Raw genomic sequence first — 144179 nt, 5'->3', positions numbered from 1 at the left:
TCTCTGGGAACACATGGAAAGGCCAGGAATGGTCGGGTCACATGTTAATTTATGATCCAGCAGGACCCACTTTCAAGGACCAAATTCTCCTGGCAAGGAAGCACATGGAGAACCCGCACAGGGTGAGATGTGGGGACAAGCTCCATCTGTGGGAATGGTAGAGAAAAAAGTTTCAAAAGAAGAAGAATAGAGAGAGGGGAAAAGCTCTCCTCTGTCTGCAGCTTGTTAGTGGTCTGAATCATCCTTTTAGTTGGGACTGTGACACAGTGACAAAAGTTCCACTTGCTCTTTCATGTCAGTCTCCTCAATGTTGGAGAATGAATCCATTTAGCAAAACCCACCAGGTAGAGGATAAAACTGCACCTGCAAGAGGGACACTAGCTATTTCCCTTTAACATTGCAGCCATAATTACCTCTGTGAGTTGGGCATGAGCTCTGTTTGATGCAGCAGTCACACCATGACACATCCAGCACAGACCTTACACACTATGAGCACACACAGCCTCTCAGCTCCAGTGTGTTCTATGCTGCAGCAGAGTCCCCAGTCCTGACCCTGACACAAGGAGCTGGGCAGCCCTAACCCAAGGCATCAGGTCAGCAATAAGAAATTAAAGCATATTGGACACAACAGACCAAAACCTGAGGGATGCAGATGTCAAGAGCAGCACAGAGCCAGCCCAGAAAGGGATGCTAATAGATGTCTCTGTGTGTGACACTGGAATAACTGCAATCATGCATTTATGGGGGTTTTGTCCAATTCCACTGAGAAAACTATCTCACTTGACACCACTCCTTTCAGACCTACAAATTTTCCCCCCATCTATGCAAGAATTTATAGTGAAGATAAATTGGATAGAGACTATTTACAAGAGCAGGTTTATATTAGATATGGGAAAGCAATTCTTGGCTGTGAGGCTGATGAGTCCCTGGCACAGGTAGCCCAGAGAAGCTCTGGCTACCCCATCCCTGGAAGTGTTCATGGCCAGCTGGATGGGGCTTGGAGCAACCCAATCTAGTGGAAGGTGTTCCAGCCCATAGCAGGGTGTTGTAACTGGATGATCTTGTAGGTCTCTTCCTGCCCAGAACATTCTATGATTCTCTGATATTGCACTCATTAAACTGTCCTAAAATTAGATTCACCAACACCAAAATTACTGTAATTGCTACAGACAAATGCTTTCTTTCTCCTCTCCTACTGACTTTCTACTAAACTGCGACTGTTTCCACAGCTTTATCAGCAGTTGTATAAATAATCTCATGTTTCAGGGGTTTCAAGTTACATAAGCACTACTTCAGGCTTTATACAGTGTATTTTATGAACCAGTGAGAACATTTCCCCAAACAGAACAGTTGCAACTCTATGACAATGCACATTTAAATTCCATCAAGCAATACATTTGTATTAGTTCCTATTAAACCTATTACCACTTCCATGTCAAGCTTTTGGGAAAAATTCTGGACATTGGAGGAGTCCATTAGCACATTTCCCCACACATGATGACAAAAGAAGCATCATAAACTTGTCCAAAACATGAAAACATTAAATAATAGTTCTTCTATTTTTAGGATATAAAGTATAAGAATATTTTATTAGAGACATTTTGGACACTTCTTTATCACCCAGCTTAAAAGAGAAAATATTAATGTCAGAGTAGTTTTTCAGGAAATCTCACAAAGTTTTTGACAAGGGAGATGAAATTCCAAGAGGAAGCATGTTTTGAAATACACTCTCCCATTTTGGCAACAGCATTTGGAATCAATATTTTCCATTACCTGTATAAATGGTGACCAAATGCGAGGTAACGTTTAGCTGTAATATCTTGTGCTCTGATCTATACAGAATATCTGCTTCTCATAGTCTGATTGCATTGATTCCTCATTCCACATACAAATGAGACTGAGTTCATTACAAAGGGAGAAGCAGTTGCACAGTAGTTTATCCCTGTCACTCCAGAGCCAAGTCAGATTTCAGCTCCCTCACGGGTGAGTGATAATTAGGAGCATGTGCGCACTTGTCTTCGGAAGCTGCATAAATCTTCCTATAAAACCTGTTCCAGGTTTTCTCTAACCTTAATGCCTGAAACACTGGAACAGTTTCTTTTGGCTGCTAGAAGAAACATGAGACGCCTCTGACAAACCCATTCACCTGACAATGCTCCAGAATAAGTTTCCCTGAATTTCTCTCAGCCATTCTGTGAGAACAGCAGTGAGTGCTGCCTGCCCCCATCCTAGAGCAAGAGGTGGAGACAGAGGATGAAAGAATATTTTACTGTGAGGGTGGTGAGGCCCTGGCACAGGTTTCCCAGAAGAGCTGTGGATGCCTCCAGGGACGGGGCAGCCAAGGCCAAGCTGGATGGAGCTTGGAGCAACCTGGTCTAGTGAAAGGTGTCCCTGTCAATACCAGGGAACAGAACTGGATGAGCTCTAAGGTCCCTTCCAAAATAAATCAGTCTGGGATTCTGTGATTTTTCAACAAAAGCTAAAAAGCACAGACAAGCACATCAGTCCTTTACCTCTACCTGTTCTACAAATGTTTTCCTTCTACAACTTAAACCAAGCCTGAAAGGTTACAGATTGGGAATACCTGGAATTCATTTTTCTATTTTAGGGTGATCCACACACTGCTCCAGTACTACACCAACAGCCAGAGAAGTCATAGAAGAAGAAATCATACAAAAAACCCAGTAATTCACATTACAATTGCCATCCCATCTGTATCTAAAGGAAAGAAGAGCCTCCTCCACCTGCCAAGGGCTCAGCCAGCCCTCATAGTTTGTGATTTGCTCATTAAGATTCCTGTTTATGTACCTGATAACAGTGAGCTGTGGCTCACATGGCCTCCACCAGACATTACCAAACATGAGTTTTGCTCTCAGGCAATGCAAGGCAGGAATCCAGTGTCCATCCCATAAGCACTGCTCAACACAACTGCAAGGAAAGGAACTCCTGTGGCTAAAGTACATCATACACAGGGTTTAGGCATCATAACAGGAAGCTGTTAAACTGTCAGCTTTGGATGACAAAAAGCCTGTTTTTCACTCTTGGAATGAAGAGATGAAATACCAGCAGGAGGGAAGGAGAGAGGGATGGATGGGTGTCATGAACCATGATTTCAGGAGAGGCAGTTTAGTTTCCAGCACAGGGCTTTGAGTTCTGACTTAGAGCTGATATATGTTAATCCTGTAATATTAGGCTAGTCTAATATTTAATCAGATTTCAAAAATTCCAGCCCCAATATGCCCATGCAGACCCATCCAAAACCACCAGGCAGGAACAATCTCTGGCACTGCAGATCTGTGCTAATTTGGATTACTAAAGCAGAGGGACACACCCATAAATCATTCCTAATTTTGTACCTTTCTTTGCTGTGAGAATAAAGATACCAATTTTTTAAAATTACAGCAACCTGACAGAAGAACTTGAGCCAAACCATCAGGCCATAATGAACACAGCCGTGTCATTCCCAAGGCTCGGCAGGAAAGCCAGAGATGCATTAGGTACATTTATGTCTTACATTACAGGAGTTTCAGTATACTCTGGGTGCAAGACTCCCAATACTTTTAAAAACTCTGTCCTTGAAAAGGTAATGGCTGTGTCAGACAATGAAGTTAAAATAAGAAATGTGAAAGTAATAAAACACTATCCATAAGGTGCAGCAGGCCTCCAACCCTTTCACCTGCTGACACACTGAAATGTCTTTTTTCCCCAGAAGATAAGCTGAGAGAGATGACTATTCTGGAAATTACATTTTAGCTCCAATGAATCACATTTTCCAGCTTGAAGTCACTCACAGTGAAAGCCTTATGTGCCCGAGGACTCTTGATTTCCAGAAATAAAGCTTGGAGTGGGCTCAGAGAAAAAAAACAGGTTGCAGTGGCTGTAGGGATGCACAGGGATGCTATTTAGATGTACCTCAAAATTTCCTCCAAAGACCACAATCATTCCTCTATTTCTAATTTTCCAGAGACTTTAGCAAATGACATTTGTGCTCATTCTTTGAACATTATGCCCAGCACAGGGTTATAAATACCTGGATATAATGCCAGTGCTGCTGACTCTCAGGGGAGATAACAATAGAAACTGGGAAGAGTAACAGACAAATTGTCTTTTCTTGGTACTTTCACATAATTTACGTTCATGCTTTCTTTTTATACATTGTTTTCTCTTTCTGCTGTCTTCTCCATGTCCTACTGGTGATGGTAATTATGGTTTTAAATGCATGAAAGGGACTGAGCTAGTGGCAGAAAATTATAGCTCTTTATGTATTCACACAATTAAATGTTTTCCTTTTCTTAGATATTTACATGAGCTATTAATTTTGTTTTCTTTTAGGTATGGAAGTTGGAGCTTCAAAACAATCATTTGGCTCATTTATTTGCAGAAGATCCTCTGATTTAATTATTTATAAGAGCTATGAATTAAAAATGATGAATAAACATGTGTGACAATTAATGTATTCTTTGTTGAATCCTCCTATGGAACCAGATGGTCTGACTGATGCATCTAAACAGATCATTTATATCATTTGGAATTCTCAATATTGAATAAGAAATTAGATATTTGCAGTTGAAGACCTTACCAAAAGTTAAAGCTAATTCAGAACAGAATTGAGGAATAGGTTGCACAGTGTCACAAGGAATTAAATCCAGGGGCCTCTCCAGAACAACCATAGCTCATGAGCTCATCACAACTGCTTGGTATGCATGGAAGGAAAATATTTGTCTATCTGAACCTTTTAATCACATTTTCCATCAGAAGTATTTCTTGTATATCTCTTTAGCCACAGGCTGCTGACATCATACACAAACTTTGGCAGTGGTGATTGCCCCATCCACTTTGAAAGTGTTCAAAGCAAGTTTGGATGGGGCTTGGAGCAGGCTGGTCTAGTAGCAAGTGTCACTGCCCATGGCTGAGGAGTGGAAGAAGAAGAGCTTTAATGTCCCTTCCAACCCAAGCCTACGATCCTGTGACCGCCACTCCCCTCTCCCAGTTCCCACAGGGCTACTTTAAACAGGAACTTTGCCCAGGCAGGTTGGGTAGAAAAGGCAAGAGGACCTAAGCAGCACTAGGACATGTCTGGTCTGTGCCAGCACCACTGCTTTGCAAGACAGACTTCTAAGAAAAAGAAACCCCCCCCCCCACATATGAAACCCCAGTTCCCAATGATGCTGCCGTGACATGTTTGCAAATAACCACAGCAACAACAGTCACCCTGATACCCATCGCTGTGGTTTAACGGCTCAGCACACACACGCCTCCAAGTCATTGATAAATAAACTCATGGATGCACCGTGAAGCTGATTTTCCCTGCCCACTTTAATAGCAGAAAGAGGTAAATATGGCTGTGACCTTTCTGCAGCACAGGGGAGCTCCAGCACTCTAATTAATTGGCTCAGTTTATTATTCAGAATCTGTTATCACAATGACCCTGGAAGGTAATTGATGCTCACAGGCAGAGGGAGGCAATTCTCATCTTGCTAAAACTGGTATCAGAGAGCAGTGGGGGTACGACAGGGCTGAGCCAGGTGGGTGGGAGAAGTAGGTCCCACATCTACAATCAGACCTTCTGCAACCCAAGGGCATGAACAGCTGCCTACTGCCCCTCCAGACAGAACCCTGGGGATGTTCCAGAGGCTGGGAGTCAGGACAGCTGAGCAGAGGGAACTGCTGCCGCCACAAGACACCATTTCAGCAACTGAGCAGATTGATTTGCCTCAAATGTGCAGGAGGAAATGACTCCTGGCTAAAGGTTTTTGAAGCCCAGCTCCAGTTTAGTATTTTAAATTATCTGTTGCAGGTATATTAACACTACTCAGCCTTCTCATGGAATAAAGCTGAGGGTGCAACATGCCTGGAGCTGCCTTGGGTGCAGATCTAATCCCCCACCTCAGCTTGCACCAGCTTTTGTCAGGGAATGGGACAGAAAAATGCCTCCAGTGGGTAAATCTACTTTGGCTCCAGAGTCCAGAGGTGTTAATACATCTTTCCTGAGGTATGGACAACACAAGTAATCTTATTTTCTAGGATTTTTGACTACAAGGGAGTTGGTACCTGGCACTTGTAAAGAGCCATTGAGTCTTTCTTGAACATTAATTTTGAAAGCATCCCTCTGTTCCCAATGGCTCCTGCAGGAACTTCCTGCCCTTCCTCAAAGACTTATTTTTCTTTGTTTTCTTTTCTCTGGTGTCTTGTGATATGGATTAATTACAACAGCAGAATGAAATTCAGTGTGAGCAGCCTGTTGTAACCCTTTACTTTTAGCTCACCAGAACACCAAATCTTTAAATCCATCCCCATTGCTGAAACAGCACCAGAGAGGGGATGCCAAATCTGTGCCTCTGGTAAAGGCTGTGCTCCTCTGCAGGGAACAAAAGCACACACCTGTATTACTGTAAGGATTAAATCTTCACTCAAAGCCTTTGCAGTTCTTCTATCACCAACTATAAATTAGATTTTGTCACATTTAATGGCTATAGCTATGGTAAAAATTCAGTATCATCTTGTCTCTTCCTTCCATAGCAAGAATTTCTCCACATCAGGTGGAACCCACCTCTTGGAAACAGCCATTTGTACTGGGGAATTGAGAGAGATTCTTTTTCTTGGGCACCCAACATTCCCTCTGTCAAGATGTGGTCCTTCAGAAGGTAGGATTGCCTGAGGTACATCCTGCTGTATCTCCCACTGGGGCACAATTAGTTTTTCAGTCACACATTTGAGATCTGTTAGTTTTGCCTAAGGGCATTTATTCTTGTGCAAATTCCACACAAAATGAGAAGATTAAGGCAAATGCTGAGACCAAGCAGACAAACTGTTTGATACTCCCCTTTTCCAGTGAGAAATTACAAATTACGCAAGAAAGTTGGAAAATTAAGTCCCCAAATTAAGCTTTACCCTCTGATGACAACATACAGATCTCAAAAAGCCCATTTTGAGCAAAGCTTTGCTCTTCAGCATGATGAGCTTCATTTGCTTCTCAGCCCCAGCCTGCCCACCTGTGATATGCAATAACATTTACCTGCTTCAAAGGCAATTATGATGTTTAATTAAGCACTGTTAAGCCTTGAGATGCTCCATGGCAAAGTTTATTCTTTATTATCTGAATAATCAGCCCTTAATGAGGAAAAATGCAAATTACTGCCAATAAATTCACACATGCAAGTCCATCAAGCTCTTCTTTGATATTACTATTTTGTGTTAGTGCTGAGTGAAGCTTCTTCCACCTGTTGATTTCATCTACAGCTGTTCCTACCCTGGGGGGTGCACATGTCCCTCATACCCTGAAGAAAACCAGCTACTGCATCAATGTGATGTTTAGTGAATGTTTCCATGTTTAATAACACGTCTTGATAGACCTGAGAAGCTTTAAGCATCCTCAGTGCTAAGAATGACTCAACAGGAGCAGCTCCAGTTCAGACAGAGCTGGGTAGAACATAGGAGCACAACATAGTCATTCATTCCATGGCAGAAGGAGATAACCACAGCACACATGACTTGGATTTGTGATCAAAGAGGATTCTGCCTCCCATAACAGCAAAAACATCTCCAAAAGTGTTTTAGGCTCTGTCTACATCACACTGAGCTCAAGTCCAGCCAGTGTAGGGAAAGAGACCAGGAATGGGGCTGCCAAGGACATCAGTACCAACTGATAAGCCAAGAAACATGCAGGTAGATAAGCTACTCAAATTCCTCCTGCCAAACGCTCCTCCACCAGTTGTACAATGTGCTGTGAACAACATGTCATGAGGATCTGTAAGCAGCACCTCTACAAAGACAGGCAGGGCACAAACACTTTGTTCCAATTCTGCACTTCTCTAAAGCAGTTCTGTATCGACTCCAACATTATTTCCTCAGCAATTACTAGGATGAAGCTATTGAAAAGGCAAGGTTTTAAAAATAAACTCCACAACTATAAAAAAAGTAAAAATCAAATAGTTAAAGTATCTTTAGTGATATATACCACAAAGGCTTTCACAGCTTTCACTATAGATGGAAGATACAAAATCTTATCCATAATTTTGATGCTTGGGAGGGCCCGAAGTCCAGCTGGGATGATTGAAGTAAGAAGCACCAGTGGAAATCAGCTCCTATTCGAGCACTAAACACAGGTTTAAAGCACTGGCATTGTTTGTTTGACAGCTCCTCAGCTTTGTTTTTAAAATTCTAGGAAAGTCTCAGCACATATATGGAAGGGCCTGTTCCTGAATGAAGAAAATCTGACTCTGTAGGATGACTAGGCAGGAAGAATCCAATACCTGACACACAAGTGACTAATGCAAATGGATGCCCTGAAGATTAAGTTATTCCTCCTTTCCCTGCTCTTTCCCCAGATGAAATTATTCCCCCTTTTCCTTTTCCTCTCCCCCCATACAGCAACTTCAATTATATCCCATTCTGCCATTGCAAGAGAAAGCCCAACTCCCATTTGCCTGTAGTTTTTTATGGATTAATTTTAGCTGTACCATATAAATTATAAATAGTAGTGAAGTGAACAAGGGTTGCACCTGAAACCTTCCCATTAATGATGGCTTCACTGTGCAGTCACACATAGGTTGCTCATGAACACTCACAGGTCCTGAACATCAAGGCATAGCAGTACACAGACTTTGTAAAATTTCCATGTTTTTGTGAGGATCTCACAGAAAAGAATGAAAACCCCTGCTCCTGGCCCTCGATTATAGTTAGGACATTTTATCCCCTGAACTATAGGCTTCAGCTTTGTGTGATGGCAGGCAGTGGGATCACCAGCTTTTGAAACACTCCTCAAAGGTTGTGGTAAATGCCCACTGCAATGGGGCTGTCCCCCCAAAACACAAACAGTATTTACTAACCTTCTGTTTTCCCTCAGAAATACCCTGAAGCCTTCCAACAATTGATCAGTGGACAGAGCAGCTCACCTATTCCAGCTGAACATGTTAAATGTTTCCATAACTCATTCAGAAGATGCTATTATTTTTACTACTAAATACTTCCCTTACTGATGATGTTCTTATTTTCAAAATAGCATTCCAAGTTAACATGTCCTTTATCTGGCACTGACCATAAGGAAAATAAAGGCTACACAGGGACAAGTGACATCCTGGGTCAAATGCACTATATCAAACAGGACAGACCAGCAGTAAGTGGCACACTCCTGCTCTGCTCCATGTGTGCCTGATCCAGCTTTATGAGAGCATCATTAACTTCTCGAGCACAACTTTTCATCACCACCCTCTGTCCCTGGCCACTGGCCAAGTTCTCCAGGACAGGCTCTCTTCACAGATCTTGAGTGGCCTCAGCATCACTCAGCTGATAGAAAAAAATCAACACCAGGCCATAACACTCAGCCACTGATATAAAGCCCCAAACACCCCATTTGCTATTTAATTAAGCCCCCACTGACACGGCCATGCTGCTGGTGCTCTCAGCAGTGCCGTGCCCGAGGTCTGGGCAGCCATCAGCTCAGCTCTGCGCCCGCAGCACCGAATGCTCTGTTTCCCAATTAGCTGCTTTCATAAAATTGATTAACCACAGGCAGGCACACAATCCACAGGAATTTATGGAAGCTGCTGCTTCACAGTCAGTGTGTGTAGCACTGAAGTCACTCAGATGCCAGAGCATCTGATCAGCCTTTCCCAGCAACAGGCTGTGCCTGTGCCAGACCATCCCCTATGGCAGCCCAGAGCCCCCAGCCCTGTGCACAGCTGGCTGCCCACCACTGGGGATGGCAGGGTCACCCCCAGCACACCCTTTAGTGAGGTATCACTGATCCTTCTGTCACAGAATCATTGAAGTTGGAAAAGACCTCCAAGAGCATCAACTCCAACCTGTGACCAATCGCCACCTTGTCAACCAGACCAAAGCACTGAGTGTCACACCCAGTCATTTCTTAGACACCTCCAGGACTGGTCACTCTACTATCTCCCAGGGCAGCCTGTTCCAACAATTCTTTCAGTGAAGAAATTCCTGAAATCCCTGGCACACCTTGAGGCCATTTCTCCTTGTCCTGTCACTTGTTACCTGTGAGAAAAGGCCAACTCCTGCCTGCCTACAACCTCCTCATTCTAAAGTTCCTTAATCCAGCAAAAGGAAAAGCTCACTGTGGGGGTTTTATTTTTGTCTTGGTTTGTTTTTCATTTCTAACTTCACTACTTGTTTTCTGAAGAACTTCCCTCCCCTTTCAAATTCAAACATTCCAACCAACCCTCAGGGCTGATGTCTATTATTGTAAAGCCCCACACTGACTCTTGGCTCTCCAATTCCAGGACCTCCTGCCAGAGCAGGGCTGAGCTGGCAGCCACAGCTTTCAAAGAAACCTCAAAACTTCGCAGAGGATTAGCTAAGGTGACATTGAGATTCAACAGCACCTCAGCACCATCTGTTCCCCGGTAAAACCCTCCCAGAGGGAAAACTGCAGTAACCAGCTCTGTGACCTCAGGGCTTTATGCCAAGCTCCTGCTGCCAGGCAGTTCTGTCCCTTGGGGCCCCCACAGAGACCTTCAGGCATCAAATGGGATTTGTTGCTTCCACTGGGAAAGGGGCATCTTGCCCAGGGTGCTGAGTCTTTGTCAGGTGTGTTTGCAACCTCAGCAGAAGCCTGCACCTCCCTTGGGTTTTCCAGGCAGCATTTGGATCAGCTGAATGGGGATTTGCCACTCCAATGCTCTGGGGAGAGCTGCAGCCTCTGGGATTGTGACCACAGATTCTTTCACAGGCTGGGCTGTGACAAACACCTTCACCTGAACACACCCTCAGAATTTTTTTCTTTACTCTTGCGTGGAAATGCTCACCAGTGACTGTTCTCTTACAATTTCAAAATAATCCCAGTTTGTTTCCTCTGGCCTTGAAGCTGGCACTGCCATGGCTTGGCCCCCCTCAGAACTCCTCTCTGCCCAGCAGCTCTTCTCATACCTGCCATTGACCTGGAGGGTGAATGGAATTTCTTTAAAAGGACATAAACCAACCCATGCACATTATCACCTGCTTTGGCTCGAGTGCCCCAGCAGCAGGCTGTGGGCACCCTGGACCAAGGATACCTGCACAGGATCATGGAAAAATTCAGGTTGGAAAAGTCTTTTAAGAGCATAGTATTCAACCATTGCACCAGCACTGGCAAGGCCATCACTAACCCAAGTGCCACATTTACACAGCTTTTAAATCGCTCCAGAGATGGTAACTCCACTACTGCCCTAGGGAGCCTGTGCCAGGGATGGACAGCCCTTTCCTTGAAGGAACTTTCCCTAATATCCAACCTAAACCTCCCCTGGCACAACCTGAAGCAGTTTCCTCTTGATGCCAAGAGACCTTGACCCCTGAGGGGAACAGGGTAGATTAGCTGCTCCTACACTCAGTCCCTCTCCCATATAGTGAGCTCAGGTGCCTCAAGGTTTTTTGGTTTTGTTTGTTTGATTTTTGTTTTGTTGAAAGATAAAGAGTACATAACAAATAGGCAGCAAGTAGCAATGCTGTGGGCTGGAGCAAAGTGGTGCAGTTAACAGAATTTAAATGATTAGCTGAGCTCAGAATATGCAGCCACCTTTTAAGTGACTATGAATATTCAGGTAAATATGTTTGGCTGAAAATATTGAGTCATCACCAGACATGACATGCACAAAATGTACTCCTGCCTATTTATCATTAATTTAACCCGCTGTACTGGCCAGCACTCCTGACAGCTTGTCTTGCCACAGCTGCAGCATTTCTCAGGTGTGCTCTCTCTCAGGTAGGTTTGTTTTCCTCTGGCACATCACACAGAGAACACATAAGCTAACAGCTTCACATACAGCACCCTATATCTGTGCATCTATACAGATTTATAACTCAAAAGAGGGTGTTGGAGTCCAAAGGGTGAGAGGAAGAAAGAGTTGGATAGTATGTTTTTACTTACAAAGATTTGTTATCATCATACATTTATAGACAGTGCTCCTTAAATGACAAGCTTAAAGGACTGCCAGACAGCAAGGACAGCAGCTTGACTGAAGAACCCTTCCTTTCCTACCTCCTGTGTGTGATGTTTGGAAGCCCAGGAACAGCAGATGAGGAGTGAGGAAAGCAGAAGCACAGCCTCGTGCAATGAGATGAGCAGTGAGAACCGGGCAGAACAAAATCTGAGCAGAAATAGGCAATGCTTGAGGAACAGAAACTGGAGAGAAACCCTGTAGAAAGGGCATGGCTGCTGAGGGAGGCAGGAAAGCCATTTCAAGGTAACATTTTTCATTAGTGGCTGAGAAATTGGGAGAGCTGAACTGGCTTGGGTGAAGGTCTACACAACAGCAGTGGAATAGAGAGGGAAAACCAGGCAAAATTAGAGAAGTGAAGCAAGGAAGAAGTCTGAAAGAAAGGTACATAGTTGTTATATGTGTGATTGCAAAGGACTCAAAAGAAGCCCAGGAGGAAAGCTGGAGCCTCTGCCCAGCCCACTGAGAGCCAGTGAGCAGCTTAGCCCACACAGTACCATGAGGACCAGCCGAATTACATGCCATGAACTGGCAAGAGGAGATGTCTCATGTTTCACACTAAACTGTTTGAAATGGGCTCACACTCACTGTTCCAAGTCAGCATTTTTGCACATCATTGTCCTGATATGTTCTGAGCCATACATTGCCTGATACCTTTGACAAACTTGGTTCAACAAACCACAGAACAATGCTCAGGATGGAAAGGTAGTTACTAAGGGTTGCTGAACTCTCCTGAATTTTGGGACCTACAGTAGCCTGTGCCAGGTGAGGGATGAGTGCTGCAGTTTTTATTTATTTGTTTTAAAATAAATCATTACTTGTGAGAAGGACCAGGAACAGCTCCTGCATAAGGCCCTGCTGACTGTCCCACAGGACACAGCTGCCAAAAGGCTCATCATACTGTAGTGGGAATATGCTCCATCCCACACACTATCCCTACTCTCTCTCCCAACAGACAGCATGACATCAGCTCACAGTGGCAGCAGCTTAGGGAGAGAACTGCTATCCTGGTAACTTCAGTGTTGGCCCCCAGATCCCCACTGGTCCCTGCCTGGTTTGGAAAAGAGGCTCCAGCTGCAGTTTCACAACCTGCCCTGAACAGAGGCCAGTGTAACTCTGGGACTAGGAAGCAGTAGGAAGTCAGACAAGTAAAGCAGGAGGCATAGCTGTGACTCAGATCTCAAAGGGAAAGTGTTTAATGCATTTACCTTTGGAGTTACATTCTACTCTAAGTCTAGCTACAACTGGAGGCTAAAGCTCAGGAGGGCCCAGGCAGGAAGCATCTTCATCCTCTCTCCTCCCTGTGCACCCAAGGCTAGCCCAGGAAAGCAGCATTCTTCTTTCTCCATTTTTAAAATCTGCCTATTCTCTTCTAGAAGGGGCTGCAGCTACCACATCTCCTTGTTCTGTGCTGTTTGGAAGCTGTGCATCCATGCTGGAGAAATCCCTGGTTCTGAAGGACACAGCTTTTGCCAAGATCAACAAATGGTTTGTGTTTGCATCTGCAGACCCTGCCGTGCCAGATTTTCATGGACCAGGGCCAAAGCTTTCCCTCCTAGCTGGTGTAGACCTCAGACTGCCTGTGATCTATTTCTATAGTTTGGCTGCATTAACTTTTCCTCCCAAATATCTTGTTTCTGTTGCATGAAATTTCTGCTTTTGTTCAGGTGTTGCTGTGACTCCAGCTCTCTATAGCTGAGTATGGCCTTGGGTCATTCTATACTCAGATCCGTACAAGAAAACTTCACCCACCATACAAAGCCTACACTGCTTTCCAGCTCCCAAACTGTCCACTGCTGCTTCTCCAAGGGCAGATTAAAAACACCTCCTCTGTATTTACAGAGTAACTAATTGGAGATTTACCACAAGCAGAAGCAAAACTACTTATCTGGTATCACCTTTTAACCCAGAAGCTTGTTTGACATGCAGCAGGTGTTCCCTGTTTCAGGAAGAAGAGGAGGGAGAGCAATGCATTTTGCCAACAGGTTTAAATTAGGAGGTGCACAATGAGATTGCTGTAAAACTTCCTTTTCATCTGAAAAGAATATAACAACTCAGACTGGTTTTGCTGTGGCATTGACTTGCTCTTGACTTTGTATTCTGCTTTCATTCATGAGCATTCCCAGTGACTCTAGCCAACTCTGTGCCCTCTCTCTGGGCAGGCTGCTGCAGGATCAACAACTGGAAAACACTACAAACCATCTTCAGATTGATTCTGGCATCTAACTACAACCACCACTGCAAAGATTCCTGTTTTATAAAACTTTCCATCACTAAAGTCCACAATAGCCTTGATCTCATGTAGTTGTCCCAGTAAAGGGGCTGAACAAGGACAAATTGTCACACCAGGTACAGCTCACAGAAGCACCTTCCTCCTCTGCCCCGATGCTGTGGCAGTTGTTTCTGTGCCAGCCCTGCTCACCTGGGCTATCCCAGAGGAAAACCATCCCTGCAAGGGCTGAGGCTCATTGTGAAGGCTGGCACAAGGAAACAGGGAATGCAGCATTGCCCAGAGGGGACAGCAGAGCCAGATAGTCTCTCAGTGATGGAATTCTGCTTCTTGGCTCAGCTGTGAGGTCAAACTACACCTAGAGAGACAAGTTACACCATTCAACAAAACTGTTGTAGGGACATTAAAACATTGTTATGGACTTTGCCTTGGTAGCCCCAAGGTATAATATTCTGCTCACACAGGGATCTAATGTTCCTCTGTCCCAAAGCCATCTGACTTCAGCCTGTCCAGAAATGCTTAATCACCCCTAGAGAATTAGCCACTGGGGCCAACAGCCCTGGCAGACTTGCAGCAACACAGAAAAGTTTGTTTCAAATCAAGGCAGCCTTTTTTTTCTTTCTCTCAAAAAGAACAAGGTGCTCAGAACCTTAAAAAGCAAAATCTGTGCAGGTGAGAGTCACCTCCTTCGTGGCCAAGGTTTCCTAGAGCTGCGACACCTGCTTAGTGCCAGGATATACACACAGCTCACTGCTGTCACAGCCCCAGCACCACAAGACACTTTGGGTCAAGTCAGCGACAGTCAGATGTCCAGGGATGGTTTCAATGACTGCTACAGAGCAACTTCATTTGCATATTAGCAACTCATTACAGAGTAACTACAGTTCTCCTCATGCATGGATATTTCATTTGCAGTATCAAGAAAGGGAGGAATAAAATCAAGGTCTGATTTCCTTAAAAATAATCCATCTCCCTCTCGCTATTTGCAAGCTGGGGGTACAGAACATCTGTGTTATTGACTCCAGAGTAACAGCTGTGTTACCTCTAATCTCCAAGTAACATGTGTGGTACCGCTCAGTGAACATTTTCTTTACCACCCACAAGCTCTTCTCACCTCACTCAACACATGGATCTGATTTAAACAGGCACAGAGGTACAAGGAATAAAAAGAGGAAAGGGGGAAGGAAAAAGAAAAAAAAAAGTAACAGGTTTCCAAAATGTTGCATTCCAGCTATGTCAGATCTGCAGGGCACAGAAATACAAGATCAGGAACACCAGCCTGCAGCGGTGTAACAAACTAGAAAAATGGTTAAAAAACAAACTTGCAACAGAAAAGGGCAAACCCAACACATAAGCACACACAAACTTCCATTAACTTAAAATTCAGGATTTTATCCAAAAGTTAGTAGAAATTTAGCCAACAAAATGGACAAGGAAAACAAGGTATGGGTAGGAATGCCCGCAGTGTTCCAAGCACTGGTTTCAGTATAGCATATGGGTAATACTGGACAGACTGGAATCTCCTCATTGGTAGGAAAGCTGATCCTCTTTCCTTCCACAGCTGTTGATATACATGTCCTGTCCCTTTTTTGTATGTCTAACATCTAATTTTAATGCCTATTAAGTGTTCTCGATCAGTTATAATTTCTTTGATTTTCACAGAGCCATATCAACCACAGTTTGCTCACACCACAGAAAGAGCAGAGGGATAATAAAGAACCAGTTCCCTGCACAGCTACCTCTGTCAGTGGATAAGAGGGGAACTCAAAATGCATCACAACCAATATTTTAAATGAAAAACTTCAGTTTCAATCTTTTCTTTTTATCTTAACAGTACAAGAAAGGATAATTCCCTGGTTTTTACACTGTGAAATCAGACTGGTTCTTCCCTGAGCTGTTCCCCAGGAAACAGCACTGGGAACACAGAGGGTTTTGGTGGCATCAGACACTTTTGGTCCTCAGTGGGTTTTGGTTTCCCAGTTCACAGCAGCCCCAGGAGTACAGGGGGTGCTCCTATCCCACCACAGGCCTGAACTCAGGCTCCAGTGACCTGTGCTGGGGTGTCTGTATCCACATCTGTGGTCAAGCTTCCCAGAGCACCTTGGGCTGCTGTGATCTGGGCCAGGAGCCTGTACTACACCTATGGAGAAGGTAGATAGAGCCTCTGCCAACAGTTCTGCATGTCACAAATGTTAAGGACAGGGATGCAGCCATTGACTCTTTGGGGCCCTTTCATCCCAAAACATCAACAGGAAAGGGTCAAAGACAAACAGAGCAACACTAAGCTGCACAAATATCATCAACAGGAGATTTCAGAACCTCACACAGAAATCACTTTTACCATCTATTGCCCCAGAATGCCACATCCCACAGCATGAGGGGACATGGGCATGACAACCTGCAGGCATTCACTGCAGTCTCAAAAGAATGATTGAACGAACACAGCATCAGCAATGGCCCAAACACCCACTATTAGAGCACAAATCAGAGTCCTGGCCCAGGAGGGGCTCCTTGACAGGACATGCAAGCAAAATGCTCAAAGATGGTGGAAAAGCCCAAATTTCACCAGCATAGCACCACTCCCAGGCCATCCCTTCCCTGGATTGAAAGCACTTCCCACCGGGAGCAGCCTCTCTCCTCCGTATTTGCCATTTTTCATGCTGCTGCAATGTAAACAGTCCCAGCTCCGGGTAAATGTTAGTGCTCACCGACAGTCACTGTACATATAGATCTCATACAGTTTACTTTGTGTGTTTTGGTTAGAAGGTCAGAGTAGTGGTCAAATATTTGGAAGAGGCATGAAGTTTATAGCACCTAAGAAATTACAGCACATAGTAAACACACATGCACCCTATTTATGTGTCTATACATATAAAGAGAAACAGCACAGCCTTGGCAGTTAATTTGTTCCTGCTGGCAGACAGGATCCAGCAAGGGAACTCCTGCCTCTCCCCTCCCTGCTCCTTGGAAGTGCCTTCGCTCTGTGGCACACAGCAAGCTGATGCAGATTTCTATTTACACTATCTTTATTTAATTAAATGCTGCTTTCCATACACACATACTATGCAGCCGACACTCACAGCTCTCCCTCTGTATCAAGGAAAGTTTCCTCTCTGTGGCCCCTTCTCCAGATGTTTGTCTTTCAGAGGATGCAGGACTCATCCAGCTGTGGAAGAAGCACTCCTACGATACCCCACTGTGTACAGAACCATCCCATCTCACACCACCGTGGCAGGAGCACTGTTCCTGCCCCAAGGCTGGCTATGGATGAGGGCAGCAGAGAGGCAGTGCTGTTTGTGCCACCCTCAGACCAGCTCACTGCAGGCACAGCACCAAGCAGAGGGGTGCAGACAGCTCCCTGTACCCCAAAAGCCCAGTAGGGGAGTCAGACCCCCACCTTTTCCTGTGCACACTTTGCTATCAGTAGGAAGGACACAGGTTCTCCTGACTTCCATGTTGGAGCTTTACAAGCTGGAGTGTAAACCCAGCTCTGGAGGGGACAACCCCACCTCCAAGAAGGGCTTGTTGCCCCTCACCACACCATCAAGGCTGTGGGAGTTTCTGATGACAGCATTGCAAGTCAAGAAACCTCAGAAGAAAGTCACCCTGCTCTCCTTTTGTGCTGAATCCCCCAAAAAGGGCAGATGGGAGCCCAGAAGAGGCACTGCCATTCAGAGCTGGTGCAACCTCCGGTCCTAAGGTACGTACTGAACAGGGACCCCCAGGTAAGGCAGGCAAAGCACATGAAATGGTTCTCTCCCAGCACAATGAAGCACTGTGGGCTTAACCCTGGCACAGGCACAAGCTCGGGAAGCAGCTGAGCTGTGTCTGGCAGTGGGAAGCCATCGAGAATGGCTCCAACCCCAGCATTCCCATGGGGGGCACTGTAGTCTGCTGGGAACCCACTCCTTCCACGTAAATTTGCTGCTCTGGAAATTCCACACCCACATGCCCTCCCTGCAGCCCATCCTCTCAGCAAGGGCTCTCCCACCCAGCCCAGACAGCACAGTCATGAGCAACTCCAGGAAAACTTAACTGATAAAAGAATTGCTGCTGCAGCTTGGATTTTGACATAAAACCCTCATTTCTTCAGACTTTCCAAGAATGAAGTCCACTGTTCTCCACAACTCAAACATGGGCTCCCAGGCAGCCGCAGCACTCTTCTTTAGATAAAGCGAAACCTGCAGGTTTTGCAATGAAACCAACTGTTTTAGTGAGCCCACTAAGGCAAGACTGTTTGTTATTATTAAGAGAAAACAATAGCCTGTTTCAAAAACTGTCTTTCACAACACAGAACTAATGGGAAAAGCAAGGAAGTCAAAGCTCCTGACCTGGGTAACAAGGGACAGGGAGGTCAGCCAGGTCTGGAAAAACAGAACAACTGGATGAAGATCCCCCATAAAGCCACTAGCTCATAATGCCAAAATATTATTAACAGTTACTCTTTGCCTACAACTATCAGCCAAGAGCTTTGTCTTGCCCCAGCACTTACAGACCATAGAAACAGAGAGCCACAGACTCATTTGGGTTGGAACAGACCTTAAAGCTCTTCTTCTTCCACACCCTCCGTGAGCAGAGACATCTGACACTAGATCAGGATGCTCCAAGCCCCATCTAACCTGGCCTTGAACACTTCCAGATATGGGACAACCACAGCTTCTCCAGGCAATCTAAACAGGCACATCCATGAAAAAGCTCCTGCTGCCCTGGTTGGATTCAGAGTTCAACTGCAGAGTTTACTCAGAAAGACTTTTAAGTTATCCCATAAATGGAGCTTTACCCTCAAAGGGAATTCTATGACTACACATTCAGTTTCTGAGCAGGAGCCCCCAAAAGACTGAACTACTCTCTGTTATATCCCTGCACAGCAGCTGCACCACAGCCCAGCTTCTCAGCCCAAGGCTCACCAGAGCTGCTACTCAGCAGTTCTGGAAACATCCCTGAAGTGCCCAACTCCTTCCAGGCACTGAATTACAAAGACAAACAAAACTTACAATAAACTTCAGAATTCTTCACATAGAAATAATTTAAAACCTCTCATAATTAAAACAAAATGTGGTCATTTTTATGTACATCATCCCTTTTACCCTGGGTTATTTTTAGAATGTTAGTTACCATAACAACATATTTTACCATATAACATTTACTGAAATGAGCCTGTGCTTCTTTCTGGTGCACAGTAGAACACTGACCACCCACCCTGCCCCAAGGGGAAGGAATGTCCCCTGCTCCAGGGCACCCCCAGCACAGAGCACTCATGTGCTCCACATGGCCAGTGAGACCAAACCCAGGAATCCAGATACAACTACAACATCCCAGGCAAATGGAGAAAAACAGAGAAACAGTTCCAGCAGCCCAGCAGCACCAACCAGCTGTTTCCTGGGTTCAGTAGCTACTGCACAGCCCCCAGGGAACCCCTCTCTCACACCTCAACACCCCACAAGCAACTCCAGCTTCCCAGAGAAGCCCTTACCTACGTGTGGCAGCCTTCCTACAAGCAGAGTGACCCTTGAAAGAAAAGCCAGAACCCTCAGCATGGCTGCATTGATAAGCTGGGCTGGGTGGGTGGGGCACACCGGGGCTAGATGGGGAACACCTGTGTGGACAGGGAATCACTTGGGTACATGAGGAACACCTGTGTAGATAGACGCATAGAATGGTTTGGGTTGGAAGAGACCTTAAAGATCATCTAGTTCCACCCCCTGCTGTGGGCAGGAACACCTTCCACTAGCTCAGGTTGCTCATGGGGCACACCTGAGTTGTCAGGTCAATCAGATGGTCCCTTCAAACTGCAATATTCTGTTCCATTCTGGTTTTTCCCTCATGTGGATGGGCACACCTGCAGCTCTTCTGTCCTATTTAAACTTACACCCTGCCCAGACCTCCAACCTGGCAGGGATGGGGTTGCTCCATGCTGCTCCAGGGTAGAGCTCTGTAACAGGTACAGCAGTGCCTACACTGGCTGGAGGTTCACAGCAATAGTTCAGGTGCTGAGCACAGGGACTGGAGCGGACAGTGATGGGTCTCCTTGTGGCTATCCTGCTCCTGCTCCCAGGGCCTCACCCTCCCCATTTCCCTGCTCTGATTGCATGTGACCTTTAGAATATATGGTTTTGCTTGTAAATAGTGTTGTTGCTGTGGCCACAATGACCCAAGAATAAGGGAGGAAGAGGGACAAGAGTCCTCTGTGTGATACCGATTGCACACAGCTTGGGACTGAGGGGCTTGTTCAAACATGTCCCAGAGAGCTCCAGGGCTACAGGGGAGGGGGGAGCACAGAGGAGAGGGGAGGGCAGAGCTGTATCCTGCTTGCTGTGCTTTACTCCCATCCAGTGACAGCAGGAGGGTTGGATGGGAGTTGCTGCTGCCAGACTCAGGCACCCACAGATCTCCTGGCAGTGGGCAGAGCCTCCTTGGGGTTAGTCCTGTATGGGAGCTCTTTATTGCTTCAAAACATATTTTATCTGAAATGTGTTTCTTCTGCTTAAACAGGACTTTGCTTCCCAGGAGCTGCCTGGTCACCAGGTCACTGAAAGAAGGGAGCTGTGGATGTTTGACCCAACTCAGCCTGATCATTACTAAATATAGGTTTTAAATATTTTCAAATATTTTTCTCTTCTGTATTCTTTTTTTTCCTCTTTTTTTTAACAAAAATGACAGTATTATTTGTATTGTTTTTCACACAAAATAAACCAGAGGCAGTGCCAGTGGGTGAACCCTCATGGATGCTGCTGCTGTTTTGTATCCATGTGGAAAAGTGTGCTGACAGCAGCTTCTCACCCAGTCCTGTAGAGACAGACATGCTCAAAACAGTGCAGGGCTGGGGAAAGCACGTTCCATATTTCACCAGCTGAAGGGCTTTAATGGAAACCAGAGAAAAGAGTTTTAAGTATAGAAAATACTGATCTTCTCCCAAATTATTTGCTCTACTGGAAAGCTAACGCTCTGCTTTACATCTGGTTTTATGTCTCTTGGACTTGAGTTATGGCACATTAATTACGGCCAGAGGCACTAAAGAAGTGTTATTTCTTTACAAAGAAGATGGAGAAATTCAGTTAAAAATAGATTATAAGGCAGCACTGTCAAGCACAGGCATTTTCCTGCTCTACTGGATTTCTGTTTTCCATTGACCAAGGAATTTGCTCACAAAACATAAAAAATTTTTATATTACTCAGCATAATTAAGTGTAACTGGTTAAATGACTGTGGAGGTCACTAGAACAGCCGGTAAATTTTCCCTGCTCAACGAAGCAGCAGTTGGTGGAGTCATTGTTCTCTCCACCCCTTTTTGGGTTTTTTAGCATTGTTGCACAGGATTTGGAGCTTCTGTTGAGGAGGATGTGTGCCCTAGGACTGCCCTCCAGTGAGAAATAGGGTTTGTGGCAAGATCTGAAATCAGACCCCAATGATCCACTGGATTCTTATAGGACCCGGAGACATCCCGAGCTTTAGTCAACAGGGAAAGAGCATGGTAACAGTGCTGATCATCTCCTTTGGGGAAAAAAATTGAGTTTTCTGTTAATTTCAAGCCCTTCATCAGATGGAAACTTTGGGTAATTCAGAGATCAAAGGGAGGATTTCTTTCCTTATGCTCTGACATATTATTAAATATGTCTTAAATATGTCATCTGTGAATATTCTTAAAATAGCCTCTCAGCTTTGGCTCTGTTTGCTGGGCCATGCTGTCACCCAGCACTGCTGAGAAGGAGGAGGCTCTGGCTTGTTGCCCACACACCTTGTTCCCTCCAGCAACATTTGTGGCCCTGCCACAAGTCTGATACCAGAAAACTGTTTTCAGCTGAAAATTGACCTGATGAAGTTAAACCAGACCCAGTTGTTAGCAGGAGCAACTCCCTGGTCCAGTTCCCTGGTCCAACATTCCAAGCCCTGGCTCTGGCACCAGCACCCACCACACACAGCGTTGGCACTACCCAGGAGTAGGGACCCAGCAGCCTGAGCAGATCCCATCATGAAGCAAACATTACAGCAGCTATGAAGGGTTGGAATAGGCTGTTTGGAATACATGGATTGCCATCTAGTGGCATCTAAAAATGGGCATTCAGAACTTTTGTCACTCCAGTTTTGGTGACCGGGGATGCTGAGTGTCAGTGTTCCTGCAAGGCTGCTCTGAACTGGTCCCACCATTCCTCTCCTACCTGTAGCAGTTACCCCTCACTGTGACAATAATTTTGGGGTCAAGTTACATTAGCTCTTCTTTCTTAATTTATTAATCCTGTATTTTAAATTTTCAGGATGTTTTGGCTAGAAATAATGCCAGGGAGTGACTCTGGAAAAGGGCTCATTGTTGGTGCTATTCCTCCTGGGTCAAATGCAGATTCAAGGTCAGGGATGCTCTGACTGTGCCCTCATGTTGCACCAACAAGTTTAGAGAAACCCCAGTGGCCTTGTCCAAACCTTCATGTTTGTGCCCAGCATGCAGGGACCTGCAGAACATGGAATGCTCAGACTTGGACTCAGCAGTACCACTGGGTCCAGGCCCTGCTGCCCCCATTCAGTTCAGTGTGGACCACAACAGTCCTGCTCATTCCCACCTGCCAAGTGCCACCACAGTGCCCAGATCTGTCCACGTACCCCACCTGAGCCAGCCTCACCCACCAGCTCCCCATGTCCCCTCTGCTGGCCCCAGAGGGATCCATCTGATAAGTGACCAAGGTCTGTGGGTGTCTCTGACTCACCCGGGCTCCCCTTTTTGATGGAAGAGTGTGACTCATCTGACATTATGGCACTAAGATAAAGAAAGGGCCTTCTGGAGCCAATTTATTCCACTGCCTGTAAAGCCTCAGATGAGTAACTCATCTATCTACATCTGCACCACAGATCTGTGCCTAATCAGGAGAGTCCCACGATAGATATGTTAAAATAAAGGTTGAAAACAGTGAGAAGTATCAAAAACCACGGCAATATTAATACAACAGTCAAAAACAGCTTCTTGGTTCAGAGAATGATTCAGATAAGTTGCTAATAGTGGGATTAATGAGCAAAAAGTAAAGATACACTTTAGTTCTGCTTTTGTTTTCCCAGCAGAACTGGGGTCCTACTTAGTGACATCCTAATGAACATTCTCATTCTCTGTGTCTCAATTTCTCCCTCTGTGAAATAGTTATGATAATAATTAAACAACAATGTTGTAAACTGGATTGGTTGAATCTGGTAAAAAGGCAAAAGACATTTTATAGTAGGAAAAAAATGGAGCAGAAGTGCACTCTATGAAGCTTTGCTGGCTTTCATCAAGTGTTGGACTCATGGATGACCCTTTTGCTTGAAGGCCAAGATGTGTCAGCTACAGATCTGCCATCGCGCTGAACTGCAGCCTGTGAATAACAGAGTTGATGAGAAAAGAGCTTCAAGGGCTGAGCGGAGTAAAGACATCAAAGGTTTGGTTTGGATGCTCTTGTTCTGAGCCTGCTGTGTGTTACACAAGTCACTGCAGCAAGTTAATCATACGATTTAGGTTGGAAGCAACCTTAAAGTCACCCAGTTCCACTCCCACTGCTGAGGCCAGGGACACCTTCCTCTAGACCAGGTTGCTCCAAGCCCTGTCCAGTCTGGCCTTGACTTCCAGGGATGGGGCAGCCACAGCTTCTCTGGGCAGCCTGTGCCAGGGCCTCAGCACCCTCACAGTAATATCTAACCTAAACCTACTCTCTTTCAGTTTAAAACCATTTCACTTGTTCTGTCACTACGTGCTCTTTTAAAAAGTTTTGGGGAACACCAGCTTCAGCTGGTGAGGGGATGGTGCTGGGACCTGGGGGAGTTGTCCAGGCTGTGGGTCATCAGCAGCCCCCCAAGCTTGTATCCAACTCCAGCACCCAGTGATGAGGTGGGAGTGATGAATAAGCACAGAGCAAGGCTGTTCATGGTGCCAGAGATCCTTAGGAGGAACTCACAGTGTTCCTGCCCCTTGCAGCACATCCCTACCCAGTGTATTCCCCACGGTCACAGCCCAGCCCTACAGCTCCCTGAGATGGCTCCTGTATCCATCAAAGGGCATATGAAGAACAAAACAGGACCATGGCAACCAGACTAACAGAGCTGGGTGGGATCTAAACACCGAGCCCATATACATCAGAGCAGAGTGAGTTGTTTGGGGGATCACACTGCAGGTTTCCATGGAAAAAGCTCCCATAGAACAGCCTTCCAGACAAATTGCTCTGTAAACTGAGGAGAGGTTTCAAAGCTTCAGCTTCATGTTTTTAATGAGTGTTATCTGGCTGCTGCCAGTGCTTTATGAGTCCAAAATTTAGCCTTGCTGTCTTTTCTCCAGGGTCTAGAATTGTTCTTGTATTTGCTTTGAAAATAATGCAGGAACAAGAAAGGCTCTTTGTGGTTATTCAATCACCTGCTCAGCAATCCAGGGTGAAAAGAAGGAAACAAATGTGCTAAGGTAGAAGCACGGCAAGAGCTGAGAGCAAACCCTTGCTGCTTGCCAACAAGAGATTTGCTCTGCATTGTGGGTGACCCCCACAGCTCCCCTGGGCCCTGGGATTCCTGAGGCCTCCACCAGATCCCCTGTGTCAGCCCTGGCCCTGCCAACATCCAGACACACCTGGGAGCATCCTTGGGGAGCATCCCAGGGCTGCATCCCATGCACCATGACCAGGGTTGCACTTCAGGCTGACATCATGCAGATTTTAGAACCCTGACAGGGAGGGCAGTGCGGGGTGAGGGGCTTTCAGGGTAGAATTCACTCACTTGTCACCACATCCATTGTGCACACTGGGATGCTTCACTTATTCAGGGAAAAGCGAAGATGATCCTCCTGACTGAAGGGCTCCTGATTCTGAAACAACTTCACAGCTACAAACAGGTATTTCCTCTCTCTCTTCCTTTTGTTTTGCAGGATCAGCTGTCAAATTTATCACCACCTCATGCTGACCTCACACTGAGGCTCTGACACCTTTTATGGCTATATTTCCTCCTGGCATCCTCTAAACAAATCACTGTGTATTTTCAATAAATCTTAGAACTGAGGGGTGGGATGCAATGCCATTGCATCCCTGTAGGCATTGGAGGGATCAGCAATAGCCCAGCACAGCCACTCCACATCCTCCCACCCTACCTGGGAGTCAGAGCCTTCAGTGGAAGCACTGGCTGGGTGGGAGATCTATCCCAAGCTAATATGTAGACAGGAGGATCATTTTCAAAATTAGGCTCCACTTTCAGGTCTGAAATAAAACTAAGAATAGATTTGAGGCAGAATGAGGCCTTTTAAGCTCAATTACAGCTCAGGCAGAAGAACATAACAATCATCAGCACATAAGTGAAGATCTCGATGGTTGCAAATTTATTCCAAATTAACAGTGGTGGGAAGGAGGGAATTCATCCAATGATGTGGGTTTGGACTGATCAATCATTTGTAATTATGATCTTCTCTTCTGTCAATATTCACACTGGAAATTTAATTCTGATGCTGTATCCAGCAATGACAGGGAAATTGCCTGGGATGAAGTGAAATGAGGAGAGGCCTGTGCAATTAAAAAACAACTCCCCCACCATAAACCTTGATATTTAAAGAAGATAATGTTATTTAAACATTAAATAAATGAACAGAAATAAACTGCCCCATTGTTATCCTGACTGTATAAACATGTGAATACATCAATGTGTTCAGATTGAAAATGCTGAAATCAACTTAATGTGAAGCATCTGCTTCTCTCCAAGCTGTTACTGCCATATAAACCTGGGAATTCCCAAACTCCAAGTTAAACCCACTATGACATCATAGTTAAGTACATTTAGTTTAGATAGAAGGATTTAGATTATAAGAATGCCAGGAGAGTATAAAATGTCCAGAGAAAACATTAAAGCCAAGTGCAGCTGATCATTTGTACCCAGGGCATTCTTTTACCACATAAGATTATATTCACAGATCCCTTTTCCTTGTTTGGTTTTTAAGGACAATACAACTACTGTGGCTTTATTCAAATGAAATGTAATCAAGTGATTTAATAATTTCTCATGAGTTGCATAACCCAAAAGCTACCAAAGCCACCATTTTGCATGTACTTAAAGACGGAAGTACACCCAAATTATCCAGTGGTGAAATTGTATGTCTGAAAGGCATTGAGAAGGTTAAAATGCAGAGGGCTACTTCATAATACTCCAGTCTGATTAATGCAGCTTCTCTCTGAATAACCTCTCAACGGTGATGACGGTATGTGAGGCCATCAAAGAAAATTCGATGTATCTTCTTTTAGTAAAGATGGTGAAGGAGTATGAGGCCTGTGTTGAGATAAAATGAAGAGCAGTAAGTGATGAGGAAACAACACCACAAACAAGATTAACAAGAGTTTCTATGAAGATATTTGAACAAAAAGAATCTCCTCCCAGGCAAGAAGTGACAGGAGAGAAAATGGCTTCAAGCTGCACCAAGGGAAGTTCAGGTTGTACATCAGGAGGAATTTCTTTGGGGAAAGGATTGTCAGGCATTGGAAGGGGCTGCCCAGGGAAGTGGTTCTGCAGGGGTTCAAGGAATGACTGGACGGGTCACTCAGTGCTCTGGTCTAATTGACAAGGTGGTGATGGGTCACAGGTTGGATTTTGTGATATTGGAGGTCTTTTCCAGCCTCAGTAATTCTGTGATCAGGTTCACTGTGGCACATAAGGAGTCCTGCAGGCCCACCCAGTGGAGAAGCAGGAAACAGCAAGTCCTGGTTCCTCCATTCCTGCAGTTTTTGTTCAGATGCAGCATGACATGGACAGCAGACACTCCAGAGCATTCCAGTGAAGCCAGAGCCAGGTAAATGGACAGGCAAATGAAAGGTGCTCTCTCTGCAAACCCTGGATCTGCGGGTACCAGTGTGTTGCACCCAAAGCTCTGGCTTCTCTTTTAGCAAACACAATTCCTAAAGAACAGTAACTAACTTTTGAATGATGGTGTTTGACAGGAATTGAGATTTTCATCAGCCTATGACCCTCCTCACACTGAGTGCTTCTGGCTGTGCCCAGCCCAGCCTCACACCACAAAGCCTGTTCTCAACTGCAGCATCAAAGCCAGAGTCCCAGTTCCTTCATGTACAGATAATCCAATGAAAATTTCCCTGTGTTGATACTGAAGTCTTATTCCAGACCCAAAGGAATGGCCTTTCCAGTATTCCAGTGGGTCTCAACCCCATGGAAATAAGGTAATTTTGGAGAGAAGGCAGCTCAAAGCACAAGGAATCGCTGGTGCTCCCACACATCCCCAGGATGCTCTGCTCCAGGAATGGAGGAACATCTGGCTCACAGAACATTCCACATCAGCCCCTGCTGACTCCTCAGGCCTTCACCCACCACTGACTCAGCACCAGTGCAGGGGTGACAGGAACAAGAGCACATTAAAAAACATGCTTTTTGTACAAGATGTGCCCCATAATTTTCAGATGTTCACAGAAAAGGAACCAAACTGAACTGTAGCAGCATCTGCCTGACAGCACAAGTGACCTGAAAAACAGAGTCACTGTCACAGCATCAACAAACTGGGATGAAAATGGACAAACTGGGAAAAGTAATTCTCTCTCTGACATTCCACAGGATGGGGAGATTGAATCATCTGAAATGTAACTACAACTGAAGCAAGAACTAGGACAAAACTTCATTACAGAGAATCAATGGGATTGATTTTAGAACAGCAATAAAGAGTCAGTGCAATCACATTAATTAATGTACCAGAAATTCGGGATATTTAATACAATCAGTCTAGACATAACACCATGTTTTTATCAAGTCCTCCACAAATTCAAGTGTTTGACCTTCTGCTCCCATGTGCTTCTCTCTGCCCCAAGAGACCACCTAGAAATGCACTGCTAAATTCTGTATTGAGGAACACAAAACACACCTGAATACTCTCAGGTCAAACCTCCTGCTGGAGTAGAATGTACAGTACCCTCCACTGTTGACTTTGTGAGCATCTACATCAACATAAATCCCTTCTCCTCTGGTCTCTCCAAACTCAGCAGCTGCATTGCCAGGACAACAGTGAGATAATTTTGTTTTTTTCCTGTGCACTGAAGCTTGCTTGTGCTGTGGTGACAAAAAGGTATTATTTCTCACAGTTCAACAACAGCTGAGCACCCTGGAAGGTACCTATGGAATCACTGCAAGCTTCAAGACTCACTGGAATACACAGGGTAAGCTGAATGAGCTGCTTCCCAAAATAAAATATTGGGCTATTAGAACCTGATGTGCTCCAAGTGTGGGAGATTTTCTATGTATTAGAGCTGTGTATTTAATTATTTCTCATTAGTAATCACTGCAGTTTACTTGCACAGACACAGCACATGGTGCTCCACCATGTTCTTCACTAAAGAACTTGGTGCCCCAGAGCAGGGCGGGCAGTCTGTCCCAGGGACATCAAAACTACAGAGTAAAACATTTTGCTCAACAAAATCCACCCACCACATTTATTCAAGGTGGTAATTTATAATAACGTATCAAAGGAGAAAATCATCTGGGCTTTTGAATTCATTTCTGGAAGGAAATTGCAGGGTTTCGTGTGTGAGCTTCAAAATTCACTGTACCAGCCTGTTACAGCACACAATGAAGTCAGAATGGTTTGTGCATCAGTGTTGTGTCCTCGAAGGTTTAACACTCATGTGACACTTCCCACAGCTTCCCTGGACACGAGCAGAAGCTGCCTCTGGCCAACAAAGGACCTGGGCAGTAACTTCAGTGGCACTAGGAAGCTATTTTAAGGAGAATGTGCAGAACTAAGGGAAAACGAACAAAAATATGTGCAAAGCCTTTGGAATAATTCATTCCTTTGTCACTGGGACGAAAGCTTCCCTTGAAGATGGATTCCAAGTGGGGTCTTACCAGAAGGTGTTAACAGAACACGGTTGAGCATTGATTCAGCTCCACAATAGCTCATTCCATAGGCAGGACACAGGGACACCACACTGACACTGCATCACTGCAATGACATTAAATCCCTCGGGTTAAATTGCTGAAAAAATAGGAGTTATAATCTAGCACTTTGCCATTTTTTTCATTTCCAAGATGGGGGCATGTAATTATTACATATGTAAGTAACCTTCCCTATATAAAAAATGTCTGTAGCCTGTTGTTGCTTATTTTACAAATTACCAAGTGAAGAACAACCACTTCTGCTTTCCCCCTTCTCCCACCTCTAAGAATTTTTGTGATTAACATCCCAAACCAGATTATACTTCTCATTATGTTTAACTATTTGTGACTGAAGCAAATACCAAATCCACTCACTGAATTCAATTTTAATAATTATTTTGCTTTGATATGGAAGTTTCTATTTTAATAACTGAACATTAAAAAAAGAAATATTAAGGAAAATCAAACAAATTTTTCAAAATTTAAGGAAAATTTAATCAATATGCCTTAAATTATTTTACAGTAACTACAATACTGACAAGCATAACGTTTTCAAAATGGTGTTTTCCTTGGAAGTACTGCAAGAGATTCCTCTTCAGCTACCAGTATGTGCACCATGAAGGAAAGAACCTCTGTCGAAGTCCTCTTCAGAAACACAAGTTAACATAAAGCTACTCAGACACCCATATGTGGTCATGTTTCAAGTGTGACAGAATTACAGATCCCTTTCACTTTTAAGCATGTTTTCTAATTCATAATTTAAGTACCTTAAATCCTGAAATACTCTCACAGAAAATGAACAAATAACTGAGACCAAAGAGCTTAAGAGGATATTGGTTGAGATACAGAAAATACTCTAATTCCTTTTGTTCATTTGTACATTTTGCTTTTGGTTAGAGGGGTCAGGAAACAGGTTCCTCATTACTGCAGATTTATCCAGAGTCCCCCAAATTCATGGCAGTTCCATTAACTGTTTTGGATGAAAATCTACCAATTTATAACTTCAACCCTAAAAAACAAAACAAAACAAACAAAATCACAACCCTCAAATAAACAACCAAGAGTTACTTTTTCTAAAGATCTAGGAATGGGAAAGAAATCACAGGAACTTGATAAGCATGAACATGTATTAAAGCTCTGGACACCCCAGGTCATTGAAAACAGTATTCAAAGTCCTAAAAAAGTCAACATGAGACATTTTTCCATTGTTCCAGGTGATTCAAACGGGTGTAAGTTTCATGATAGCAACACGAGACAGTTCTTTGCAGCTGTTTCTGGTCCAATTCCATGTTCTAAGTTGGGATTTTCCTTTTGGCCCACTGGAGTCCCCCAGTCTGGACAGTCTGTTCAAAACACCGAAATGAGGGCGAAGACTCCGTACAACAACGCGCAGGGATAGGCTACGAGGAGCTGCTGTCCATCCATGGCTAAGGCAGAGATAAAGATCTTGGAAGCAGAAAAGCTGCACCAGCCAATAATTCCAGCTGTTAGAATAATCCCCATCATCCCCCTGGAAATGTAGAAAAAAGAGAATTCATATAAGCCTTATGTATATACACTTATAGGAGTCACACCTGGATTCATCCAATACCTTGTACAGATTCTATGATGAATTTTTGCTTTTATATTTGACATTAAATTAAATAGTCCCAGTAAAAGCACTGACACAGGTTGCCCAGAGAGACTGTGGACTCCCCATCTCTGGAAGTATCCAAGGCCAGGTTGGACATGGCTTGGAGCAACTTGGTCTAGTGGGAGGTGTCCCTACTCATGGCAGAGGGGTGGAACTGGATGACCTTTAAGGTCCGTTCCAACTCAAACCAGTCTGTGATTCCGAAACTTCAGAACAATTTTAGTCAACTGTAACACCATAAAACCCCCTCAAAACTAACTTTGTGCATATGAAACATAAAAGCAGTGAGTAATTGTAGCAAGTTGTTTCTTTTCATTCCCTAATTTCAGTTATGAGGAACCACACTCATTTTCTTGTGTTTGTAAAATTCTAATTTGCATATTAAATAATATTTACTTTCAGACTTTACAGGTACTGAGATCTGTCAGATTCAGAGCTGGCTGAAAACAAACCTGAGATTGTTCTCAGTCTATTTATTTAAAAGCTGTGAATTGACTCAGATAAAACCAGTTTTCACTCACCTTTCCCCCAGTAAATACCTAAAAACTATTGATAATTATGTTTTTACACTTAGTAAAAACTCCTGTCATACTCAATTATACACACCTTTATTACTGCATATGAAAATTCCTTTTAATAACTTTCTTCACCCTCTCGGGAGAGGAATCTATTAACAAATTATAGATTTTAAGTACTTACTGTAGTGAAAATACAATTGCAAAAGAGGAGAGCAGGATCATGGGAAGCAGGCAGTATCCCAGGACACTGGCCACACAGCCAAAGGAGACCCCAGTCACGCTCATCAGGTTCAGGAGACAAAACATTCCCACACAGCCGATTGCACTGATCCCGTACACGTAACCGAACTGGATTTTCCCAGCCTGGAAGCAAAGCAGAGGATGTGTGTGAGTTATGGGAGGGTTAGAAATCTATTCTCCCCCACAGGGAGAAGGAAGGGATGGTTACAGTATCTTCATTCCCCCTTGCACTCCACCCGCACATTGCACAGGCAGTAACTCTCCCACCTGAGCCCCAGGACATCCGCACACTCCAGCCAACCACGAGGCAGGAATTTCTCCTCACTCTACAGATCTTAATGAACAGACTTTTTATCAGATTGTTATTCTCTGATCTCTGCCTATGAACTCTTTAGGTTTAATCAATAACAGTTCCTTATTACTTGCAATAATAATCTTTACAGTACTAGTACATAAAGACCAAGAAACATAATTCAGGAACTTTTTGACAAACCCAGAGCTGAAGTCCCTTAATTTGTGACAGACTGAACAAAGTTCTGGCACAAGGTAATCTACTAAAAATTCCCAGGAATTGCTAAAGGTGAGCTGCAAAGCACTGGCTATGAACTCAGGATTAACTCAGGTAGATTTTAAAAAGTCAAGAATCAAACTTAGCTTGTTAATAAGTATGTAGAAAGCACATCTGGATTATTTCAGTGTATCTTATCACCTGCTTTTCCTAGGCCAGAATTGATGCTTCCCTGCCCCAAGGCACACCCAACAGGACACAGGGACATGCAGATCCCAGGGTGCAGCTTCCAGGGTGTCCCCTCACAACAACTTCCAAAAAAACAAATGTACTTAAATGCTGCTCTCCTTTTCCTTGAGCACTGCAGGAAACAATCACACCTGCTGCAACCTGTGCCATGCTCAGCTCACTTCCTTTCACTACATTCCATGGAGTTGTTTAATAAAGCACACAGGAGAAACCAGTAATTTCTTAGGGAAAGAAAATTCAAGCATATCTATTATAAAAACATTCATTAATTTGACTGGCCTATTTTCCATAAATAATGTTACTTATTAAAGTAGGTTCGAAGTCCCCTTGGTACCAAAATGTGTCCTGTCACAGCAATGTGAAATTTTATGCAGAAATTAAAAGCAGTGCCTGAAGCATTCAAAGATAAAAACTGATTAAAAACCCTGAAGCTTTCAATGCCAAGGAACACTGTTTGCTGCTACTCTGTCATCTCACCATTGAGGTATTAAAGCACACTGTTATTCCAATTAAGGTCAATTAAAAAAACCCACCAGGCTTCACCACTGACTAACCTATTAAGCAGAATAAACAATGTGAAAGCAGGTTTGTTTCATAAGTGCTTTATCAGAGTGACTTGACACTGAGAGTCACACCTCATGTGTCAGTACTTACTGATTCCATTGATGTGTGAGGCCCCAGCATCTCTTGCATATGGCTACAATTTTTCTCCTGTACAGGGCCAGAAGTTGGACTTTGATGATCTTTTTGGGTCCTTTTCAACTCAGGATATTCTATGAAATCCTTGGCCAGGACATGCTTTTTTGGCCTCCATGCCAAATAGTCACTTCCAATAAACCCACACATCATGTGGCTCTTTTCCCAGTGTTTCCAAGAACATAAATACACACACAGTCATGTTTTGCAGCCAGTATCTCACCAGCAGTAACGTGGCTCCAAAAGCCAGGCAGAAGACCATGGGTCCAGCCAAATCTGTCTCGTTCATGATGCTCCCATCAGCCACTTTCAGGGGGTGCAGCACCGTCAGTGTCTTCTGCCAGATGTGGTCAAAATTGATCCCCAGTTCTGCAAGTGAAGAGAATGATGCACACTGATTTCATTCCTCCCCTTCCTGTTGCCCACATTTGCTCGACTCTACACTTTCCCTGCCTCTCTACTTTTCCATCTCCCCCACAGCCATCTGATGCCGAGCACAAATTGAGTTATCCCATCTTTCCTCATGTTGCCTCCACATATTCCTGGTCTCAAAAGCTGGAAGTTCCCAGGTGGTTTCTGAAGGACTAGGTAAGACTATAAACAGTCTTCTGGGCCAGCCCAGAGGCTCCTTCAGCCCAGTTCCCTGTTGCAGTGCCAAAAGCAGGTGCACCACAGAGCATCAGCACAGACCACGCAGCTGCCCCAAGTCTACAACAACTGCTGCCTCATGGATTTCTAATTCAAATGAGTTTCTCTATAGTTAATTATCTTTGGGGGATTTCTATTTCACAAATCAGGCACTGAGTCCACTAAAAGATGCTCACTCCTTTGAACAGCATCTAGTGACAACAAGTTTCCCAGCTCCCTCCAGCTGCGTTTGATTTCCAGTCTCCCTCCATCCAGTCTGACCAGAGCTGTGCCTCAAACCCCAGTTCAGATGCAGTTATACCTTGCTCACTGCTCTGGGAAGCACCTATGTAAATAAATTAATACTCTGAATATTAATTAAAAATAAATAAAAGTATCAATTTCAAAAAAAAAAGCCCAGAGGGTGGAAAGTATCGTGACTGGGTACAGGTGACAGGGGTCTGCCTCTCTGCCCAGCAACAATAAGGGTTTATTCAGTTGTTTGAGACTGAAAAACAATGGATTTAGGCTGGAAACTGATTCCATCAATCCAGACAGTAAATGAATATCCGCTCTGACACTCTGCACAGGCTGTATTACACACAGGCATTTCTGCAGTGTTTAGCATTTCTTGCTGGCAATGAAACATTCCAGTTCCAACCAAGAATCAACTGAAAGTACCTGTGGCCATTTATTTTAGAAAAACTGAGCAGTTACAACTATTATTTGCAACAACAGAACTATTAAGTGTTTTTCATGCAGTTAGGTTTTCCAGATAATTGATTAAATCTGCCACAGAGCAGCTGGTGTGAAACAATAAAACAATAATTTAGAACTCCGGAAGTTCACACAAGAATATGTATTTTATAACCCAAAATACAGGTTAAAAAAAATAAAATCAATGAGAATTTCAAATCCACTGAGCGCTCCCACCAGCAGGGAATGCACACAGTGCTACCATCTTATCCCCAAACTGGGAAGAGTTTTGGATTTGGTCCATAACATAAAGTTTTACCTTCCAACAGTGGTGGCTCGTCCTCAAAATTACTTCCATAAAAAGACTGTGCTGAAGCAGGAGTGTAGGTCTGTGTTGGCTGGTAGATCTGCCCCGTGTAGGGCTGCTGCTGCATCATGTCGGGAGGGACAAACCCGGCCTGCTGAGGGTACTCGTAGCCTCCATAGTGCCTGCAAAGCACAACACCACGTCAGGACACACACAGAGCTGCATTTCAAACATCTCCTGCTAAGGCAAAGCTTATTTCAGCAAATGAATCAGAGCAAATCCTTCACTTTTTCTTAAAAAGTCCCACTAAATGGTACCACACTCAGATCCATTATGAAAAAGCCCAATCAAATACATCCTCTGCCCTAAACAAACTCCTCCGTTATTCTGGACACTAATCATTCTCATGTCTGATCACAGATGTCTCAGTAAACATCTCCAAAATATTGAACTGTGTAAATATAAAGAAGGAAAATTTAAAACTCCTTGTTGTTTCTCTCCTTATGGTAGCAGAGTTCAGCCCCAGCCCAGCACTGTGACTCTCTTCAGGTCACAAACAGGCACCAACCTGCTCCATCCATCACAGGGAAGTGACCAAAGCCCTCAGCTTGAGGCTGGATATTCACACAAGGCTCCGAGGATCTCTCCTGACCCAGGAACATCCACCACACTTCCCTACTGCAGCCTGGGAATCACCATGACATTTCTGGCTCATTTGTGTGACACTAATTTTAAGTCCCCAAGTGCAGACAGGCTTGTAGAACACTATTTCGTTTCCCAAGGAGATGCAGATTACTCATATAACCTCTTTTTCAATGTTCTAATACACCCTCTAAAATCTAGCAGGCAAAGAACTCGATACACAACTACTTTATATCTCCATTTACACACTGTGTTCACCAAACAGAGCAACAGGGAACAGCAGCTGGCTGAAATGCCAATCCTTTCCCAAATACAGAGACTGTCCCAGAAGCATCCTAAGGGAGCCTACAGGAGAGATAGAGAGGGACTTTGGACAAGGGCCTGGAGGGACAGGACAAGAAGGAAAGAGTTCACACTGACAGAGGGCAGGGTTAGATAGGATATTGGGAAGAAATCCTTCCCTGTGAGGGTGGTGAGGCCCCAGGCACAGGATGCCCAGAGAAGCTGTGGCTGCCCCATCCCTGGAAGTGTTCCGGGCCACGCTGGATGGGACTTGGAACAACCTGGGATAGTGGAAGGTGTCCCTGCCCGTGGCAGGGAGTGAAACTGGATGAGCTTTAATGTCCCTCCCAACCAAACCCGTCAAGGATCCTAGGAGGCCGAGGGGCTCTGGGGGTGCCCAGGACACACAGCACACGCAGGAGTTACTTGCTGTACTGCCGCCCGCTGTAGTCGTAGGGCTGCGCCTGGTCCTCGATGCTGTAACTGGTCTGGTAGAATTCGGTGTTGAAGCCGTCGAACCCGGACATCGCCACGTCTGCAAGAGAACAGCGAGGCCGATCCCGAACCCTGCCCTGACCAGCGCCAGGCGGCTCTGCCCGCTGCCCCCTCCCGCCGCTGGGCCCCGCCGCCGCCCCCCGCCCCCTCTCCCTCCCTCGGGCCGCGCGCTGCCCCAGCGCCCCGGCCGCGGCCCCGCCACACCCCCGGTGCCTTCTGCCCGTCTCCTCCCTCCCGTACCCCCGACACGGGCCCGGCTCCCGGACGCACCCGCGGCCCCGGCCCGGCCCCGCTCCCGCCGCGGCCCCTGCGACGTGTCACGGCGCCGACACCGCTTCCGGGACAGGGCGCGCCTCACCGCGCATGTGCGGCACGGGCCACGCCCATGGACTCTGACGCACTCCTGGCCCTGCCCATTGATTCCTCTCTCACGGATTGGCCACGCCCATTGGTGGCCCCGCCCATTGATTGGCCCCGCCGTGTTTGCCCCGCCCATCGATTGGCCCCGCCCATTGCTTGGCCCCCTGTGTGGCCCCGCCCACTGGTTGGCCCCGCCCCGATCCGATCCGGCCGGCGGAGGGGGACGGGCATGGCGGTGGGGGGAAGGATTGGAGCGGCCCCGGCGCTGCTCGGTGTCCTGTGGCCCGACCCGCGGGACACCTCGACTCCCCGCGCCGGCCTGTGGGCTATGGGAAGTGGCGCAGCCCCCGCGAGGGAGGAGCTGGAGGCGTTCCCTGCGTCGTTACAGCCGAGGCTGGGGAACACGGTCGCTGTCTCCCGTTGTTTTGCCTGAAATCTCAAGAAAGGCGAAGCATTCACCCTTAAGTACACTCAAGGAATGAAGTTGTGCCTGCGTTTCGCTGGGCGCTATAGCAGCAGTCAGAGCCTCCCTGCAGTGCAGTACCTCATGCTGGGTGCCGAGGGGGATCCCGGAATCCCAGAACCACTGAGGCTGGAAAAGACCTCCAAGATCACTGAGTCCAACCTGCGACCCATCACCACCTTGTAAACCAGATCAGAGCACTGAGTGCCACGTTCCTTGAACACCTCCAGGGGTAACTCCACCATCTCCCTGGAAAGCCCCTTCCAATGCCTGACAACCCGTTCCATGAAGGAATTCCTCCTGATGTCCAACCTGAACCTCCCCTGGTCCAGTTTAAGACTATGTCCCCTTGTCCTGTCACTTGTTCCCTGGGAGAAGAGGCCACCCCCACATCTCCCGGCTGTGAAGTGAACAGCAAATCCTGATTTACCTGCCCTGAGGTGTGTCCAGGAGCCACTGTGTCACCGCTCATTGCTCTTCATTTTTACTGATCCAGTGACATGTAAAAAGAATAATTTTGCCCTCTGTAAGGAAACGTGTCTGGCAGGTCCTGCTGTGTTCACACAGAGCAGATGGGACAATGTAAAAGACACTTTTGTCAAAAATCTCTTCAAAGGATTTCCCCTCCCCTACTATTCATGCAATAAAATGATGTTGTGAACCCTTGCATAAATGTGGAGCAGAGCAGACATGAAGTGCTGTTTCCATGATTCGGACAACATTCCTGTGGCCATCAGTAAAAGTAAGAGCAGACTTGGCCCTAGAGATACTGGTCTGTGCGATGTTCATTCGAGGTGTGTTTTTCCCCTCAAGGCCACAGCTTAGTGACGTGAAGGGGTTTGCCTGCAGGTTCAGTCCCTTCCTTGTGATCTGTTTCATCTCCCTAAAGGAACTGGCTTCCCCTGCTCCCTGCATGGAGGGGAGGGTTTATGTGGCCTTACAGGTGCTGAGGAAACGGAGAAGCTGATGGTGCTGCTGAGCAAAAAGTCAATAATTGCCGTTATTTAGTACCAGTCCTGTATACCCTTTCATATGCCCACAAGAAATACTTTCCTGAGGCCACAAAAAAACCTTTGCTGGAACTGCGAATCTTCTTGTCTTTATTAAAGACCAGCTGTTAGCCCATCCCTCACAAATAAGCTGCAGGAGCTGGGAATACTGGAGAATTGAGGAAAACATGACTGGGACTGTGCAGACCTGTCATGTGAAGAAGCTCCTTTCCTTCACAGTCCTGTGTTGCTCCCTGCTCATTCCTCTAGTTTCATCATTTTGATCCTTTTATTCATGCAGGGCCAGGGGGAAAGGCTGTATTTGGACTGTTAATTAGTATTTGTTTTTATAAACTCTCTAAGGCCCCAGTGCTGAGCTCAGGAAGGAGCAACTGTGGCTGGAGAGGTCTTTGAGGTGGACACTCAGGGAAAACCCCAGCTGACAAAGTTTAGCTGAAACTTCAGAATCAAATGAGTTGTGATTGCTACTTTATCACTGTCACTGAACAGGTACATGGTGATGAGGTTCAGAAACATGCCAGCTGTGCACATACAAACAATTTAATCCCATGCTTGATGTGCCCTGACCTCACACATGCCTGCTGGGCACACGAGCTTCCACAAGTGGAGCCCCTGGTTTGGTTTGAAGTGTGTGTGTGTTTTTCTTTTTTTCTTTTTTTATTTCATTTTAACTCAGGACATGATTACAGTTATTTTGTTACAAACTCATGTATGTAATCTCCTGCTAGTGAGATTATTGTATTTAAATTACAGTCCTGTTACAAGTCTCTCCTGCAAAGTGTATCTTGTGGTGCAGCACCCACGATATCTCCCAAAAACAGGCTCTCAGGAAATGTGTCAGTTTGTAGAGCTGAATGCAATAACGGTGGGGAAACTGCAGCCATGGATAACAGAGATCAGTAACTGTGGTATAAGCTGCTTCTTGCAAATCTAAGCTTTAGGAAAAGTAGTGTTTAAAGACTGAGAAGATCCCAGCTTTCATGGAAGACTGTACAGTGTGTGGGCTGCATCTGGTGATGGTGCCTTAGTGCCACTTCACTGAGCTGTGTGACTTGTTGCAGTTCACTGGGCAGTGAAATGAGACCCAAATCCCAGGCAGTGGGCTGTGTAATTGTGATCTGCTGGGGAAACGCTCTTTGGCTAGAAATCTGTTTGGGATTGCATGGATTATTAGAATTTACTGACAGTTTAGGTCGAGCTTTCATTAATTAGTTCTCTGCACACCAGGCACCTCACCATTGCTTTAGGGCATCGTCTGCTTCATGCAGGATGGATTCATCCCCTCTGCAGCAGGCTGTGGGTTCAAGGGGAGGGCAGACACTGCAGCTACACAGCTGTTCCTTCCTGCATGATTTAGGAAGGGCAGTACATGGAATGCCTGACTCACCAAGCCTGGAGCTGCAGCCTGGGGAGGCACCAAACACGGTCCCTTCCCTGAGGCATCAGCTCCAGATGCACTGGTGGCTGTTGTTGAATCCCAGAATGGTTTGGGTTGGAGGGGACTTTAAACCTCATCCAGTTTTTCCCCCCTGACACAGGCAGGGACACCTTCCACTAGACCAGGTTGCTGTAAGCCCCATACGACCTGGCTTGGAACACTGTCTGAACACAGAATCTGGTTTTCCAAGAGACCCTGAAATGGCTCCAAGATGGGAAAAATAAAGATATTCATAAACTTAGTGTATGGGTTACACATTAGAATTGTTATTATTGTTATTGTTGTTGATGTTGTTATTGTTATCATCATTGTCATTAGCATTATTATCATCATCCTGGTACCCAGTGAGGACCAAACTTTGTTTTAGCTGTAACATTAAAAAGCACACTATAATTACACCAGTATTAATGATGGGATAATTTGAGCCAGACTGAGAATAAAAGTGTTATTCAAAGAACTTTGAAAGTATGGGAGGATGGGGAAAAGGAGAGGAGGAAGCAGTCTGCTGAAGTAGGCCTTGCCATAGCAGAACTTTTAAGGAAGAAAGGAAGTCCCTTACAGAGGGTAGGCTGAAAACAGCTATTTTTGTTTGATTTTAGTTCTCGGTTGCTGATGTGAGTCCATGAGGACTGCCTGTACATGCTGGATCTCTTGCAGCATCAGGGCTCTTTGTGTAGCAGAATGCTTTGTTGAACAGTGGCCTTGGAATTCCAAAGGAGTTGTCAGCACTGGATATATCAATTCTTTTCCAAAATGTTATCTGATGTACAGTGATTGATATCAAAATCAGTGGAATGTGATTCTACTTTAATGTCAGTTTTTGAAAACCTCAAACCTTGTGCTGTGCTTGTGCTGTGGGTTTGGTGTTTGCCAGAAGGAGCAAATGCTTTCATTTGCAGAAACTGTGACCCCTCTGTGTGTCACATGGTGGGAAGAAACACTGTCGCACATCTGTGTTTGAGTTGTCTGCCTTGCACTGTGACGTCCTGAGCAGTTGAGAAAGCTGCTCTTCCCCTTTGCCTGTTTTTGATGAAAATACATTATGCACTTTAGTTATGAATAAAAGATCAAGGGCAAATCTGTGTAATGCTTTACTCTGTATTTGTGAATAAACTCGGCTTCACAGCACTCACACTCTTTGCTGGAAGATCCTTTCTCAGGGAGACTCTGATGTTTAGTGTTGCTTTATGCTTTTTCTTCAAAGTGAAACATTTATTCAGCTTCCTGTTCCCACGTACTGCTTGATTTCAGCAGCTGAGACTTTCACTGCTGGTGTAGGGGATGTTCTCTTATTTTAGCTCAGTATTGTCCTGGCTCTCTGCTTGGGACCTCAGTCTGTAGAGCTACCTGAGTAATGGAAAGGATATACACCTTTTAGAGAGGTGTCTGGGTTAAAGGTCTAACTCTGGAAGAGCCTAGAATTGATTCCTGCCAGGCTCTGGTTTTTGCCATGGATTGAGATTGGATTGACAGTCTTTTATGGGAGCATTAGTGCAGGACAGTTTCTGCCTCTCAGGGAAACCACTGGCCCTCACAATAAGCCCAATCCAGATATTTCCTTGCTCTTTTGCCATGCAATCCTGCTCAGAAACTGCCCTCTTTCCTCTGGCTCATTGGAGGTCTGCCCTGGGAAATGTTGCCTTGGCTCAGTACTTAGACATGAGCCTGCTGAGTAGCACAGAATGTTACAGGGAACAGGGCTGAAGGATCCTTAGGTGGCACCTTGGAGTTGTTCCTGAATCAAAGTGCAAGCCTAGAACTGGAAGTACTGTTCTTCTTTCGTCCCTCTTTATTTAAACTATTGTGTGTAAAAATCACCCAGAGTGATGAAAGTTCTCCTATGGCTTTTTAGCTGAAATCTTCTGCCTGAAATCCAACTTAGATATTTTTCCCCTGAATTGCTCCTTCAGTTTCTCCTGCTTTTAATTGCTCCTTCACTGAGCACCTCAAAGCTCTGCATGGTGTTTGTTGCTGATAAACAACATCGATGTTTTTCATTACATGTAGGAGGCTTGATTTGAATTTTCCACTTGTGTATTCACACTGGGGATGAGTGGAAATGATACGTACACACACCACTGCCACTACAACCCAGCTGAACACTGCCCTGTCTTTCTAGCACTCACTGCTGCTTCTTTTCAAACACCTTTTTTTAGCACCCACCAAATCTGATGAAGTCAGTCATCCCATGTTTTCCTGAAATGCTAATTTAGCACTTTGTCATAAGGAATGACCTGAAACCTGTGAATGATGTCACATCACTCATAGATCAGGTTTAAGCATAGCTCTGCTGAGACTTTCAGAACATACACTTTAAGCTCAGGCTAAATTTTCCCCTGAAGGTTATAAAGACATCTGTTAGAAGTGAGAGGTGCTTCATCCTTCCCCCTTTGATGGATGCTGCTTTTCTTTCCATCAGAAGTGAGCTGCTCCTTGGCATGGTCCTGACACATATTTTACATTTAGGTCACCGTGTATTTGGCCCAGATTTTAAAGTTTCACTCTCTCGGGCTGCATTTTGATGGATTTGGCCAGTGACTTGTATTTAGCTGGGGAGCATTACATGATGCTTTTACTCCTGAAGTCATTTCATCAAAGAAAATTGTGTTACAGTGAAATGATTGGAACATCCCATGTAAAGAAATAAAAGCAGGTGCTGAATTGCTTTCATTATTATTTGAAAAGTGCAGATGCATTTCTAAAGCTGTTGTGATTAAAATTCTAAGATTTTTGTTCTTTTCAAAGGGTAATTCTGATGATAAAGTTTCAAAAAGACTTAGAGCTTAGAGCTGTCTGTATTGGCTAATCACATGGAGTCCGTGCCAGGATGCTCTGTGGAGCTTTTCAGGAATCACAGGTTTTTATAAGACTCTTGTCACCCACTGTTCATTGAGCACCTGCACATCAGACTCACTGTGTTGTCTTGGCCCTCAAAGAGTCTGCCCAGGTGATCTTTACCCCAAGCCTTGTGGATTTGGATTTTAATTACAGCAGAGATCGCAAATGCTTCCGTGCTGGTTTGAACACCATCAGTTTTTACTGGAGAGAGGGAATTAGTTCTTCATGCCCTGCCAATATGGCACCACTGCCTTAATGAAAATGGATTTTAATATGATTACAGCACATTGATTACCACGGACAACTGAAATATTTGGGAAAGCTGATGCAATACTCCCTACTTGGAACAGGGGCAGCACTGGTGAGCTCCACTCCCGAAAGGAGCTGCCGTTTCCTCTGACTGGTCATGCAGATATTAAATCCTGTCTGCACCAGCTGCACCAGGCTCTTAAAAAGGTAATGAAGACATTTAAGTGAACATGATCTCACATCCCACCTTTAAATTCTCTGCACAAGGGTTATGGAGCACTTGACCTGTAGTGCTTCAGCTGCTCTGCAGAGCTGCAAGGCTTGGGCTTTTCTGTGAGCCACAATAAGCATCCTGTGTAGCAGCACCAGATTCTGCTGGTTTGAAAATTAGGAATCAGATCCTGAAGCAAGAGACAGACTTTTGGTTCAGGAGCACAGCAGTTGTTTCAGAATTAATCAATTAAGGTAAAATCAAGGGTTTGATTAACTGTTCAGCTCTCCGATTTAATGTGAAAAGTCTGTAAGTACACAAATAATGATTTTCTGCCTTAGCCTTGAAAACTGTACTTTTTCAAAATTTTGTTTTAAATTATGGCTATGTTTTCAGAAGAATCTCAGTGAAGTACCTGCAACTTAAGTGCAGTCAGCAAAATCTACCTGCACATGGTGACTCCATCACACAGATTTCACTCTTAAGCTTTATTTTCTCACAGTTTTTTTGTTCCGAGTAGCATATTTTTGCCCAGGTCTGAAGTATGTTGTCACGGAGCCGTGCCTCCCGCCCAGATCCCGCTGCGTGCCCGGCGGTGTGGCCGCGATCCGGGAGCCGCTCCTGCAGATCTGCCGCTGGGTTTCGGCACCGAACGAGCCGTGCACTGTGAGCTGGGGCTCCCGGTGTTCCGCCGGAGCTCCCGGAGCGCTCGGCTCTCGATGCCCTCGGCGCCCGGGCCGAGCAGCGCTGACAGACACGAGGTGGCGGTGCCGGCGCGCCCACGGCCGCAGGCAGCGCGGGGCGGGCGCGGAGCCACAATCGCGGCTCTCCTTGTAACAGACCCACAACTAAAGCGGGTGCGGGATACGCGCCGCCCGAGCCGCCTCCGGTCCCTCCTCCTCCTCCCGTCCCCGCCGGCTCCTGCCCTCGCCAGTCGCTGCTGGGGAAATAGGGATAAAAGCCCGGTCCTGTCCGACAGCCGCGGGTGCCGGCAGCACCCCCGCGCCGGGCGCTCCCGCCCTGCCCGCCCTCATCGCCGGCTGAGACCCCCGGGAGCCAGGAAAGGCACGTTGTGGAGGGGCTGGGACGGGCGCTGCCGGCCGAGGGGACGGAGCGGGGCGGGGACTTCACCCCAACTCGAGCGGAGCGGGCGGCAGCGGCCACGGACCCGGCGAGGCGGCGACTGGCGCTGTCCGCGGTGCTGCTGCTGCCCGCGGTGCTGCCGCGGGTCCCGGCCGTGCCCCTGACCCAGTTCTGCCCCGCTCTGCCCGCTCCCGGCGCGGGACGCGGGCGCCCATCCCGGCCCGACTCCTTTAAGATGATGCAATCGGCATCGCCCTCCGCGCTCCCGGCCCCGCGCCGCTGAGCGGAGCCGCGCGGAGCCGCGCAGCGGGGCGGAGCGGGGCGGCGCGGGGCGGCCCCGGCGGTCCCGGCGGGCCATGGCGCTGCCGCCGGCCGCGCTGCCCGCCTTGCTGCCGCCGCGGGAGCCGCCGGAGCCCGGCAGTCCCTAGCGCAGGCTGCGGGCTTTCTGCAAGTCATCGGGGCTGGCGGACGCGCCCCGCGCTGCCCTCCCGCTCCCCCAGCCCAACGCATCCACTTGGGAATTTTTGGGTTTGTGTTTTATTTATTTATTTGTTTTGTTTTCCTCCCCCGTGCTGTATGTACCAATTTCCTCATCACCCGTCACGGTTAAGTTCCCTGTGACTCGGTTTAACTCTTGAGATCTACACGGATGTTGCTAAGAGCACTTCTCTTGCCTTTGCTGTCCCTTGCTGGGATTGGATTCACACTACCCGGACCCTGTGTGCCTGTATGTGTGTTCTGAGTGTCTTGACATTTTGGTTCCCTTACAAGAGCCATGCATTAATTGTAACCAAGGTAAGACTCTCTGTTCTTGTTCCCTCACGTGCATGTCTAATTTAAACATTTCTTTAAAGATGAAGTATGCATTTTCTTTTAAACAGTGGAGTCATATGTAGCTCTTCCATTGATGAATGCTTGTGAAAAGGAAGTGTAGAACTTGCAAAAATAGAGACCTATTTAGAAGATCTAGCTTGGCTCTACAAACTGCTCTGCTTTGTTGCAGCTGCTGTGATGCTTAGAAGAGTAATTTGTGCCTTATTTTGTTTTCCCCTTTGACAGACCTGTGAATGGCCATAGGCTTGGCATGACCTTGATTTTGATGGCTTTGTTGGAAGATCTAGTGATGTGATTGCATTTCATGAGGTGATTGCTCTCCAGCCTCCGTGGCTCAGGGTACAAACCTATTCTGCCACACTGTCACTCATGGACAATTCAGATTTTTTTTTAAACAAACCTTTGGGCAATTATTATTTTCTCACTTCTACTTTCCCCACTGTTTCTCCTTAATGTTGGGAGCCTTATTCTACCCTCTGATGTGATTGATACTCGTGCTGCTTTGTGCTGCTGATTTCTGGTTTAAAGTACAATGGCTCTAAGTGGCAACTGCAGGACTTACCTTCCTTCTCGGGAGCAGGGGACTGGGCTGCACTCCTTCCCAGAGGTAGTGGAGCTCAACGTGGGTGGCCAGGTTTACTTCACTCGCCACTCTACCTTGGTTGGCACCCCTCACTCCCTGCTGTGGAAAATGTTCACCCCAAAGAGAGACACAGCCAACGATCTGGCCAAGGACTCAAAGGGAAGATTCTTCATTGACAGAGATGGTTTCCTTTTCCGCTATATTCTGGACTATCTCAGGGACAAGCAAGTGGTCCTGCCTGACCACTTCCCAGAGAAGGGAAGGCTCAAGAGGGAGGCTGAGTATTTTCAGCTCCCGGACTTGGTCAAACTTCTGACTCCTGATGACAACAAGCAAAGCCCTGATGATTATTGCCACAGTGACTACGAAGAGGTCTCCCAAGGCAGTGACACGAGAATATGCCCACCCTCATCGCTCTTACCACCCGATCGGAAGTGGGGATTCATTACTATCGGGTACCGGGGGTCGTGCACTATTGGCAGAGAGAGCCAAGCAGATGCCAAATTCAGGAGGGTCCCAAGGATTTTGGTTTGTGGAAGGATTGCTCTGGTCAAAGAGGTATTTGGAGAAAGTTTGAATGAAAGCAGAGACCCAGACAGGGCTCCAGAAAGGTACACCTCCAGGTTTTATCTCAAGTTCAAGCACCTGGAGAGGGCTTTCGACATGTTGTCCGAGTGTGGATTCCACATGGTGGCCTGTAACTCCTCAGTGACAGCTTCCTTCATCAACCAGTACACAGATGACAAGGTCTGGTCCAGCTACACCGAATATGTCTTCTACCGTAAGTACAAGATGTTTCAGAGGGAAATGTAAGTCTCTGGTTTAAGCTGCTCTCTTCCATTGACTGTACAATTCCCAAAGCAAAAGAGTGCCAATTTCCTTGTGTCTGCCGCAGACTAAGGCTTTATTTAGATCTGGGGGGATACATTTCGTTTAAGCTTTGGAAATGCAAATCAAGGCTGAACTCAGCGGGTTGGCCTTGGCTAGGTGGCAGCACAGACTGCTGAAAGTGCTCCGTCCCCGTGCCTGGAGGATGTGGTGCCTCTGGCTGTGTAAATCAGCCAGCTGAGTGCCTTGCACACTTCCCAGAATGTGTAGGATACAAGATGAGCCTTGCAAACACACTGCAGAATTAATTACAGAACATTTTCAAATGGGATTCACTTTACAAAGGTAATAGCAGATTGATAATTGTCAAGCACAGTCAGCCAAGCCATCTGTCAGCAGACCTGACACACTTCCACGCAGGGAAGGGAAAACACAATCCCATCCCTCTGGCCGCGTTTCAACGGGGCCTTCTCGAAGCCAGCTGCTGTGCTCTGAAATGGGGGCTTGGAGCAGAGGGGCAGGGTGCTGTGCCTTGTTATGCAATGTGCCTGTGGGAAACCAACTGTCCTCACCATGAGGAGTGTGTGCCCTCCTTCCTGCAGTCACATCAGATCACACTCTGTGCTGATGTGAGCCGGTAGCGCTGCCAGGCTCATTAACTTCCTAAGATGATACTCAGGTAGAGGCTGGTTACCATTGGTAACGTGAGGGTAATTTTGATTCTATAAGTCTGTATCAGAAAATCATTCCACAACTGCTGTGCTTAAACATTTGAGCAGTTCATGAGGCTTTTTTCCTCCATTTTCATTTGAGGAGGGTGAAGGATGGAACAATTCCCCAGTCTGTCTGTAGAAATGGGCTTTATCCAGCTGCTTCTTTGGCCAGTGGCCTTGGGAGAGGGATAGAGGGATAACGCTTGGCTGGCAGAGCTGCTGTGCTGGGTGTGGTGCTCACAGTTAACAGGCTCGAGGCAAGCAGAGCTGACAAAAGTTTTAGATGTAAGATGTATCAGGAAGTGAACAGTTTGGATGTAATTCCGTGGATTCAGCACCATCTACTCTTGTGTGGGGCTCAACAGGCAGCTGTAATCTGCTTATGTAATGAAGCTTAAGTTAGCATCCTGAAAAGCCATCTGGGTTTTTGACATCCATAGATTTACTTAAAATTAGTTTTCTAGCTGGATTTCTTAGCTAAATTATTCCAAGGTCATGGATCTGCTTATATTCCGGCAGGATGGATGATTGGTGTTATTAGGCAGCTTCTGCTTGAAACTCATACAAGTTCTAGGAGAAGAATTAATGTAGTTAAAGGAATGGATTATAATAAATTGTGGTTGCATTTATATTTAAAATCATTAAAAATATTTAAGTTTCTTATAGACACAATGTTTTTTTCTAATTGAAGGAAGGATGAACATGGGTTTTGCCTGAATTAGCAAACACAGACTCCTGATTTTCATGGTATTTAATTTTTTGCCTTCAAGGGTTGCTCACTGCTTCCACATCACTACAGCCGTGGTCAGGGACCAAGATGTGAGGTACCTTAGAAGTTTTGGAGAGTGAAAGTCTATAACAGGTATCACAAAATCTTCTCTCACCAGTGCAGGAAAAGCTCAATCCAGTTAAAGTTCCTAGAAATACTTTTACCCTGTTCAACAGGCTTTGCATTTGCCTCCTATCAGTTTTGTGGATTTTTGACACTGATAGAGTTTCAGAGATGGATTTTTCAAAGGGTTCTTCCACAGGTAAAATCTAAAGCTGTGGCTGTGATGCCAAATCAGTCTCTTATCTCGACCTGAATGGTTCTGTTACACTCTGTACCTTTTGCTGCTGTGATGCAGCCACAGGTGTGCCTGGTCTGGGGTCTGGCTGCAGCTGGTCCCCCTAAGAGCAGGCCCAGAATTCATCCAGAGCAAAAGAACCCCCTTTCCAAATTTTCCAAAATAATTTTGTTCCACATTTCCTGAAACCATTTCATTTGAAATTTTGAGGACCAATAAAATTGACATCTGGCTTTCTAGTGGAACATGACATCTCCTCTGCAGCTGCTTATCCATAATTATTTACTTAGAAGCTTCCAACTGTGTCTGTAAGAGCATTAATTCATCAAGATATTGTGATCAGGTTAATGGGCCTAAAGCTGGGAGGTGTCTAACACAACTGGTGAGGGAGAGGCAGAGGTGGTCTTTGCAGAGCTGCTCAGTAGCTCATGTGAAAGGCCCATTGGAGGGTCTCTTCCCAGTTGGAAAAGGATGACTACTTCCAAAGAAGGAAGAATAGAGGGAGGAATATTTTTTTGATACACCAAATACCTTGTGTGCTCCAAACACCACTCAGAAGGTAAATGCCTGTGGCTGGTGAGAAGATAAAGAACATTCTTCATGTGCAAATCCATTTGAAAGTAGCTTAGATGGACTGGACAGGGTGTGACCTGAGAAACCTCTCATACGAGTACAGTGTGTGCAGTCAAAGTACTGCACCATTAATATTGCATGATATTTTCTCCTTGTGTTCAGATTTAGGGGCTATTAAGGCTAATGGGAGATGCCGTTCCCCGTGGAGGAGGTTTTCCCAAAATGTAGGGCCTGCAGAACGTGGCCAGCACAGCTGACCTACAGCTGTTTGCTGAGGGATGGCAGGATGGCCTCAGAGCAGTGCTGGGAATGACGGTGCAGTCCTTGGGGCACAGCTGGTCTCCATTCCAGCTCCAAATAGGCAGAGGCACAGGAGGGTTTGGAGACAAGCTGTGATGGTCCATTAAAGTTGTCACTGAACAGTTCTTTGTGTGGGTGGGCAGGAGGCCCAGACAGGTTTGTGCTCACAGAACAGGTGAGTGGAGGAAAGGAGCTGAGGGTCTGCTTGTGCATTTTTTTTCTCCTCCAGTTTCTCTTATGGTAAAGATGTTTCCTTAAATTTTATGCTTTCTGAATTTCTGACGTGAGCCATTTTGTGGGTTCTCCTCAACTTCTGTTTTGATGACCTTAAAGTAAAACTTCATCTCCAACTGTCTCATTTTTGAAGAAGGTGAATAACTTGTTCTTGGATCTTCATTTTTACCTGTTTTCAGCCTTTACAATAGCATGAACCAAAAGTGTGCACTTGAATATCTGATGAATGTGGTGAGGGAGCAGGAAGTGTTACAGCCTGTGGGCTGGCTCAGTCCTTTTCAGCCTCACTCTGTTCCTGTGGCAGCACCGCTTTCCTCCATCATAACCCACAAACCAAATCTTCTTGCCTCCTTCCAATCCTGCAGCACTGCCAGTAATGGGGATGACAGTCCTACACGTGTATGCTGGGATTGCCAGGAGAGCAAAAACACAAGTTGGAAAGAGACAAGGTTTGAACTTCTGACAGCAGCTCAGTGACACGACGGACTGTGTGTGTTTGTCTGTGGAGCAGCTGGGACTGAAGGACACAGCAGAGGGATGGGATGAGATGGCATGGGATGAGATGGCATGGGATGGGATGGGATGGGAAGGGGGAAAAGTGCATGGCAGCCCCATCTGCACATGGCTATTTCTCCAACACGCTGATGACATGTTCCTTCTCTCCCTGAGTGCAATAGGCTTTCTGAGCAGCTCACAGTACACAGGGGAGATCCTAGCTCCCTGTTTCACATCAACCCCCTTGCTTTGCTCTGATGGCTCTGTGCACAGCTGTGGCTGGCATGGACATGGATCATGGATGACACCACGGGAGCAGCCTGGCCCCTGCCCTGCTGGGGTGACACCAGCAGGGAGGGGAGACTGCTGGACACAGGAGCAGATATAAAAGGAGTACAGATGGAGGGAAAGGAGAGAAAATTCACACACAATCTGGAGAGAAAGAACTAGTGACAAGGTGGGGGTACTGGCAAGGACAACCAGACACAGTGAAGGGGAATTTGTTAGATATGTCAGCCCTCAGTGTAACCCAAATATTTTCCCACAACAAGCAGGTGGAGAGGGGTTCTCAAAAGCTCCTTCAAGTTACTGAGCAGCAAGGAATACAGAAATGTAGACAGATGACTGCCCCTGCCCCTCCTAGGACCATGCTTCAAAGTCTGAGCAGACACAAGAAAATCAGGGCAGTTGGTCTGATTGGTAAAGCCCTGCCTTGCATGAGGCACTTCACACCTGCATATGGGGAGCAGCTCAAGCACCTGCAAACGTGCAAAGGAAACCATGAGATGTTCTGTCACTATAGCTCTGAAAGCCAAAATTAATAATGCGCTTGCTCTTGTAGGATGTGTACTGGTTTCACTTGCTCCAGGCACAGCTGTAAATGTTGGTGCCTCACCTTACTTTGTGGAGAAGGTGGTGGCTGTGTGTGCTTTACAGCTGCTGCTAGGAGGCTGATGTGAAGAGATGTGTGTCAAGTACATTTCAGATTATTCTGGGGATAAATAGATAAATCCTTTTGGGTGGGAATGTGCAGGAGGAAGGAGACATGCCAAGCAAGCCCCTCTGTGAATGCCCTGTTCACATATTTCTGGGGTATTCCTGGTGTCTCTTAGATAGGAAAATATATTTGGGGTTACTGCAGCAAGTTGGGACCTGTCACTGTGCATATGTGAACAGAACTAAAGGATCCCATACTGATGTGCCTACCACTGACTCATAAATTCATTGCGTGGCAGAAATTTGACTAACAAAATGGAACGCTCTTGCACAGTGACACCCACAGCTGTGCTGTCAAACGGGTTAGATACGGGAAAGGAACGTCATTCATTTCCCCTCTCTTTAAACTGATACTGTCATATGATCTAGTAGTTGCTTCTGTCTGGTTTTAAATCAGTGAAGATCAAAATTACCCCAAAGCAAGCAAAATGAAGACAAATCCAATGAATAATACGAGCTTCTGCCCTGCTGCCAGGAGGTGTTTCTGTTTCCAGGTAATTATTGTCATCATCAATGCCTCTGGTCCCTTTTGCCAAACAAAACTCTCACAACGATGATCATTTGCAGGTAGGGGGGCTGTAGTCAGCCAAGTCTGTTAGTATAACCATGTCAGAAGGACCTTGCTCCGAGCCTTTTTGGTCAGACTTGAGTAGATTATTTCCCAGTTTGTCATGGCAGACTCAAAACCTGTGGAGTGCCTGATTAGAGTTATTCCATAGATGAAAAATTCTGTTACTTTTTGAAAGCCACTAGTGTCAAATATGATTGTCAGATTAGGCCAAGAATCTCCAGCTCAATGGGAAACTAAAGCAAAACTTGGTAAAACCCTTTGGTAAAAAGGGTGATTGGATGTAGGACTTAGAGTTCATTCTATCAGTGTATGAAAAGTGATGTTGAGGAAACAGAAAGAACAGGTTTTGAGACCTGATCTCTATTTATACAGCATTCATGCCATGGCTGTTTATCTCCTGACCCTTTGGGTATGATCTTCATTGACTGGAATGTTTGAGATAAACATTAGCAAGATTGTACAGATTGTTCCCTCCTGCTCCAAAGCATCTCTTGGTGATAGGTCTACTCCCCTGTCCCAAAACCTGCACAGCAGCCAGGCAGGTTCCTTGCTGAGGGCAATCATTATCCCTCTGTCCCATGTCTGTGGAGGTCTCTGTGATGGAAGGGGCTTTGAGAATGCAGGAGATAAATCAGCACAGCCCAAAGAGTTGGCTGTGGTCTGGTGTTTGTGTCTTTCCTCTCTTTTCAAGCTGTCAGGACAGCTGTGTGCTAAGGAGTAGTGGAAATATGCCCCCAGGGTTGGGTGGAGTGAGGGCCTGGCCATAAGGACAGCTTTGGGCACGTCCTGGTCACCCCAGCCACCACCACTGCTGTGCAGCACCAGTGGGTGGGACTGGAGACAGAGCCTCCCCTGTGGCACTTCACTGCTGCTGCTGCTCTCTGATCCAGAAAAAGACTGTAATGGCTAAAGGATTAACCAAGGAGGGCTGGCATTTAGGGAGGGGGAAAAAAATCAATGCATTTTAAACTGCAGTCTTGAGCTGGCTCTTGGCCAGGAACAGTGCACATGAGGTCCCACAGCACCGTTTGGAGAGGCTGATCAGAGGAGAGGTTTGCTGTAATAAAAGTAGATGTTGTTCAGAGAGAGGAAATAGGGAATGCCTGGTTTGCTGCCCTGGGACAGCAGAATCCGTGTGGAAGTGGCCCAGCATCCCTGGGCTGTGGCTGTGAAGCGGCAAGGAATGGCTCCTGCCAGCCACTTTCTACAGCTTCCTGCAGCCTGGTAAGGTCTGGCCTTTTCCAAAATTTACTGAAATGTAGATGTGTTTCTTAGGAAAACAGAATCATAAAGAGCAAAGGAATGTAAATAAGAAAACACAACTCAGATATTTTTCATTCAGTGAATACAAGCAACATATTGTACACACAGACAAACACTTCCTTACAGCAGGTTGGGTTTTTTCTGTCCAGCCATCCTGGATTTGTTTAATTTTGTAACCACAATATTTTCTCAGTTTTGTCTTCTTTTTTTTTCTTCAGCTTTTCAAGTTCAAGGCTAACATACAGTAAATATGGAGACACAAAGCAAAATCTAAATGATTTCTGTGCAAGCAGCAAGAGTAATTTTTTTCCTTGAAACTTGCTCAAAATTGTATTTTGTGCAAAGGAAGAAAATAGACTGAAGTGAGTTAGACTTGGTGGAATTGCTTTAATTGTCACTAAGGTATAGTACTGGCTGAGATGGCCAGGTCAAAGAATTGTGGGAATGAATCCCCTGCTACTTTCAGATGTGCTCAAGTCAGTTCTGGAACACAGTCAAACATTGCTGCTGTTATTGTGCTTTCTAATGTTAACCCAAGTGTTTAAAGAACAGTGGAGGTCAAGCTCCAAATCTGATGGTGTAAGTAAGTGTAGTATTGGGATGATTTGGGAAGTGCTGAACACCTGGAATACCTCTTGGGTCTGATGACTAATGTGCCATATAAAACCTCAATGTCTAAGGTGATGTTGTCCATCCCTGGCTCAGTGCAGGGGCCTGGTGGTAGATATTAAGAAAGACTTCTTCCCTGTGAGGGTGGTGAGACGCTGAAACAGGTGGCCCAGGGAAGTTGTGACTGCCCCATCCCTAGAAATGTTCAAGGCCAGGTTGGACAGGGCTTGGAGCAACCTGGTCTAGTGGAAGGGGAACGGACTGAGATGAGCTTTAAAGTCTCTTTCAACCCAAACCACTCTGGGGTTCTGTGATTCTGTGACTTTTCTTCTGTCATGAATATCCCTTGGCTTTATCTCTGCTAGCAGGATATGAGTAAATAAAATAGGGAATGACCATCAGAGAATTGTGGGGGCTGTTTTACTTAGTTGTTCCACATTAGCTTGTTAAATTATTTGTCCAATAATATTTAAGGGAAAAGTCTGGAATTGTGAGAATATTTGTTGTATTTCAATAGCTGGTACAAGCTTTGTTGAAATATCCAGAAATATAAACTGGTCAATTGAAGTGTGATCCTGTGACCCCTTTGTATTGACCCTCATTCATATCCTTTCAGTCCGTGAGCTGGCTCATACATCACTAGTGTTAAAAATTTGCCATCATTGCTTCTGGATCTACTAAAAAAGTGATTAACGATTTATAGGAGCTCATTGATTAGCTGCTAAGGCAGCTAAATAATTCTGCTACCAAAAATAGCGTGTGGTCATCCTGGTTTGCAATCCATCCTGAAAACCCTGCTGCTGTGATGCCACTTGGTGCTGGGGCTGCTTTGCAGCAACAGCAGGTTGTATCCAGCAGCTTTAAACTTCTCTTAAATTGTTCATGTCTCTCAGTTTTCTTTCTCTGAGATGATCAGACACATGTAATTCCTACTAACAAATTTTGTAGGTTATCCTGTGTGTCAGTGAAACTTGTTGCTTTGATAAGGCACCATATTTGAAGGAAATTTCATCTTGAATGTTCTGACCTGTTCTATAGAAAGGACTTGCAATTTTATGAGGGGTTTGTGTGGGGCGTTGGGTTTTTCTTTTTTTTTCTTTTTTCTGGCACATGGTGGGGTTCTTGGGGTTGTCCTCTGCATGGCCAGGAGTTGGACTTTGGTGACCTTTGTGGGTCCTTTCCAACTCAGGATATTCTATGATTCTAAAAAAAACTTGAAAACAAACTCCTTTAAGTCTGCCTGTGAAAATCTCCACAGCTGTGCTCAAGTACAGAGCTCTGGAGTGTGTTGAAAAGTGACTACAACATCCCCAAACATTTAATTCCAAGCAGGAAAATGAACCTGACCTTCAGTGTGCATTCCTAGTAAAGCAGAACTAGTTTGGAGGGAACAGCAGCCCAAGGGATGTTCTCCTATTTCCTCTGAGCTGGGACTGGAGCTGGGAACTCCTTGGTACTGCCCTCCAAGCTTTAGGCTTCGGCCAGGGCCTGAGAGCCAAATTTAAAGAGAAAACTCTCTCTCTGCATATTTTGAAGGAGACTTATTTCAAGTCTTCAGATTGAATTTCCATCAAACTGAATCTGAGTGTATTTTTACAGTGGAATTAAATCAGGCTGAAATAGAACCCAGTGGAACATGCTGATTTTGACTGAATTTTGCACTTTAAATATTCTCAAAGCCAAAACCTCTGAGCAAAGTTAGAGTGAGCAAAAAGGAGAGAGGAGCTTGGAAAAGTGTTTGTGCTCCTGCAAGGGAATTTCACTGAGTTTTTCCCAGCTCAGAGTTTTCACTGGTAGTGTGAGCGAGTCCGACTTTGGTTCCATGAAGGACCAGAGGGATTGCAGAAGCTGATCCTGAGGCAGAGGTGAACATGGCTTCTTGCAAATTTGTTCATTGCATACTCCTATAAAAATGTGATTATTGACCACCAGCTACACTAGATATACCACCTGCATCCGTAATGTACAATTTGAACAAAGTTTTCTATTGCAGTGCCATTGCCTTGGTACGTTGTCACATGGCAAGAGAGTGTAGGCACCAGAGTAGAAGCCTGGGGCCTCTGGAAACAGTGAGATGCTTCACTGAAGGTCTCAAACCTCCTTGTCCTAACGTGCCAAAATCAATGAAGACTCATTTGAGGAGTTGCTAATTGTTTTTAAAGTATTTTGGCTTTGGTTTTCTTTGGTTTACTCTCCTAGTAGGATCATCAGTCAGTGCAGGGAGCTGGTCCTCAAGAGGATGCCTGATGCTTTTTCCTTTGGTTTGATGTTGCAGCATAACTGGGGGAAAAAATGGCCACTGTCCTCCTGAGAAATTACAGAGGGAATTCTGTTTCTAAATTAATGGTCCATTTGTGGCCAGTGTTAATATTTTTTTATGCATAAATAATGCTATTTATTACATTATTTATGATCTTTATTGTTAATGCTATATTTATAGGCATAAGAGCATCCATGAAGAGCTCAGGTTAGAGGAGAGAAGCTGAGCCCAGCAGAGCTGCACCAGCTCCCAAAAGTGCAGATCTGGCCAAGCATTTCTGCAGCTGTGCTGCTGCTTACCCTGGCAGTATGTGTTCCCATGGGGACTGGCTAATTAGGATGGGTTGCCATGGAACATATCCCATTGTGTGACCTAGAGAATACGTTTAATGTACTTTATTTAAGTACAATTCTGTTTCCTTGAGAGGTCACTGTTGGAAACCTGTTGCTGACAACTTTTGGAAGTTGGGCTCCTTTTGGCTCATGAGTTTGACTGTGATATTCTATAACCTGCATGCTCTTCTCTGACTGAGTTACCTCTCTGCCATTCCTTCCAGGACTGGACAGAATTGCTTTCTCTAATTCTGTCATCACCTCTTGAACCACAGACTTGTAGTTAGAGAGGTTTTGTACCCATGGCATGAATAAATTCCCTCATTTCCTTGGTCACTGTTTATAACCCAAACCACGTGCAGCCCAAGGGTGTCTTCACTTTCCCTGGTGAAGCCACAATTGCCAGGATACAAAACTTCTATTTTCTAGCTGGGAAAAGAGCAGTTTCCAGGTATTCTTGATTTCATTCATTTGTGAGCATTCAAGAGAACAAACCCTCTATTCTCTCAAGTCAATGCACTTATATTACTTGAGGATTAAATCATTCCCTTCCCTCTGTGCAGAGTCTTCAGATAGAAAGCTGCTATGCCTTACCTTGCATAGACAAAGAATATTTAAATAAGGATGTTGATAAAAATGCTTTCACTGGTAAAGACTTCATTAAAGAATCTGCTCTTTTATAGTCCTCTAAGAGAAGGCAGAAATCAAGAGGTATCATTTCTTGCAGAGGAATTGAAAAGTTCTTGTAAGTTTGATCTATGGGAAGAATTTCCACATATCAGTGACATCTCCAGTGCCTGGGAGAGTCCAGGTCCCAGACCTAGTGGAGGTCATTGATGAGGAAGATCAAATTCTGCTAACTTACTTCCATTCCTAAATATTCAAAATACTTGACTTGTAGCTAGGAAGCATCAGTGTTCACTTTATACAAGTTTTCTGGGTTTAAGAAGTCTGAAAACCTTTCTTGTGCTGAAACTCAAAGTACCAGAAATTATCCACTTGAAACTTTCAATAATTGCATCCCTTCCTCTCTGCCAGCAGCCCACGTGTCCCCAGTCAGGCTGGAACAAGGCAGGTGGCATGCTGGCAGCCAGACCCTGCTCACGTAGGCAGGATGACAGATTTGCCAACCTCTTCCTGTTCCAACAGATAAACCAAAGGATTCAGACCTGGCTCAGACTGGACTGTTCCCTTCCATGGGATGGTTCCTATCCCTGTGACTGGCTGTTGCACTTTGTGCTGTGTCCAAATAAATTCGCTGCAGTAGCACAGGCATTTCTGTTTGTGCAATCGCAATCCAGCAACAACAGACTTGGGATCAAACCAAGTCTGGACATGAATAAGCACGAGGGGCCCAACTCCCAAGGCATCCATGACTGCTGGCAGCAGAATGGCTTTTGGTTCACTTGAAAATTGTTTTTTCCATCTTTTGCTCATGGCTTTGGTACAAACACCTTCATAATTTCAGCCTGGAGAAGAAAAGGCTTTGGGGTGACCTAATTGTGGCCTTCCAGTACCTGAAGGGAGCCTAAAAGAAAGATGAAGGGAGACTATTTACAAGGACCTAGAGTGATAGGACAAGAGATAGGTTTAGATCAGATATTAGAAAAAAAATTCTTGGGTGTGAGAGTGGCGAGGCCCTGGCACAGGTTGCCCAGAAAAGTTGTGGCTGCTCCATCCCTGGAAGTGTCCAAGGCCAGGTTGGATGGGGCTTGGAGGAACTTGGTCTAGTGGAAGGTGTCCCTGCCTATGGCAGTGAGGTGGAATGAGCTGAGCTTTAAGGTCCCTTCCAACACAAACCATTTATGGTTCTATGATTCTGTGATACTTAAGCATGTCTAAAGACATTAATAGATTCTTTTTGGAGGAGACAGTCAACCTACAGACAATGAGGGAAGAGCAAACCTTCCCCCAAACTGTTTGGAAGCAGTCTCTGCTCTGCTCCTGCTGGTGGAAATACAGCGGAAACCCATCATTCTCTGGAGAAAAGCTACAAGTTACATGGCAAATAGTAAATAAATAATTGCAAGGAAACATTGCACATAGATTTCTGGGGGAACAGAACTTAATTAAATTTTGTGAACATGCCTACATAGTTCCATTGATCAGGAAAAAATGGATATGTGCTACGTCTGTAAGATTTACTTGCTTGGCCACATTTTGCCTTCCTCCCCTCCCTTGGCTTCATTCACTTTATATCCTGCAGTGGTAAGGGAACACATTTCTGGTTTTCTTCCTCGAAGAAATTGATTCTGAGCAGCAAAGGACATGATGTATGGTTTGGAACTCTACAATATTGCTAAGAAAAAAAAACACTGAAGAAGGCTGTGCAGATATTATATTAATTTCCATTTTAAAATGGATTTTTTTCCCACTAGGACCATTAAAAGTATGCAAAGATTTTCAACAGCCTCTCTAGTAATGATTAATTAAAAGATGGGACAAATCTTGCAAGGCTAATTTAGCAAGGTAGGGTTTTTTAGACACTTCACAAGATATTTTTTTTTGCCATTGAATCCAAGCTTATCCCTAAATTCACAATACCAACCACACTGGGTGTGGCTGGTATCTCAGTGTCTGTTTGTCATCAGAAACAGAAGTCAGGGAGGTGCCCACAGCTGATGCCTGGCAGAGATGCAGAAGGACCAGACAGTCACAGCCACTTCCATGGCCAGCATAGGACACCGGCTGGTGCCAGGGAACTTGACCCTCATCATGGCAGTGATGGATTTCTCCTCTGGAAGGGCTTCATGGAGCTGTTGGCTCTGCAGGATGGCAAAGGATGCTTTTGTTGAGAACAAAATAAATTCCATGAGAACCCAGAGGATGTTTTTCTGTTTATAGTTTAGTCTTCAGATGCCTAAACCAAATTCCTATTGGGGCTGTGAGGGCTCATGGGGTAGTACTGATGGCCCAGACCTGCTTCTCCCATCTTAGGAGCAGAAGCCCCCAGTCCATTTGTCTCTGAGCTGGCTCCAGTTCCTTTCTCTTTCATTAGAGCCCAGCCCCAGCAGGTTGGGAAGTGAGGGGGCTGCTGTCCTTGCTACAGAATTGTGATTTGGCATATTGGTGCAGTATTAAAATTTCAATGTAACAGATGGTGTCAGGATTTTAACTTATGCTTATGAGATGCAGATGGTCCAAGGAGTGAACTTGTATGCCAGTTATTTTTATTTTGAACAGGTTAAGAACAAATTACTCTTTGACTATTGTTACTGCTCTGCTTGTCATTTTTTCTCTCTCTGTGCATGTGTGCATTTCAGTGTGTCTGTGCACATGTGCAAGTCTTCTCAGAAGTCTTCACCATGGACTGTTAGATTGAAACAGCCCTATTTCTGCCTAAAACTCCACTCTCGACATATCTAGTTTCCTTCCCAGCAGCCTTTTCATTTTCCCTTAGGTCTTTTGCTGTTCTCCATGAGAGGTGTAGGGTTACAGACCAGAGCTTTGCCATGAGTCCAGTCCAGCCTCCTCTGGGAAAACTGTCCCTGGCCCCAGGCTCATAGAGAGGCACCCACTTGCTCCCAAACCTTCTGTGACTCTGAGTCCTGAGGCAGGGCTTGCACTTCTGGTGGGACTAAAGATGGCAAGGCAGATTGGTCTTGGTTGCACTGGAATAAACCCAGGTTGACACCACTTTAATGCCAGTAAGGATCTGATTATCTAACCCTGTCGTGAAACATGGGGTAATATTTTTGTAATAATTCACAAGCTTAATTAATTTTTCATAGAAAGAAAATACATCTACTGCTACAAATTATTAATGTCCACCTGAATATTTTACACCATTGCACAGCACTAATTTTCATGCAGAGACACCAGTGTTTTGCAAAAAGCACCTGCGCACATGTTCCATCCTGTTCCTCCTCCTCGTGTCACACACTCAGGGGAGGGACCTGTGAGCAATCCCTGTGTGCCACCTTGGTTCTGCTTTGGTTCCTTCTCTGCCACGTCTGCAGTTGGTGGCATCTTCCCAGAGGGGTGAGATTTGACATAGCACATCAAACTGCCTCTTGCTGGGATGTTTACTGTGTGCAGCTGGTCAGGGGGAGCTTGTGCCAGCTTGTTTTGGTGTTTAATTTAGATCCCAATCCAAAAAGCAGGAAAGTCTTGGAGCCTCCTGCATTTGAAACAAGCTGTAGGTGTTTGAGATCTGTAGATCGGGGAAAACAACATTTCCCAAGGGTTAAACCATTGAGTAAGTGTCTGCCCAGCTTACTCCTAACAAGGCAATGTATTGCTGAGGTCTGACTGTGATCAAGTGGCCAGGCCAGCAGAAATAAATCTTAGTCTGTTCCCTGTCCTTGATGTATTTCACATGTATGTCCTGGAGTACCAGCTGCAGGGAAGGGTTCCATGAAAGACGACGCCAACATATGGCACAAGGGCAAAGGCAGCAGTGCAGGTGTGGATATAATCAGGTTCATTTATTCCTCCCTCGTGCCTGCTGCCATTACTCATTCCTCTCGCATGCAAATGTACAAATCACAAATCTCTCTGCTAAAGCCCACAGTGATTTAGAAGACTCTCTTTCCATCCTTCAAATGTAATGAGTCTGGGAGTGCAGCATTGAGGGTACAAAGGCAGGGACCTGGCACCCAGGGAACCCTCAGCCTCAACTCTCCCCTGAGGTCCCTCACTTGCAATTATTTGTGCTTCTTTGGAAACGGGTGAGGACATGAAAGGTTTTGGAGGGTGCAGTAGGGCTGGCTGAGAGCTGCAGGAAGGCTCAGAGATGCTGGACCGCATCTCCAAAGGCTGTGAGAAGTCCCATCCCCACAGAGTTGGCATGTCCCCTCTTGCTGGGGTGGCCATGCTGATGCAGAAAGGGCTTTTGCGATCCCTTGGAGTGCAAAAAAATCGCACTCCCACCTGTTTCTGATAATTAGTATTTTCCATAATTATCCCAGATAAGCTGACATTGACCGAGATGCCCGTGCCATAGCCAGAGGTGTTTGAGCTAATTTGGTTTCCCTCTGAGTACACAGGAAGAGCAGGCACCGCGCTACCGAGGGGACACGTCATCACTGCTCTGCTCAAGTACTAATGGGGACGGGGTGAGTGGGGATGACTAATGAATATTTCATGGGAAAACATTACAACACTATATATGAGAACAACTGACTCCACCACACCCTGGCAGCTACCTCCTTGCTTTAGATAGTGTTTTGACTCTGTTTACCTGGTGGAGCATGGTGGTGATAGGAACACAAGGTGCTCCCATCTCTGCTGCCACTTTCTCACAGGCATAAATATTTGAAGGTTTTTGTTGCTGCTTCTGAAGGAGGGGATTAGGGAGCTCTGAAATAGTAACTTCTTGCACTTTACACTGTGTTTAAAACGTGTTCAAACCCACAGCCCCTCTGATCTGTGGGATGGAAAGGGGTTACCCTCTGCCCCAGAGTTCATGGCAGCGATGATCCTGTCTCTCCATCCCCAGTGGAGATCCCCAAGCTGGTGGGGTCTTGGTCTGCCCACTGCTGTCTGGGTCCTGGCTAGAGGCAACAGGTTACAGCTTTACATGCTTCCTTTTCTCTGCTGGGAATGCTGGGAATTGTCCCCCCATGACACATCCCTGTAGGACTGAGCGTGGGTGGCCGCTCTGCCATGGGGGGATGCTGCTCCCCACTCTCCTCCCTGTGGGTGAGCTGTTCTGTAGCTGGCACAGTCTGGCACAGCCTGGCACAGGCTGCTCCACCCTCGCTAACCATGCCCACATCCCCTGTGCACACCCACCACCCTCCTGCCAGCTCCTTTCCAGTCGTGTCCGTGGGATTATCGACCCACACAGCTCTCCCCACATGTCACTGCATCTACATCTCGATGGCTTGAAATCAAGCTAGGCCTGAAATCAGCCATCTACCAAAAAACCCAAACCTGAATTCCATTGTCATGTTCCAAGTGTCCACCATGCTGTTTGGTGACATGGATGATCACCTTGGGGACAGAGACATTTTTCTATACCCAAATTTCCTGCACATGACCCTGCCAGGTTTCTCTACCCCCAGCTGTAGTAATAAGTATGTTTTGATATGCCGAGTAAATGGAATAATAAGTAAAATATTAGCTAGAAAGTGTTTGCTGATGACCTCAGTTCAATGCTATTTTTTCTTTGCAGGCACAGCTTCTACAGACCACAGCCATAGGACAGATTAAATATTGTTTGAAAAAGTGATCAGAGATTTTGTTTGCAACTGTGCTGTAGCTCTTCTCCAAATATTGGAAGGATTTTAAATTGGTTTGTATTGATAATGGCACTGTAATTCCTTTCCTTGCTTGTACAGATGATCAGTGGTTTAATGTGCTTATTCCCAAGGGATGCAGTGACTGAAGAGAACAGATTAAGTTAAACCTTAAAGAATATTTCATTGGGGAAAATCGTATTTTCTTTAAAAAGGCTTTGTGAAAGGTTATGAGGCATTGGACTGTATTTGTTCCTGCTGGTGTGAGGGAGCATGGTGATCCCTTTTCTGCCATGCTCTTGGCCCAAATACAGGAGTAAGATCCAAGTCAGGAATATTCCAAGAGCTTTTCAGCAAACGCTGTTCCCACCCTGTCCTCTCCATGGGACCAGGGTGGTATGTTAGTGCTGAAAAGTGGTTCCCTGACCTACACATTCCTGTGCTCATCTCCCCTTTCCCTGGCAGGGCTGTGTGGGAGCCAGGGTTGTGGGAGGCAAGAGACACTGCATTTTTTATCTCAATCTTCTACTCCCACCTGAAAATGCAAACCAGGGAGGTTTGTGTGTGTGCTGAAGTGCTTGTCTGTGTTTCTGCCTGTCACAGTCCGGTCCATCCTCCCCTGCGCTCACCCGGCGCTGTGACACGGCCACTCCGGAGAGACACGCCAGGCTGGATAAATTCATAGCGACATGGTTTGCCAAAAGCTGTTTGGTTGTACAGGAGTCACATCTTTACTGAGCTGTTCTGAACACGTCCACCTGGATAAAAGCTCAGATGAAACAGGCCCCTTCTGAAGGACAGGGACACGTCCCGTATGTCCCCAAAGGAGGCTGAATCCATGTGATGAGCCCTTGCTCATCAGCCCTTGGAGCTGACGTGTATTAACCACAAGGTCCTGAGTAAAAATGGATGAACCTGTCCGTGATGGCAGGATCAGGATTGCTCAGCCCATCCCCCAGTGTGGTTAAAATTATTTCAGTGAGACCTTTACCTTGTTTTCAGCCTTCATAGCTGAAGTTTGACTTGGTGTGTGCTGCACACCCTGACAACAATATGCCTAATACATTATTGTGACCCTCCCAAATGCACCAGAAACGGAGCCATCTCTTCAACAAGTGAAGATCTCTTTGTGCTTGGAACTGTTGGTTAAATACAGAATAATACAAAACTTGTTTTTTCACTGTTTTTTCTCCTCCACAACTCATTAATGAATGTTAAAGACCACCCAGCATGCTTCCCTAAGAACACATTGCTGGCTCCAAATCAGGAAATACAATATGAATTAGCAGATCTTTAAAACAACACACAAGGAACACTGCCACCTGATACCTCTGTGGATTTCCTGTCAATAACAAGCCATACGCCCCATCATGGGAGTGACAGCCCTTCCCTCCTTGCTGGTTGACCTGGGCAAACTCAGAAAAGAGCAGGAGCCTGGGCTTGTAACACTGGGACCTTGGGAAGCAGTAGTGTTGTCTTCGACATGAAGGAAAAGCCCTTGCTGGTGACATGGTCCTCAGGTGTAACTTACAGGTGCTTCCTGCAACCCCTGGTACTGACATTAAAACCCTCTCAGCCCCCCAGACTGGAGGATGGGGACAAGGCTTAGGAACATCCCAGGAGCTGGCAGTGCCCATGTGGTCATGATAACTCTGTTTATGTTTATTGCAATAAAGAATATGATAAAAATACCACATAACCAATATTTCAGCTGATCAGAACTGGCTTATTTGTTCATTTTTATTGATGCTCTAATCTCTCATGAGAAAATAATTGGCTTATGCAGCAGAAGCCTATTCCATCTAAACCAGTGACAGCTTTGTTCAGTGACAGCAGTAGGTGACCCCACACCAAGAAAACAAACAAACACTCTCATTTATGTACCAATTATGTGTTCTGGAATGAAAACTCTGAAGTACCCAGTTTACTTTTCACTAATTATTGTGCTGCCTCCTTGCATGTGTCTCCACTTGGCTAATTGCAGTTTTTAAACCTTGGATTGCACTGTGGAATATCGTCCAGTCTGCAAAGCTGGATGGTGAGAGCCCTGTGGGGAGGGCAGCCGTGGCTAAGAGCAGTGTATAGATGTGGGTATACATTTGTATATATATACATTTATCAAACATTGGGCTTGATGATCTTAGAGGTCTTTTCCAACCTTAGTGATTCTATGATTTCAATTACAGCTATTTCTTTTGAGGACAGAATAGGACTGTTGTCAGTTTTAGCCAAGCTCAGGCTGGGGGGGAGGGTGTGGAGGTTGGACCCAAGCTCTGCAGTTCCTCTCACAGCTCAAAAGTTCTCCCTTGCAGCATTGGTGGTGCCAGGGGCGGGGGGTGGCAGCAGTGCCTCACCAGTGCCAGCAGCCACCAAGAAGATGGGAAACAACCCGAGTCACTGGGTGCAGTGAAGTTATGTGAACTGAACAGAGCCTCGTCAGGGAAGGATTCATCTTCTAAAAATAAATATCTTTGTTTCCTCAAGTCATTTATTTTTGATGAGTGGCTCAGCCATGCATTTGTTTAACAGTAGGACAGAGCTCCTGTATCCCACTGGCACTGCTGGATCTGCAAGGAGCTTCTGGCACCTAAAGGAGATGATTTTAACCTTCTGATCAACTTTAAGTTCCCCCACTAGTTGCTGGTGATAAGCTGGTCTTCATTTTTTTCTTGGAAACAGGTTCTACTACCCCTGTAGCCCAACTCTTTCCACTTAGCACAGATACACCTAACTTGAGAATTTTTTTGAAAAGACTAGATCAGGTGTCTGTTTTCATAACCTGGAAACAGGTAAGATGCATTTTGTTGTTGCCCTGTGTTGATCCAGGAGCTGGACTTTGGTGATCCTTGTGGATCCCTTCCAACTCGGAATGTTCTGTGATTCTGTTGAGTTTAAGTTTTATTGCTTTACAATTTAACTATATGATCAGATGTGTTATTCTGCAGATTGAATACGTTTGGTGCTTAGATGAGAACATAAAGAACTTGAGCAGTGTAGAAATTTAATTTTCGGTGAAGATAACCTGCAGGCACATACAAATGCTCCATGAAAAAGCCCAAGCTAAAGAAGCCATTTCTTTGTTGCTATTACAGGTGGAATAAAGAGCTTGTTTTCATATCAGCTCAGTTTTGCTCTGCTTAGGAATAACTATGGGATAAAGCTCATAATCAGAAACATAGATTCTTTCTCTAGCACTTAAACCCAGGCTGCTGGTAATGATTAACTTAAGATCTGTGCTGCTGTTGTACTTATGGATGTCAGGACATCTATGCAGCCACCAGCTGGGCCTTCAGACCTGTTGGGCAGCTCTAGTTCTCTGTCAAAGGCTGTGGAATGTGACCTGTGCTGTCCTTGTCCCTTTATGGTGGAGGGACAGCGATGGTCAGGAGACACTTCTGGTCTGTGCCTCAGTGGGGTGTTCCTGTTTGGCTGGGCAGGACTGGGGTTTGGGAGGGCTGTTCTCTTAGTTTGTCTTTGGTTTTAGCTTTTGAGCAGACTTGTTCTATTTCTGGTTCTCAGAAATTACCCAACCTCTCCATGTCCTATCCCAGCAATGTGGGGATGTAAATGGCGCTGGATTGAGGAGAGAAGGATTGCCCTGTAATAGCAAACAGTCCTGCAGAGCTCAGGGCCCCTCTGCAGGTCTGCCCCTAAGCTCAGGTTTCCCCTCTGTGCATTTGCTCCTGCTGAGAGCTCCCCAGCCCCACCCCATGGTCTCCTCCTCAACCATCCCCACCACCTTCCAGAGACTCCCCACTACCTTTCCAGCTTTGCCTTTAAAGCACATCTTCAGTAAGACTTTTTTTTCCCCCCTAAACAAAGTCCAACAAGGCTGGGCTGTCTCAAAGAAGTAGTTTTGTTAGACTTGTACTTGCAGCTCTCGTTCCCCCTCCAATGTGAATGTTACTCAGATAACACTGCTCACATGAAAAGACTTCTTCAAATTCTTTAAGTGCACATTAAAATGCAAATTGACCTTCTTATTAAAGACTTCTGGAAGTTCTCTGACAACACATTTAAATGCAAATCAGTGAAAAGTAGACTCAATATTAAAATCCAAACAATTACTTGATCCACATGCTGAAATTAAAATGGGACCACATTCTATGTCTCCATAAAAATCAGTGGCCATTTTAGCGACACACTGGAGGTTGCTTTATGTGGGGCTGCTTTGACTTTTGGCAGAGCAGGAGAGGCAGGACAGGGTCCCAGAGTCACTGAGCTCTCATGTCCCATCACAGGAGTGTCAGATGGTCAGATGTGTCTTTGTGAGACAAAGCTCCTGACATGGATCTGGACTGGTGGAATGACAAAGCCCAGCTAGTATTTATTATAAAGCATTCCTGATGGCATCAGGTCCTCTCTTTGTCCAGTTTGGGTGTCACTATTGTGAAAATCTGTCAGAAGCCCAGACAGAGGAGGGGGGCTTTGCCTATGCAGGTTAGGACTCATCAATATCCAAGGAGATGCAAGTTGGAGCATGTGAAGCAGCAGCACAGACTATTAAAATCCCCTTAATAAATAAGAAGCTCTGGCAAGATTTTGTATTTTTCCCCAATTATGCAGTCTGAGGTTAAAATTCTACCCCTAGCCAAATTGCTGGTAATTATTTGATGGAGTTTTACTTGGCATGTGCTGAGGCCAGCTCTAAAAACTCAGGGTGTCAGGGGAGGCAGCTCAGCTGAACACAACTGATCTGGTTTATTTTAAAGTATGATAACCCATTAGGAACAACGGGCTTTAACTCTCTTTAAATCTGAATGAAGCCCTTTTGCTTTTGCTCTGCTGTGCTTGTGAAGTTCCTGCAGAAAGACTCAAGAGAAGCAAAAGGTGCTTTTCCACTACTCTTTCTTTTTTCTCTTTCTCTGAATTTATTCGGCTCCTTCCCCTTGGGCTTGGCTCTCAGGAATCAGTGACTTGGAGCACTCGCTGTGACACAGGTGGAGTCAGTGCTGTGACTGTAAAGTGCTGTCCATCATGCCAGGGGAGGGATTCTGGGGTTTATTGGGAGGTTTTTTCCTGGTTTCTTTCAGTCCTCAGACTGTCAATTTGGAATATGGCTCTTTTGTTTGAAAATGTTGCATCTTAGAAAAAAGCCAATGTTGCTTGAAAGACTGACAATATTGAGGCATGTCAGGAATATAAGAGCAATGTATCTGGGAAAAACACTGCCTGCAGTGTGGGCTCAGAGCTCTGGGTGTGTGGGCTGGGGGCTGCTGCAAAATAGGGCCAGCCTAGCTGAGGAGCAGAGAGCAGTCAGGAAGAGTGCCATGTGTCTTCACTAGGAACAGACTCATGTTGACTCTTGAGCTGTGTATTCACAAATAATTGAAATTATTTGCATTATCATCTCTAGAAAGGCTGAAGGGAGAGGGGACAGTGCAGAGTCACTCTTCTCTCGGTTAGTTATATCAGTTTTTATTGCTGGCTGATGTAGTGCCACGTCTGAGTCTCCTCCAAGAGAAAAGGGCAATTCTTTCCTCTCATGAGTTGGAGATCCCACAACCAAACTTTGCCAACACCAACATTTTATTTATTTGGGGTATTTGAGGAACCTGAAGCTCTGCTTTTGTTTGAATCCTTTATGTCATTCCATGTGCTAATCAGGGCTTTTTAACTTGACTCTGTCACTCAAATACTGCTTGATGATGATGAGCAAAATTAAGCTGTTTTACTGCTGGGTGTGTATCATCAGTGAATTTTAATTTTAAAGGAAAAAGTGAGGTTTCTTAAATTTTTAAATTATGATTGTTTTTTAAAAAATAGTGGTGTTAGTTAATTTTCTAAGTAAAATTGAATCCAAAATACAAAATGAGTGTGGTTTTTACTCTTCCTCCATATACTATTGGTTGCATGAAAATAAACACCACATCCAAGTAAATGTGAATGATATATAAGGACATGCTGTCCTGTAGCTGGTATCCACCAGTATTTGAAAAATGGAAAGAATGGGAAGCATTTCAGCTGATGATGTTCATGTGTTACTTGTCTCCGCCCCACCTTGATTGTGAATATTTCTGTGTTGGGGAGTATTGAAAATCAGATCATGAACTGTAAATGACAGAAAATTAATTTTGTATCTTAGTGAGTGGGGGAAAGGGAATAAATGACAGAATCACTAAGATTGCAAAATACCTCCAAGATCACTGAGTCTAACCTGTGACTGATCCCCACCTTGTCAACCAGATCAGATCACTGAGTGCCACGTCCAGTCATTCCTTGAACTCTTCCAGGAATGGGGACTCCACTACCTCCCTGGGCAGCCCCTTCCAATGCCTGAATGAAGTCATAGTGTGTGCAGAGATTCTCATGTGTAAAATGAAAGTAACCTCACCTGGATGTGGTGGCCTGACCCCAGGGTAGCTGGGTGAGGAGGAGCAGCAAGGCTGCAGGGGCTGATGTGAAGGAGCCAGGTACCAACTTCTGCGACTTCTCACCCTCACAGGTAGATGGTGCTTCTCCTCTGGTGGGAGATTTGTGGGTGTGGGGACAGGAACCTCCCTTCCTCTACAGCTGAGCCGAGGAGCTTGACAGCACCAACCTCCTATAACTTGATGGATCAAGCCATTCTCTCCGTGCTGCTGGGTTTGAGCTGATGAACTGCCCCATGGGCCGTCGTTTGCTGCGCAGATCTGTATTTCCCGGTGACATGTACAGCACAAGTGCAGAGCTGTGGCTTTTACTGAATTAGCCAGCAAGGAAGAATAGCTTCTGCCACTGCCTGCAGGCGATGAAATCCCTGACATGTGCTCTTTATTATGGGCTTAAGAAGCCTGAAAAATCAGTGAATCGGCAATCCCTCAGCATAATGCACGTTAGCTGCAGTGTAAAGTACAAATTACAGTGGAAAACCACGTTATTCTTGAGCTATTTGTCCATGGGTTTTGTTGCTAAGTTGGTGCTTTCTCATTCAGAAGGAGACAGAAATGCAAAGTACCCTCTTCCGTGGGTGCTTGGATCCATGTGGAGAACGTCTGCTTCCCACTGCAAGTGCCTGGCTTAGCTCTCTTTTCCCTCAGACCCCCAAATTCTGCATCAACACTGGAAATGTTTTTTGATACTGGGAATGTGTAGAATTTCCTGGAAACAGTCACCTCTTGGGGTGCCGGTGCTGAAACAGCTCAGCACCCTCCCTTGAGCATCACCAGCCACCTGCAGCCACCCACACAGAACAGCTGGGAACGGGCACAGCTCTGTGTGCTGCGGAGGCTCCGTCACAGATACGGACGGGTGCTGCTTTATGGGCTTAAAATTCAATTTCTCCTCTTCTCGGACTATGCTTCTAATGCTCCTTTTTAAGTGCTGCTGAAGCATTAGCCACTCCATGTGCTCAGTTGTGCTTGCTTGCTGTGGGGCAATGCAGTGAGCATCAGCCAGAGCCCTGGTGCTCCCTGCATGGGACCATGGCAGCTCAGGGCTTTTCTACTGCCATGCAGGGTCCTGGAAAGCCAAGCAGTGGCTGGTCTCCTGGATACCACTCCTGCATACCCCACTGAATTCTTTTTTTCATTTTTCCCCTCTTCCTGTGACCTTTTTGGTCCCAAAGTCACCTCTCCCTGTGTCTGTTTCTACTTCCAATTGCTTTGCTCTTGCTTTGCCCTGTGGCACAGTGAAAGATATTTCCATTTTGCTATTGAATTTCCACTCTTTGCTTGGCCCAGCTTAGGAAACTGCTGCCCTTGGGCTTTATTGGAGAGTTCTGGGGGAGGAAGAAAATCAACAACAAACAAACAGTGACCAGTTTAGTGTGTTTCACTTCCCCTTCCTAGGGTAGGAAAGGCATTTCTCCTGATAGAAATTGCCCAGCCCCCTTGAGGTGCCCTGGAAAACATTACCCAAACACATTTTCCATAATGATCCCAGAGCAGCAGTCAGTATTTAACAGTAGCTCTTTCACGCTGCTTTCTGAGCTCCGATGAGAGTTCCTAAAGAAACAGTTTGTAGGAAATGTATCAGAAAATTAACTTTGTGTTCATCAACACATCATTAATGGTTTTCTCACCCTAGCAATGAAATGTCCCTGATTGTTTCCACATTGGAGAAAGGTGAAGGCTGGCACCAGGCAATCTGTTCTCCCATCATTTGTTCGTGGCAGTGCTGGTCCCGGGGGGTTTCAAGCTCCTGCTGAGGCAAGGTAGTGCAGGAAAAGGCATCTGGTATGTTCCTGAGCCTGTTTACAGCACCGAGTGTTGGAAGTGATGATTTTCTCTTTTTTTTTAATCGTTTATTTTTACAAGAACCACGCATCATTCATGAGTCTCTTTTGCCATTCTCAGTTTTTCTTCCTTTTCCTTTCTAGTCTGCTCAGCCAGCCAGTGCAGTTTATCATCTCCTCCTGTGTTTTCTGGCATCTCTTCTTTCCATACCAGCCTACTTTGCTGCATCAAGAATATATTTTATTCTATTTAGTTTTGGATCCTGGTCCCTTAGTGTATGATTTGCTAAAGAAGCCCAAGCTTAGTTTTCCTTTTACTTGCATGGGATAAATGTGAATTCAAACCACCCACACACACAATTTTTTGAGTGGTAAGTGAGTTGCCTTGGAGCCTGCAACTTCTCTCCGTTGCTCCCTATGAATAGTGACAGCAAGAATGATCAGATAAGTTGGCTGATGGTCCCCAGAGTCAGACTCCTGAAGGCTGGTAGGCTGGTACTCACAGGGATGAATCTGGACTTCGAGCTCCTTTCCCACTTGGGTCACTGCTTCAGGTGTCAGGATGAGAGGCTGTTCCCCAGAAGCCTTGGAGAGGTCACACTTCCTACAAGGGTTTCCAGGGAAACAACCAAGGATGCTCTATCCCTGGAATTGTTCAAAGCCAGGTTGGGTGGGGCTTGGAGCAGCCTGGTCTAGTGGAAGGTGTCCCTGCCCATGGCAGGGGGTTGGAACAAGACAAGCTTTAAGGTCTCTTTCAACCCAAACCAGTCTGGGATTCTGTGATAATCACAAACTCTGTTGCAGGAGAGAGGAGGGAGGTAAAGGACCAGCTTATGGTTGTGACGAAGAGAAGGTAGAGAATGGGTTTGCAAGTAGACACTGAAGTGACACCTGGGCATGTGACCTTTCCTGGGATTTTCTGGCATTGTGTGCAGGGCAGGAAGGTGAAAGAGCCAGAAAGAATTTTAAAATTAAGGCGGTGGGAATTTGTTTTGCATGGAAATAGGAGAGAGCTGGCATCTTCAATCCTCAGGCTGGTAAGGTGTGAATGTAGCCAGGACATTCAAGCCAAGGATGATCCCAAACTATGAAGCTGTTGTTTGTATGATCAAGATGTTGACCCCAGTGATGGAGAGAAGTGTGTGGCGAACCTGGAAATAACCTGGATCTCTTTGGTGTTCCCAGACCTACATGACAAACCTCCCCAGGACTGGGAGGGTAGAATTTGGTGTTTGAACAGAAGGAGATATGTCTGGAGCTGAAAGGTGCATTTGTGAGTCATCAACACAGAACTGTTAATTAAAGATATGTTGGGGGATGAAATTACCCACAACCAAATCAGAAGCAAAGACAAACAAGACAGTTTGAGAACTGCACAGAAAGCCAATGAAGCTGTTGGAGAGGATTCTCCAAATGATAGGCTGCAGGAGGGATTTTGTTTGGAAGACAGGAACTGTCTGAGCCTCTGTGTTGGAAGGGCTGACAGATGGGCCCTCTCCTGTGAGCACATTTGGGGTCAGGAGAGGCTCCAGCAGCGTGTGGTGGCCAGGACTTGGACTGATAGTTTGAGGTGGAAGTGAACAAAAGAACATCTAGATACCATCTGTAAGCTGAGCTTTTAATGATCTTGGGGAAAACAGGAACAATGGAGAACCAGACAAGAGGTGTGTAGGCTGATGGGGATATTGTTCCCTAGACAGTGGGCTTCTGGGTCGCCAGTCTGGGAGCAATGGAGAAGTGGATTTTTGTTGAGAAATAAATGATAAAAACATAAGAGGTGGCATAGGAATTTGAATGGAAGACTTCAGCCTGGTCACTAAGTTGGTATAGGATGCCTTTCCCTTGGCCAGGGTGGGTGCTGCCAGCCTGGAGCTCATTTCCATTTAAACTGCATTTTCCCTTGAGGGAGAACATCACCAAGTAATCTCCTGTTTTGCTTATTCTGACAGTAAAAAGGGAATAACAATAGAATAAAAAAAGATTAATTTTCAAACAGCAATTGCCTTTCTCCTGATAGCACTGACAACTCCCTGGCACCTTCCAATTATGGTATTTGTCTTCCCTTTGCCTCAGCTCCCATGGCTCCATGCCTGGAACAGGACCTGCAGCATCAGTCACCAGATCTTAATTTCCCACCATTCCCCCTTGGCTGTTGGGAGAGGGAGTGTGGCAGTTGGAGATGTCTGGTATAAAGAAATCTCCTGTTGCAGCACTGTTGTCTCTGACTGTAAATAGTGAACATGTGAAGGGATGATGCTGAACTGATGCATGTTTTGTCTGCTCCTGGGCTTTATGAGGGAGGTATTGGGTAGGTTTGACATCAGGAAAAATTTCTTTGTGGAAAGGATGGTTAGGCATTGGAAGAGGCTGCCCAGGGAAGTGGTAGAGTCCCCATCCCTGGCGGTATTCAAAGAACAACAGGGTGTGGCACTCAGTGCTCTGATCTGGTTGACAAGAATGGGTTTGGTCACAGATTGTACTCAATGATCTTGGAGGTTTTTTCCAACCTGGATGACTCTGACTTTTTTTTCAGTTCCTTTGATTCCTGAGAGACAGTGTGGGACAGGACAGCAGGTCCCAGCTGTGACAAGTCATGGACTCAGGGTTCATGTTTTCCCCAGGGATTGTGCAGTGGGGACAGCAGTGCCTGTTCCTTGTCTCACATAGGCTGGGGCAGCCCTGGGATGTGGTCCCTGGTGTGGTGTCCCCAAGGAGTGACTGTGGGTGTTACACGCGACTCAGTATCTCAGACAAGCCCAGGTCAATATGAACACGTCCCTTCTTTAGCAGCCATGGAACTGTCTTCCCTTTCACTTCTGTTTGTATTTGCATTTATAACCCCAGCAGGTGTTCAGGGCAAATATGTCTAAACCCAGAAATCAATGCCTGTTAGATAGTATTCTGGAAAGGCCACAAGTAGCACAGTACCTCTAATGCTTAAAAAGGCCTTGAGGACATCAACAGATTTGTAATAATGCTCCTTAAATTTGAGACTTGCTTTTTGCTCGAAGTCTCAGTCCTCTCCTAATGTTTTTTGTTACCTTTAATCATGACCCCAGCAGCGGTCAAGTGTGCTCTGAGTTCTGCCATCCCTGTGCCCTGATGCGACATTCACCCAGGGAATGTGCTACCAGGCAAGCACTGACAGTTGAGCTCGTAAAACAGAGACTGGAACCATAGTGGTGTTGCAGAGTCACACCCAGAAATAGCAGCTGGTGTTTGCAACCAGCTCCAGTTCCACTGCATGGGTGCTTGACTTTTCCCTCAGTGCCACTAATAGTCGCTTCAGCAGTTTCCAATGGAGCACCTTGCCCTGGTGCCAGAGGATGGAAGGGTGCACTGCCCTCCATTCACCTCCCCCAACACCAATCCTCTTCTAGCCCTGGGTTATTGATAAGATTTTAAATGGAATAATTTTAATACCTATTATTTTTATATGAATACATTCCTCTGAAACAGGATAGTAATGATAGTGAAAAATAAGCTATTTTAGCACTTACTTTTTCATACAGTTCAGAACAAATGGTCCAGGGTGACTGATGTCACCAGCGAGGAGACCTGTGTAAGTGCAGGTGTAACACAGGGGAAGAGTGGAACAGGGGAGTGAAGAGTTTTAGCCCTGAATCTGCATCCACAGGTGCACCAATGCTTCTGTTCAGATGTGGTGCTGAACCCTGGGGAAGGTCCATGGTTGTTGCTGGGGCTGAGCTGGCTGGTGGCAGGAATTGCCTTTCCACATCCAGAGTCAGATTCTGGATAAATTCCACTAAAGCTTTTAAGGGAGATGATTTCAGATTCAGACCTAGGCCGCTGAGAGACACCTCTGACCTGAATGGAGGGTTATACAGGCACAGTGTGATGCTCACACACATGTGCCTGGCACATTCTCAAGGTCACTGTGGATTCTGAGCCCACCACTTGTCCCCAGTGCTTTTCTGTCCCACTGCTGTGCCCGAAGCTGCCCTTCTGGGCAGACAAGCTTATTACTGTCTGAAGTTACTGCACTGATGTTTATGGCTGCTATAATTACACACACAAACTCTGTTCACAGAGCAGTGATAATCAAGCCCTAAAATGAGAGTAGATTTTCTCAAACTTATTTTCTGTTTAAATGGGGTGATTTCCTTCTTGTTCCTGCTCGTGGCATCAGTGCGAAGCATGAACGATAAGAGCAATATGTTGCCTGTGGGAAGCATCGTGGGTGATAGTAATGCTGGGAGCTGCGTGTGAGGGCTGAAGGGAGCCAAAGAGATATAGAAATGCACTTTGTCAAGTGTAATCCACCCCAAGATAATGCAGGTACATGCACATAATGGCATTCTGGGCTCTGCTCAGTGTCCTTTGCTGTGGAATGAGGGATATGTTGTTTGCTATGCTGCTCTTCCCACAGTCGTTACATCCTCCATGCCCTGAGCCTTACAGGCCATCTGCTCTGCCCTGGGTGTGCCGTCTCCTCTGCCTGCCATGGGCCACCTCCTCTGCCTGCCTTCCCTGAGCTCATCTTTCAACCTGTGATTTATCTGACTCCTGGAACTGGTGCTTCGGATGCTGCAGTCCTGCATGTGAAGACATTTTCAGCATGTCTGCAGTCATATATCTCCCAATCTCCAACAGCCTTTTAGTGTTTCCATTTTATGAGTGCTGATACCTTCCTGCTTAAGGAGGGGATGAGGAGGGTGAAAAGTTCTTTTTAGGGAAAGAATAGAGGATTGAGGGTTGCTCTGCATCTACTGGCTCTATTTTATTTCTTTTTTCACCACAAAGAAAAGACATGTGAGAGGGGCTGGAGTGACACAAAATGACAAGCAACACCTGAGGCTGCATCAGATGCTGGGAGCATGTTGTGAGCAGGGGAGTGGTTGGACCAGGAATCTGGGGGAAAGGAGGAGTTGCACGAGTGGCTCTACAGGCCAACAAAACCTGATAAAAGCTGCCTTTTAGGAAGAGTTGGTATTGTATTCATGGTCTGCAGCCATTCATTTCTTTCATTCACTCACCTGTTCTTCTGCAAGAGAGGGGTTTGGTTGTATCTGCAGAAGTGTTGATATGGATTTACACTTGTGCAGGTAAAATCACCAGTACTTTAAAAGCTGCATCAAGCTGGATTTGTGTGATCAGACCCCCGCCACCAGCACTGTTCTCTCTGCTGCTGGGGCTCTGAGTCACTTTCCATCAGCATTGCCCAGGGCCTCCAAAGTCACGGTTTGCTTTGACTTGAAGTTCTATTTGGAGTAAAACCAAGATGCTACATTTACAAACATTTGAGTATTGAAGACCTGAGGACCTGGGAGGCGGAGGCTCTGTGAGAGTGATGTGACCGTGCACCTACCTGTCAGCTGCTTCAAACTAATTCATCCTCTGGAAGCCCCAGCTTGGTGAGGTGGCAGGAGATGACAGTGCAACGACCCATGTGAGATGGGGGAAATGCAGATGCAAACTTGATAAAGTCAAGTTCTCCCCTCCTTATTTTCTTTTTCCCCCTAATCCAAGGCAAACCATCATGACAGGGCTGTACTCCTGCTCTCCCTGGAGAGCTGCAACAGTGAGACTTCAGATTTAGTGCTTGTGTTTGAAGGCACATCACATGCTCCAAGTCATTTGGTACAGTTTTAGGGTCTGAATTCCCCATGGACTCAAGTCAGCCTTGTACACAAGGCAAGCTCACTGAACTATCCATGGGCACACAGCAGTGCCTGCCTGCTCCCTGGGAGCTGCTCCCAGGTGGGTGCTGCCCGGCAAGGGATGCGGGGAATGTCCATCCACCCGTCACTTCTGCACTCAGGAGTGATTTATCTTCTTGTTTGGTGAAGCTCCCTTTCTGAAGAGGCTCCAGTGAAGCATATCCTAAGATAGCAGCAATCCTTTCTGCCTGGCGCTGCTGATCCCAGCCTGGCTCCCGCTGGCTCCGCTTGGCTGCTCCCTAATGAGCAAAACAAATGGGATGTGAGCACAGGCTGTGTGGAGGAGGGATGGTGTGGGAGGGGGCTGAGTGACCCTGGGGGGTGGCTGCAGTCAGGCTCGTGTGACTGCTGGTCTCTGCAGCGCTGGAGTAATCGTACTGCCTGAGCACAGTGTTTTTCAGTGCCAATTACAGGATAAATAATTATTTGATTACACAAATTTTTGCTAAATGCTTTGTTCTCCATCTTGTCTTTGATTGCCTAGGAGTGTTTTGGGGTGAAATAATTGCATATTAAGGGAATTTGCTTAGAAGCTGATAAGTATTCATGTCCTCATCCATTCATCTTTCACATGCGTTTGGTGTATGATGAGCTGGGAGAGCAGCGGGTCATGCCAGAGAGTGGATAAGAGGGATCAGGGGCTGCTCCCTCCCTGACAGAGTCCAGTTACAGGGAGAGACTTTCCTGCTGCCACCAAGGAAGGGCAGGTACGTTTGCTTTGTTTTACTGCAATTACATCATCGCAGTCACAGTCAGCCTAATCACTCCTTGGTTTTAACTGATTTCCCATGTATTTCCTGCGCCTTTCCAGCTGTGGGGTTATGTAATACAATTATCTTGTATCTTTTATTTGATGACCCCATTTTATTAGTAATGATGTGCTAATTATTCCGTTTCTGTGTTTTGATAATCACTTCATATTGTGGTGGAATAGAATCACGGAATCACTGAGGCTGGAAAAGACCTCCAAGATTCAACCTTTGACCAAGCACCACCTTGGCAACTAAACCATAGGACTGAGTGTCACATCCAGTAAAAACGAAGTCCAAGAAATTATTTTAAATAGTTTAAAAATCACAAATAATATGTAGCACCTTATGTAATGAGCTGTCATTAACCTGTACTGTAGCCCACTGAAGACTTTAAACTCAGTTTTAAGTTCCTGACTCCCATAGCAGAGGTGATGTCTAGGTTTGAGGAGTATGATAAATTCCTCATCTCCACCCCCCTCTAGACTCCTCTGCAAATGCCTAATTACTCTTTCCCCTAGTTAGAACCATTCTGAACTTCCCAGCTGTGAAATACAAAAATCCATCTTCTTTTGTCTCTTCAAATTACAGTGATGAACCTTTTGTGGGTGCAGGACAGATGCAGCAGGGGAGATCCCAGGCTCCCTCCTGGCTCTGACACTGCATCACTGGAATAGGATAAATATTTAATTTATTCTTGGATCTTCTAGTTAGCAAACATTGTGAATTTCCATAACTGTTGAGATCAAATTTTAAAGAAAATGTTGTTGGGAGAAAAATATTTTGGAGGAAGAAAAACAGTTTTGTTACTGATGGGGAAAGTGCAGGGGAAATGTTTCTGGGGCAGAAATGCTGATGGCATTGAGGCAGATGCACGTCATTGTCTTCTCCATAAGGAACTCTGGAACTGGCTATTCACAGGCAATAGTGTCCGTTAGAAACTCTTCTATGCACTGAAACATGGAATTTTATGTGGTCATTTTATACCTCTAAATCCCTTGTTTATTAATTTTCCCAAATGCAGGAATGGTAAAATGGTGTTCCAGCTGTTCTTGGCTGTGGTGAGGCCAGCCCTGTAGGAAGGGCAGATTCCTTGGAAAATTGCTTCAGTCTCTCACTGAACTTCAAATTTTGTACTTCTGTGTTTTTTCTTTTTGACTTTTGTTCTTTTTCTTACAAGCCAAGGTCAGTATCTCAGCTTGTGAGAGACACATATAAAAACACTTAAACTTTATTTTGCAAGAGTTTAGGAATACTGAACTAAATCTGACACAGGAGACAAAACAGTCATGGAAAAGGCAGTGTAATTGCTGGATACAGAGCAGGGGTAGGACTTGCTTTGTGATGTGTTCTGTAACAAACACGAAACAAATAATGATTTGTAAAGGATTTAATTAACCAGAATGAATTTATTTAAGCAGCACTGAAATTTTTACCCAGAGTATTTCCTGTCTTATTTTTTCATTTGCATGTAAAAAGTCCCTTGCTGTATTTGTGCACATTACCTTGAGGTTTTGATTAACTTCAGTGTTTTCATTAGCTACCTGTAATTAAATATTTATGGTACAGTACATCCCCATTTCTGTACAATATTGACAGCAGAAAGGAAATACATCTCAGGAGATGGAGAACTGTGTTGATATGGGAGTTGAGGTGGGTGTAACGCTGGGTTTGTGCCCCACGAGGGTGTTGGTGTTTGTCAGCTTTTGGTTCTGCTCCACCCAGAATCTATTGTCAGACTGAGGGCCATGACCCAGAGTGAGCCTGGGACCAGCTGGGTCAGCAGAACATGAACAGCAATGATTGCTCATCCAGCACTTGCCTTCCCAGAGCCTGTGATTCCTCTTCAACTAATGCCTTCCTCAGGAGCAGGGAATATTTACCATGTCCTCCTGAATCACATTGTCAGTATTTGTAATTCGGGCTCATAAAATTGGCATGAAATACTTGTATGGGAGACCTCATGGGGCCATAAAACTTGGGAGGTTTAGTTAGATTTAGTTAGTGACAAGAAGTAGTTTTGTCAGACTCTCCTTGGAGAACCCTGGCTGGCCTGGACTTGGTGATCTTAGAGGTCTTTTCCAACCGTAATGACTCTATGAGTGTAGTTGATACTAGATAAGGAAAACAATTCAAAAAGCAGTTTTGGCTTGTTGGGTTAAAAAAAAAGAAAATGCAGGATCTCTTTTAGGCCAAAAGCTCAGTAGCTGTTTCAGCATAGTAGCTGTTTCTCTCTTTTTAAATGAGTTATGCAGTTTTGCTTAAATGGAGGGAAGCACAGACTATTTACTGTTGTTCAGGAGTCAGGGTGGTGTTAGCAGCTGTGTAAATTAGTTTAACTTCATTGACTTTCCCAGAAATAAACCGATTCATCTCTGCTGTGAATCTGGTTCCATGGGACTTAATTGATTTTTCAAGCTGACATTTTTATTAGGAATAACATTTAAGGTTCAGATAATGCTCATCAAATATTTGCTTACTGGTGCCCACACCACCCTGTCTGGGTAAATAAGGTTGTTGTATGTACAGAAATCTGGATAAACAGATAAAAATCTAGACATTTTGTTTATAATTAACCAACAGTAAGATGTGGAAGGGGAGGGGAGGCTGCCTGTCCTCAGCTATATGAGGAGAACTGTGAATACACTGAACTTCCAGCATGTCCTAAGGACAGGAAGCTGCTGTCATTGTCACCTGAAAAGAGGTGCATCCAGTTCCCAGGGTCCTGGTTGTGAAACAGACCTCAAGAATTCAAAAGGTCAGGTTGATGTGGTGAACACAAGCACAAAACAGTATTCAGTCTTCGGCAATGTAAGAATATCTGCACGTTCTGCAGATGTATATTTATGTGTCTATATAAAATATGCATAAAATATATATCATGTAAGTGGGTTCAAAGTACCTCGTGGTGCTTCTGCTGTCCTGTGCACTGCTCTATTCTCTCTTATCCTGTTGCATTTAAGATGTTCATGATGTTTAGGGTGTTCAAGAAACAACTGGACATGCCACTCCGTGCTTCGGACTAGTTGACAAGGTGGTAATCAGTCAAAGGTTGGACTTGATAGTCTCACAGGCCTTTTCCAACCCAAATGATTCAGTGGTTTATGAGAGAGATAGTGAAATCCAGTGTATGAACCAGACTGCACTGTCTCCTGCCTGTTCTGGAAAGCAGGAGCTTGTTTTGATGGGTTGGTGTGGCTGTGACTGCTCCAGGGCTCCAGTCCATCTCTGAAGCAGTCATGAGCCTGTTGTTAACTCCAGCCACACATTGGTCTGTGGCTTGGGTTGAAAGAAAAAGGAAGGAGGAAGAAAAAGCCCCAAGGAGGGACATGTATCACGTCAGTGCTCACTGACAGTGTTCAGTCTTTGACTGTAAATTCAGCAGTGGATGTAAAATACTGGCTCTGCCACCAGAAAACTGTTCTTTGAGTAATTGTATTATGTACTTCAATGCCTCTTTGATAAGACACAATTTTTGTGAGGAGTTGGCAAGTCAGTAATCCCTCATGTTCCATTGGCATTTACAGGGAATGTGGCTGCAGATGGGGGCTGTTGATGAAACCTGGGGGGAGAAACGGGCTTGTTTCAAACAAGGAAATGTTACAGCTTAATTAATGTGACCCTTGCATTCAGAACCTGATCCACTCAACTGGTTGGAAATGTGAGGGGATGTAGAACCGTTTGCCCTCAGCTCCCTCGAGGCAGAAGTTTCTGCTTTGGGAGGGTGTTTTCACCCTCCTGAGCCTGCTAGGTCACTGCAGGGGATACAGTATGGTTTGGGCCTGGGTACTCTGGGTACTCCTCACCTTTGTGGCAGCATCAACAAAACCAAGTGGGAATAGAGAGAAAACGTCAGGAAAAATGACAGCATCTCCCCTTCCTTATTATTGAAGGGTAAGATATTGACACTCACTTAAATTCCTTGTTTTCAAGTGTGTTCGGGTTCTTCTTAGAGTCATTGTGGCAAAGAAGTGATTTTTTTTCTCCTATTTCTCTTTGTTTGGCAGAAGTAGAAGTTCCTGGTCTGTAGAAAGCCATGTGGGAGGCTCTCTGCCACCATCCTGGGTTCTCATGGGTGGCTCTGGGCATGGGGCTGTGACCCAGCTGGTGCAGCCAACCCTAATCCAAACCCCATATTTGTAATATATGTCAGAACTGAATCCCAGAGAATGGGTCTTGTATTGCTAATGGAGATTAATTATCTTTCTCTTGATCCTGAACCAAATACTTTGAAGTGAGAGAGACTCTGAATCCCTGGCTCTGATAACATTTCTTTTAATTTAACCATTTTGCCTCCCAGCCAAGCTGCAGAAGTCAGGCAGGGCTTGTGTTGGGTGACTCCATCCTACAAAGTGACCCATAGGATAACCACAGGGCTGAAGGCTTGTGCATAATGGAAATACCTGTTACATTTCCTCCCCATTCATTATTGCCAGGACAGGCAGCCCAAGATCTCTCCAGGGCTGATGTTTGCTGTCAGTTTAGGGTCTTCACCATGTCATATGCAGAAATAACAAGCCCAGGCAAATGCAGGTGATGTCAGGTATTATTTTCCCTTTTATTGCTGCTGTATTAAATGCTGCTCCTCTAGAAACAAATGCATTGTGCAATAATTTGGTTGAGTGCCAAGAACAGCATCTGCATTTGCGTTCTGTGAATTAGAAAGCAATCTGTTGCTAGAGGGGAGCTGGTGTAGTCATTTCTAGCTCAAAGTGCTCCTGAGATATTTCACCAGAAATACTGTGTGTTTGAGGCTTCTTCTTCCTCACGTCTCATAAAAATGGCCATACAGGTGCTGCCAGGAAAGAATATAGCTGCCTGTGTCACTTGCCTCATCTTGCTCTGGAGAAACAAGCAAGATAGCTCCAAGGAAAACAGATTTTTTTTTTCTGTCTGAACCTTTCCTTAGTAAAACTAAATGCTTTGGTTGTTTTACCTTTCTGTTAAAAAAAAGGCAAAATTCCACCTGCAAGGAAGGTAAATTGGGAGTGATGCCGATACACAACTCCTGCATGGCCTGGATAAACTGGAAATGTCATGAGCCTTCCCAGTCTCCTTTGGAACGTTCTCTACACTTGACGTACACAATGCAAAACTGATGAAGTTGTTCTGAGTGTGAGAGGTTTGCAAGGAAAGCTTTACATCCATCTTTTCAAGGCCAGATTGGATGGGACTTGGAGCAACCTCGGTCTAGTGGAAGGTGTCCCTGCCCATGGCAGAGGGTTGTAGCAAGATGAGCTTTAAGGTCCCTTCCAACCCAAACTGTTCTGTGATTCTATGATGATCTGGAGGGAAAGTCCTGCTGTGACACCTCCCTGTATCCCCAGGTGACCAGGGCCAGCAGCCCAATGAGCCAGACCAGCCTGCTGCTCCCAGCCAGGAGCCAGTCAGATCCCAGATCCCAATGGCAAACTCACCATTTCTGTGTGATTTCTTGGAGATGCTGTGGTGATGACACCCTGCAAAGTACTCAGGGTTTGCTGCCAAGAGATCAGAAACTGCTGAGTTTAAATGTGCTTTGTAAAATGACAACGGTAGCCTGACCCTGTCAATACCAGCTGGGACCCACTTGCTGCTGCAGTGGGTTACAGAGCTGCTCCGTGCTGGAGGAAAACCATCTGTGCCCCAGATATCCAGGTGGTGAATGGAAACTTCTAGCACAATGCCTGTTGCTGTTTTGTCCTGGAATAAAACCTTTGGGGAAAACTTTTCCCCTGACCATGGCTGTCACTTGCAGCCTGGCTGGCCAGGCTGTCCCAAATGACAATTTTTGAACATCCTTGATTGAAAAAAACAGTAAAGAGCCTGGGAGCTACTCCAACTGCTCTACCCTGACTGCAGGCGTGTTCCTGGGAGTAGTTTTTCCTCCCACTCTTTCAAATGCAATAAGCAATCCATTGTGACTGACTGAATTCACCAGACCAAAAGGACTGAGGAACAAAAGGAGCGGTGCCCAGTGAAAGCCAGCCCGGGGCAATGGGCACCTTTTTAGATCGTTCGCCTCTCCTCTGTCCTCTTTGCTGTATCAAAAGATGAAAGCTTCTATCTTGGCTCAGTCTTACTAATTAAACTGGTCTGTTAGGCTCCCACAGTGCCTGGATCAGCCCCACCTCTGCTTTCAGTCTCTCCGACTGCTGCACTTTTCAGATAAAGTGGGCTCCGGGAAGGGTTTGAAAGCGCTGCATTAACAGGCTCTGCTTCCCTGGGAGCCAGGGATTAGAGCCAGCCGAGCCCTCCCCGCGTCTGAAACCGCTCCCTCGGAGCCTCGGTGACCTTCAGACAAAGGCAGGGTTAAAACAAAGAGCAAAACCTCAGTTTGGGGAAATCGCCGTGGCTGGAAGCAGCGGAGCTTCAGTGGTTGAGAAGAGAAGGGGGTTTGGCCCAGCGTGCAGAGACAGCAGAGGGGAACAGCCCTCTTGAAAAACATAAAAGTTAATTGTTATGCAAAACTGGTACGTGTTTTCCAGCTCTCCGAGATCAGTGCTCGTAACTTCCCCGTAAAAAGTGCAGCTGGCCAATATTCCTCACTTTTGTCGGAGCAAATTGAAAATTAAGACTTTTGCACACTTTCAGGTGGAACTTTGAAAGAGCCACCCACAATAAACCTGGGGGGCTCGAAGGTGCTTGGCTGCTCCCGGAGCCCTTCAGTGGTGCCTGCCCTCGACTCTCCCCAGAGCCGCAGTGGGAGTGGGGATGCCACAGGGCCATCCAGGGACTTGTGCTCACCTCCTCTGCCACGGAGAGGGTGGCCCCGGGTCTCGAGGTGAATTTGGCCCCAGCCGGTTCAGCTGTAGTGGCTGCAGTCGATCACTGTATCTTTGGGAGCTGTCCAGAGCCTATGGAGCTGATGGAAGGAGTTCAGCGAACTTCAGATCCTACTTCAAGTGCTGGGTTCCTTTCCCCATGGAAGAACAGATCCTGATTTAATGCCTGTTTTTGTCAGCATCCCTGGAGGTTTTATTTCCTTGAGCTGCTCTCGCTGCAAACTGCGCCGATACATTTGGCTGAATCCTTGTTGAGAAGCTTGAGCTAAAAATGAGATGCAAATGTACAGCAGCTATTCCTGTTTTTCAGTTGTAGAAAGCAGGCATTGGAAAGATAAATTACCATAGTTCCCTTTAAGCACATATTGCTGTGAAGCAAACACTAAAACATCAAAATAAAGCCTTTTCTTCTTCTTCACTCTTTTTAAAGCAAGAATATAATTATGCTCCATGGATCTCACCAGAGCACAGATCAAAGCAGTTAAGTAATTGCTCTTGGCTTTTTCACTATGGTTTTGGGTGGCACATCCAATGTTTACAGGGATGCCACTGGCTGTAACTGGCACTGAGGGGAGCAGCCCTGGCACCCAGGAAGGGCTCGGGGGGTGAAAGGCACTTCTGCCTCAGCCACCCTGGGGTGCTGAGGGGAAAAAGAGCAGCAGCAGCCACCAGAGAGGACAGAGGCAGTCCTGCCCTCAGCTCCTGCCTCTTTTCCAAGGCAAAGGCACATGGTTAGGGGAAATACCTTCAGGCTGATGGTAAAGTGGATCCTCACATCAAGTCACTTGCAGCTTCAGTGGCTGCCTGACTTATTCCTCGTTTAGGATAAAATTCTCCAAATCTCAGGAGTGCCTAAAATGCAACTTCTGTGATTCATGCTTTTGTAGCAGGACAGATTGGATCCAAAGCACTGACAACCCTCAGTTTGGAACTTGGCAATGGGTGCCAGGTTATTTTCACCTGTACAGTTAGGACACTGCACAGAGATGGGGCTGTCCATCATTTTTTATCAGGAAGACTTGGCAGAAAAAAAAGACATTTCAAGATTGAAATAATTTTGTATTTCCCCACAGAAATGTTCCCCTATTTTAAAAATAAAATAATTCCTGTCTTGCCTTGTTTCTGCCTGCACAACCCTCTTCCAAAGCATGTTACAGCACCATTTTTTTTCTAATTGCAGGAAAATTCCTGTTTGTGCTTCATGCTCCGGTGCATGATGGGCCTTGTGAGATTGTTCCTTTCATGGCAACTGGGTGCAATCAGAATATTGAGCAGGTTGCAGACCAGATGAGCTGTATCATGTGGCTCAGAGGAGGATTCTGTGCCTGGTGATGGCTGCAGACACCCCCTGACAGCCCTGGGAGCAACCTGAGTATGAGGCCAGCTGTGGGCAGAGCTCCCAGCCATGACTCCCCTTTTCCATCAGAAACAAAACATGCTAAAGAGAAAATTCAACAATGGAAATGAGAGATGAAGAGAAAGCGTGAGGAAGAAAAGGCAATGGTTCAAGTAGGGGAAAGATGGTGGTTCTTTCAGGTGTGAGAGATGTGGCATCACCCAGGTCCCAGCTGGGCTCAGCTTTAAAACCCACTTAGAAAGAAACTCACAAGGTTAATGCCACACCACATTTGGTCAAGGCTCAAATCAGGTCCCAGATCCACACAGATCCACTTTTTGGTGGAGTCCCCATCCCCGGACGTGTTCAAGGAATTGCTGGGCATGGCACTCAGTGCTCTGGTCTGGTTGGCAAGGTTAGGACTAGTCATGGGTTGGACTCCATGATCTTGGAGGTTTTTTCCAACCTCAGTGATTCTGTGACCCATATGCCACATAACAGAAAACCAGCTTAAAACATGCTCAGTGGTGTGGGGCAATCGTGGTGATGGTAGAGCCCTGGTTTACTCAAGATGTCTTAGAATGACTTTGGAGAGTTGTCATGGTGACCTCGTCAAAAACTGCACATACAGGTTCATTATGCTGCAGAAAAAGAGCCTTTTGAAATGAGGGTATGATAAATAGATCACTACGTGTCCCAGATGAAATTCAGAATTTTTGTTTGGAAAAGTTTTCCTGAGTGATGTTCTTTCTCATTTGCCCTTTCCTGAGGCTGCAGGAGGAAAGCTCTCAATCTATGCCATGGCTGATATTTGGTCATCAAAAAAGTAGACTTAAACTCATAGTTTCCCTGAAATGAACCAGGATATTAATTAAAAACTGTAATTGCAGAGCTCCCTGAGCCAGTAATGATAGGATGTGTGTTTCTCTGTGATTCCTGTTAATCAAGAGGAGAGCCAAAGAAACAATATGTTAATCACGAAAGTGAAGATTTCTGAGTACATAATGATTGATGAGGACCCAACTGTCATTTATTATCACCAGGAGTTTCACACACAATGGGCTTTTGTGCCTTTCAAAATCTTCCTGAAATGGAAAACCCACAAATCCTCTCGGTCTGGGCACTGAGGGAGGGATAGGGATTTGTCTGCCATAATTGCAGGGAGGTTTGGTTACAGGAGGGTTTGAGCTTCTATCTGGGCACCTGCAAATCTTGAATTATGGCCATTGTTACTGATTGGGTGAAACAAAACCTGCCTGCCAGGGAGCCTGGCTGGGAACAGCTTCACCTTTACTAATGCAGGTGATCCTCTCTCTGGTTTCATCACAACCCTTCTTGATGGAGCTGACTGTGGTCCAGCAGAGTCCCCATAAAAAAAGTACAGTCCTTGATGCTCCTGGAGGGACACACAATCCAGTGCTTCCTATTAAACTGAAGGATTGCATGTAGTTTTGTAGGTTTAAATAACTACCTGAGTATTCATGAAGGTGTAGCTGCAGGGGCTGTACAGGGCTGGGGTCTGCTTCACGTGTGACTGCAGAGACAGGGATGCATTATCTGTCCCGTTTTGGCAGGTGATCTGCACCAAGTGCTGAATTACAGCCTTGTCCCCAGGCTAAGAGTAAGGAGTACCAACAAAAAGGAAACCAATAAGTAATTGCTTTGTCAATGTTTTTAGGAAAACTATCTCCACGAGAGCAGCTGCAGATGAACCTTTAAACTGATACAACAGGCTTTGGCTGAAATCCCACTGCGGTGGATCCCCAGCCTGTGCAGTGCTGTGGAGGTTCATTGGGGATTGCCCAGCTGAGCAAGGGTTGCAGAGCTGTGTCATCTCCTCAGGGCTATTCTCCCTTCCCAGGGACACAGAGTTGTGAACAAATTGTCTGACCCGACTTTGTAGGAGGTCCTTGTGCCTGTGCAGGGTGGTGGGTTCTGTCTTGGGTTATCTGAGGCTCTCTTGATCTCTCTGTTAATTCTCTCATTCTGTTTCTGCTTCTGGTTTGAGATGTATTTGTTGAGCAAGCAGTAAATCTGTCACTCCAGCAAGCGCTTAATTGAGCTATTCAGTCCCGGGAAGTCTTTGTTTCCTTTCAGAAGATAAATAAACACCATGCACCAACATATTTCTTCTTCCTGCCCTCCTCCATTCATACCTTTTTCAAAGTAAACATTTCCAGGCAGTGGTATGCTTTGTCCATTTAGCATTCCTTGCTTGACATGAATGCCTGGGCAGAGCACAGATGGGAGTGTTGGGATGGGTCCAGCAGATCCCCTTGCTGTTCTCTTCCTGCTCTTTGCCCACCAGGATTGCTCTAGGGGGTGGGAGGGCTGGGGGCATGCATAAATTGTAGCAGTCCCCAGCATTGTTTGAGCATAAGGAGAGGAAACACAGAGTGAGTGTAAATCCTTGGGTCTCCTCTGATTCCATCCAGCTCAGTCACAGCCTGAAACTGGAGCTGTTGACTAAAACAGTTTCTGCAGAAGGAACTGGATCCCATGGCCCTCACTCAGGACTGTCCTGTTTTGGCACATCCCATGTGCTCTGCCCAGTCCTGGGCTGTGTGTGGTGCTGACCTCTGCCCAGGGCACCCACCTGTGATGGATCCGTATGTTGGGCTCTGGGGCCAGCTTGTCCTGCTGCCCATGTGCCAGCACAGAGTTATTGGAGCTCCAGCTGGGACCCGGGACAGGCCAACCACCCTTTAAAAATAGAAACAAATGTCCCCAACAAAACAAAAAAGCAGAATTTTCTTCTCTTGCTGCTAATTAGATCAATAAGGATCTTAGTCACCAGTTACTGCAAGAGGCAGCTAGACATTAATTAGGCATGTGCTGGTTGGGCATGGACTCTTCTACTGCCCTGGATTCCCTGGAGCCCAGGATGTGCCTGGGGCTGCAGCTGGGCCAGCAGCACAGAGCAGCTCCTGAAGCACAGCGAGTTCTTTTCCCAACCTTAATCCCAGCACAGTCCTCCTGCCGCCTGCGGTGCCACAGAGGGGAGTGCAGGGGGGAGAGGCTGCAGGTGATAGATTGCTATATTTAGCTCTTTGCTCTGAGGAGAAGGTTGTGGAGAGGTGAGGGCTGACTGGGATGGAGCAAGATGGTGCTAGTTCACCTGGGACCCTCTGACTGCACCTGTATTACTCCTCTCACTGCACTTAAGGGCTGTTTGTGATGACCTGAGTGTGCCCATCCCAGAGCATCAGCCATGCCACTCGCCCATACTGAGATCTACCACATCAGGCTAATTGGAGACTTACGCTATTTGCTGTTAGAATAATTTTCAGTGTCAAATATTGTACTGTTGAGCTCACGAGACTGGCTCTAATGCTGGTTGGGGCTTTGAAGTAAATTGCAGTTTCATCAGTTACAGGATAAATTGCTTAATGGAATTTCCCAGATGTTTTAAAATTAAGTTTATGTTCTCCTAAAAGAATGTCAGGCTCATTGCTATGATGGAGGAGCACTCTCAATTTACTAGAAATTTAAACTTCTTTCTTTGTAGCTGGAAATCCAGCTCCTGCTGTCTGAGCTTTTTGGAGAGAGGCTGAGCAGGGTCTCACCTGAGCTGTGTGTGGCACCTGTGGAAGGATGAGGAGGTATCCAACGCTCATAGCACAAATCCCAACTAATTTAAATTCCAAATCAGCTCAGGCTGTGAGTGGGAAGTTGGGAACCACTTGAATGGTATGTTTTGCTGTGCTGAGGGGCCTTTCTGACCCCTCTGTTTTGAGCATGGCTGAGCAAATAGGCTCCTGTGTGAAGGGTCACTGGGGAATTTTAGATGAGTGTAGGGTGAACCTGAGGGAGAAAAATCTTGCTCCAAGTGAAAATCAGTGTTGCCAACCAACTCATAATGAAGAAATGAAAATAAGTGAACCAACTATTACTGTGGGAGTTTTGGTGCCATGGGAGCAAGGGAAAGCTGTTTGTGCTGGGTTTTGTCCAGTTTGAGTGTGGATAAAGTGTTTGTGCTTGGCAGTGCTACTGATGGCTGCAAAACGGGATGTGCTGGGGAACAGGGGCTCTGAGGGAGGACCTGTAGGTGTGATGGGCAGTGCCCACCAGCAGTGTGAAGGGAAGGGGAATGAGGCATCAGGCCCCAAAGAACTGGGAACATCCTGCCGTGGGCTGTCATGGGCGCAGAGCAGGACAGCTGAGCCACCAGGGCCTGGGGGCTTTGATTCAATAATCACTTGCTCTGATTTAAAAATCAGAAGCAACTTTTAAAACTCTGTAGAAGTTGCCCTTGGCTATGGATCTGATCCTATCTGGAGGCCCACAGAGGAGATGTCAGGATTCAGACAGGGGTTTTCAGACAATCGATCCGGAGTAGCAGAGCGCTGGCTCAGAGCAGGCAGGGAGCTCAGATGTGCTGATGCTTTCAGATGGCTGTTGGATTTGTCCTTGGCTTTTGGGCTGGAATCGGGGACTGAAGGGGATGTAGGGGCTGAATGGGATGCAGGCATCACTGTGGCAGTCCTGGTTAAGGTGTCAGTCGTAGCTGAGGTGTCAGTCCTGGTTAAAGCCTCAGTCCTGCTTTTGCTGTTTGATGTATTTGGTAGACTTGTTGTCTCCCACACAACCCGTAGCTGGGCAGGAGCTGCAGCTGTGACGCAGTGAGCTGATGAGGGAGGTGCTAGAAATACTCCCCTCAGCTGCTCAAGTAGTGTAATCACAGTGCACACAGTGGATGTGCCATTTTAGGGTCATTAAATGACTGCTCTACACCCAATGCACACGGTGTGAATCAGGGTATTTCTGATGATGTTGGTGCCTCTTCAAGGTGGAGAACAGGCAGCGAACAGGTGGAAAAACTGACCTGCCCATCCTGCTGGCCAAGATCCTCAGACGTTCTTTTGCTGAGTGAGCTGACCTGCCTGCACAGCATGTGGCCATAGTGCCCACCGTGGAGTCTCTAGTAAAAGCCTTCAAGAGATGAGCCACAGGAGTGCTCAGAAATGCACCGGCCCAGCTCTTGTCCATTAGTGTGGAACTTCTGACAATCTGAATTCAACACCTGGCTAAGGTTAATCAGACATTGTCAGTCGTGTTACCTTCTTTAATCCTCTTGTTCGCACCATACAATTATAAAGCATGACTCCACAGGTAATGATTGTAAGGCAGTGGGGCAGTGATGGGTTTCAGGTTGCAAGGAGCCCAGCCTGAGCTCAGGACCTGTTTCCCATATGAATTTTCTTTCCCTAAAAGACCATCAGGTTTGTGATTTCAGTCTCCCATGGCAGCACGCATCTCACAGTGCAGGCATTATGTGCTTTTGGCTGCCTGCACAAACTGTTTCCAAGAAAAGTCTGAGCCCTGGTCCCTTTGGGATCATCTATATGACATTTCAGGTGTGCTACAGGCTTCTGTAGACTCACCCTCCAGCACAAACTCTGAGCTTACTTTGCTCTTCCCAGGATGTCAATGAGTGCCAAATTCTCACAGCTTTACCTTCAGTTTACCATCAAGGCATTTTAAGTGGGGATTGACAAGTGAGAACTTGGGAATGGAGCAGCACACTTCTGGTGTGAGCACTTCTCCCCTGAAAACCTGGCCAGTCTTCAGGCTGTGTGGTGGGATCATCTTGGCCTGATGTCTTTGGTTGAGACCTGGCCTGGCCCCCATGGAGCCACAAGCACTGGCCAGGCTGAGGGGCTCCCCTGGGCTGGAGTTGGCTGTGCCTTGTGCCATCAGATCCCCATCCTCCTGAGATGCTGGGAGACAAATACCTTTAGCTACCTCTGTGGGTACCTGTTCCCTGTTCTAACTTTCACATCACTGTTTTGTGTACTCCAGAGTGGAGCTGAAGGACATGGGGCCTGTTCAGGCTCATTTGTGGTGCTGGTGGCTCATTTAGGGTGGGAGCAGTAAGTGCTGAGGGCGGCATGTACCAGTGAGCCCTGCTGGGATTCCTGTGTGCTCTGCTCCACGTGCTGGGGCTTTTCCATCAGCCCCGATGCTCTCCCCAGTGCTTTCATAACAGTTCTAGCCAAGCCATCAATATTTAAAAAGACTGCAAGTGCTCATTTCCAGAGCTCCCTGGTGCAGGCAGCACTGTTCAGCCGAGCGTAGCCCTGCATAGAAAGCTTCTTCTGGGCTCTCCGCCCTTCCTTTTCCTAGGGATGGATTTGACTCCTATTATGTATATCCTGAAACGAGGATACCAGAAAACATACATTAGACCAATAACCATATCATAAATATGCATTTGCACTGGAGCAGGCAAATTTATCTGTTGAATGATTTTTTAAAACAAAATAAATTCACAGGATAAATTATTCAGTGATTAATATTTGACCAGGCACAGTGTATGCAGAGTTACCTTAATCTGTTTGTGGGCCAGAGCTGCCTTGGGAATATGCAGCATTCATGCAGGATTTTTACAGCTGTTAAATATTAAGGACCTCTTGGTCATGTGCATGAGGGTCCCATAAATCATTTTGGCTCTGTAAAGGGGCCTTGAAACGCAAGTAAATCACTTTGCTGCTTGTTTTATGGCCCTCATATGCAGCAAGAGAGATATAAAAAGGCTTAATGTGTAAATGAGGATCTGACTTCACTGGTTTGGGATTTGTGATACTTTCCCAATGACAAACTCCTTACAGTAAGTGGGAGCAGGGCCGGAGGCAGCACATGCTGTGGTGAAGAAGCTGCCTGCCCTATCCCATAGGCTGTCAGGGTCCTGGGGTCCTCCCTGCCACTGTCCCTGTTTATGTCCTGCCCCAACCCTTCCAGCCATCCATTCCCAGCAGCTGTGCTGGGAGGACGGGGTAACCCAGGGTTGCTCTCACAGTGATGAGGTGTCTCAGTTCAGCTCATCCTTTGGTCATTGAACCATGACTGAACTATAATCAAACATGAGCTTCTGCCCCAGATACTGGTAATGCTTCTTTTAATTTTATTTTTGTTTAATATGTAAGAGAATTCCATTAAACTCAGTGAAATCCATAGGCTGGCAGAGTGGAAACTATCTGAGCCAAGCTGTCACTGTGATATCATAACTAGAGCAAATGGCTTTTGATTTGGTGATGGCAATGAGACAGACCTTTTGCTGTAAATTATTCATGTACAGGACTAATACAGCAAACATTACAGACCATGCCAAAATACTACTTGGATATTTGCTATGCTTGACTGTGATGTAGACGAACGACTCCTTTGTTGCAGACAGTAGTTGGTGAATCACTGATCTTCAGCTACTGCTTATCACAGCACAAATGCAAGTACGCATGAAATGAAATTTCACTGGATTAATTAAATATTTTGTGTTACAGATTAATCTCCCACGTTGAATAAGAGTTTGTTTTATTTTTTGAAGGCACTAGGTGGAACTTTGAGAGTGAAATATGATATTAAGCCCCAGAGGGTGAATAAATCCTGCTAAGCCGAGCATTTGGCTGTAAGAATCCCAGACCCTGTGAACCTGTGCCTTCCTTGGTGGAAAAGGGGCTTCCTCCTGTCACAAAGGTGCTGAGCTGCTCCCTCCTTCCTGCAAAGGGCCTGGCTGTACCCACTGCACCCCAGTGGGTCAGTCCAGACTTCCCATGAGGGTCTGCATCTTCTCCTGTCCCCCACTCCTGGAACCATCCTGTGCCACTCCTGCTGCATTGGGACCCTTCAGCCCCTTCTGGGCCCCAGCCCTGCCTGGCCTTTGGCTGGGATGAGCTGTGAGTGTGGCACTGTGATGTCTGTGCAGTATATTCCACTTTAATTCAGATCCAACAGTTCCTGTTAGGACTTACTGGATCTGAAACTTCTTCAAATGGCTGGGCAGCAAAGCTGTCAGGAACATTAGCTCCCCTGGGAAGCAGGAGATCCCTTTGGCTGGGTTCAGGCTGCCTGGCAGCAGCTTTATAAGGGTGCAAAGCCACCAGGGACAGGTAAGGATGGAGCCCTGTGGTAACTCAGACCTGAGCAGCTCTCAGGAAAGGGAGCAGAAGCTCTTCTCACAGCATCAGGTATTGGGCTGAAACTGAAACATTTAGACTCTGAATTACAGTTTTGGCCTTTTTCCTCAATTTATCCATCTTATTTCTGTTTGTCTGCACCACACCACGTGGAACCTGGATTCACTGCTGACTGAACCATGGTTCTGGCTGAGGAGTGATGTTGAAATGATGCTGGTGCAGTTCATGGCAGGGCCAGACTCTGCACCCCCACGGCTGCACCGTGTCCGTGTCTGAGCTGGTGCTCCCACAAGCTTCAGCCCAGCTCAGAAAGCTCCAAGGATCGGATTTGGATCTCACACCTGGTCAATAAATAATGACCATAAAACACTAAAACAAGCCTCTTGACCAGTAGGTCATGCATGCATGTAGACTGTAATTTATCTTTTCTGAGCAATAGAACTGGCCTGCAGCATTTGGTTTTCATCAGATAAAGCTGAAATAAAGCAATAGGTCCCTGTGTCAGCATCAGTGCTGAATGCAGAAGGAAATGACTCTCAGAAATGAGCTCTAGACCATTTCCTTATGGCTGGGAATTGAGCTGAAAAGGAGAGGACTGGGGGAGGTCTTTTTAACCACAGGCTGCTGAGGTTTCCTCCCCTCCCCACCAGAAAAAGCCCCTCTGTCATGCTGGGGACACCTGGTCTGTCAGGAGATGGGGTGGAAGGATCTTGTTGGGTTCTGTTTTCTTATGCTGCTGAGCTGCCTTGTGCGTTAATAAGCCTCTTCCTTTATCAAATTATTTTGTTTCTGCAGCTGATTTGAAGGCAAAAGGGCCCAGGAGGGTGCAGGAGGGAAGGGAGAAAGGAAACGTCTCAAGTAATTAGAGTGATTAGAACAGCTGAACACTCTGCTTCCCTAAAACTGTGCTGTTTCCTCAGGAGGCTTTTGTTGTGTAAGGGCTGTTGCAGCAGAGAGGTACATGGGCAGGAGGCTGGGAGTCCTGGAGAAGCCAGGAATGGGCTTCACTGTGAGTAGCAAGAAAAGCCTTTGGGAGGTCATCTTATTCATTGGATATTATTAGATGCTGCCCATGCATCCACCTTTTGTAATTACTTTTAATTTTATGCGAACAAATCATGGAATTGTTTAGGTTGGAAAAGACCTCCAGGATCATCAAGTCCAACCTATGCCCAATCCTCACCTTGTCACCCAGACCAGAGCACTGAGTGCCACATCCAGTTGTTCCTTGAGCACCTCTAGGGATGGGGACTCCACCACCTCTCTGGGCAGCCCCTTCTAATGCCTGACAAACCTTTCTGTGAAGAAATTCTTCCTGAAATCTTCCTGAATGACTTTGCAGGTAGTTCCTCATGGGGTTGGTGGGACTAGAGCCAGAGTGTGCGGAGTGCCAGGGCAAGGGCTCCGATGTCTGCCACTGCTGCCACTTGGCTATGTGCCTCATCTGTCTAGAAAGTGCTGGAAGCTCTGCATTCAGTCACTCCAGAAATGCATAACAAGCACTTCTGATGGAACAGAAAAAAGAGCAAAGGAACTCAGGAAAACATAAATTGAATGTTCAGTGACTCCTTGGCTCCATCACTTCAGGCAGATGAAGTCAACCCTGGATGCTCTTCCAGGGCTTCTCTGGAGCATCCATCCCATGGCTTCAGCATTATGGAGGGTGAACTGACCATTGTCTATTCCTGTTGGTGTCACGTGTCCCTTGCCCACATCCTGTCTCTTGCAGTTTGAGGTTTCCCCTGCAACACTCACAGGTCACGCTGTGCCAACAGAACAGTTGCCCAAGGGGCCAGAGCCAGGTCACTGCTCCCCATGATCTGTTCCTGCTCCATCACTATACAGGCCTGTATTGACGAGAAATTGCTATGCTAGCTGGGAAGCCTGACACACCAACCCTTAAATTAACTCTGTATATTTTTTTTTCCCCTCTGAAGATTCAGACAGCCTTCACAATCTGCCTCATTAGCTCTGGGGTAGCAGTGAGACGCAGTGATTTCTGAAGCAATGAAGTGTGTGTGAGGTGAGGAGCACGAGGCTGCAGCTGCAGCTGGTGGGCTCTTTTGAAGTCTTTTCCAGTCAGCAGAAATGCTCACATTATTTCCAGAGGGATTAGGATCATGTCTGTACATAGCTGAGAGCTTACTTAAATTTTCAACATTTCTTCTAGGTCAAAGGACAGTTAGTCCAGTTTTTCCATGTTTGATGCATTCCTATATTACAGCATGTAGAAAATGCCTTTCATTATTATAACTACATTTGTAGTGCTCTGAGACTTCCTGTGAATACCACAGAAGTGCTGGGCTCATAATCACTGAGATTTTCTGCATCCCTCTGGAGAAGTTTAACAGGAACATCTAATATTTCTACAGACTTTTTGCATCCTCCTTTAGAAAAATACAGAAAAAAATATCAAACAATCTGTGAGATTTGACAGGAAAAAAAAAAGTATTTTCTTCTTCTGTAACTGCAGGGTAGAGCTGCAGATTAGTTAACTCAAGCCAGTATAGTTTATTTTCTCCAAACCTATCCAACCCAGAGCTGGATAGGGCCAAATGAGCAATCCAGTGTGGCCACCTAAAAAAAAAAAGCTATCCTCTAGACTCATTAAGGAAAATTCTTTCAGGACCTTGTAGAAAACCCTCCCCACAGGACATGTGTGCAGCTTCTGGTGTTAGGTGCTGCTGCAGGGCTGGTTGGTTGGTCCCAAGGCTGGGGTCAGCCCAGGATCCCACGGCCCTAGCAGCCTCTGTGTACCCACCTCCCCTTCACTTTGCAGAGAGATTTATCTGCTCTGGTGTGTTCCACACATCCCCTCTGTCACTGAACATTGATACTGTGTTGTATTGTCCATCTGTGTTACTCATTACAGACTTTTCTTGGGTTTAACTCCTGCAGAGCCAGTTCACCAATGTTCTGATTAATTTTCTGAAATTGCTGGTCCCTTTTCCCACAGCACCTTCCACGAAGCTGGAAGTGATGGGGCACGTAAGATTTTGGCTGATTTATACTTTATTTATTCTTATACATTGCAAAAGTAGAATGAGATGGGTGGTTCACTGATGCTACACAACATGAGGGTGCCCACAGCTGGGTGCCCTCCAGAGCCTTGCATGTGATGGAGGACTAGCCCAGCCACAGTGGTGCTGTCCCTGCCACAGCTCAGCACCCTTTTCACCTCCTCAAAACCCTCCATGGAAGGGAAAAGCTTGTGATCTTTGAGCATTTAGGATTGGCCAGGTATGGGTAACTTAATTGGTCTTGAAACCTGTGCTGAAACTGTTTGGAATAAAATAGTGTCTGGAGGGTCTCCCACTGCCTGCATTTATTTGATGCAAAAGTGCTTTGCTTTAGATGCTAAATCAGATAAACCAAACCATTCATTTCTGAAAGTTCAATTCACCACTTAGAGGATAGAAAATAAACCAAGCTAAGCCACAGCAACACTGAACAACGAGATACAAGGTTTAAGGCAAAGCCCACTGTGCCTGGGAATGTTTCTCACATAAATCAAATTTATCTCTGTAGAGCAGAAGCCCAGTTTATGAGGTTCAGACAGAGAAAAAATAAGAAAACTTCCAGAGAGAGTGTCTTAAATAGCTCATAAAAAATGAGCATCTGCCCCTATGGAAAGAGATATCTGATAGTCCCAGAAATGTGACAGCCCTGATGCAAAACTGCAATGCCATCCGTGCTCCTGCTGCAGGGTCAGACCATCCCTCCTTTCTTCTGGCAGCAACTGCCCTGGTCATGCTTCAAATAATTAATAACCAACAGTCTCTTACCCTCTGGTTTTCCATGTAGCTGCAATGTTCTCTTGCACTGGTTGGAGCAGAAGCCAGTGAGAACGAGCAGCCCAGGTTGGTGATGAGCCACCACCCCAAACCCCCCAGTCTGTGTCGTGGCTCTGGGCTGGAACTGCTGCCCCGCACCACGATCTGTTACTGGGTCTGCCAGCACCACATGAGGCTTTTCCTCAGAAGGCATTTGTGTAGGATGCAGCTGGTTCAGGACTAGTGAAAATGCACAGCTGCAGGAAAGACCCTGAGTTGTTGGTTACTGCCTGTTGTTGGGGTGAAATGCTGTCATCCTCCTGAGTTATAGGAAAGCAGCACCAATGGGCAGCTTCTGTGGCCAGCTGTGCTTATGGAATCATAGAATCCCATGATGGTTTGGATTGAAAGAGACCTTAAAGCTCATTTTGTTCCACCTCCTGCCATGGGCAGGGACACCTTCCACTAGACTGGGTTGTTCCAAGCCCCATCCAACCTGGCCTTGAACACTTACAAGGATGGACCAGCTACTTCCTGGTAACTAGGGAAGTGATCTGCACCTTCATTTAGAGATGAATCCTTAAGATGGAGGAACAGTGCCTTGCGTCTACTGGGGAAGCCCCTCAATGTGCAGCTCATACAGGTGGGCATGCCTCAGCCATCAGCAGCTTGTCACAGTGCCACTGGTGTCCCTGGTTGGAGCACAAGTGACCATTCTGTACAACAATAAAGGGTAAGTGAATGTCCTTAGATTACTGAAAACCATAAAATGCCAGTTAGAATCACATGGAATCACTAAGGTTGGAAAGACCTCTAAGATCAAGTCCATTGTTTGAACATCACCATGTTCACTAAACCGTATCAGGAAGTGCCACATCTGCTTGGTTTTTGAATATTTCCAGGAATGGTGACTCTGCCACTTACCTGGACAACCTGTTCCAATGGTTGACCACTCTTTTGGTACAGAAATTTTCCTTAATATGTGATCTGAACCTCTCCTGGTGCAACTTGAAGCTGTTTCCTCTTGTTCTGTCTCATTGCCTGTAAGAAGAGGCTGACCCTCACCTTGCTGCAACCTCCTAATTAGGAGATCAGTAAAGGCTTTAAGCAGGAAGGAAGAAAATTATTTCCAAAGTAATTGTTTTCATAAGAAACTTTTTCAGCTGGATCTCTCAGCAGAACCATCTCTGACTGCTTTGCTGCCCTCAGCCCTCTCTCTGTGCCTGGTCCAGGTGCACCAGCCATGGTCCATCTCCCTTCATAATAACGACATTCATCATGTCACTGTTTCCCATCCAGAAAGCAGCTGTTCCTCTCAGCTCTGCCAGTGCCAGCAAAGCCTGCGGGACAACTCCAGCACACAGGGCTAAACGAGGCAGAGAAGAAATGCCCCTAATAAACTCATTGAGGGCTGATGACTCTGGGTTGCTCCTACAGTGTCTCCATTACCTGTGCAGGTGTTCTCAGTGGTTCTTCACAAGTTCAAATGAGAGTGAGTCCCCTCCAGGTCCTTGGGTACTGCTGGCAGAGCTGCAGGAGCCACCACGCTAAAGCTGGTTTCCTCCATCTCCCACCCTTCACATGGCACCCAAGATGGAAATTGAGCTTTGCCAGCACACTGTGTGGATGTGTCAGGAATGAGGAGGGGTTGGAGACCCCTCATTGAGGGTTCCTCTACCAGGAGACAGCAGGGGCTAACAGCCGATCCCCTTCTCTCTGGGAGGCTGTTCAGCCATCCTGTGAGCTGTAAGGGTGAGCAGCAGGACTGTATTAACTCACCTTTGGTAATCTCCAGTTTAAATTCAAAGAATCTCCTCCCATTGCCACCCCTTTTCAACAGCATCACTTCATCTGTGCATTATAACAGCTCCTTGCCTGTTAGACAACTTAATTATTGATTTATAGCCCTACTATACAGCTTAATTATTGGTTTACAACATTATATGCCCCCCTGCTGTGAGTATGGGAAGTGAAGGGAAAGGACTGGCAAAGTAAAGAGACAAGAAGCTGGAAACTCCAAGGAGAAGGAGAACTGGACTGCAGAGCCCAGGGGAGAGATGACCGAGGAACCCCCATGAACACCTCCTGGGAAGGGTGACTTTTTGGAACGCTGGAGCAGAGACAAAGAGACAAGGGGAGGATACTCCAAGAATAGCAAATCACTTGACACCAAGAGTAAAAGATGAGAGGAAAGAAACTGGAGCGACTGTAAGAACAGAACAAATGAGAGGTGAAAGGGGTGAATTTGTCCATGTGATGATGGCAAGGGTAATTGCACACAGAGGCCACTGACAGGATCCAAGGAGAGATAGATTTATATATAGCATATATTTATGTATGAGGACCAAGTGAGAAATAAATGGGAAAAGAATATGTGATTAAATAATCAGGAGAAAAAAGTCAGACCTGGGTCTTCTAAAAGGAGAGCTGGGTTCACTCCGACTGTAACCATAATAAAATGCCATGAAAGAGAGCAGAACTGTAGATGGATTTAAAAAATATCTTAGTCGTTGGTTGAAACCAGCACTGTTAGCAGAAACTCCTCATTTAAGAATTAGTTATATCTCTGCCTGGGGATTTTTCTACTTGACACCATGAAATAGCTTGTCAAGCTGGTGCACGTCTGAGCATAGACATTGAGTGACAGACTCGCTGTCTTTGAGTGCTGGTCTCGTCAGTGCCTTGTGCCTCTGAGAGTTCTATCCCTGTTGGATTTGCCTGCTCCACCAGCTTTGGCATCCGGCCTGTTGCTGAACACTGTGCAGTTATTTTGGTAATTTGATTTTTATGTCAAAGTAACTGTAAAGCCAGTCAAGCTAAAGCCAAACCAACTGCTTTTCCCAGTAAATCCATTCCAAAGGGTGCTTCCAGTCCCCAGGGGTGTATCATAGAATCAGAAAGTCACAGAATCAGAGAATGGCTTGGATTGGAGGGGATCTTAAGGATCATCTAGTTCCAGCTTGTTAAAATATGACCATATTTGGACCTGTCATTTTGGCAAGTTTTAGAGGTTGAGCCCCCAAAAGTCCTCAAGATTCCTTGTCTGAGCCCTAATGTCTTACCTTTCTACATCTTCAGTTCCTGGTTTTATTGTGCCTACCAAAGAGGCAAAAGGAAATAAGGAATCAAGTTCCTGTTACTCCTTTTTACTCTGTTTCCTGAGATTTCTTTGCACTGATGTCATTTGTGGTGGGGGTAAAGGGGAACATGCAATTTATTCTACATTATGTTCAGAGTAATGACAAGTCTTAAAATAGCTCTCAATTAGCCATTGATTGCAATTAATTGGAACAACAGAGGCTGACATGGTAACTTTGGATCTCCAGAGCATTTTTGAGTTCCTGAGCTCTAAATTTCAAAAATTCAAGGATTGTGGTTCCCACATTAGCACGACCATCTGTCAGCAGTTTAAAATACAGATCTTTGAGAAGGAGGAGCAATCCACACTTTGGCTTTGCTAATTAAAACAGGTGTCCAAAACTGGGCTCAAGTTTAATGTAAACTGGGTTTTACTTATAGGTATGGAAATACCTATATATTGCCCAGAGAGGTTGTAGACTTCCCATCCTGGAAGCATCCAAAGCCAGGTTGGACTGGGCTTGGAGCAACCTGGTCTAGTGGAAGGTGTCCCAGTCCATGGCAGGGAACTGAAAGATAAGAGCTTTGAGGTCCCTTCCAATAAAAACCAGTGTGTGATACTCTGATTTTATGATTCCATTATATAGATATATCAAGGTCTTTCCTACTAGTTCAGAACTGTGTGCGGTCATGGACACAACACCTTGGAGTGACCAGTCTGGAGAATCTGCCCTGGCTTTGTGTTTGTGTGTTCAAGCTTTGCTGGCACTCATCTCATCTTGTGCTCGATTTCTTGGCTCTCACAGCCAAGGAGCCTTCAGCAATGCTCATTGGGTGATGACAAAATTAGGGCCCTGCAAGGAGACATGTTTTCTGATTATTCAGACTAATTTGATTGTAGCTGTGCTTTAATTAATGTATGATTGGAATTTCTTTCTTAATAAATACCGGGAAATACGTCAGTGCGAAACAGCAGTGGGTCTTTAATCCATGATACACCTGCATCACTTCCTTGGATTCTACTCTGAAGGATTGTCCAGAGAGAATACAGAAAACCCTTGCCCCTTAACCCAGACCAGTTTAATTCCATCAGACTTCACTTTCACATTTTTGAGCATAAATTTTAAGGAAGAGAAGGTAAAATAAAGGCTGTATTAAGATAATACAAGGTTAATAAATATATTCAGAAGAGTCTTAAATTTGAGGGGACAAGGCTGGATTTTAAGAGGGAAGGTGCCAGTAGTGGCAGCTATTAATTGTCTGTCCACCAAACTTACACAAGCTGGATGTATTTGGCAGGACAGAAAAAGCAAATGCTGTGGACAGAAGAAAACTTGGGTGTCAGGTTTTCATACCAATGTCATTTTCTCAGAGAAAAACACACTTAAATGCCTCAGTCCTTATGGCCAGGTATTGTTACTAGTTACAGTACTGGGAAAGGGGAGCACAAAGCAAGAAAGCAGTCATTAATTACTCCTTGAATTACTACTTCTTATATTGGAATACTGAATGCTCAGACCTCTTCAACCTTTCCTATGAACCCATCGAGTCATTTTACTGTTTTTACTCAGTTAAAGTCCTTGCTAAACCATCAAGTAAAATACCAGGGAGAATTGGAAGAGCATTGCTCAGCCTTGCCTGTGCTTCACCCTGGCCACAGATTTCCTTAGGGGATGAGAACTAAAAGGCAGGAAGGCACATCTGGGTTGTGCAGATGGACCTGGGTTGTGCAGGTAGACCTGGGCTGTGCAAAGAGATCTAGGCTGTGCAGGCCAGAGTGGTTTCTGTGCTCACAGAGAAGGATTTGGTTAAGCAGACAGCTATGGTCAAGCAGATAAAGAGCTTTAAAAAAAGAATTGATTTAAAGAGACTGTAATCAGAAACAATTAAAAGTTGGCAGATGACCTGGATTTATAATGGAGACATTTGCTGAGTGATCATCACAAATCTTCATAGTAAGAGATAGAACAGAGTTTCCTTAACATGGCAGTGACTCACTCAGGGGTGAGACATGCTGAGCCGTGGGATCTCCTGCTGCCCCTGACCCCAGAATCTGCACAGGTGCCATCAAACCTGCTGAAGAGGCTTCCTGGAGCGCCTCTGGTCTGAGGCTCCTCCGTGTGTCATGCTGGTTGGAGGATGCAAAGCAGGACAGACACCTCATTCCCTGGGAAGGGTGCAGGAAAGGCCAGGCTGTTTCTGCAGCTGCTGTTAACACCTGCCTGCTCAGGTAAGAGACACCCGAGGCTGGAGGGTCCTCTCAGGTCTCACTGGCTGCTTTAGACAAGTGCTGAGCAGCTCAAGTCCAGGCTGGGTCTCCAGGTGGGCCGGCACAGGGCACGCTGGTAGAGTCAAAAATATTTATTGCGCAGCAGAGTAATGCCCAAAAGAATAAACTGACCATGGAAGGAGCTTTCTTCTCAAAAACACTTTTGCTATGAAGTGCAAGGAGTCATCTGTATGACTTGGGGTACACCACACCTTTCAGAAAGTCTGACAATGTCCATGATCATGTTGACCAAGTTCTCCCGACACTTTCCATTTCTCACCATACTGCTGCTCACACTTCAGGCTTCTCTTTCCACTCCGAATTTTAACTTCATCACACGTTAGTTTGAGAAAGAGCCATATATAAATATTTTGGCTCATTTAATATGCCTTCTGGTATTTTAACACCAGGTCTCTTATTTTTCTCCACCATTTGGCAAACTTATTTTTATTTTCAAACAAATTTGATACTCTTACAGAAGTTCATTTCCTGAATTAAGTTTTTTAGGAAAGATTGCGGGAGTGCTGGTAAAATGACAAGTGCTGCAAAGCTCCTGATGGAAGTGCATGTGCTACTGGAGACCGGATGAAATTCTCTTTGCACACAAAAGAGAGACCATGGGCAAAAAATTCTGGAATTTATATTAGGTTGGCAAGTTCAGAACATTTAATTGGAAAAAGCTTTGAAACAGAAAATTGAAATTTGTAGACTGAGCTAGGAAGGAACTGGGAAGCTACAGGAAGCAGCTCAAGTCCTCAGCAGTACCACAGCTGCCCCAAGAAGGGAAAAAATCATATGAGCTTGCTAAGGGGGTTGTAACGGACATGGGTTCTGCTGGTTCCTTTCCTTCCCTGGTTTCCTTCCTCCCCCTGTCCCCTTCCTCCTCTTGTTTTCTTCCCTCCTGGTTCCCTTTCTTGCTTCAGTCCTGGCTTTGAACATATGGAAGGTTCAAACCAATGACATTACCGCCAAGTACTTCCCCATTTTCTTTTCTCACTGAAATTTTCCTGAAGGTACTTCATCCTAAATGCAAATAAATCCACAGTGTGTCCATCCTGCTTGCCAGCATGGATCCCTGAACCTGTTACTGCTTGGCATTTGTCATTGTTCCTCAGCTTTACCTTGGTAATTTTATTTAGACAGGGGCATTTTCTGCTGATAAATCTGGTTCGATTACCAAGTCAGAATGTATTTATTAAAACACCAATTAGAGCTTGGTCTCTCATCAATCACACCACCTTCAATTCCTGCATGGATGCAAACCTGTCAGAGGCATTGGGCTCACATAAGTGCATGATCTAAATCAAGTTGTCACCTGACCAGCATTCCCTTATCTTCAGCCCCAGAGGCAATGGAGTTTTGATTTACCATATGAATAATGGGTGACATTTTTAAAAGCTTCCACACTTCATTTTTTGGCATTGAAAGGTGAACACTGGCTTCACGAGGCTGGAACAAGGATAAGCATGGAGGGCACCAAATCCCTCATATACACAGCTGATGGAACCCCTAGTGGGATGGAGAGCTGGCCAAAAGGTGCCCCCATAGCCTGGGGACCACCCTGTTCCCACTTGCTGATAGCCCTGACTGGGCAGTGGTGTTGATTACTGCCCAAAATGGGATCGGGCACTGCAACAGACCCTGCAGAAGAGATAAAATGTGAAGGAGACAGGAAAGCCCAAGAACGGTGGAAAGGTAAAAGTCATGAGAAAGGGAAGGAGAAAAGAAATGTGAAACAGAAATTAAAAATCAAAACTAACAACAAACCCCTAAAGGAGAAGAAGCAGGAAAAAGAATAAAAGGTGAATGGACAACGTAAATGGACCAGATAGGACTGAGAACAGGAAGAAAATGGCTCAGATGATGGTCACAGACTGGAAGGCTGGTACAGTCACACACATAGAGGTAATGATGGTTTGGATACTGAAAATATCCCTGCCTGCCTCAAAACCCAACATCAGACAGTGCCTCATCTCCATATCCTGCCTGGGGACATTGTCCCTTCCCAGTCGTGACTCCTGTAGGACACTCCTGGGATGGTGTGACACCATTCCTGGAACAGGCTGCAAACCTCAGGAGAAAGGGCTATGAAAACTGCAGAAACTGAATAAAAGGAATATAACTCTGAGAATGAGCTCATCTACCTGTGAGACTGGAATTGTGTGAGAGCACAGTCCCCATCCCATTCCATGTTCTCACACACCAGGGACTTCTAGTCCAAGCTCAGTAGGCAAAAAAATAAAAATGTTGACATGTAAAATGGTAATTTGTAGTATTTGTTCTGTAATATCACAATGTTGTATTTCTATAGGTCTGAAGTGTTGTAACAGAAAATTAACTACATGTGGTGTAATATTAAAGTTGTAACACAGATGTCACAATGCAAGAGGTATTGATGTGATCTGGCTGTGCACATTCCCAGTGCAAATGCCATCAAAGTCACTGTGCTGCTTTACAATATCTCAAGACAGCAGCATTTACCAGTGAAAAAATACCCAAGAAGTGTTCAGCCCTTCCTCCTGGACCTGTCAGAGGTGTCATATATTTGGCTGTGCTCCCAGATGGCCTGAAGAGGGGTGGGGGATGATTTCTATCCAGTGCAGCAGCTGGATAATTTGTGTGTGATTAAATCTGAGCGAATCCAATGTTGGGGACATGGAGAGGCTGAGGCTGAGGCCAGACCCAGAACTGGGTGCAGCTGCTTGCTTAGACGGAACTTGGTTGGGAGTTACCTGTGGGTGACATTTACATCTAATAGTAAGAAATTCCCCATTAGCCTTTTTCTGGATGAACTAACTCAAAACCCTTCTTCTCAAAGTCCCTCAGAGTGAAGGAGGGGGAGATGTTCCAGCTTGCTGTGGCATTGGGTTGTCGGGCACTTACAGTCACCTCAAGGTGTTTCTGTGGCCCCCTGCTCTCAGAGGGTCACCACCAGCTCAGGGGTCTGGGGAGGGCAGAGGGATGGGCACGGGGGAGCACTGCCTCCCAGGACCACCTGCATTGAGCTGTTCATCCCAGGCTCAGCATTTCCAAATTCAAATACCTCCATGTCTGTGCTGGACTTGGCTGGGGTAGGGTCATTGCCATTCTCGCACTATAAAACTCTTTAATTTGAAGGTTCTATGCTAATCTGGTTTATATCCCACTCCTCTGTAGAGCTGGATGCTCTTTCTCCCCTGTTTTCTCATGGCAGCTGTCCACTGCATGGGGATTTCCCATTCCCTCCTTGAAGTGAGTTTGTCGGGAAGGAGGAAGAGAAGGGGAGAACTGGATGGGTGATGGTTTGTGTGTCAATTATACATCAGAGGCTTTGCTGCTGCTTCAGAAGCTTCTAATAATAATAATTATAATTAGGGCACTGGGAGAAAAATGTGCTGAGATCAGGGAGGAAAGCAGGAAAGCCAGGCCAGAATTAATTAGCCACTTTTATCTAAGAATCTCAAAGCATTTAGACATTAATTAATGAATTCGGTGGTTAAATGAGTGTGATGCTCAGTTTGTGCTGACATCATGTCCAGGCTCGAGCTCAGCACCTCTTCTTGCCCAGCCCTGGGTCCTGCAGGGTGGATGCTGCTGTAGGTACTTTCCTCTCACTGCTGAACACAGAGAAATAGTTGTTTTTAACTTTTGGTTCTGCCTGTCACCCTGACAGCACCCAAATCTGGAGTGAGGAGACCTGTCCTGGGCAGATTTACACTACTGGGAGCTGTGCAAATCCCCCAGTCCAGGAGATGCACATCCCCAACACACTGAACAATGATGGCTTCCCAAGGGAAATGAAGATTCTGTGCTGACTCAGACCCAAACTCAACGAAATGTCCCACCTCTGCCACTGAGATTATTCCTGGGGCTCCAACAAAACTGTTGATTGCAAGGCAAAACTGTGGTCAAAAGAAAAAATTGACCCTGGCAGCACTTTTCTGATAATCAAAAGGCTCCTGCTGGGCAGTGTGAGGGAGTGGCCTAGCTTATGGGCTTTGTGGTTATCAAAAAAAAACCCTGTTCACCTTTTCCCCATGGTTTTATTGGAGCAGTTCAGTGTGCAGAAGGAGGTCCCTGCTGGAACACTCTCTGTGGAGCCAGCGGCTTGGCTAGGCTTTCACATTTCCCATAGGTCTGGAGATCTCTATGTGCCCAGAGCACCTGCTGCTGGACACCAGCAGTCCCATGAACCCCCTTCCCACCAGCCAGCCCAGGCCAGCTCACTGAACACCGGTGCCAGGGTAGGTCTCTGCCCAGGGAGCCTCTACAAACCCTGTGGCTGTTCCCAGCACCTCATCTCCCTTGGTTTCTGCAGTTCTGCCTCATGAATGGATGAGTTTCTGCCTTCAGGCTCACCCATGGTATGCCTCTCATTGGTGAATATTCATCAACTGAAATTAGCATCTATTAGGTCTTAATTGACTTACAAAAGCCTTGTTTTGTGGTAATGAAGTATATACTGTAGTTGTGCCTGATGGCAGTTCCTGGGTCCCTCTGCCCAAACCACCATCCCTGAGCTGGGTCTGGTCAGGGTTGAATCCCTTCTTCTTCCCCACAGCTCATGGAAGCTGTGGCTGCCCCATCGCTGGAAGTGTCTAGTAGAAGGTGTCCCTGCCTATGGCAGGAGGTTGGAAGAGATGAGCGTCAAGGTTTCTTCCAACCCAGACCATTATGGGATTGTATGACAGCCATGAAGTTACACCTGGGAGAAGAGTGTCTGTGACCTGAGCATGTGCCAAACATGAGGGCAGGCTTGCAAAGTTTCCCTGGATGATCATAACAATGCCCTGTGCCACTGCAGAGGCTGATATTCAGGGGCTAATGATCGATTTGGGATGTTTGGGCACTTGAGGCACGTGTTAGAGATTTTTTCCTTGGGTGGGTAAGCCCTTTGGGCTTTATGGGCTGTCCTGCTGCTGTGGGGTGCAGATGTAGTTTAGCTGAATGTCCCTATGAATTGGCTGGAAGCTGTTGGGAAGGCACTGAGAATTGCCACCCTCACATGCTCAGAGCCAGCGATGAGGTGGGAGGAGGTTACACAGCACTAACGGGAACCAATCGAAGCAATAATATTTTCCCTCTCAGCTCATTTTTCACTGTCTCTCAGAATTCATTCAGTTTGGTGTGGGGAGTCAGCCGTCAGGGCAGCAGGAACACGTCACTCTGGTGTCAGGACAGGCAAGCACCACCCATGCTGCTGCCAGGAGCTTGGTCCTGCTGTCCACCAGGAGGGAGGGAGACAGTGTCCAGAGGGAAAACATGTTGGAAAAGAGCTGGTGGCAGCACTGATGCTTGTCAAATGTGTTTCCTCTGTTAGGATTCACTGTTGTCCTTAAATACACACAGGCTGCATGGGGAAAATCACTGATTTACCGGTGAGAAGAGCTGAAGTGCTCATAGAAGGTGAGCAGGAACTGCTGGGATGGAGGCTCTTCCTTCCCACATGTCCCTGCTCCCTAGGGCTGGCCACAAAAACCCTCGCTGCTTCCATCTGATTGATTTTGCCTTCCAAGCATTGGTGGTTGCTCACTGGAATCATCCACTCTGTGTTTGGGAAGGGCAGAGCTCTGGAGCCAGCCCTCACAGGGCCAGCAGAAAACCCCTCACAGAGGTGGAATGTCAGCTGCAATAAGGAGCTGGAGTCCACACAGCTCCTGGAAGTGTTCTCAGAGCATGTGTGATCAGGGGTTTACAGGGCTCAGCACACAGTGCCTTTGCCCAAGCCCAGCAAATGATAAAAAACTTCAATTTAGCCATTATTGACTGTTTTCAGACAAGATACAGGACAGGACTGAAGCAAGTCTGTAAATTAGATGTAGTGCCACAGCTCACAGACTAAGAAACTCTTTCATCATTGACAAGGAAGAGGAAGGAGGAGATAAGGAGGCTTCATGACTTCTGTTTCTGTAAATTATGTGCCTTGTGTTCCTGGCTGAGAAAAGATGGAGACAGAGGAGAGCAGGGTAGTGACAGTCAGCAACTTTGTAACCACCATGAGCTTGCAGGGCCCTTACTCCAGGCTCGACTCCTTGGGCTCAGGGGCAGCAAATTTGCAGTAAGATCTACTTTTCTTGGGGTTTTCTTTTTTCCTCATTTTTGGTGGGGTTCTGTGTCTGGAGTGGTGACACCAAATTGTCCCCTCAGTCTGTGGTGTGAGGATGTTTCCCCTTTGGCCTCAACCTGCCCTGCCCCACTGGAGCTCCAATGGGGCCATGACCTGGCACTGTGTGTCACCTGTCACAGGTGAGACCAGGGGCTGCAGTGCTGCTCCGGCACTGCAAAGCTGAATGATACTTCTCTTGGTCTGGATGATGTTACTACTCTGCATGAGCTGGGAATGGTAATTCCATTTTAGTGGGAAGATGAATGCATCCAAATGACATTTATCTCTGTGATGATTGCAGTGTGGTCAGGGAGCAGTTGTTACTGGTGCCAGCTCTTCCTTTTGTCACGGATTACTGCGGCTGGGCAGGGTTCCAGCTGAAAAACAAAAATTCCAGCCCTGTGCTGCATGAATCAGGAAATAGTTACTGTCCTGGGGTTCTATCACTGAGGTCATGCAAATGAAGGTCTGTGTTTCCCCTAAACCTCTTATTTGTACATGACCAGGCCCTTGTGTTTGGGGAGGCTGCTCTGAGGGAGGTGGGAAGTCCACAGGGTCACATTTGGGGAGGGGAAGAGAGTGCTGGGGGGTGATGCCCACCAGAACAGAGGCCTGCAATGCTGGCTGCACCATCCGGCAGCCCCAGCTGGCTCTGCTATTGAGTCTTAGAGAACAAAGGGTGTCTGGAGAAATGGGTGCTCTGGCCATGGTCACTCACTCAGATTAAACACTGTATCCTTGAGTAGTGGTTTCTCAGGGAGGGTCTTGGAAAATTTTCAGACCCACACTGATTATCACAGAGACCTGAGCAACACATGCTGGCAGGAGGGATGGAGGAGCTACAGGGCTACTAAGAATCAGCTCCTTCTTGGGACTGGGTGAAGGGTTTGCTGTCAGTTTGTGGTGAAGCTCAGGGAAGTTTCCTGCAAGGGTTCCTGTGGCACCTGCTGCCTGTGTCCACCCCAGCCCCCAAGCTCCCCATGGGGCTGAGCAGCCTGTCCTGAGTTTGGCTGGGGATCTGGAGCTGTCAGTAACCTCAGGCACTCTCTGTTCCTCTTGCAGGTGAGCCCTCCCGGTGGTCCTCATCCCACTGCGACTGCTGCTGCAAGAATGGCAAAGGTGACAAGGAGGGTGAGAGTGGCACATCCTGCAATGAGCTGTCGACATCGAGCTGTGACAGCCAGTCGGAGGCCAGCTCCCCACAGGAGACCGTCATCTGCGGCCCCGTCACCCGCCAGACCAACATACAGACTCTGGACCGGCCGGCCAAGAAGGGCCCAGTGCAGCTCCTGCAGCAGTCCGAGATCCGCAGGAAGAGTGACCTGCTCCGGACTCTCACCTCTGGCTCCCGGGAGTCCAACTCCAGCAAGAAAAAAGCAGTGAAGGAGAAGCTCTCAATTGAGGAGGAGCTGGAAAAATGTATCCAGGATTTCCTCAAAATCAAGATCCCAGACAGGTTTCCCGAGAGAAAACACCCCTGGCAATCTGAACTGCTGCGGAAGTATCACCTTTAGGCTCAGGGTGGGGAGAGCACACAACCTTGTTACATTAGAGACAGATTCTAAGTGATACAAAAGTAATTCCCTATAATAATTATTTGTTAAGTCACCAAAACCAAAATCCATCTCTAGTACTGCCTAATTTGCCTATTTCACCTTAACATTTCTAGTCGTAGGGTAAGGATACTTTTGCAGTCCTGAAAGCACAATGACAAACGCTTTCGTTTGTAAACCCGGAGTCTTACACAAGCTGAAAACCTTAAGGGCACAACCAGACCCACACCGTGGGATGGCCGTGTGCAGCTGCCAGTGCTGTGGGAGCGTGGCCTGGGAACAGGCAGGTCAGGGGGATGTGAGCTCCGTGCCCTCTGCGTCCTCCTCGGAGCATGTCTGTTCAGAGGGAGGTGCACAGTGCAAAGCCCCAAGCTCTGCTGTGGCAGTTTAAGCATGTGTATATATATATATATGTGCATATATATATATATGTGTGTATATATATCTCTGTGTATATATATATGTGTATATATATATCTATATATATATATATATCAATATATATTGCTTAAAGATTTTCTGGCTCTCTCCTCATAACTGCACTTTCTCAGATAAGAGCATTTTTTAGCCATCTGTGGATGTTCCGTTTCTTTTCCAGGTCTTTGCAAGCTGAATAGTAGAAATCCATCTCCATTCCTCTCCTGCTCCCTCTCCCTGTCCTTGTCCCTGCTCTGAGACACTGTAAATGCACTTCAGTGGAGACCAGGGTGCAGTCTATAGTACTTTGCTACCATCAGCAAAACACTCTGTTTGGGATGATCTTGTCTGTCTGAGTCCTCCTCACACCTCTTGTGTTCCCCAAGGCTCTCCAGTGCCAGTGGGTTAAAGGTGTGCTGACCCCAGCTGGAAGACTATAGGTCTGTGGTTCCAGGGCTGTGTGTGGAGTGGCTGGGCTGGTTCCTGTGGATGCCAGGTGTGTGTGTCAGGAGCGTCTGTCCCACCTGGCAGGGACAGTGGACACTGTGTCCCATCTGACACAGAAGCACCCACAGAAATCACCTGCCTTGTGGTGCTCTGGCTGTGGGGATCCATTGCTGGAGGAGGGAGCAGGTGTGTGCCAAGAGAAAATACAACCCCGGGAGGTACCTGTGTCCCCTCTCACAGATCCCATGGTGGGACAGCCAGCAAACCATGTCATGTGTCCTGTATCACCCCAGGAGCCATGGGAAAGGCTGGTCCTGCCCTGACCAGTGGGGTGTGGAAGTGAGAGGAAGGAAGCAGGTGGGTCTACGGGGCACAGAAGTGTCAAGGCCAGGTGAGGCCTGAACACAGCACAGATCAGAGAGTGGACAGGGGTTGGCAGGTGGCAGAAGCATGGGATCAGCTAAACCTGGAGCAGAGGAGTGTGGGGGAGGCTTGGCTCAAGGGACTTGGGCTGCCAGAGCAGGCAAGCCATGGAGAGTGATGGAAAACTTAATTGCTCCAGCTAGCCTGGGTTGTCCATATCTGGGAACAAACCAGGTGGAGGATTTGAGATAAATTCTAAAGGCACAGAAAGAAGATTCTGTATATATAGAAATAACTATGGACAGTGACAGTGCTGGTAACACAGAGCACTTGGATTCTGACTTATTTAGCATCCTGCAGGTTTCAGGGCTTCCTCTCTCCTAAAATCCAGGGGCTGCTATGGGAGATGCTGTCCCATCTGCACAGGTTTTCTGTGATCCTCATGCAGTTCCAGCAAGGTGAAATCTCGGTTCCTGTGGGGCTCCATTGTGCTGGGCTGGGACCAAGGAGTTTGGCAGAGAACTGCAAGATCTTCATGAGCACATAGGTGTGTTTTGGTGAGGATGCACATTTTACCAGCAAAAAAAAAAAAAAGGAAGCAATACTTGTCCAGAAAGATCCATCAGCATGAGCTGGCTGTAGGGAGGCGGAAACTCTCCCAGCAATACATCTCCAGGTCACTGGAGAAGAGGGCTTGGATGTAGCAACTGGTCATCACCTTTATGGAGGTTGTATATGGAGAAGGTGCCATTCCTTACTGCTCGTATGCCAGGTTAGTACCAAGGATTGGGAAGGAGAGGCTCTGAGCTGGCAAATGTTCAGTGAGAAAACTCAGCCCTTCCCAGAATCGTGTTTTAGAATGAGTTCAGGTTTTAGGACATTCTCTCATGCTGGAGTTCAGGTGTGTCTTTTGTGCCACCCTCCACTTATGGGCTCAAAAGTCACATTTCCCCACAGAAATCAATATTTGCACAAGATTCGCAGACTTGGCTCTACTTAGTTATGTTGTGGTTAGTTTATAACATTTTTTCTTTCCCACTCAACATTTCCTGCATCTTGCCACCTTGCTCTGGCACCAAGCAAGAAAAACTGGGGAACAGATAGGGCTGTCCTTGGGATTTCCAGCAAAGGATGGGGTTGGGGACAGGTCATCTTTGTTCCTCAGCAGCAGACTGCAGCTAAAACCTTGTTCCTTCACTCCAGACATTTCCCTGTGTCTTTTGAATATCACAAGTATTTGGACTATAAACTGCATGTACCAGAGTGGAAGAACAGGCATTGGGTGTGTGTCTGCGTGTTCCCAGGCTGATGTTCTGGGGTCACAGGATTGCTCAATGATTAATAACTGTGGAAAAATTAGACCAAATGAAACGCGCCCGAGTGGGCTTGATTTATGTGGCCTTCATGTCTCCAGTTTGAGATGAAATGGTTATTACTCTCCAGTGCTACAAAAATAAAGGTCTCATGCTTCAGTAATCAAAGGCAGGCCAAATCTGCTGGGAAACCCAATTTGAGATGGGACTGAAGGGAGGCAGTGTCCAGGCATGGGACTCGTGTGTGTTCATGTGTGTTCTGCTGTGTTACTGAGGGACCTCGTTCTGATCTGACTCCATGTATGGTTGTTCTATCAGTGGCCTGTGTAGAGCTGGGGCTATGCGGTGGCTGGTGGGCTGGAGGTAGAACACAGCAGCCCTGAGTGGTGTGGGGGTCTGTTACCCCTTTCCCAGTGAAATCAGACCTGTGTGGGTGCTGTCCGGTGTTCTCCTTCTTTTCCTCCTCACTCACTGCCCTCTCTGCGCCACAATTACAGCATGTCACCACCCTCAAAGAGCCACCCTTGGGGCACCTGATTCTGCCACCACTGGAACAGGGACATGGGATGGGGGCATTCAGCAATGGTGTGGGAAAAACATGGGAAGGTAGAGACAAGAACCAGGGCGATTAAAAATGCTGTTCCATGATGGCCCCATAGGTCAGGTGTGTGTGGCAGCAGGTCAGGACAGAGTAACCAAACATCATGCAGGCACCAGAATGGTGGCAGGAGAGTGACATTAACTCTAGAAGACCTGTTTCCAAAAATAATGCCATGCACACACAACCACATATACATCCACATAGTTGGCTAGATACAATCACACCTTGGGATGAAAGTCAGGTTCCAATACCTTCTTGGCAAGATTGTTCCCCCCTCCCTTGTGGAATGGGTAGCTTTCACTGTTCCCAGGAAGTCCCTGCAATAGGTGGGTTAAAGGGGTACCTCAAAGCCTATGGCCAACTCGGCAGGAGAAGGGGAATGCAGCCCATGCTCAGTGTGTCCAGCACCTTCCTTCTTCCAGGGCTTTTCCCTGGAACTGTGCAAGTAAATGGGGCCACAAAAGGAAGAATGGAGACGATGCATTGCAGAGGAGAAAAGGAAACTGGAATGATATTGTCTGAAAGGCAGCTGGGTTTGGGGGTCTAAAAAATATTCTACTCAATTCTACTTGGTTTCAGTGAGAGAACCCTTGTCTCTCTCCCTAGGACAGTTTTTGGTAGCAAGCCAAAATTAAACTCAGTTCACAAAGTACTTTATTCTTTCTAAAATATCTGGGGGGGGGAAATGGACTTTGAGCTACTTTCCACACATAACAAAGACCAAATATAAGTTCTGTTGAAATTAAATTGAAAATTTACGTTGACTTCAGTGGGATTGGGATGCTCCTAAACCATCTTTTCTCAAGAAAAATGGACACTTGCCCCGTGACATCCACTTATATTGCTCGTAATGTCCGTCATCACCTGTGTGTGGCTCAGGTCTGGTTGTTCAGAGATGGTCTGGCACAGCCAGTCTGTAAATATCATGGCCTGGTCTATAGTCTTGCTTAAGCTTAGCTCAGGGCACTGGGGAGGGAGCATGGTGAGCACCCCCTCTCCCCATGGGCCACAGGATGAGTTACACAGCTTCTGTTGCCACCACCCACATCACTCCTGCCATGGTGCCCACGACAGCTTCCATTTCTCATGGGCAGAATTCCCAGTTTGCAAGGGTGTTATTATGTGCCCAAACACCTTGAGACACCTGAGTAGGACTCAGAGTGTCAGGGGGAGACACAGGGAGAATGTGTCAATTTACACAGACCCATGGGGACCAAATTGTTTTACCATCTGCACACACTGTCCAGAGGCTTCTCCGTGCTCTGGAGAATGTTTTGGGGTTTTAATTCTAGTTTGGTGAGTCCATTTATTAATTTCATTTGCAAATTGTGGGCCGAAGGAGAAGACAAGGTTGGGTTTCACTGGCAATGGCCATCAGGTAACTGAGCCCTTCAGCTGTGTCCCAATCTGCTCTCCAGCCCTAGGAAGGCTGGGGGAGACTTTCCAGCTCCTTACCCTCCCAAGAGCCCTTCCCACCACTTCGAGTATGGATTTTCAGAGTACTTTATGCATAAGGCCCCATGTGTATCATGGTACAAAATAATTGTCCAGTCTTATGGATAGTTTATGCCCCAACGGGGTTTTGTAGATTAATAGTAAAAGAACAAAAAAAAACCCAAAAAAAATAAAAAGAAAAAGCACTTTTAAATTATTTATATTATAAAAATACATTCTTTATTTTTCTTGGCATCGCTGTCACTTAGCTAAAAAATCTGTTTATAAATAGGATATTGCAGATTTTAAACTATAGCAATGCTAAAGCAAACACAAAAAAAGCAGAATTCAGAGTTACACAGACAAAATTTACTGAGGTGAAGCAGGAGGGTGGCAGGGCCCAGCTGGCTGAACGGGTGAGCGTTGGAGTTGAGGGGATGATGTCCTCCCTGGGGCCCCTTTATGGCTCCATCTGGCCATCCCCAGGGGGGTGGCAGGACCAAGTCCTCCCAGGCATTTGTGGCTGTACAGAGGAGCAGGTGCTGCCAGTGCAGTATTGTCCCAGCCAACGTGGGGTGTAGAGTGGGTTTGGTGATGTTGTGATCTCTTGGGGCCTTGCTTTTGTTACATTTTCGGACCTCATACAGCACTTAATGACTTCGCTGAGGCTGAGTCAGTCTGTTGCACATTGATGTAGATTAAGTGGCACCCACTGAATTACCTCTCAACTTTCCAACGTGGTTCACTTGTACATAAGTGTAATGTCAAACTGTTTACAGGTTCTTTTGTGCGTAATTGTGGAAAAAAAGAAGAAGTTTTAACTACAAATTTAAAGGAATCGATTTTACTGGAAAGGTATTTTAAAAATGAATGTGCTTAATACAGTATAGACATCCTTGCTAATGGTCTCACCTGAATGCATGTATCCGTGTTGTCAGTCCCCACCAGTGAGGTTATTGGCAATATTCTGCAGTCTGTGAATAGCAAATATGCATAAACTACTGTGACTCTGACAAATATAACTCGGTAACTGTTTCTACTGTGGTATGTAAAAAAAAAAATCCTGTAGCTTTTAGCCTGCTGTATTTCCCTGGTGCAAAGAACACCAGGAAAGAGAGAGATCTTGGATAAAATGAAGTCACAGCTGTGACCTGTGTGGGGTCGTTCATGCAACGGCACCTTCTGGGTCGCTGTGGTACAACTGCTAAAAATGCAATTTTTAAAGGCTGGGAGGTGGGAAGTGAAGGTGTTGCTGCTGCCTTCTGCCCCAGCATCACTGCTGGAGGCAGAGCTGGCCTTTGGTTTGGGGGATGATGAGTGAAGAGCTGCTCCATGTGCAGGGTGGGTGTCAGACCCTGCATGGGGGTGCACAGTACCAGTGTTGGGGCGTTGGGAGATTGAAGACTGCAGCCCATTTATGTTTGCCATTCAAATAAAGCAGTGAACATACACTGTAAGAGCACAGACAAAAATAAATAAGTTGATATTCTTCAACTGTCAAATATGCATACAGAAATACATGCAGAGATCCATCCAGACTTTCTTGCCCATGGGGATTTAGCATCAGCTCCTGTAACCACTTCCTTACCTCCCAGCTGGGTGTTATTCTCCCTTGAAAGTGGTGGGGTTTTTCCACATATATTTCTGGATTGGGCTGAAAATAACAGTTCGGTGGTTGCAGGGGAAAGTTCTTGCACAGAGATTTTCAGTTGTTGTGATTTGAAAATCCTGGCCCCAGCAGCTGTACTCTTGGAGAAGCCATTGCTGCATCAGGGGTTACCTGCCAGAAGGTTTCCAAAAATACTTTATCTGCTGTCATTTAAAAGATGCTTTGGCAAGGGACGGCTTCATTCCAGCCAGTGACTGAGTCGCAAGTGGAGAAAGTGCAGGGTATGACAAGAGAAGGATAGAGTGGAAAAGGCAGGATGTCTCTTTGGGACATGGAGAGGCAGCCAGTTGTGACCTTTTCCAGTGCTGGTTCCCAGTCATCCATCCCAGGCAGGTCCCTGGATGATGGTGTCCAGCAATGAAAACCTTACCTTCTTGCAATAACTGCTGCAAAGACAAAAGGGGGAAAGGAGGTGGGAAGGAGCTGTTCACATCCCTCTGCCTCAACATGGCATTTCCTGGAATGGCAGACACAATTCAAGATTGTTTCTGTATCTTGGTCCATCCCTGAAAGTGTCCAAGGCCAGGATGGACAGGGTTTGGAGCAAACTGATCTAATGAAAGGCGTCCCTGCCCAAGGCAGGGTGGTGGGATGAGATGGGCTTTAAGGTCCCTTCTGACCCAGGCCATTCTGTGATTCCTTCAGCACAGCTGTCTGGGACCAATCAGGGCTCTGTCCTGATGCCATCACCACGTGGGCAGCCCAGTTCTCAGTATTTTCAGTCAGTCATACATGCTTGCACAGCTGGAATCAGGAAGGATCACTGTAGGCAAACTGGGGCTGAAAAAGCCAGAAAACCCGATGATGGCTCACTCGTGGGGCTGAGGATCCAGGGGGATGGTTTTTATTATTATTTTCAATCTGGGGTACTTGGCTGTGGTTCAGAGGAAGGTCTTTCCAATGGCCCCTTCCTGGGAGTAGGTGAAAGATCCATTTTTGCAGCATTTCCCCCATATGGTGCTTCCCCATAGCAGAGTTTTTGATGCTGCAGTGTCTGCACAAGCATGTGGAAGGCAAAGTGTGTTGGAAGCTGTGTCTCTTCAGGTGGTGAGACAGCTGCTGACCAGGAACACCTGCAGCACTAGCAAGTTGCTGGCAGCACCAACAGCCAGGTGATGCCACAATCTCTATTCCAGCAGAGGACTCTGCTGGAGGCACCTGCCTTCTACCTTGGGCCCACACCTGCAGTGGGGTCTTGTGTCCCTAAACCCCCTCACAGCTCTCGGATGAGCTTCTTCTGCACTAACCACCTCTCATCTGGCATCAAGGAGCTGGGAGAGAGGGCAGGGTGAACCAAGGAGACAGTTCTGCTGCTGTTCCTGTGCAAATCCAGTGGTCTGTAGCCATGTTACTCCTAGTTGGGGTTGTCTCTTATGCTCCATCTCTCCATAGAGAACACAGGGGGAGCAGCTGAGAACCCTGGTGCAGTGGCAGGTCTTCTCCCCAGCAGGACAGCTTTGCAGCTTCCCATGCTCATTCTAGGGCAGGAAGCTGAATTTTGCTATTCTGAGCACTGTCTTGTCTTTTTTCATGTCAGGGCAGATGTGAAAAGAGTAGTGGGTGTTCAGGTTAGAACACCTGCACAATAATTACTGAGGATTTAATTACCTCCCTACACAGCACTGGATGATGTGCATGGAAAGTAGGAGAAACTCCCTTTGATACCAGGTGATATCAGAAAATGACTTCAATTTGCCTTACAACTATATAATTAAAGGATCTTATATATAGAAAGATGCACACACACACACACACACATACGTATGTATATTTCTTTTTCTTGCTGCTGGAGTTACAGTTGTTCTGGCCTGGGAGCAGAGTGGGCAGCACCAGGTTAGGGCTGAACTTACTCCATGCCAGGTGCTGCCATAAGCCACAAGGGTGAGTGGGCATGGGAAGAACAAACTCATTGCTTGTCCAAAGCCTTTTCAGAGGAGACGTCACTCCTCCCCAGAGGTAACCCCCAACACCCCAAAATGACAAGCTGTCCCAGCACCTGGTGTCTGTGGAGGTGTGGGGTGAGGAAGGCTGTGGTCACTGCGTTGTCTCTTCTGCTCCGTGAGCTGAGGGATTCCCACCTGGCACAATGCTTGGGCAGGTGAGGTGTTACTCTTCAGGTCATCATAGGCTTGACAGGAATGGGACTAAATTATTATTATGCCCCAAAACCAGAGCAAACAGGGAGCTCAGCAGCTTGTTTGGAGGTATGCAGGACAGGAGGTCCCTCCACTGTCAGCCAGGGCATAGGTGGGGCAGCAGCGCCTGGGATGTCAATCCCTCCAACCTCCAGCATCTCTCCCCTGTCCTGAGGCAGGGCAATGAGGAAACCTGCTGCAGGGAACTGGTACAACACGATGGATTCAGGTGAGGGCAGAGAGCATCAGATACTCACTTCTTGCTTGACTATTCTCTCCTTGCTTGACTATTCTGTTGCTGCTGCCAAGAGCCAGGAGCTGGTGCTACCCCAGCACCTGCGCTCCTGCTGCCGCGGTGTCTGTAGGGAGAGCTCTGTAAATACAGCAGGTTAAAAACTGGCACAGTATCAGAAGGTCTGTATTTAATGCAGATGTTTCCCATGTTTTGTAGTATTGTTTTATTGATAAATAAAAATCAACCAAAGACAAAAAAGGCACTTGGCATAGTCTGTGTGACCTGGACCGAGCTGCTGGTGGGCACTTGTGTATAGAGATGGTACCTGTCACAGGAGGAACTGCAGAGCCTTTGGCCTCTCCTCCCCAGTCCAGCAATCCCTGGGGAGCCTTCCAGAGACCACCACCCATTTAAATGGAGTGGACAAGCAAATCTCCCCTGAGCTCTGTGGGAAGAGAAGCCGCACTCTCATCTCTGTCTCTGGGTGCGCCCTGAGCTGCACCAGGCTCTTAGTGCGACACTGAATCATGAAACAGGGCTGGGATGACACAAATACCACTAATGGCTCAAAAATGATCCCAAAACGCTCAGGATTTTTAAAGCACAGCAAGAAAAACAAAACTTACAGCAATTAAACTGCATGTTAATAAGCCGCCTCCCAAAGAAAAGCTTCAGAAAAATGGGTTCATCGGAGACTCGTTAAAAAATCACTAAAACTGTTAATACTATAAACATCCTCTCTGTGGCATAAATTTTGCATCTTTCCAGATGTAGTTTTATTATTATACCCATTTTGTGGGAGGAGAAAATGAGGCACAGCTCTTAGGGTTATTTTGCCCCAAGGATCCAAGCAAGCAGCAGCCAGAAGGTACTAAAAGCACCTCCTCTGACCAAATTCCTGGTCAGGTGTGCCTGTGCCACATCAGGCTGCCACATCTAAACCCTTTAGCACTTTTTATTTAGTCTTTACTGAAGCAAAACATTCCTGATTTTGAGGCTTAGTGCTGACTGAACCGGGAAGTCACTATCTGTGATCCTGTGAGTGGCCATTTACCCATGAAATAGAGCTGAGAGACCAGAAGGAATTTGGGCAGACACTCTGCCTGGAATTTAACCCCTTGAACCACCTGGGAAGGGTTTGCTGAAGCCTTCCAGCTTTAGACAGTGCTGGGCTGTCAAAAATTCTCTAGCCCACTTCATTGTAAGCATATTTTAGCAGCTGGATTTGATGAGCTGAGGAACAGAAGGAGGCAGGACTGTTCCTGCCTTTGCTCTGACATCCCAGGCCTTGTCTACAGCCCTGAAATTCAGTTGGTCACATCACCGGGGATCAGAACTTCGTACTAATGGGACAGTAACCTGGGCAGGGCTGAGTTCTCCAAGGGAGAAGCGCTGTCAGGAGAGGAGATGTTTCCTGGATGTTCCAGTGGGAGGGCCAGGAAGGGAGCAGGATGGGAGGAGCTGCTGTCCCCCAGGGATGTGCCACCATCCCCCAGTGACAGCTGGGGACAAAGCGGCACCAACCCCACTCTGCACAGAACTGGGGTTATTTCATTTCTTCTCACTCCAGCATCACTGTGTCCCTCCCCCAGTTCCCTCATTATGAACTGATATAGAACACAGATAAGCTCCAGCAGATGAACAGTGACAGGTAAAGGACTCCATGTGGGTGGTGGACTGTGCATGCTGATAGCACCAACGATGCCCTTGGTTGAACCTCCAAGAGAAATCCACATTTTTTTTTCATTCCTTTTCATTCAGTTTCAGTCATAAACCATGAGTCCCACTTGCCTCCACTCTGGCCTGACCCCTCTCCAGGACACCCGGATGGTGCTGGCACTCAGGGACATTCAAATAAAGTGTGAGTTCTGCTTTCTCTATGATCTCACCTCTGTTACTTGAAATTGTTATTAAGCTACCCTAATTATTTTTTAAATCCAATAAAGGCATCTTATATGTGCAATTTTAACATAGTGTGTTCAGAATAATATGTAGTTTAATGATATTACCAGTGCTAAAATCAATGGCACTGCTCATGTAGCTGTGAGCTTTTGTTTTCATCATTAACTCAAAAGAACAGGTCTTGATCTAAATCTATATCTATAATATACTGTCATGAATATAAAATATAATAATATAAAATATCTATAATTGTTCATCAGAACCATTACATCCGAATCCTTCTTCTCTTGGCCATAAGACACTTTCTATCTTATCATGAGCCCTGTGAACAACCACAGATCTTTCCCGATTCTGTGCTTTTACTGATGTGTGATGGAGAGATGGACAGGTAGACACATGTGTAAGAGGTTCTGAGGCAGTTTGTGCTGGAGGGAGTGGGACAACCGTATGTGACAAGGCCTTGTGAGAGAGAAACTCTTTTTTTCCTGTTGCAACCAGGCCTTCTGCATAATGAGTTAATCCATTGAAACCTGTCAGAGCTGAGAAGAGCAGGGGCTGGGGTGGCACAGCTTTAGGCAGAGGATAGGGATTGCAGAGGATGCAGGCAGGGCTGAGCTCTGTCATCACGACACAGGGCCAAGTGCCAGTGCTGAGTGACACGGTGAGATGTGACGTGCAGCCTGGAGTGGGCGACGATGAAGGTCAGTGCCCACACAGGCAGTAACAGAAGGAGTAAAAATATGTCTCCAGTCGTATAACCCCTCAATTAACAACAGTGTTGGCTTGGATGTGTTCGCCAAGATGTGTTTGCCAATCATTTCAGCCCTGATGGCCAGGCTCAGGGAGAGGGCAGGGAGGGAGGCAGGTGCCTGCTGCCCCTGCACCCACCAATGCTGCTCCTGCATCCACCACTGCTGCTCTCTTATATCATGGTAAAATTGTTATTCAGGGGAAAACCTGTCCCTCATTACAGGACTGAGCCCCCTGAAATATAGAATTCAAGATTCTCCAGTCATACCTTCCATCTGCCTCAATGTCTCCCCTTTCCCTCTTGCTTTATATCCTGCTCAGGAATGTTCTCTCACCTGAATTATCCCCCCCATAGCTACCACCACATTTAACACCACATTTCCATGCAGCTCTTTCAGCTGTCCACAAACCTAATACATTGATTAAATTATCTACAGAAATCATTCCACTCCTCACCAGCCTCTTCAGGCATTTTGCAGCTTTTAGTCAACACCAAAGATGCTCATAATTTCATACATTTTAATTGCTCACATCTTTGTGTCATGCCTAAAACCCCTCTTTGTGTCTAGGGTGAGCTACCCTGGCCAGAAAACCTTCCCTAGCCCCTCACCTGTGCTTGTGCTGGTGGTGCTGCCACACGTCACAGTGCAGTGTTAGCACTTATCTCTACCCTGTCACATGTTTGTTTTTCCAGCACTGAATGAGAAATAAATCCAGGTAACAAAGCAGAACTCAAAACTGAGTGTCCAACTGGGGCTGTACAATGTTCCTCCACAGCAAAGAAAACACGAGAGAGCACAGTTCTCTTTCCATGTCCCTGGAATAGTACCAGGGAATGGTGGCTGTGGCTGCGTGTGGCACCATGAGGACCTGATATGGAGAGCAGTGACAGCTTCTCCTCTGCTTTGAACTGTCAGGCATATACCCAGCCACTTCTGTAGCATCCTCACCTCTGCTGCTGATCTTCTTGAAGTAAGTGGAGGGTTGGAGCATCCTGGATGGCTGGAGCATCCTGGATGGCCAGCAGAAACACACTGGATGAACAGCCAGAGCATCCTGGATGCCCACCCAAATCATCCTGGAGCAGCACATTGCTTAATCCCACCTGGGTCCCTTCTCTGAAGGTGCTGCAGGCTCCTCACTCCCTCAGGAACTGCACTGGGCAGGCAGAGGGTGGATCAGAGCTGGGCACTACTCCAGGGCCACTAAAATGCACTTTAGTTTTCCGACTTGGGTGTCTCCAAGCAAGAATTAGGCATAACGAAAAAAATAACTTTTTTTTTCTACTGGGATAGATCCATCAACTTTGAATAGTCTCCCATCACTGTGGTATCTACACCTCCAGAGATTCCTGTAGGTTTAAAGTAAATTGAGACCAAAGTGCTACATCAGCACCAGGATGCTGAACACAACTTCAATAAATTAAACTTTCTCCTTTGGGTGGTCTCTTCATCCAACATTTTATCATTTTATAGCACCAAACATAGTGAAATACCTGCTGCTCTGGCTTGTGGGTTCCTGGCTCCATCCACTCTGTACCCAGAGCTGTGAGGCTTCTGCTCCTCCAGCTGCAGCTGAATCCAAGGGCATTGGAGAGGTCAAAGCCCTGTGTAATTTCTTCCAAGCACTGATCTATGCCCTGAAACAGGAGGATGGATATTCCCTTTAGATCTATCTGATAGGAATACAAATGTTATTCTGCTTTTTATAAATGCCCTAACACCATATTAAAATTCTTTCTAAAAGGACAAAGCAGGTGAGTTCTCTTTTCCAGTGACCATGTCTCCAGGCAGACCGAATTTTCATCCTGCAGCTGTTTTTTAGTACTATTATAACTAATCTTTTCCTCCAGGTTAAACCTGTAAAGACATCCCATATCATGTATTTAAATGATAGCAAAAAAATTCCCCTAACTCCTTAAAGTTAATGACAATCTTCATTTTCATTTCCCACATATTCCTCTAACCCATAATAGCCATGTACTAAATCTTCATGAGATTTTTATAGTTTCACTGAAGGAATATTTGCATAATTATTAGTGCATAATCTGCTTTAATGGTCCCACTGATTTTACTGTTACAGCTGAAGGTATGTGGTGTCAAATTTAAGCATGTAAAAAGTTCTGGACAGTCTTGGAGAATACGGTGTCTGCTGGAGAGAAGACATACCTGTGGATGAAGGGTGCCCACACCTGTGCTCATTTCCAAGGGAAGAATGTCACCAGTGCCAGGGCAGGAGCCCCCTGGCTGGGTCTGTCCCCAAAGGAGCAGCAAAAGGGAAATGTCACCTATTGATGTCCTTTGCCGTGCTGTAGAATCACAGAATCCCATGATGGTTTGGGTTGGAAGGGACTATAAAGATCATTTAGTTTCACCTCGCTGCCATGGGCAGGGACACCTTCCACTAGACCAGCTTACTCCAAGCCCTGTCCAACCTGGCCTTGAACACTTCCAGGGATGGGGTAGACACAGCTTCTCTGGGCAACCCGTGCCAGGGCCTCACCACCCTCACGCTCCTCTAACACAATCCCCTCAAGTCCTGGCAGCAGACATTGCTTAGTTTGGAGAATGAAGAGCAGGACCCAAAAGAAAGTTGTAGGCTCAGCACTCTGGAGAGGTTTGGGGCCAAGTGAATGGGATCTGGCCTCATGCTCACTCTCGTTTTGGAATCTTCCCCCATGGGACTGACGTGAAAATGTATAAAAAGGTTGTCTTGAAATAAGGGGAGTGAGCTGTGGGGAGGGTGTGATGACAGCAGCTATATAAGGAGTCAGCACAGAATTCTTGAGGGAAAGTATCAAGCTTCTGCTATTTTCCAACCAGATCATACCCTCACTAGGAAATGTCATTTCTAGAATTTTTTTAGACTGTTCTAATAGGTACTGATAAATGTTCTTCTCCTCAGGGCTTGTCAGGAACAGACGTGATTGATACTATCTTCAGAAGGAGACAAAAATGTTCCATGCAGTATCTGCCACTGTGGCACATTTCAAAAACAATGGTCTGAAGCTGAGCTGTACAGAACTTTTTTAAATATTTAAAATTCCTACAACAGCAATTTAGGTTTGAATCCTACCTCCACAGGAAAGCCATAGTAAAGACGGTTTGTAAAATCTGGGAAATCAGTAAGAAAACAAAAGCAGCTGTAGGCAACAGGGTGGTGTGAGTACAGTTTGGAGCAAACCGCATTTTTGCATTGTTTTTGAAAGTCATTACTCAATTAATATTATTTAATAAAATACCAATTTTTTTAATTGCAACATTCTGCAGGCCTGAGCCTGGAGGCTTGGAGTGGCTCTGCTCTCCTAGATCCCAGCTCAAGCCCAAAATTAAGCTCTTAATGCCTTATTAAGGCAGAGAGTTGAGTATATAATGACCTGTTCTCTAAGTGATATATTAAATTAACTTTCCTTATGTATTTTCATATGGAAGTTAAATATTTCAACATAACTCTAGACAGCAAAATACCATCAAAATGGATTAGATGAGCATTTTTTTTCTCTATTAAATGAAAACTCTGGCATCATGTGGCAGCTGCAGCTCAGACCCTGTCCTACATTCACTAGTTGCTGCGCTCTCCTCCTATGTAAAGTTCACACTGAAATCCACAAGAATCACTTACCTGATGGGCACTTTGCTTGGTAGAGGCCACAGGAATAATGATCCTGTTATCCAGGAAACAACAGAAGTTTGTGATTTTTATTTTCAGTAAACAGAACCTGTCAGAATACCGTGATTCAGTGTTGCTGTCATATCCCAAACTTAACATCCTCTTGTTTCTGCAGCAGTTTTGATGGTACTTTATTTGTATAACTGTGGATGAACAACTCTGTGGTACAAGGCTGCAATGTCACTGGTTGTTCCTGCAACCTTGTAGCCCCCAACAGCCCCTGCCACTCCAGGGATTTCTCACTTGTAGCTCGAGTTGCGACTCCTCCCTCCAACATAGGATCATATTTTACAGCCCAAAAATAAAGATTTAAAGAACATATAGGAATCTGATGCTTTGTTTTACCTCACCTGCAAGGAGTCAATAAAGCGCCTTATCAAATAATTTTGAGGGGACCTACAAGAGAGCTGGAGAGGGACAATGGCCTGAAGTGACAGGACAAGGGGAATGGCTTCACACTGACAGAGGGCACAGTGAGATGGGATATTGGGGAGAAATTCTCCCCTGTGAGGGGGTGAGGCCCTGGCACAGGCTGCCCAGAGAAGCTGTGGTTACTCCATCCCTGGCAGTGTTCAAGGCCAGGTTGGATGGGACTTGGAGCAACCTGGGCTAGTGGAATGTGTCCCTACCCATGGCAGGGGGGTGGAATGAGGTGAGCTTCAATCCAAAGTATTCTGGGTTTCTGTGATTTTGGGCATCAAACTGTTAAGTACACCTAAGAGGAGCAGGATTTTTTTGACTGGGACTGGGGCACCGTTCTTGGAACTTCAAACAATGTTTGGTGTGTAGAAGAGAAAAATATCCCCTCTGAAAGGGAGCCTGACCTGCAGCTGGAAAACCTTGGCTGCTGTGTCCATCCCAGGCTGTCTCAGAGGGCTCTGTCTCCTTGTGAGACAGCCAGCCCTGAAGGAGAACAAGATACTGTGTGCTTTGCAGTTTGGGAGTATTCACAGAAACCCCTGCTGCCATCCAGGTGTGGAAAATTCAGCCCTTTTGCCTCTTTGGCAGACAAATTATTAGTGTCCTCCTTTGTAAGTGTTGCAGCTGTAAGAGATTAGGAAATAAGTTCTGGATAAATAGATTTATTGGTGCAATTTGGTTTTATATGGCCAGAATAGTGTGTTTATAAAATATTTATGGAGTTTTCCTTTGCAGTGATGGAACAAGAACCAGTTTAACAATGTGCGGGTCTTCATTAGTGTTTTTTCACAGGCAAGTTTGCTCTGTCTCATCTTGTCCCTTCATTAAGTTGGCCCTCATGATAGATTGGCCCATATCAGTAATTAATAATTACCTCTTCTGTATAAAATCAGATGCCTTGAGTTAGCACTACTGGTCATGAATTTAAGATTATGCATAAACCTGTATGCGCTTCTCTGCTCCATATTTAAGTCATCCTGCTATTCATCCAAACCCTCATCAGAACAGATAATAAAGCACTTCATGAACAGATGTGCCACTTATTCATCCAGTTCTATCATGATAATGATGAAAATTTAATCTGGAGTGTCTATGGAAGATGATCTGAAAGACAGATTGGTGTGAATAATAAAGGCACTACACAAAAATTTAAAGTCTGCCATGAAGAGGGAATCATTAACAACCCCAATGCTGCCTTTGATATCACCCAATAGTGCACAAAAACAAACCCCCCTTGGGTGCTGGGCTCCTCGAGGAGCTACTGTTTCTGCAGATGTAAATGCTCCAAATTGCTTTTCCTTTAAAGAAGTATAAAAGATAATTTCTCTTACAGCTGTGAGCAACATCTGACATTGCAAAACACCAAAAGCACATGGAAGAGAGGCTGCAGAGTTCAGATACATTCAAGGTGAGGGGGATAACGCACATAGCTGAATATTTAGCAAAAAAATAAAAACATTCAGAGACAAGCAGAAATTTCTGAGGCTTCTGAAGAGCCATTTACCCCTCGTTAGCTGGACACACATTTATCTGTTTCCTCATCCAGGCCACTATTGATCCCTGCGAATAGAAAACAAATCAGGAATGTGGTAGAGGAGGGAAACACACCGTAGGTGAATGTTTACAAAGCTGTTATTGGAGCTCTGTGAATTCAGTTAACAGTCAAAAAAATCATTCAAAATCCCCAAAGTGCCTTTAAAGATAAAAAGCCACTTATTCAATGTCGGGGAGACGGCCTGGATTGACAACTGTCATCTAGTTATTTCTAAAGCAGGAAAAGCACAGACTGTGCAGTATAAACTCTACAGAAAGAAAAGACTGCATGGAGGATGAAGTATCATACTGATTTCCAAGGAGTGGCATTGACACTCAAGCTCACTCTGGCCACACATTAACCACACGGTGTCCATCACACCAGTGAGAGCAATGGGAACAGTCACCCTGTGCTCTGTGGAAGACAAATGAGGACACCACAGGCAGGGGCTGCCAGTGAACATGAGCAGACAGCCATGGGTACACAGCCACCAGCAGAGCTGGAAAGGAAAATGAGTCCTGGAGAAGGGCTGCTCTCTCTCAACCAGAGGGAACTTCATGAAACCGCTGATGACAGCACCAATGTAGAAAAGATATGCATGTGGATACGCTCGAGATCCTTAGAACTTCAGCAGAATTTTGTGTGTGTTTGACCCATCCCAGACCAGAGCACTTGCCCCAGAGAGGGCCTGGGCTGTCAGAAGAGACAGCATGTCGTGCTGGCCTGTGCTTGTCCCCTCTGTGCCCAGAACAGAGGGGCATCCTCTGCATACCCCCTCCATCCCACCAGTTGGGTACCGATCCCTGAGCAGGCCTCAGAGTCCCTGTGTGTGCCAAGCTCTGGGTTCCAATCACTGAGCAAACCCGGGGCTGCTCTGCTCCCATGTCACAGCACCAGAGGCCACCATGGCTACTAGGGAAGGCATTTCTAGCTGCCTCACTCCTTGGGGCCGGAGGAGGAGGATGAGGAGGAGAAACCAGCTGTGCCCCACCTGAACTGGTTGTGCTCCCTCCTGCTCTGCCTCACTGGGACCTGCTCACAGCCACCACTTCACCTCTCAGGCAGAACCAGACCTAGAGCAGAGCCTCATCAGTGTAGGAAAACCAAAAAGGAACCTGGAGTGAATAGATCCTCATTTCAGGGCGAGCCACTGCTCTGAATTCCTTGTATGAGGACATTGTCCTTCCCCGAGGGAATGGTATCTCTGTGTCTCCTGGTTCTGTGTCACCACATGTCCTCAACCAACAGAGCCAAAGTTATTCCCTCTCGAAAATGACCCAGAGATGAAACAGCCCCATAACAGTAAATCTTTTCTTTAACAGTTTGTCAGCAAAGAAGTACCACTTTTCACACCAAAAATATTGCCAGCCTCTCTCAGCATCTGTCACAGCAGCAGCAGCTGACACTGCTACAAATCTGGGTTAAGGAGATGGGAAATAAAACAGGTTTGAGAGGGCAGTGTGGGAACTGAGATTGTGTTTGGTGTCAGGTCCATGACTTTGAACTGAGGGGAACGATTCAGACTCCCTCTGTGGAGTTGGGCTGTGTGGCTGCAGTAACTGGGGCCTGGCAAGGCACAGCTTCTTTACTCTTTGTTGCTCCCCTACCAAATCTGTGGCCAAGTTTGTGAGCTTTCCTTCAGTTTTCCTATTGATTTTAATGGAACTAGGGTTTGCTCTGCTTCACTGACTTCTTGTCTTAGTGAATATGTTTTACATTCAGGGTGTTCCCCGCTTGTGTTTCCCAACACAGAGGTCACAGCCAAACTTGTGCATGCTCAGGCTGAGCATGTGGGAGCACAAATAGAGTTCAGCCACCAACCTCTGTGCACGTTTGCTGTGGCAGCACCAATGACACAAGCCGGGGCATAATCCTCTTTGTGGATATACCTATGCCAGCCTGTTGGCCAGGAAAAGACATTGGGATTCCTGCTCTGCCTCCTTCAGTCCCAGGTTGGTGGTGCTGAAAGTCATCTTTCAACAGCAGTGTCAGAAATCACAGTGGGCCCTTGAGATGGCTCCAAACCCAAGAGAGAAGCCACCAGGAAAGCCTTTACCTGGGAACACCTGATACTGCTTGTCCTTGCCCCAAGTGAAGAACACTGAAACAAAAGGATCTAATTCAGTTTTGCTGGGGATGTGAAGAACCAGCATATTTTAGTTTCCTTGGTGATCACTGTCAGATCTGATACACAAAAATGAAATAAAAATAGGAATGTATCAGAATTAATTACATGCATTCATGTTAATTATACACCTCCTCTAACAGCTTTCATGGAGTCGATTTTAGGACCTTTTGCTAGATCTCTGCTTCTCAAGGACTGGCATGAACTGGTCAAAAGGATAAGTATTTAATCTTCCAGTGATAGACTAGACATTTTAATACTGAGATTGGTTTAATCTTAGGATATCTTCAATAAAGGATATGCATCTTCCCAAGGACAAATAATTACTGAAGCAGCCTACAGCAATTTGTCAGTGAGAATGACCCTGAGAGTAGGTAAAGTTCATAAGGTACAACATGTGTCACCATTAGAAAATAACAGAACTATTTCTCTCAATGACAAGAGGTGAAAATTTAACAACAAATGGGTATGAAATATTAGTACCCCAAATAAATCAGAGATGAGTAGATGAGGAATTACGGTTGCTGCTCATTTGGGAAGCAAATGCGAGACGATGTGTTTTGAGTACTTGAAAGGAAAGTCGATATCTGTGGTAACATGGATATAAAGGAAGAACATCCAAATGGTTTTCATTTCCTACTGTAGTCATGGAACTTGAAAAGGCAATGAATAATGAATAAATAATTCCAGGAAGCATTTGAAGGAGCCCCCTTTCAAAGTGCTGGTGGCTCAGGAGCAATCAGTGGTCCAGGGGCCACCACAGTTCAACACAGCAAAGAGCATGATGCTGGGAGAAACTGTAGGAAAGGGATGTGAATGTCCAGGATTATATCAAGGCTGTTCACCTGCCTGGTGTGTGCCTGGTGCTGCTGAACACCAACATGACTCGGAAGGTGGCACAGCTCAGGATGCTCCAACTCAGTGTGTGACCTGCAGCCCCTGTCCCCCTCCCCTTCCATGTGTCACTGGTGGGGCTGACATGGCAGGGACAGGCAAGTGTGAAGCATGTGACCCTTTGGGGATTTTTTCTATCTCCATGCTGGCAGCAGCACAAGGCCTGATATTTTGAGACAGGACAAGGGGATCTGCTGTGGCACAGCTCACTGCTTTCCCATCACCAAATAAGGGTCTTCCCCAGCTTCCCAGGAGCTCATCCCTCACCCAGGAGAGCCTCAACCTAGCCAGGGAGCCCTGGAGAGCTCAGCTCTGCTCCCCAAAGCTGTTGGATGGTTCATGCAGACAGATTTCACAGAACTACGCAGCAAAACCTGACAGTGCAGAGCCAGAACTAGCAAATACAGCCACTGATTCAGTGTGGGCTCTGATGGATTACACATAATCCTAAATATTATAGGAGAATGTATTTCATCTAGACAGGAAGCTTTAAGCAGGACACAACAGACATTTTTCTTACAATATTAACAATTTACCATCTGAACTTTATCTTCTCTTTGGATAATAACCACCAGCCACTGGGTAAAGGAACAATTGATTTAAGATCTCAATCAAAGGAAAGCATTTCTCTTATCTGGATAGCCAAGCAATGAAGCAACACTCATCTGGGGTTAGTGTACATTTGTCAGTCCATTAAAAGCACAGGCTCCAAATCTATAGATGGGCTGTAAGACATTCGTGGAAATGACTCTTGCAAAACCTTTAGTGGTTAGGCACCTGTCATCTAAGCCTTCCCTTGATTTCCTGCCCCTTTACTTGAAAAGACATGAGGGAAAAAAATTATACTACCTGTACTCAGATTTTCTTCCCTTTTTCCACGTGCTTTTCTTTGGTGATTAAGTTGCTCAATGCATTAATTACTTCTCTGACAAGAACAATGTGGAGCACAGGGGAGTCCCCTCAGAATCACGGGATTATTTAGGTTGGAAAAGACCTCCAAGATCACAGAGTCCAACCGCTGACTGATCCTCACCTTGTCAACTGAACCAGTGCACTGAGTGCCACGTCCAGTCATTCCTTGAACACCTCCAGGAATGGGGACTCCACCACCTCCCTAGGCAGACCATTCGTCTCGTCCTGCTGCAGCCAGTCAGGCTGAGCTCACCCCTGGGAACTTCTGTGAGTCTGGCACTGAGACCACAGTGCTTCAGGAACACTTTGGGCTGTGTTAGTTTGTGTTCTAGGGTATTTTCCACTGGGAGTTTTCAGTGACCCAACTGTGGCAGAGCTCAATAGCCCAATGTGCATGCTGGGCTTGTAAACATGACTGGAGGAGCATCTGGTGGGGCTCTATTCAATCCTGCTCATCTGCTGAAGATGGAGGAGGAATTCAACACAATGTTACACTGGAGAAAAGCACGTGGGGCTTACACTGCACATCCAGCAATGAGTGTGAGCACTGGGCAGTCTGAAATGCACAAACTCCTGAGGAACATCTGATGTCAAACAAAACTCATTTGATAGTGATATTTTCCCATGTTCTGCCATCTATAGAGTATAAACTGATATGAGGCAAAGATGTTAAATACAAACTATTCTGAGTCTTAAATGACAGTATATTCATTGACAAAATGAAGTATTCTTTTTTCTTGTTAAACTTTTTTCTAACAATTATTTTAAGACACAGCTTACAACCTGTGTACCCTCACAAAATCATAGAATATCCTGAGTGGAAAGAGACCCATGAGGATCATCAAATCCAACTCCTGGCCCTGCACAGAACAGCAGCCCTAACAATCCCACCAGGTATGTGAAAGTGCTATTCAAACACTTCTTGCACTCTGGCAGGGTTGGGACTGTGACCACTTCCCTTAGCTGATTTCACCTTAGATTTCCAAAGCAAAATCCTTTTTATTCCAGGTGGTATCTGCTGACAATGGTTGATGCACTCTTATCAGTCAACCTGGAATTATTACTGATCTAGGCCAACAGTTACAAAGGCAAACATTGACTCCAGATGTTTTAACAAGGCAATACAAGTGCCGTATTAATTGCAGATGTACCATCACCACCAACCCATTGCCCCAGCCTCATCCAAACCACACCAACCCTTGGGCAGCACAGAGTGAGGTGGCTGAGGAATCTGGTGCAAGTTGTGTTTATTTTTAACATGACTGTTCTGCAAAGATAATTGTGTCAAGCTGAAGGCACGGCGCACGGGCTGCATCGCTATCCCAGTTTCCATGGTTGCTAATACTTAAAAAGCTGCCTGAGAAAGGAAGAGAATTGCTCTCTCCATGCTGGGAAATGTCTCCCTGACTCACTCTGCCCACATAAAGCAGCAATGCTGCTGGTCTCTGCTGCAGATGGGAAGCTGATGAGATCTGCTGGGCCAGGGCTGGTGATGGAGCTTGGGCTTTCCTGGTTTATGCACACATGGGCAGAACAAATCTCCTTACATGGAATTTGGTCTTATGTGAGGAGAAATCTGGCTATTGCTGCCAGTGGACACCCATGGGAGAAAAGAGAAGTGCACTTGCAACCCAAAGAACATTTTGACATGTTTGATCTGACTGGTGCAGCACCAGGAGGTCAAGGACAAGGCAAAAGCCAGGAAGAGCAAACCCGGGGCAGACAAAATGCATGCTCCCTTAAGCACAATTCTCCCCATGGAAAGCAAATACCTCTGCAAGATTAAAACAGCCAGGATGGCCCTGACCCACTGCACTCACAGCAGGCACCCTCACCAGAGGGTCTGGGACTCCTCCAGATGCCTATTCCCCCAGAATTCCCCATAGCTCAGAGCAATAAAAAAATATTGAATCAATATGGATTTGAAATTTCTTTTAATCTGGGTCTGCTGCATTCTCCAGCAGGATGATTTCCCTCTGGCTCTCAATATCCCTGCATTCACGTGATGATTCCTGACATACAAAGTACTAAAACAAAATGTCTCCTCCCAAAAAATACCTGAGTTCCATAGACTTTAAATTCTCAATTAATTGTGCCTTATCAATAAGACCAAACAATTAACTGAATCATTAAATCTCTAAAATTATTTCAGAACCAAAGGGATTTTGGTCCCATTTAGGAGATTCAAAATAGAGTTTACATGCCTTTATTCACTTACATTCTCTTCTCTGAGCATTTCCATGCAGGATTCTCTCTTTGTCCAAAGAGTGCTTTTACTGGGAAGTACAACCAGCAAGATCTCACCATCAACATGAGTCTCTCCTATGTACTGGTTTGAGTGAAGCCTTTAAGCAGAAGCCTCACTCTTCAAGGTTAGATCAATAGACTTTTCTTGTTTTCATTTAAAGCATTTTGCCCAGCTCTTCCAAGGCACCTTGGCATGCCAATCCCTGCTATAATCCCTAGACCTAATTATTTAGGTGCCTGAGCAACCATTTGGAAACCACTGTTCTGTAAGCTCTGTTATTTTCGCTTTATTTGCCGGTACGTGACTGACCAGAAGGCAGCATGGCATGGGGTAAGATGCAGCCACACCTGTGTGACACTCAAATCCTACTGGCATGAAATAATAAACTGTAAAATGTCTCAAAATATGCCCAAGATAAGACAGTCACAAAGACACACACCTGCTCTAGTCTTTGAGCCTTTCAATGGATACTTTTCCACATTCTTGTCCCCAGAGGTCATATTCTAACCTATTCTTTTACTGAAATTGTCAATGAAAAAACAGTCTGTGTTCCCATTTCACAGTGTCTCTTGGTGCTCCAGGATGGCAGAGCAGTTCCCATCAGACCCTGTGTCCTTCAGCACATCACTTAGTTCATGACAGGTTTGACTCAGGAGTATTTTGTCCCTGTGTTCTCAAGAGGTCAGATGAGTCTTCACAGTGGTTCCTTTGGCTTCTGAGTTTTCCAGCAGAATAAAAAAAGGCAATAAAAATACTTGGCTCATTGGCATTTCAGTGGACAAGGGTCATGGAGTTGAGACTCATGCTACTGTTTCCTGTTAAACGAGCACCGGGGTTATGACAACCTATTCCTACAGTTATCCATCATTCCTCACAGAATTTGGTACGAACTGATGTGCAAAGCCATTACAATATTCACCTTTCATTATCCTCCTGTTCTTATGCCCATCCAACCCAACCGAACTGTGAAATAATCTGTGATGCCACTGCCAACAGACAAGTGATGGGATGAGGCAGCCACAGCCACAGTCGGGGACACAACACTTGCCAGAGGGACACGTGCCAGAGGGACACGTGCCAGTGGGTCTGGGGAAGGGCGAGGACAGGAGGCAGCATCTCGTGTGTGGACACAAGGCACTCTCCCTCAATTACACAGCTCAGAGGCAGCCAATGGCCAGGAACAGCAGGTGGGAAGGGACTGGCAAGTGACACCAGTGGAATACCAAGGTGTAGTGGGAGCTGTGGCCCTGCCGAGCCTGAGGCACAAGGGATTTTGTTCCTGGCTGGTTTTGGTCAGAAATGCTTCTCAGTGAGGTCATTCATGGAAAGTCCAAGAAAGGCAGAAATAGATTTCAACAATGCCATTTCCTCCCTCTTGGCACTGGCAGAGCCAAATCCCACAGACATCATAAGCCTGTGATGGATGCAGGGTGTCCTCCAAGTCACTTGACAGTGTTTATTATTATATTATTAGTAATAATTAATATACTATTTTCATAGTATTATTTACTGTTATGAAGCTTGTTTGAGCAGTTTCCTTTTTAGAGAGCAGCACTCTCTGGCCAGTCATGGGAAGAAAAAGGCCACTGACATCTTTCTTCAGACATTTTGAGGTATAAAAACAAGTTATGAGTAACATGAAATTCCACTGGCAACGTGCATACCATGTGCCAAAAGCACGGGAGGGTGGAGAACACTCAAGAGCTGGTCACAGCAAATGCTCCACATGCAGCATTTCCAGGAGGAGATCACGCTGTAGGTTAGTGAGGACTTATAAATATTAATACAGCACCTGCTTCAATTACTGTCAACTAGCAGGAGCAGCCAAGCCCAGCACGTGATGACACAGAGCGGAAGCAGCTCATGACAAGTCTCCCATGTTTACTTTCATGCTCTTTTGTAGGATTGCATGGGCTTCTCTTTTAATTGGCTCTCTGGGGTAAAAGCACAGCTAATTAATCACAGACTGAGGGAGGCAAAGGTTCATCGTTTAATCACTGTGCACCACATCCTCCTGAAGGGGAGATAAGGTTTGGGGGTACCAGGACTGAGGAGGAAGATGTCAGGAAAGGGTGCACATCTGAAGCACACACGTCTGTATCTAGAAGTGCCTTTGGCTACTTGAATTATTCAGAATTGGCAGCATATTACTGTGCAGTAAGGACCCTCCTACACAGAGGAAAATGCAGCAGATATTATATTTTGCTCAGCATCAATATAGAATTTATTGCTCCCTCATACCCCATGAGACACTGCTCTGGTGCTGGTCAGAATCTGCATGTGGAGTAGCTGGGTTAAAGCTCCTCACAAAGGTTGCTCTTCTGTAACAAAGTACATTTTGGGTTCCATTGCATTCCAAGGCAATCCACCCAGTCCTGCCCACCTGAAACTTCCAGTGTTTGAAAGGAAGCTGCTCCATTGCACCTGATCCTTCAGCCTTCCTTCTCACACAGCATCCAGGTGTAATTCTGCCACAGAATGTGGAATTGGCTGGGATGGCCTGAGCAGCACAGAACAGCCCCTGCCCTGTGCCCCCTCTGGACCCCTGCATGCCCTCCAGACCTCACACCCCCTCCAGACTCCACTCCTGGGCCAGGCACCATCTCTTCCCTTCTCCCTGACACAGCTCTGCACACCGTCCTGGGTTTGGATGCTCATAAATACTGATGACACAGCTCAGCAGTTTAAAATACAAGTAGAAGAAATAGAGAATGGCCACAAAACATTTACTGTCAAATAAGCTCAAAGTGCTTTTGTAACTGTTCCTCACATCATGAGATACGGTGATAAATACATTCAGCCATAAAAACATTATGTATTTGCTTTTTAAGTCACCTCCAAGTATTTCAGTGAAGAAAACTTCGATATAAGATCATCACACTGAGGTGTGTGTGAGCACCTGCACCTCCTGAGCACCACTCACAGCAGGGGCAGCAAAGTGGTCCTGGCTTCTTGCAGGTGAAGAGGGTGGTTGTGGGATGGTTGGACTCATTCATCTTAGAGGTCTTTTCCAACCTTAACGATTTTAGGATAAGAGCAGAGCCACGTGAAGAGCCTCACTAAGATCACCAGAACAGGCTGAGCAGGATGGAAACCTGCTCCAGCATTTCCTGACTCCAGAGGAGACTGAATTTGCTGGACTTGGTTACTGGGTGATAACCTGACATTACTTAATAATCTGTGGAATCCTTGCTTATCCTCCTTTCCCTCCCTCCCTTGCTCTATTTCAGCAAGGGGCCACATGCACCAGGATGACTTGATCCAGTCAGTTCAGTATTTCAGTGCTTCAGTCTGTTACAGATACCTTGGGACCAATATCCAGATGTTCCAACTCTCATCTTTCCCTTTTTGTTTCTGCCTTCCTGTCTCAGCCAGATGGACCTCAGCTATCCCTTCAAACTGTGGGCAATGAGCCAAAGGGGAACTTCATTTTTTCTTCCATCAGCAATTTTCTACAGTAAATAAGAAAAGAAAATGGAAAACCTCATAGGAAGTCCCAGGCTGCTGAGGCTGTTTAAATGGGTTCAGAGCTCAGGCATGAGGCAGATTAATCACAAACTAGACACATTGAGCCAGCATGGGAGATGACATTTTGGGGCTCCTGTAGGTAAGAAGGATTAACTGAGGGATGGGACCAGGAACAGGAGAAACTTGAGCATGAAGCACCAGGTATGGGAGGGTCAGGATGTGTCAGCACTGAGATTATTCAACAAAATCAAGCATGGACTTGAAAAGTATTTCCTTTGCATGAACACTATGGTCTCATTCTAATGTGCTTACAGGAAATCAGAGATGATTAATTGGATCGTTTCCATATCCTTCTCCTAAGGGAAGTACTTAAAGGAAACCGTGTTGCTGTTGCTGCCTGACCTACAAATATGGGGTGTCAGCTCCTTAAAAGGAGCTTCAGAATGAAAAAAGATGGAGTGATGAGCAGGAGGTGTTGAAGAGACAGGCAAGCAAAGTAATGGCCCCTGAGCCCCTGAAACAGATCCCATTCCTTGGGTTAACAGTCCAAAAATGTACTGCATGGAATTGTACCCCTCATTTAACAAAAACAAATAAACTCAAATAGCAGGTTGCTGCCGACAGCAAGCAGCACTTGCCAAGGATAACGATGCCTTTTCACGCGGCGTTAACGCTCCGGAATGGTTCATCTTTGCTCAATGGTCCTTTTACCCTAAAAATAAGATACATTGCGTTTATTTCTCCTCTTAATGTGGCACCAGCAGCCATCAGAATGAAGATTCAGATCCCTGTGCCACTGCTCCCCTCACACTGCCTGCGAGGGCTGAAGGTAGAGCCAAAAAAAAGGAAGGAAGGAAGAGAAAAAAAGGTGCAGGTGCCCTGGGCAGTCTCACTTCTCATGGACAGTGCAGCTCCATCCCCAGCAGCTGGTTCCTTCTTAATGCTTCATTTACTCCTGATTTCCAACGATGTGTCTCCTTGTAGAGCTTCAGCCCCAAATATTTAGCTCTCTTGGGGATGGAAGCTGTCGCTCAGAGAGCACCCAACAGCTATTCTGTTTGTACATAAATATATTACTCATGACTAAGCAAAAGGAGGGGTTTACTCCCACCTAAAAGTAGGAAGGTTCCTTACCTGTTTCATGGCAATTAATGTTTCATGTTTGGGAATGGAGACAAGCTGGCAGTGGGAATTTTTCTGGTGCCGAAAATCTAGATTGGCTTAAATAGCCATTCAGCTGGAGAGTGTCAGAGCACAATGTACTGCTGCCTCCTTTGGTGGGGGCGGCTATCGATGTTCTGAGGCAGTCCAGAAAGGATCCAGGAAGATCCAGAAAGATCCAGGCAAGAACAGATTCTCAGAGGCAAATATTCAGAGATTTGAACCCAAAAGGTGTGGTTTCCACTTGTGTGTCTTCCCAAAAACCTTCTAATCAATTCATGGCTATTTCAGTTTCTCAGTATCACTAACTGGTTCTGCCATTGATTTACTGCTCAATTCCTGAGCGGTTTGAAGAATTTTTCCCCAGCATAAATGCTACTTATTTGAAAGAGAAATTGAATTTGATGGGAAAGCTTCTTTTAATTTGCAAAACCAAAGAAGGTTAAAAGGGCCAGAGGAAAAAACATCTCTTGAAAAACAACCTCAAATCTCCCACTGGCAGTTTGGGATGTAGCAATGGTATAAGAACAGTTAGCTCATGTGCTGATGTAAAGAAAAAATCAAATAACCACCTTTCCAACTGTTGCATCACAGACAGGTAGTGTGGGGACCTACCAAAGCCTCCCCTGTGCAGAGTATCAGGGTGTGGCTCAGGAGGTTCACAGAGCAGACCCTGACCACGAGGGAGCAGCTCTCTGAGAGACCAGAGGTGGCACCGTGACATTGCAGCACAATTCCAAATGGACCTGTGGAGATTTTAAAGTGCTTTACAGACAGGAAGGAGGCAAACCTTAACAGCATCTCCTCTCTTTTCCCTTCCATTTGGATCAAGGCAGCTGAACACAAAGGCTCTGTGTCCTGTGCCAGGACATCTCCAGCCTGATGGAGCAGGATGTGAATCTCCAGATCCACGACCTCAAGTTGTACTTTGAACTCTGACCCCAAACCAGTGCTCAGCATCTTTTCCAGCATTTCCAAACCAGGTTACCCTCTCTTGCCATCTGCTGCCACTCGGGCCCTGCCATGTGCTCCTGTTTGCTGTGAAGATGGAGCAGGTTTGGGCAAGGATTCCTTGGTCACCACTCAGAGCAGCACTGTTACCAAAATACAGTGACAAACCCACTCTGCAATGAATTCCAGTGGTTCTCATCTGATGTGCAGACACCTCACCGCCTCAATTCCCACCAAATACACCATGTTTCTCTGATTTGTCATTTACCACGGCTTTACATTTACATCCTTTGTTGTTACATCATGTTTGTAATGAATTTCCATTTGTACATGGTAAAGAAATGTCTCTCAGACATCACACAAACGCTGCTCTGTGTTTTCTCACAGTTCCTTCTAATAACTCCAAAGCAGAGACTAATTTTCAAGAGTAGAGGAAGAAGATGTTTATGAAGATTATGTTTCATGCTGAATAATTCTAATTATTCTAATAGGATTAGTATCTATAAATATTATCTATTAAAATATCTACTAAGAACAGATTATTCTAATAGGAAAACAGAAAGAAAATGATTAAAAATAAAATTTAGCTTTCCCCAGCTCCTACCCAGTTCTCTGCAGGCACCAGCCATGTCTCATCTGCTCTGACAGAGGGAAGTGGAAAAGCTTTCTAACACTGGATTTTTTTATCACAGCTTTTCACCTGTTAGGCCACACTCAAGGCAGGGCTCTGACCTTCACAGCATAAAACTGAATGCTAAAGCGAGACACATTTCAAGTCAAATAATGTGCAAATCCCCACAACCTGGGAGTGACACAAGGCAGGAGGCACTGAGATGTGCCTACACACAGGGCAGTGGGATGAGCCAGTTCTACAGCAAGACTGAGCAGGGATGGGGCCTCAAGAGACTCAGAGCAGGGTCTGAGCAGCCAAGAGCTGCTCTTACACCAGCCCTCTCCTGAGACCTGCTCTCCCCACCAGCCCTGCTCCTCTGCCCTTCAGCTCGTCACTTCCCAGCACAGACGTCCAACTGTGGGACCCCCTACACATCCCAACACCCCCACATTTCTGTGCACCTCACGGTGAGAGCAGCACCGTGTCAGCCATCAGCAGCTCAGCAGGCTGGAAGGAGGTTAGATTAAATCTGGTGGACCAGATTTTGGTCACCTTACAAACAGCAACAACCCCCCCCTCTTCTCTCACAGCCCTCCTACACACACATCTGCCATGCTGAAACTGGAAAATTAAATCACTTTTCCACTCCACTGGCAGGAGCCAGCCCATAACTCCTGAGAACAACCATGGTTTAAACAAATTAACCCCTTCAGTGGAGCAGCTGAAGGCAGAGGGAGGATGGGCCGGTGGATCTGCTCAGCCAGGGCATCCTGCTTTTAGTACAGCAGAGGAGAGGGAGGGCTTAGCTGGCTGGAATGAGATAAACAGCAAACCAATGCAGAGCTGAGCACTTTCATGAGGATCAAGTGGACATAGCAACATCCTCAGCCAGGCCCAGGATGCTCCAAGAGGAGTTGGATAAGAGCTGAGAGGAGACAGGCAGATTCTTTACCCCTTTACCCATCTCTGTTTCCCCACTCGAAGAGAAAAAAACCTTAAGCTCACCGGTTTTTAGTATATTTTATGGCAAATAAATTAAAGGTCTTGCAGGAAACTACAAATACTAATTCTTCTCAATGCTGAAGTGATATTTTTTCTGCCTCTCAGGAATACAAGGCTGCAGTGCTCACTTCCAAGCAACACTGACTTCACCTGAAATTCACACATCCAGGTGTCAGATAAACTTGGGGACTGTTAGTCTTATCCTCAGTGTTATCTGGATAAAAGGCAATAGGGGAGCAGGTCCAGATCCCCTACAGCTCCTTCTGCCAGCAGGAGCAGAAGGAACCCCTATCATCACCAGGAATCGGGACACAAGGAAGTCACCCCAGGGCTCCACGAGTGCTGTCACTGTGTCTGGCAAATAGTCCCACACAGATCTTCCTTCACCTCAATCAGGGCTGTCAGAGCAGTTCCTAAACTGCGGGTTGTGCTGCAGGTGCTTTCTCAGGATTAGGTCAATGATGGGAAGTGTGAGGCAGCACTTAGAGATTTGAGCTTTTCCTTTGATCTAAATATAGTGAGGAGCAACCTCAGAGAACCTCACTGAATCACTGAACTCGGGTTGGTTATTGAGACACACAACAGCCATGGCATTCCTTTGTACTCAGCATTAAGCACGGCATGCAGCACACTTTGTGTCGCACCAGTTGCCCGGCACGGCAGAGTTCATAGACACAGCATTCCCTAAGCTCTGTCATTCACAGTTATAGCTATATCAATAAACACCCAGAGACCAAATGGGACACTGTGTTTTCAGAGAAGGGAACCAGTGTTCAATGCTACACCTGGAAAATGCATTTTTTGTGAAGCAGCAGTTTCCCACAGGTGCAGCTACTGCTCCAGGGAGTTGCTCCAGTTTCTCACAACAGCTGAGCTCAAGCAGAGAATCACAGAATCACTGAGGTTGAAAAAGACCTCCAAGATCATTAAGTTCAACCTCTGACCAATCAGATTTGTCAATCAGATCACATCACAAAGTGCCATGTCTACTCCTTTTTGAACACTTTCAGGGAGCGTAACTTCACCACACCACATTGAGAGCTGCTGCCAGGGATGCACAGATACACTAAATGGATGACAAATGCCACACTTGAGGTGCATTTTTCTGCCTTCCTTCTCCCTTGGACACTGAGGCAGGAGTACCCCGGCATAGCTCCTCTGGGCATCCTTCTAGAGGAATTATTTCTCAAGCCACCTCTTCTTAGCTTAAACTCTAACATAACTTTTTTTTCAAGAAGTTTTAAAATTTAGATAAATGATCCAAGGAGGACCCCAGGTGAAGGTCTGTGAGGATATTAGTGGTACTTCTTATGATCAGAGGGTATCACTCTAAAGCCAGGCACCACGGTGGGAGTGCTGCAGCATCACTGGAGCCACGCATGAGCACGGAGGAGGATCGATTTGTGCACCTCACGCCACAGATCCATGACAATCTGTGCATTATTCAGCAGAGCCTCTGCTGCCTTTCCATTTAATCTATGTGAAAATTGGATTTATGGCGCAGGAGTAAGAGCTATCTGAACATGGCCCATAAAACTGGAAGAATCATATTTTTCTCTTCAGCAAGCAACTTTTAACAGCTCTGCTGGGTGCTTATTTGCAGTCACCAGGCAAAAATTTTCTCTCTGTTGTTTACGACCCTTTTACTCATTTCTGAGACAGAGGGGGGTGGTTTGGAGCCCGGTGCCAGTGATGCTCCAGTTACTGGGTGTTATTTGCTCCAGGGACTCTTGTGATGTGTAGTCCTGGGCTGTACTAATGTCCCCATTAGTCTTGATTGCCTCTGCAGGGGGGTGGTAACAACTTCGGTAACAAAGTGCCTTGGAAAATCCTTCTTGAGCCTTTGATATTTCCTTTGTAACATTTTCCTCATGTTTCTCAAGATATCAGTTTGAAGCGATTTCCAATTCTGTTGTCATTACTTTGTATTTCTACTGGATTGCTGGAAGTCTTTTATGGGGGAGTGAAGGGCCACCAAACAGACTCGCTTTCTGTGTTCTCTTCCTTGCCTAGTTGCTTGAGCACTGAGGCACAGTCTAAAACCGCGGGGTATCAAAAGGTGGGTGCCACATGCTGCGAGGGGGTTGCTCAAAGTTTCTGCAAGGAAAAATGAATATGTATATGTATGTATACATATACATATATATATGTATGTGGAAAATCATATACATAAAATACCCCAGTGAGAAAGGGGCCGGGGACCAGAGGAGTTTAACGACCATGAAGCATGGTGGAAGGCTAAATAAAAAAGGGTTTTTTTAAAAAAATTGGATGTTGGCTTAAAGTATTCATCAATCCAGGTGTTTATTCATCCCATAGAGTGTGGTGGATTTGGGAAGTTGAGCTGAAATGGAGGTTTCCTGATGAAATTTCATACAATTCCTGTTTGTGTGTAGACTGAAATAATGGAAAGATCTGGTTGGGGTTTGATTTTTTTCTCTGTGAAATAATGTAGGAATTGGAATAGAAAAGTGAAAATGAAGAGTAAAAGGTTCTTTTGACACTTCTTCTCCCTTTGGAAAAGGAAGTTATCTTCTCTACAACAACCTTTGCTTTATAACCATGCACAGCTGCTGTCATTTCCACCCTGGTCAGCAATAGGAAGCATATTTAAAATACTTAACAGGGAAAGAAAACTTTAATAAACTTTTTAACCTTTGAAGGCTACCATGAAAGTAGGTTATCCACAAACTGTCCTGTGCAAGGCAAGGAGTGGGACTTCAGTGATCCTTGTGGATCTAACTCAGGATAGTATCCTATTATATTCTATTATTATTCTATGATAAGCGTGGAAGAATTCTGAGATGATTCAAAAGAGCTGTAATGAGGCTCCTGATCCTTTGTCACCCCGAAGATAACAGTCCTTTCTGCACATCACAACACACCAGAAAAGAGTCACTCTGGTGTGGATTTGCCCTTTCCGGCTCTGTCATACTCCATTCTGAACTGTGAGTCAGGCACTTTTCTGTAATGTGCAATTCATGGAGCCAGGCACCAATTTGCCATCATTACCTGCCATTCCTTTGGTTCAAAGACCACTGACATTGCTGCCCATCACAGCTCATCCCTTACAAACAAAGAGCAAGCCCAAGGCTGGAGAAAATCAGCACAAAGGAAAGCGCAGCAGCAATAACCTGCAAACAACACCGAGCACAGCCAAACAGAGCCAAGCAGAGAGAGGGTCATTCCTAGTTTGTGTTTGCATTAAACCCAAGGGCTCTTCAGCCTTGAGTCCATGTGGCTTCACCAAATCATTTCCAAGCAGCCCCCTCCATCCACCACCACCACCATGTGCTGTATCCTGCTGGAATCCCACCTGTTGTCTCAGGTGTGATGGCATGAGGAGCTGCACGTTACTGCAAGTTCAGCCCACGGGGAGGTCTCAGAGGGAAAAAAGGGTTTTCCTGCTTAGATAGAACTCCTGGGCTGCTGGTGCCGTTGTTTTTGTGCATTGACAGGATGCAGATAAGAAGGGCATCGAATTTGAATGTTATGCTAATAAGAACATCTGTGTACTTAAATCAGCACTGAGCAGCTGGTACATTTAAAACAGCCCCCAGCATGTCTAAACACTCTGTAAATACAGAGTTAATATCTCCTGAGATCAATTTATCTTTAATAAGTTATAAAACCAGGATTTGATGCACACTGAAATAAAAATAGCCTATTCTTTATTTCCAGTTTTTCCCACCTCATCCCTCAGGTTTGTGAAGAACAGACTCAGCCTGAGCTGCTCAGATGGGTTCAGGGCTGACTTCATCCTCTGGACGTTGAGCAGCCACTGCAGAGGTTCATTGGGTCAGGTCAGACAGTGCTTGGAGGACAATGGTCCAGTAGAAGGTAGGGGCTTGGAACTGGGTGATCTTTAAGGACTCTTCCAACTCAAAACAATCTGTGATTTGATTCTATGCAGACACCTCTAGAATTTTCAAACCTTTGCCTTTATTCAGCTTGCCTGGCATTACTAAATATGTTACAAGGACTTGCATGTCCCCAAAAAGACTCCTGAGAGCATCTGAACTTTGTTTGAACACTTTAGAACTCCACCTACTAAGTCACAAAAATTAAAGCTAGTTACTATGATGAAATGAATCCTTTTTCCTCTGTTGTGAACAGGCATAAGGCATACATATCCTACACTCCACTTTTTAAGCCTGCTGGATCCACAGACAGAGCCTGTTTCATTAAATGTGTATTTTATGCATCCTGTAAGCTCAGGGGAACTGTGTAATTCCAGGTACCAGCCTGGGTATGCAGGTGGCATTTTGATCGATGTTATGTGCATCTGTAAAACCAAGATACTCCTCTGCATACTTGGAGGTGGTTGTTTTTTCCCTCCTGCTCCTCTCTTACTGGAATACTTTTATCTCACTCCAGTAATTGCCAGCAACACTCACAAACAGTAAAGTCCATGAGTAAACCTTATCAGCCACGTTACACTCCCCAGCTCTCCTCACAGCTTCCATAGGTATCATGTCTCGAAAGATGAGCACTCCTGTCACAGCCAAAGGTAGTCACAGATGTCCTCATCCCACAGGGTTTGGGGCATTGGAGACATGTCTGGAAAAGGGTGCACAGATAGGGGATTGTATTTGATTTATTACAATCCTTAGCTGTGACGTGGCTTGTCTTGGTTTGCTTCCACAGAGCACAGCCTGGTGCTGCAAGAATGAACCCTGGACTCTCGTGAGGACAGGGTTGGGCAAAAACGAAAATAAGGCAACAGATTTCTCCTGAAGATTTTGAAAGACAGGCTCTGGATTTGGCTGAGACTGAGGAGCATGGACTTTACATGTGGGCCAGGATAAGTGAGGCACAGGGAAAGGCACAGAGTACAAATTCATTCACTATTCTGATTTGTATGTCCTTGGATGATGTCAGGACAGCATCCACAGGAAGTATGTGAATGTGTTCTGCTTTGCTCAGGATTCTGCCTGGGATTTCATGAGCAGTTTTCAGGAGGATCCTCCACTCACTCAACTTTACTCCTGAAGTCAGAGCACAGACCTCACACTGCCCTTCTAACAGGAGAAGTGATGCCGACGGGCTCTCTGTCCCTCCTCGCAGTGCTATGAAGAGGATCTGTGCCTGGCTGTGTGGTTATGGAGCTCATATTGAAGGTTTAAAAGCTGTGTAAAGTCCTCCTTGCTCCTCCATCACTCAGCTGG

General features: G+C 45.9%; 2 protein-coding genes and 1 long non-coding RNA gene across 6 annotated transcripts in view; 1 reads left to right on the top strand and 2 right to left on the bottom strand.

The window, feature by feature from the left end:
• Positions 1-29476: 29476 nt before the first annotated feature.
• YIPF5 (Yip1 domain family member 5) lies at positions 29477-36257 on the bottom strand. Of its 2 annotated transcripts, none has more exons than XM_071570407.1 (6): positions 36171-36257; positions 35832-35940; positions 34494-34663; positions 33075-33220; positions 31340-31521; positions 29477-30517 (listed from the first exon to the last, which is right to left on the bottom strand). In XM_071570407.1, the coding sequence occupies exons 2-6, from the start codon at positions 35930-35932 to the stop codon at positions 30355-30357; spliced, it is 762 nt and encodes a 253-aa protein (XP_071426508.1). In that variant the 5' UTR covers positions 35933-35940; positions 36171-36257; the 3' UTR covers positions 29477-30354. The 2 variants fall into 2 exon arrangements, with proteins under 2 accessions (XP_071426508.1, XP_071426509.1); XM_071570408.1 differs by having other exon boundaries at positions 36141-36246.
• A 7276-nt stretch (positions 36258-43533) lies between these two features.
• Positions 43534-118469, top strand: KCTD16 (potassium channel tetramerization domain containing 16). 2 transcript variants are annotated; one of them, XM_071570316.1, is made up of 3 exons: positions 43534-44080; positions 44612-45750; positions 108258-118469. In XM_071570316.1, exons 2-3 carry the CDS (start codon positions 44919-44921, stop codon positions 108707-108709), a joined length of 1284 nt encoding a protein of 427 aa, XP_071426417.1. In that variant the 5' UTR covers positions 43534-44080; positions 44612-44918; the 3' UTR covers positions 108710-118469. The 2 variants fall into 2 exon arrangements, with proteins under 2 accessions (XP_071426417.1, XP_071426416.1); XM_071570315.1 differs by having other exon boundaries at positions 43534-44347.
• Positions 118470-142695: 24226 nt separating this feature from the next.
• Positions 142696-144179, bottom strand: part of LOC139679104 (uncharacterized) — a 20372-nt gene continuing 18888 nt past the window's right edge. For both annotated transcript variants that reach the window (XR_011699136.1, XR_011699137.1), the window contains one exon: positions 142696-144179. This exon is cut by the window's right edge and continues 127 nt beyond it. This is a non-coding gene — a long non-coding RNA (uncharacterized lncRNA).

The sequence above is a fragment of the Pithys albifrons genome, chromosome 15 (genome assembly GCF_047495875.1).
Source record: "Pithys albifrons albifrons isolate INPA30051 chromosome 15, PitAlb_v1, whole genome shotgun sequence".
Lineage (NCBI taxonomy): Eukaryota > Metazoa > Chordata > Aves > Passeriformes > Thamnophilidae > Pithys > Pithys albifrons.
This window is presented reverse-complemented; position numbering and strand designations above follow the sequence as displayed.

Bases quoted from the DNA above. Each gene is read 5' to 3' on its own strand.
- YIPF5 (XM_071570407.1), bottom strand. From the start codon at position 35,932: ATGTCCGGGTTCGACGGCTTCAACACCGAATTCTACCAGACCAGTTAC. The intron at 34,664-35,831 runs GTAACTCCTGCG...TGTGCTTTGCAG, and splicing joins AGCGGGCGGCAGTACAGCAA to GCACTATGGAGGCTACGAGT. The intron at 30,518-31,339 runs GTAAGTACTTAA...CTACATTTCCAG, and splicing joins GCAATTGTATTTTCACTACA to GGGGATGATGGGGATTATTC.
- KCTD16 (XM_071570316.1), top strand. From the start codon at position 44,919: ATGGCTCTAAGTGGCAACTGCAGGACTTACCTTCCTTCTCGGGAGCAG. The intron at 45,751-108,257 runs GTAAGTACAAGA...TTCCTCTTGCAG, and splicing joins CACCGAATATGTCTTCTACC to GTGAGCCCTCCCGGTGGTCC.